Consider the following 144,179-nt stretch of genomic DNA (forward strand, 5'->3'; position numbering starts at 1 on the left):
CAAGTTACAGAGAAGTTACAGACAAAAGAAGAAAAAGATTTTACTCACCACCCTTCGAGATCCCTGAGACCAGTCACGTATCTTCAATTACCTGCCACCCTTAACAATCTCCTTTAACAGCTTCCAGTTAACTTAACTAATTACCCTTCACACCTTCCATTCTGATGCCTGCTTCTTAGACGTGCTGGCTCTATCTTAACTGCTTCTCCATTCAAAAGCTAACTGTCCCTACGTGTGCTCCCTCAGATACTTTGTAACATGTTTTGGCATGCCCTCTCATACACAATGTATCCAGCATGTCCCCTTATACAACGTTATACTTATACAATGTTATACTTCCACAGTTGTAAAATAGCGACTTTCATGTCTGTAATCGCGTGACCAGAGAGATTGAAGTGTTCTCCGACTGGTTTATGAATGTTATAATTCTTGACATCTGATTTGTGTCCATTTATTCTTTTACGTAGAGACTGTCCAGTTTGACCAATGTACATGGCAGAGGGGCATTGCTGGCACATGATGGCATATATCACATTGGTGGATGTGCAGGTGAACGAGCCTCTGATAGTGTGGCTGATGTTATTAGGCCCTGTGATGGTGTCCCCTGAATAGATATGTGGGCACAGCTGGCAACGGGCTTTGTTGCAAGGATAGGTTCCTGGGTTAGTGATTCTGTTGTGTGGTATGTGGTTGCTGGTGAGTATTTGCTTCAGGTTGGGGGGCTGTCTGTAGGCAAGGACTGGCCTGTCTCCCAAGATTTGTGAGAGTGTTGGGTCATCCTTCAAGATAGGTTGTAGATCCTTAATAATGCGTTGGAGGGTTTTGGGTTGGGGACTGAAGGTGACGGCTAGTGGCGTTCTGTTATTTTCTTTGTTAGGCCTGTCCTGTAGTAGGTGACTTCCGGAACTCTTCTGGCTCTATCAATCTGTTTCTTCACTTCCCCAGGAGGGTACTGTAGTTGTAAGAATGCTTGATAGAGATCTTGTAGGTGTTTGTTTCTGTCTGAGGGGTTGGAGCAAATGTGGTTGTATCGCAGAGCTTGGCTGTAGACGATGGATCGTGTGATGTGGTCAGGGTGAAAGCTGGAGGCATGTAGGTAGGAATAGCGGTCAGTAGGTTTCTGGTATAGGGTGGTGTTTATGTGGTCACTTTAGATAAGCTATTACCAGCAGGAGAGTGAGTTTGTGTGTGTGTGGGGGGGAGGGGTGAGAAAACCTGGATTTGTGCTGGAAATGGCTCAACTTGATTATCATACACATTGTAAGGAGAGTGATCACTTTAGATAAGCTATTACCAGCAGGAGAGTGGGGTGGGAGGAGGTATTTTTTCATGCTTTGTGTGTATATAATAAGATCTTCTACACTTTCCACAGTATGCATCCGATGAAGTGAGCTGTAGCTCACGAAAGCTTATGCTCAAATAAATCGGTTAGTCTCTAAGGTGCCACAAGTACTCCTTTTCTTTTAGTGTAGATGTTCAGGCTTGGTCTGGAGCCTGGGCTCTGAGACTGTGCGAGGGGACAGGGTCTCAGAGTCCAGGTTCTAGCTGAGCCTGGATACTGCAATTTTATAGCCTTGTGAGCATGCATGTGAGCCTGCATCACAATGTAGACATATCCACAAAGGTATTGTTATGAGCTAGGTGAAACCTCATTATAGATTGAATTAAAACCCCATTCAGATGGATAGGTATGAACTTGCCCTTCCATTAACATAAGTGTAAGCATAAACCCCCACCTAAAACAAAAGGGGTGTGTGTGTGTGTGTGAGAGAGAGAGAATGAACGGAAATGAGACAAGAAGGGAGAGGCATGCTTCCATGCTGATGACCCTCATTTAAAAAAAAAAAAAGTGTTAATTAAATTTGTGACTGAACTCCTTAGGGGAAAATTGTATGTGTCCTGTTCTGTGGTTTTACCTGCATTCTGCCATATATTTCGTGTTATGACAGTTTCGGGTGATGACCCAAGCACATGTTGTTTGATTTAAGAAGACTTTCACTGCAGATTTGACAAAACACAAAGATGGTACCACTATGAGTTTTCTAAAGATAGTTACAGCACTCAACCGAAGGTTTAAGAATCTGAAGTGTCTTCCAGAATCTGAGAGGGATGAGCTGTGGAACATGCTGTCAGATGTCTTAAAAGGGCAACACTCCGAAGCAGAGACTACAGAACCTGAACCCCAAAAAGGAAAATCAACTTTCTCTTGTTGGCATCTGAGTCAGATGCCGAAAATAAATGTGCATCGATCGGCACTGTTTTGGATTGTTAGCGAGCAGAACCAGTCATCAGCATGGAAGCATGTCCTCTGGAATGGTGGTCAAAGTATGACAGGGCATACAAATGTTTAGCATATCTGGCACTTAAATACCTTGCAATGCCAGTTACAACAGTGCCACACGAATGCCTTTTTTCACTTTCAGGTGACATTGTGAATAAAAAGTGGGCAGCATTATCTCCTGTAAATGAACTTGTTTGTCTTAGCGATTGGCTGAACAAGAAGAAGGACTGAGTGGACTTATAGGCTCTAAAGTTTTACATTGTTTTGTTTTTGAGTGCAGTTTTGTTTAAAAAAAAAAAAAGAATTCTACATTTGTAAGTTGCACTTTCTCCACAAAGAGATTGCTCTACAGTACTTGTATGAGGTGCATTGAAAAATACTATCTTCTTTACAGTGCACATATTTTAAATCAATAATAATATAAAGTGAGCACTGTAAACATGGTAATCTGTAACTGAAATCAATGTTTGAAAATGTAGAAAATATTTTAAAATATTTATAATTTTAAATTGGTATTCTATAATTGTTTAACAGTGCAATTAAAACTGCAATTAATTGTGACTAATTTATTAAATCTAGTTTAATTTGTTTTGCATTAGTTGCTTCAGTTAACTGCAATTAATTGAGACCTCTAGTATAAACACTGAGGTAGTTATTCAGCTGGAGACAGAAGGAGAGAGAAATCACAGGTGACCGATTCTACTGGCTGGGAGGTGATCAACCCAGGATCCAGCTGAACGACACAAGGAAAACAGAGAAAATACAACTAAATTAATTTTGCAGATGAAACCTTAACTTTTGAAATTTCCTTAGTTTTAGATATTCCATTTCTCATTAAAAACAATCCTTTTTTTCTACAAAAAGGAAGTTAGCTCTCAGTTAAACTACTTGAAATCCACGTGGCTACTGTGACAGATGAGACTTTGGAAGTGTGGAATCTTTAATAGACTGTTATACTGAGGTGCGGCCGATGCTATGGGTACAGAGATTATTCAGAATCTTGTGTATATTTAAACATTGTATATATATCTGCATGAGCTAGGGATTGTATGCTGACTCCGTATTGGAGAGTTATGGAACTTCATCCAAGAATTAAAATCAGTGAGAGGTAATTATTGCAACTCCTGGGAATGGTAAATAACTCAAGGGAAGTACCACCCCTTGTGGAGAACTATAAATACTGCTTCAGAGTGGGTTCAGGATGCCCAGCAGACAAAGAAAAGGCTTTTGGTACAAAGCCTCAGGTTGAATGACTCAGAGGCCCTCATTTTGACCCTAAAACTGACATGAAACTGTAGTTGAGAAGTCAAAATCCTGCTGGAAGAGTTTGAAGGACTGGAGCCTGCCAGGGTCTCCATGTGGAAGATGGGTGGCAGCTGGCAAGCTCCGTGCGCATGCAGCTGTTTTCTTTGTGATGGTTTTGCCCTAAACTAACTGTACGGGGCTGTGTCATTATTCCTGACACAGAGTGACCAGCAGGTGCTGGGATGATCACAGTGAATTGCAAGGGGGCCATAGGCCTAAGACCCACGGAAGCTCCCTTGAGCAGGCCCTGGTGAGCTTAGTGACTTCTGGCACTATCCAGAGCACACTTGGCTCTGCCAGCCACAGCCAGGGCGGCTAGGAACGTGCTTCAAAGAAGGACCAGGCCAGCTCGAGCGGTAACCTCAGCAACCGGGGGCAGCCCCGCCCCCGCCCTCATCGCCCGCGCTGCGACTGCGCGAACCGGGCCTCCCCGGCCGCCGTCGGGTTGCGCAGTCAGGTGGGTGCTGTCACATGACCAACAACCCCGTTGTCTCAGCTGCGTCCCCCCAGCTGCCCTGGAGCTGCGGAGCTCGGGAGCGCAGCGTCCCGCGGGCCCGGCCACAGACTGAGGGAGTAAGAGCGGTCCTCGGCTGCATCCTGCCCCGCATCCTTCCCCTGCCGGCCGCTCCGGGACTGAGTCTCCCTGCGCCGCTTGGAGGGGGGCGGCGGGAGGGGAGCCCCCCCCCGGTGGCTTTGCTCCCTCTCCCCGGGGGCGGGCGGGGAGAACAACGGAACGGGCTGCCGAGGTGCTGGGAGCCCGGAGCAGGCTGGGGCTGAGCTTGGAGCGGCAACCCCCTGCCTCCGGGCAAGCGCCTCCCTGTCCTAGCGCCGGGGTCGCTGCCCTGCTCGAAGCTGCTCGGTGGGTTCGCGGGAGGGAAATGGGCTCAGGCTCTCGCCGAGGCCTCCGCTGAAGCTGCTTTGTCTAGGCGTCCCCTAGCAGTGCGTGGAGCGGCAGGGCCCCTCCTAAGGTTTTGTGGGCAACCTGGGCCAGGGGCAGGCAAACTTTTTGGCCTGAGGGCCACATCGGGTTTCCAGAATTGCATGGAGGGCCGGTTAGGGGAGGCTGTGTCTCTCCAAACAGTCATGCGTGGCCCAGCCCCTGCCTCCTATCCGGCTCACCCCCCCCCCCCCCGCTTCTTGCTCCCTGACGGCCCCCCTGGGACTCCTGCCCCATCCACCACCCCTTGTCCCCTGACCACCCCCAGACCTCCCACCTCTGACTGCCTCTTGCTGCCCCATCCAGCCCCTTCTCTCATTCCTGACTTGCCCCCCGGGACCCCTGCCCCATCCAATCACCCCTTCTCCCTGTTCCCTGAGCACCCCTGAAACCCCTGCCCCTTACTGCCCCCTGCCACCCCATCCGCCCCCCTCTTCTTCCTGACTGCCCTGAGACCCCTGCCCCTTCCAAACCCCCCCCCCCCCGCCCCTTTACCACTTTGCCTGGAGCATGGGTGGCTGGCGGCGCTACAGACATGCCACCCAGAGCACTGGGTCAGGCTGCGGCTCTGCAGCTGTGCTGCCTGTCAGCCCAGAGCATTGTGTCCGCGGTGTGGTGTGCTGAGGCTGCGGGGGAAGGGGGACAGCAGGGGAGGGGCACAGGGTGAGCCTCTTGGGCCAGGAGCTCAGGGGCCGGGCAGGAGGGTCCCGCAGGCCGGATGTGGCCCATGGGCCGTAGTTTGCCCACCTCTGGCCTGGGCACATCAGCGCTGGGATCCTGCAGCGTGCAGAGCGCAGTTTGACTGCTGCACCCGTCTGCAGCCCCAGTGCAGTCTGCCGGGCTCTGAAGGGCTTCAGCAGGCTGCTTGTGTACAGCAAAGTGCTGCACCCCTATTCAGTTCCCTCTTGGCTTGCTCCTACTTGCCTCTAACTTCCCCATCCTTGAGCTCTCTAAACTCTTTTCCAGTCCCCACTAATCTGACAAGCATTTAAAATGGATGTTGCTACTTCCTCTAAGAACTAGGTCATTGAGCCCTTTAAGGGACACAACTAACATGCTAAAAAGAAAAGGAGTACTTGTGGCACCTTAGAGACTAACAAATTTATTAGAGCATAAGCTTTTGTGAGCTACAGCTCACTTCATTGGATGCATACAGTGGAAAATATAGTGGGGAGACTTTATATACACAGAGACCATGAAACAATGGGTGTTGCCATACAGACTGTAACAAGAGTGATTGGGAAAGGTGAGCTATTGCCAGCAGGAAAAAGGGAGGGGTGGGGGGAGGGAACCTTTTGTAGTGATAATCAAGGTGGGCCATTTCCAGCACTTTACAAGAACAGTAGGAGGGGAAATAAACAAGGGGAAATAGTTTTACTTTGTGTAATGACCCATCCACTCCCAGTCTTTATTCAAGCCTAAGTTAATTGTATCCAGTTTGCAAATTAATTCCAATTCAGCAGTCTCTCGTTGGAGTCTGCTTTTGAAGTTTTTTTGTTGAAGAATTGCCACTTTTAGGTCTGTAATCGAGTGACCAAAGAGACTGAAGTGTTCTCCGACTGGTTTTTGAATGTTATAATTCTTGATGTCTGATTTGTGTCCATTGATTCTTTTATGTAAAGACTGTCCAGTTTGGCCAACGTACATGGCAGAGGGGCATTGCTGGCACATGATGGCATGTATCACATTGGTAGATGTGCAGGTGAACGAGCCTCTGATAGTGTGGCTGATGTGATTAGGCCCTATGATGGTGTCCCCTGAATAGATATATGGACAGAGTTGGCAACGGGCTTTGTTGCAAGGATAGGTTCCTGGGTTAGTGGTTCTGTTGTGTGGTGCTGGTGAGTATTTGCTTCAGGTTGGGGGGCTGTCTGTAAGCAAGGACTGGCCTGTCTCCCAGGATCTGTGAGAGTGATGGGTCGTCCTTCTTCAGGATAGGTTGTAGATCCTTGATGATGCATTGGAGAGGTTTTAGTTGGGGGCTGAAGGTGATGGCTAGTGGCTTTCTGTTATTTTCTTTGCTGGGCCTGTCCTGTAGTAGGTAACTTCTGGGTACTCTTCTGGCTCTGTCCATTTGTTTCTTCACTTCAGCAGGTGAGTATTGTAGTTGTAAGAATGCTTGATAGAGATCTTGTAGGTGTTTGTTTCTGTCTGAGGGGTTGGAGCAAATGCGGTTGTATTGTAGAGCTTTGCTGGAGACAATGGATCGTGTGGTGTGGTCTGGATGAAAGCTGGAGGCCTGTAGGTAGGCATAGCGGTCAGTAGGTTTCCAGTATAGGGTGGTGTTTATGTGACCATCGCTTATTAGCACCGTAGTGTCCAGGAAGTGGATCTCTTGTGTGGACTGATCCAGGCTGAGGTTGATGGTGGGATGGAAATTGTTGAAATCGTGGTGGAATTCCTCAAGGGCTTCTTTTCCATGGGTCCAGATGATGAAGATGTCATCAATGTAGCGCAAGTAGAGTAGGAGCATTAGGGGACGAGAGCTGAGGAAGCGTTGTTCTAAGTCAGCCATAAAAATGTTGGCATACTGTAGGGCCATGCGGGTACCCATAGCAGTGCCACTGATTTGAAGGTATACACTGTCCCCAAATGTGAAATAGTTGTGGGTGAGGACAAAGTCACAAAGGTCAGTCACCAGGTTTGCCTTGACATTATCAGGGATACTGTTCCTGACAGCTTGTAGTCCATCTTTGTGTGGAATGTTGGTGTAGAGGGTTTCTACATCCATAGTGGCCAGGAGGGTGTTTTCAGGAAGATCTCCGATGGATTGTAGTTTCCTCAGAAAGTCAGTGGTGTCTCAAAGATAGCTGGGACTGCTGGTATAGGACCTGAGGAGGGAGTCTACATAGCCAGACAATCCTGCTGTCAGGGTATCAGTGCCTGAGATGATGGGGCGTCCAGAATTTCCAGGTTTATGGATCTTGGGAAGCAGATAGAATACCCCTGGTCGGGGTTCTTGGCATGTGTCTGCACAGATCTGTTCTTGTGCTTTTTCAGGGAGTTTCTTGAGCAGATGGTGTAGTTTCTTTTGGTAATCCTCAGTGGGATCAGAGGATAATGGCCTGTAGAATGTGGAGTTAGAGAGCTGCCTAGCAGCCTCTTGTTCATATTCCAACTTATTCATGATTACGATCGCACCTCCTTTGTCAGCCTTTTTGATTATGATGTCAGAGTTGTTCCTGAGGCTGTTGATGGCGTTTTGTTCAACACAGCTGAGGTTATGGGACAAGTGATGTTGCTTTTCCACAATTTCAGCCCGTGCACGTCGACGGAAGCAATCTATGTAGAAGTCCAGTCTGTTGTTTCGACCTTCAGGTGGAGTCCACACAGAATCCTTCTTTTTGTAGTGTTGGTAGGAAGGATTCTGTGGGTTAGTATGTTCAGAGGTGTGTTGGAAATATTCTTTGAGTTGGAGACGTCGAAAGTAGATTCTAGGTCACCACAGAACTGTATCATGTTCGTGGGGGTGGAGGGGCAGAAGGAGAGGCCCCGAGATAGGACAGACTCTTCTGCCGGGCTAAGAGTATAGCTGGAAAGATTAACAATGTTATTGGGTGGGTTAAGGGAACCACTGTTGTGGCTCCTTGTGGCATGTAGTATTTTAGATAGATTATTGTCCTTTTCTTTTGTAGAGAAGCGAAGTGTGTCTTTTTGTAAAGTCCAGCCATGAGGAAGTTTGTGTGGAAGGTTGGTTTTTTTATATGAGTATCCAGTTTTGAGAGCTCATTCTTAATCTTTCCTTGTTTGCTGTAGAGGATGTTGATCAGGTGGTTCCACAGTTTCTTTGAGAGTGTGTGGCACAAGCTGTCCACATAGTCTGTACAATGTAGATTGTAATGGATTTTTTACCTTCAGTCCTTTTGGTACGATGTCCAACTGTTTGCATTTGGAAAGGAAGATAATGTCTGTCTGTATCTGTATGAGTTTTTTCATAAAATTTATAGATTTCCACTAACCTGCTGGTGTGTTTACAGCAGGGGTCGGCAACCTTTCAGAAGTGCTGTGCCGAGTCTTCATTTATTCACTTGAATTTAAGGTTTTGCTTGCCAGTAATACATCTTAACATTTTTTAGAAGGTCTTTCTCTGTAAGTTTATATATTATATAACTATTGTCGTACGTAAAGTAAACAAGGTTTTCAAAATGTTTAAGAAGCTTCATTTAAAATTAAATTAAAATGCTGATCTTACGTTGTCAGCCCACTGCCAGCTTGGGGTTCCGTTCACCTAGGCCGGCAGCAGGCTGAGCGGGGCCGACGGCTGGGACCCCGTCCCCACCTCATCTCCGCCTGCTCCCCGGAGCAGCGAGCCAGGGGCTGGGCTTCTCCCCCTCCCTCGCAAGGCCATCAGCTGATCAGCAGCAGGGAGGGAGAGGAGGAAGGGCAGGAACCCAGCATGCTGGGGGAAGAGGCGGGGGAGGGGGAACTTTGCCTGCCCTGCAGCAGCAGCTGGCAGGACTAAGCTTCTTCACCCTGCCCCTTTGGTGGGGGGGAGGGGCAAGCAGGATTTTTAATGGCACGCTGCTGCCTGCTGGGGTCCCGGCCCGCTCAGCCCACTGTCGGCCTGGGTTCAGCAGCAGGCTGAGCGGGGCCGGTGGCTGGGACCTGGCAGGCAGCAGCGTGCCATTAAAAATCGGCTCGTGTACCGTCTTTGGCACGCGTGCCATAGGTTGCCAACCCCTGGTTTAGAGTATAGCTCCCAAAAGTGCAATGTTGAAGGGTTTATTTATTGCTTTCCTTTTTTAGGGCTACTTTTCTTTTCCCCCATGAAATAATAATGGGAAGTAAAGTTGCTTTTTTCATACAATAATAGAAATGAGGGGTGTGTATTGGGGAGTAGAGAATGGAGAAGAGAGATTCTGCTTCTTTGTGGTGGCCGTGGTCAAAGAGCTCCAAGCTGGTTGGGTGAGGTAGTTCTAGTTTAGGGTGTGTGGAGTTCCTGCTCCTGCCAGGCTTCAACCTGCTGCAAACATGCTCCTTGTTTTGGAATCAGAGTCAGATGACGATTAAGCCATAAAGGAAGGAGAAAGCAGAAGTGGTGAAGGTCGCTGTCTGTGATATTGAGACCTAGTGTTACTGTTATTGCCAAAGGGTAAATGTTCATGCCAGTGAAGACTTCTGATTTTTGGATCGTTCTTGAGAAGCAAGAATTGATGTCACTAGGGGAATGACTAGCTGTAAGACAAAGGACTAAATTAAATTAGGCCTAAATTATGTGATACATGCTGAATAGGACATCCATGCCTTTTCTAACTGAAAGCTTACTGAACATTTACTAACCCAATGACTTTGTGTAGTCACATAAGTGAAAAATACCTGTGTTGCCTTGCCTCTAAGGCACTCTTCCTGAAATATAAAGGATTACAGCAGTTTTGTACTGCATTTAAATTCTGTTAGTTTTTTTTAATGAACATACTCTATTTTGTCTTCTTTTTGTTTTCTTGCTTCACTCCTTTTTTGTTTTTGCCCTAAAATAGACCGTGATGTTTCTGTTTTACTTGTGTTGCCATTAGTGTCTGTTTCCTCTCCATCTTCCTTTCTCCATGCACTTCTGTTCCTTTTATCTCCTTGCATTGTGGCTTTTTTTAACTTTCTTCCTTAGATACTCTCTCTATATACATCCCCACCACAATCTCTAAACTGCTGTGAAGGCTGATGGAAATCTTTACTGCTCTAATATTCCCTCAGTTTTCTGGCTGCTGTGGAGGCAGTGGGAAGTGTGTCTGCTACACTCTGAGATCCTCATCTCCCAGTGAATAACTCAAGTATTGACCTTGACTAACCAACAGCGAAATAAGATTGACCTGACTCTTTGATTCTTGTCAGTTTAACATCTGCTTATGTACACTTTTCATTAGCAGTAGTTTTCACGCTGCTACAGATTGGGGAAAATTGAGCAGCTAGCACTGGAGATGTCTGTACACTCACTGCATCAGTGAACACTAGGTTCACATTGGGAAGGTCATCCTAACCATAAGACCAGAAACTTTTTTTTTTTTAAATATAGAAAAGGAAATCTTAAATTGTTCAGAAATATCCTTTTTGCCACAGGCAAGTGGATATTTTCCAAGCCCTGCAGATCTCAAAGGAAAAAAAGCTGAGGCTTGGTGTGAAGAAATTTTCAGCTTTTAAAGGAAGTGTTGAAGACTTTTGTCAAATACAGTTTAGTTGAAAGTGGCTTGTATATATGTTTGTTTTCCCACTGTTCACGCTTTTGTATGTCTTTCACGTGCTGTCTTTGATGTGACTGTCAGAATTGAGGTGTATGCATCTTTGGATGTCATCCCTTTATCGACAACCATAACTTACACCCATGAAGAGTTTATATTCTTATTTAGCTAGAGAACTACTTAAAAGAGGTAGCAACAAATGATTTAGCCTCTCACATAATTATCTTCCATTATGAGTGGGTTTTGAAGAAAATTTCTATGCAACATAAACAGCAGACAATCAATTAATATTTAAATTAGTTTTAGTATATACCTTATCCCATGAAATATCTTCACATTATTGCATGAGTACAATGTTTTTTCATTGTGACTTAAAATTAATGGAAGAGGAAAATGTTTGATTTTAAAAGTACAGGCCAAAGTTTTCAAAAGCAACCTGTGGTTTCCTGTTTTTTTTTTGGAGGGGGGGAATGCCAGACTTGAGATGCCATAAAGAGGCCTTATTTTCAGAAAATACTTGGTACCCACACTGTGAAAACTAGCTCCTTTTAAGGTGTCCCAAACTGGGCACCTAAAATCATTTAAAAACTGCTGGAAATTTTGGCCACGTAGTCTGTTTGTGTTCCTAATTTATTGTACTTGTCTCAGATCTGACTCCTAATGTATTTCTGAACAGATTTTAAATCGAGATTAAAATGGATATCAGAGGTGCTGTGGATGCTGCTGTCCCAACAAACATAATTGCTGCCAAAGCTGCTGAAGTTCGGGCAAACAAAGTCAACTGGCAGTCATATCTCCAGTAAGTATAAACTGACCATGAATCATTGACAGCTGCATTTTCTACTAGCTTGTGGATTCTTGTGAATATCCATTATGATGTGTAACATGAGAAGTGTCATTCTATCATGATACTATGAAAGTGGAAAAAACCTACAGTGAATGGAAATAGCTGGGATAATTTCCTATGGACTTACTTCAAGAAAAGGAACTTCATTTTTTGAATTCAATATAGTGGTCCTCAGAAACATTGTTTTTAAGACAAGTTTACTAAAATTGATTACTTTCCACCTACCATTAGAATAGTGTTTCCTCACAGAAAGCATGGCCTAATAGGAAAAGCACAGGACTGAGGCCAGGTTTACATGAGGAGTGCTTTGCCAGTATAGGTGTAGTGTACTTGCAAATCACTTCGATTGTGTATGCAGCTTATACTGACAAAACTGCGATTTTTGTTGGCATGGCTTATTCCAACCCTGAGCACCCCTGAACAAAATAGGTATACTAGCAATAGCAGAGTTTTTCTTGTACAGTAACTCCTCACTTAACGTCCCGGTTAACCTTGTTTCTTTGTTACATCCCTGATCTATTAGAGAACATTCTCGTTTAAAGTTGTGCAATGGTCCCTTATAACGTTGTTTGGCAGCCTCTTGCTTTGTCCACTGCTTGCAGGAAGAGCAGCCCGTTTGAGCTAGCTGGTGGGGGCTTGGAACCAGGGTGGGTCGGCAGCCCCCCCATCATCTCGCCTAAGTTTCCTGTGTGGCAGCTGCCCAGCAGGCTATCAGTTGTCGGGCAGTTCAGGTGTCCCTCCCTGCACTGCCATGTGCTGCTCCTACCCTCTGCCTTGGAGCTTCTCCTGGGAGCCTCCTGCTTGCTTTGCAGGGAGAGGGAGGGAAGAGGGGTGCTGATGTCAGGGTGTACTTATTCCCCACTCCTGTACCCCATCTCCACAGAGCGGAGGGGGACATGACAGAGCTCAGGATGGAGGGAGCTTGCTGGCAGCAGCTGCTGTCTCAACTTGCTGATCTACTTAAAAAGGCAATGTACTTAGAGTGAAGTCAGCGTTCTTAAAGGGGCAATGTGCATCTCACTCACATGCACACGGGGTGTGTGTATGTGTGTGTGTCTCTCTCTCTCTCTCTCTCTCTCTTACTCACATGCACACAGTGTGTTTGCAGCCACTGCCATGCGTATATTGTGTCTTCACCCCCCATTGGTACTACCTCGTAGAGTGTGAAGCTACATTAAGAACAGTGTATTCACCCTTGAGGGCTCAGCCAAGTGTTAGCTCATCATTTAGTAGCAAGGCATTCCCTGGGAAATATTCTACCCTCTTCCATCCTGTGACTACACCACCTCAACCATGCTTCACAATCATCATTGCTGTGTACAGTATTAAATTGTTTGTTTAAAACTTATGTCTTTTGTCTGGTGAAAAAAATTTCCCTGGAACCTAACCCCCCCATTTACATTATTTCTTATGGGGAAATTGGATTCACTTAACATTGTTTCGCATAAAGTAGCATTTTTCAGGAACATAACTACAACGTTTAGCGAGGAGTTACTGTATAACAGCAGTGACATTGAAGCTTTTTGCCAATGTTAATTTAAACTGAGTGGGACCCCGGGGTGGGGGGCACGTTGAGGTTGCTTAATTAGGGCAAACTGCAAAGAATGGGGCAGACAATCCCCAAAACTGCTAGTTATTCTAATACTTAGATTCACTATGCCAGCAACAAAACAGCTTCTACAATACCTTACTAGTTACCTAAAAGCCAGAAATACAGTTCCCTTAAAGCAAGCCAGCCTTGACCTCCCACCCAGACAGCCAAATCAAATATGAGGAGGATTACTGAAAATCTTGTTCATCATTTAAAAAGTTCTACCAATCCCAAAGGATCGGACACATTACCCTCCAGGTTAATGAATATCTTAGATCTTACCCAAATACATGCTTACAGCCAATTCTTTTTAACTAAGCTAAAATTTATTAAAAAAAGAAGAGAGAGTATTGGTTAAAGGGTCATTATACGTACAGACATGAATAGAGTTCTCAGGTCAGTTTCATAGTAGAGATCTTTAGAGTTGTAAAGAGTCCTTTCCAGAATCAGTTTAGGTTATAGTTAAGGCTATGATTTAGTCACGGAGGTCGTGGAAGTCACAGAATCAGTGACTTCCAGCAACCTCCGTGAATTCAGCTTGCAGTGGTCAGGAGCTGCAGGGTCCCCCACCGCCCACGGGGGCAGGGACTGCGGGGTACCCCTGCTGCCTCTGGTGGGGAACCCCTGCAGGTCCCGGCTGCCATGGGCTGAAGTCATGGAGGTCGTGGGAGCCCCCGCAGCTCCCGACCCATAGACCAGGCCTTAATGTCTAATTAATCTAATTGCAGTGGGAGTGTGGACACTTCATCTCTCTAGGCCTGACGGTTTGTCTACCTGGGAAAGTAGTGAATTTAAACTAGTATAGCTATACCAGTATAACTGCTTATGTGGACACTTTTTACTATGGAATAAGAATGGCTTGTTAGGTTTAGCTTGCATTGCTTTGAAATGGGTTTAAGCTAAACTGAACAAATCCACTCTTATTTCATAAGAAGTGTCCAAGCAGGCTTAACTATGCTAGACTTCTTCACCAAAAAAAAATTAAAATTGTGACCAGATGCTTAACACAATTAATATTAACGAGAAGGAAGGAACACAAGCCAGAATGGGTTAAAGGACATTTAGATGTATTTAAGTTGTCAGGGCCTGGAAAAATTCACCCTTGAGTACTTGGGGATTTAGCTTACGTGATGTCGGAACCGTTAGCAATTATCTTTGAGAATTCATGGAGGATGGGTGAGGTCCCAGAGGACTGAAGAAGAACAAACATAGTATCTATCTTTAAAAAGAGGAACAAAGAGGACCCAGGGAATTATAGACCAGTGAGACAAACTTTGATACCTGGGAAGATACTGGAACAAATTATTAAACAATCAATTTGAAAACAACTGGAGGATAAGATGGTGATAAGCAGTAGCCAAATCCATGCCAAATCAACCTAATTTCCTTCTTTGACAGGGTTACTGCCCCAGTGGATGGGGGGAAGCAGTGTATGTGATTTATCTTTATTTTTAGTAAAGCTTTTGACAGTCTTCCACATCATAGTCTTATAAGTAAACTAGGGGAATGTGATCTAGATGAAATTACTATAAGGTTGGTGCATAATTGGTTGAAAAACCCTAAATGAAGAGTACTTTTCAATGATTCACTGTCAAATTGGGAGGGTGTATATAGTGGGGTTCTGCAGGGGTCTGTTCTGGGTCTAATACAAGTCAATATTTTCATTAAAGACTTTGATCATGGAGGGGAGAGTATGCTTATAAAATTTGCAGGTGACACCCAGCTGGGAAGCTTGCAAGCACTTTGGAGGACATGATTAGAATTCAGAAGGACCTTACAAGTTGGATAATTGCACTTGTCTTCATTGAATTTCAGACCAAAGTATTGCAGTTAGGAAGGAAAAGGTCAAATGCACAATTACAAAATGGGGAATAACTGGCTAGGCAGTAGTACAGCAGAAAAGGGTCTGGGAATTATAGTGGATCCCCAAATGAATACAAACTAACAGCGTGATGCAGTTGCAAAACAAGCTAATATCGTTCTGGGGTATATTAACTTGTGTTGTTTGTTAGATACAGGAGGTAATTGTTCCACTCTGCTTGGCACTGGTGAGGCCCCAGCTGGAGTCCAGTGGTGAGCACCACACTTTAGGAAAGATGTGGGCAAACTGAGGAGAACCCAGAGTAGAGCGGCAAAAAAGAGGTCAGGTTTTCTAAACCTTTTATATGAGGAAAAGTTGAACAAACTAGGCATGCTTAGTCTTGAGAAAAGAAGACTGAGGGTGGACCTAATAATAGTCTTCAAAAGGGCTCGTATAGTAAGGACAGTGATGAATTCTTCTCCATGTCCACTGTCGCTAGGACAAGAAGTAATCAACTTAATCTGTACTAGAGAGATTTAGGCTAGATGTTAGGAAAACCTTTCTAACTATAAGGCTATTAAGCTCTGGAATAGGTTTCCAAGGGAGGTGGTGGAATCCCTGTCATTGTTGGTTTTTAAGAACAGGTTAGAGAAATGCCTGCCAGAGAAGGTCTAGGTATAGTTGGTACTGTGTCAGCATTGGGGGGGATGGGACTATGACCTCGAGGTCTCTTCCATCGCTAAGTTTCTATGGTGCTAGAAGGACAGGAGACAGGTGGTGTGGTCCATTTATTGAGAGAGTATGCCTGCCTTTTGTTCTCAAGATGCTGAACTTTGTTATCCTTCGCAGCTCCTGGAGGAATGAAAATTTGTGAGCTTTCCTGATGTGTATGGCCCTTGCCATAGTTAGTCCATGCCTCTGCTATTTCTGTATTAGATTACTGCAACGTGTTCAGTCGAGATGGAACTATACTTTCGGACCATTTAGGAATGTTAGTTAGCACAGAACGCAACTGCCCATTTACTTAGTGATGTTTCTAGAATGAAGCACAGTGCACTAGTGCTTGGTCGACAACACGTGCTGGGGATTGTACTGCGCTTAGCACAGTGGGGTCATGGTTCATGGCTGGGGCTTCTACCTGCTAATACAAATAACATTTGCATTTGATTTATTTCTTGATGCAGTTCAAAGTGGTGATTGACGTATGTGGATTGGTCCTGATTAATTTAGAGAGCGCCTCTTTCATGCTCCATTCTGAGAGTTAAGATTATCTGAGATGCTGTGCTGACAATCCATAGATAAAACTGTTAGCACGTTTAATGTGCCCTCAAAAATGGAGGCCGGTCTCAAATCAGATCTTCTGGTTTTTGCCCTAAATTGGGATAAGACCTTATGTTCAGTTTTCTTGAGGTGCCATTTTATTTTATTTGTGGTTTTATAAGTGGTGTATATGCTGTTAAGTATATTTTATGACGTGTTTTAATGTAATTTTAAAACAGTAGTTTTAAAGCAAACAGGAGAGGCGAATTCCTCTGCCCATTCTGCTCTGCAGTGCTGGAGTAAAGTTGCTTGCTCAGAGTTGCTCAAATTCTGGTATATGCCAGTATCTAGGTCCTGAGTTTTCTAGTACGGTTTCAGTTTAGTCTAAGTCTAACTAGTGTATTGTTTTTTCTGCCTCTGAATGTTATGCATGTAAACAAAAAGTCACATTACACAAAACATGTAGCAGTGTTTACCGGCAGTATTTGATTTCAGAGTGTGTAGCATGTCTGCAAGAACTTAAAATATTTGGGTTGTATCATAACAACTGAAAATATTTTCTGCATTTGTCATTGAATATATCGTTAGTTTTGCAAATTAATTGAATTGAGAATTCATTATTTTAATACCGAAACTTCTGTTTACCTAGTTTTGGGTGTAATTCTAACTAGGGTCAGTAGTCTTAACCAAACAAAAAACCTAACAGCCTTTGTGTAGTAGTTTACACTTAATTTTGTGTATAGACTGTAGAAAATATTGTCTTCCTGCTGCTGCAGCACTGTAAAATCAGAATATTTCAGTTGAGAGAAGCCAGGTTTCCCTTTCCTAAAGGAGACTTTCAAAAATGGTAAAATAGTCCTTTACTGCAGGGGTTCTCAAACTTCATTGCACCACGTCCCCTTCTGACAACAAAAATTACTATATGACCCCAGAAGTGGGGATTGAAGCTTGAGCCCGCCTGAGCCTCACTGCCCTGGGTGGGAGGGCCAAAGCCTGAGCCCTACTGCTGTGGGCGGCGGGGAGAAGCTGTAGCCCCAGGGCTTCAGCCCCAGGCAGGGGGTCTGTAACCTGAGCCCCACTGCCCAGGGCTGAAGCCCTTGGGCTTGGGCTTCAGCTCCAGGCAGTGGGGCTCGGGCTTCAGCCCGGGCCCCTGCAAGTCTAAGCCAGCCCTGGGGACTCCGTTAAAATGGGGTCGCGACCCAATTTGGGGTCCCAACCCACAGTTTGAGAACTGGTGCTCTGCTGAAACATTAGATACCCTTCTCAGAATCAGTGTTCTTGCATTTGGAAAACTACTGTACTGTAGGATGCAAACCTATAAGAACACTTGATGTTTGAGTGAGTTGTGTGATGCAAAATAGCTCACACTTTGCCTTCTGAGGATCACCCAGTGTGTTAAAAAGGGGTATTTATGTTCTTGGTGCTTGTGGATTTTATTTGTAAAGAGATACTATCAACTTTAATTTTTTGAAATTGACTAAAATCAAATAGTATGTCACGATGTTTTTATAATTTCTTGCCTTTAAAACATTTTTAGAGAGATTTTTCTGCTTGGTGCAGTTTGTGCTGGTACAATTGCACAGAAGCCATTCCCTCTATATAAATTTGAATATGATTATTAAACCAGTCAAGCAATCAGATCATATGAGTGTCCTCTAATACTGTCATAAAGCATCACATGCCAAGGGTAAAAACTTTGCATCTTGACATGCTGATAAAGTGAGTATGGGGTGGTATCAATAATAATTAATAGAAATGTCTAATATTTAGCTGTGAAACCTGGCAGATGTTTAAAACAGAAAGCCAGGTTTTACTTTGTTGTGTCCTGTGAATAAAACAGGAACTACAGTTGTCATGAGGAATGCATAATGGAAAAACCAAGCTAATCACAAGTGTCTGTATCAACTACACTGACCAAGAGCTTTTTATAAATGATCTCTTACAAGCACTTGTTCTATATAATTCTTAAGCAACAATAACCAACATCATCTGCCTTCTTCAGTTCTATAATAGCAGTTACTAATGCCTGCCTTGTATCCAGGGTGCGAATGAAGTATTGACTTTGTTTTGAGACTTTAAAAAATAAATAAATTATTTGTTCCATAGGATAAGTGGCAGAGTTGTAGTAAGATTAATGGGCAGCAGAGTGAGTGGCTCATACTTAAAGGGAACATAACATTAGTCTGCAACATCACATGGGAAATCTATTTAACAACCAAATGATTTACCAACGTAAAGCTTTACAGGTGCAACAGATAATCACAATGGTCTTTTGGCCTTAGAATTGAGAATCTATGAATTATCTGAATCTATTTGGTGAAACTATTTCCTTTTTTGAGTCTGAAGAATTTGACTTGCTGTCTAGCACTAGAAAAGGTACACGGTGACCTGGCATATGTGAGATTTGGCACTTCTTGAACAAAATGCACTCTAGCTCATTGTGCTGCATTCTTGGTTGCAGGAAAATGCTTTATTGGCTGTGTCTTAGTAACAGTACAATTCAATAATTCTGTGGGTGGGGGGGGAGGAGTGTTTTGAAATGAAATGGGGAGACTGTGGTTACCTTAAAACCTTAATTGTAAAGAACTGGTAAACCTCAACATACTAGTAATGGGGAAAAATCATGACCGCTGGCACCAAAGGGGAGGATTGGGTTATTCTGCTGTGGTTGTATGGCTTTTACATTGGTATTCATGAGACGCCTTGGGGTTATTAGATAAGTACTAATTTTAATTTTAAAATGAAGTGTTTGGGAGGTGGCATTTTTGACATTGGTAAGGCATTATTCAGATTCCCAAAGTCCCTGATGAAATATTAATGAATTGTTTACTAAACTGTCAAACTTTTCTTCAACAATGTGCTGTAAATGTCTGCTCAGACTGGCACTTATAAATAAACGCATATTAAACCTCAATTCTTCCTTTGTTCCAAGGAATGTCTTCCTCTGCCTTTGATTTTCTTGAGCTTTAATGTTCGATCAAAGTAGAGAGCTTTATTTGTTTGAAAGCGTTTTCTTTGACAGTTGGTAAACTTTTACCGAATTTTGAAATAAACTGGCATTCCTTATTTTTGCACTGCTTTCTCAAACTCTAAAGTTGTAATCAAGGGCTCTTCTTAAATCTTATTTAATGTTTGTAATCTTCTTTGAAGAGGACAAGTGCTATGTTACTGTGAAGTGTTCTAAAAACAATGAAGTGGATATTTTCTGATTACTTTTTACATTGTATGGAATTTTCTAGTATGACCAATGCTGATTGATTATTGTTCTCTCAGACCAATCTCTTGGCTGACTAAAACTGTACAGGTTTGTTAATCCCTGGGGCTTCACAGACTCCATGGGCTGTGTTATAAAAAATTACCTGCATCTTGCCAGAAGCCACTGTCTTAAGGGACGAATGAGACTTGGCTTTATAAATCTTTTTGGTAGCAGTGAGTTGGCCCCTACGCATGCTGAGAAATGGCTTGTTATGAGGAAGTGTTGAGAACAAAATGTTGAACAACAAAATCTTCAAATGTCAAAGCATACAAAAATAGAATACAAAATACAAAAGGGGCTTAATTCTGTATTCCTGTTCCTGGAAAATCTGGTTATGTTAAAAATCCAAAATCTTGGTGATGTTTCCGTTCTTGGTGTCAGCAGTACACTTGTGTGCAGGGGAATACTCCCCACCTGCAGATTAGAAGAGATCATCAGGAGAACATCATTGTGATGTTCCTCCTACTATGGGGGAGAAGTGGTAATTTAGTCTCCTTCATTTCCCCCATAGTCTATCTTGGCATGCATATACACTGATGCTTACCACTAAATACAAACACTGTTTGGGTCTTCTGGATCCAAATAACTTTCTTAGTTAAAGAGGGAGGGAGGGAAGGACAAAAATCATACATCACTAAGCTGCATTGGACCCTTTGGAATGCAGCTACATATTTTTAAGGCCATTACTGGTTGGTCAGTGTCCTTTTTAAGAATACAGAAGCTGTATTTCATTGCAGACCTCTAGCAACCTAGTCTGAATATAAACCATAAGACTCTCAACTAATGAGTTGTTAGAAATCTTTCTAAAATTAGAGAAGGCTGGCTGGATTGTCAAAAATATGATTTGATATGGTCCTCGAAAACCAGTTTCAATTTATTTTTTGTATTATCTTATACACTGTACCTGGTAATGTTTTGACAGTTAAGTACTATCATATAGCTAGGGCCCTACCAAATTCACAGCCGTGAAAAACGCATCACGGACTGTGAAATGTGGACTCTACCGTGAAATCCGGTCTGTGTACTTTTACCCTATACTATACAGATTTCACAGGGGACACCAGCGTTTCTCAACTGGGGGTCTTGACCGAAAAGGGGGTTGCAAGGTTATTGTAGTGGGGGTTGTGGTGTATTGCCACCCTTGTGCGCTGCCTTCAGAGCTGGGTGGCTGGAAAGTGGTGGCTGCTAGCTGAGGGCCCAGCTCTGCAGGCAGCAGCGCAGAAGTAAGGTGGCAATACCACACCATGCTCTCCATCCTTCTGCGCTGCTGCTGGCGGTGGTGCTGCTGCCTTCAGAGCTGGGTTCCTGGCCAACAGCTGCCACTCTCCAGCTGCCCAGCTCTGAAGGCAGCGCCGCTGCCAGCAGCAGTGCAGAAGTAAGGGTGGCAGTACCACAACACTCCTACATTTATCTTGCGACTTCCCCACGACCCGCGTTTGGGTCAGGACCCCTTCAGTTACAACACGATGAAATTTCAGATTTAAATAGCTGAAATAATGAAATTTGATTTTTAAAATCCTATGACCATGACATTTACCAAAATGGACCATGAATTTGGTAGTGCCCCACATACAGCATATAGTGTAGCAACTTCACATAAGTGTGAAAAGGGGGAGGTGTTTGTGCTGGCTGGCTGTGCAGGCCTGGCTGCCCTGTAGCATCCCCTGTTGGTCAACTGTAGAGCTGCTGGCATACCCTTCCTGAGTTTCCTGTCCTGAGGTGGGTCTCCTCAGCTCTCCACATGCCAGTCTGTCATGATGTGGCCTAGCCCTCTGGCCAAGTCACAAACACAATTTAACCTCTTCTGGGGTAGCAAAAGTCCAACTGTAGTCCTAACAGACAAAAAGGTTCTTTGCCTTTTGGTGAATTCTCTTCAGCCCACCCTCTGTCCCTGTTCCCAGCCCCTTTCTCACTATCTGTGTGAGTCTTTCTGGCTCTGGGATAGAGTACTCATCCCCCAGGCTAGTTCCCCTCCTGCATTGTTCTCAGCCCCTTCTGAGCTTTGCTTCTTGACTCCTTCCCGGCTCTGGTATAAAGCACTGGGCCCCTGGGCTGATTAGTCTGAAATACCCAATGTCCTACAGATCCTTGTGCCAGGGCCTTCCACTGAAGCCTGCTCCTATCCCTGTGGTTCTACTGCAGAGTGAGATCACTCTATCATTTTATAAGGCCCAGGTGTCCATTAGGCTGTCACATTGCCTTCCTTAGTACCACCCTCTCACACCAGGAAGCAACTATCCAATTATGGCACAGATGTGGCCCCATCTCCCCTTAAAGATGCCAGTCACCCTGTGACAGATACTTTGGGATGGGCCAAGTAACAGTGGTATTTAATTCAGAAGAGGGAAAAGCATAAACATGTTTTATTACAAATCTTCCATTTTCTGTACTTCACAAATCCTGGTGAACAAGCTACAGGGATTACTGAACTCTTATCTGCCCTGAGAACTGGCAGAGTTTTTACTCAATTTTTAATCATGGACCACGTGCAGGCAGTGACTCAGATTGTGGAAAAGGCTGGTTAGAAGAACTTATTCTTTGTGGCTTTGGTAGGTGGAAAAGGCCTTTGACACTGTGGAAATGTACGAAGAGTTAAAAATGCTGGAAAAACTGAAACATGGAGTAGTAATATGTCATCCTTCCAGCCTGTGTAATTTTGGCATTGGATGGCTTTATGCACAATTCTCCATTTCTCTGAAGAGCTTCAGCCTCTGTAACTTGGTCCCTTTATGTGTTAACCTGTGATATTTGGCACGTATTAATGCTGTGGATTTTCATCTTCCTTTGATTACATCATTTTCCTTACTATAGCTAGACAATATGTGTTGTTTGTGCTGCCTTCTCCTGCTCATTATCAGGTGTGGAAATAACTTTTGCATTGTAATAAGTAGAAGATTCTGCCAGTCCTGTAGCTCAGTTTGCTAACTGGAAATATCACGAATGGTGGTTCTTTAATTACCTTAATGTTTTTTACAGTTGCTAATGTTTAGCTACAACAGACTTTCAGCTACAGATTTGGATGGATAGAGGAAGTAGCTGTGGAACACACTAACTCAAGTCCTTCCCCCCCATTCCATTCTTTACCTGTCATTTGGTCATAGTTTAAGGCTAGAAGGGACCCACAACATCATCTTTTCTCACCTTCTGTGGCGGCCCAGCACCCACATGTTAATCAACTGATATGAGACAAATTATTACAGCTCACAGGACGCTAACTACTATGTGCCATCAGCAGAGATTCTGAAGAAACAAGGTGCCCCGGTGCCCAAGGCCCCTGAAATGGCAGGGAAATGATTAGTAAAATCAAGTGAGCTAATCCTGGCAAGCGACCTGCATCCACAGGCTGTAGAGGAAGGTGAAAAACTGCCAATCTGATCTGCTGGGGGGAAATTCCTTCTCAACCCCACAAACCTAGTTAGAAGTTGAGTCAGATTTGGTATATTTAGCATCTTCTAAATACTGCGAATCAGCTGATTAAAACCACAAGTGTGTGTTAACTATTTTGAAAAAGTAAAAATCTAAGCTAGAAACCAGAACTTTACTTCCAAAAAATTTCCTCTTCCCCCACATTTCATTTTTGGCATTAAAACTTATTTCATAAGACTAACAAGTTTTGTATTTGCTCATGTTTTTTCAGCTGGATTATAGTTGTGTTGCAGATCTTGTTTTCAGCATGTACTTGAAGTATGTATATATATAGGCAGCACTGCATCTCTCAAGTGATTCCTTATGTGCTTCCAAGGGCTGGAGGCAATCTAAGGATGACTGAGGTGATGCTGTTGAGTAGTCAAGAGACACAGAATTGCATCTTTAAATTATTCCCTATTCTGGGAGTTTTCATTTCTTTGCACATGAGGCTCTCAGCAGAATAGGAGTGCCTCATGCATTCATGATAGGGCTAAATTTATTATAGCTTTAATAAAGGAAGAGTGCCTCTCATGTCAAATAGCATCTTGAAAGAAATAAGGCCTGAAATAAGTAAGATAGAAAAAGTTCCTGTGGCTTCATATTTTGCTTTTCAGAGGACAGATGATTTCAGGTGAAGACTGTGAATTTATTCAAAGATTTGAGCAGAAGAGGAACCCAGAAGAAAAACAAGAATTGCTGCAAGCTGAAGGCAGTCAGGTAACCCAGCTTCCTTTAAAAAAAATTTTTTTTTGGGGGGGGGGGGGGTTGCTTTTGCCACACTAATTCTACTTAAATGTTGGAAGTATGTGTTTTGCTGTTACGCTATTTAGCAAGTTTTAGCAGGGCTTCAGACAGTTCCATTACAAATGAATTTTTGTGAGGTGGAACTTGGCCATTATTTTAACAGACCTCTTAATTTTTAAATGTATCCAGCTGGGATGAGATCAAAAGAAGCTGGGAAGCTTCACACATGTTTGTTGTGCTCTTGGATAACACTTTTTAGGTGTTTTTTTCTGATATGGCTGGGTGCATTTTAGTACAACTTCTTAAACTCAAATAAATGGAATTTGTATTTTGAGATGTAACTAATGCATACAGTATTTAAATAGCTACATATAATATGCATTGTTTGTATAGTGACAGTGTAACTGTCCAAGGTGGTACATTAAATTGATGACACAGCATAGTCTGAAATAAAGTAGCCTAAATGTTAGATAGAATGTAAACAGTAGTGATAAGTTTTTGTGGCTCTTTCTAGATTCACCTCAACCCCTTTCCCCATATTCTCCAGATGCTTGCTCTCATTTTCTCTTCAAGTAAAATAAAGCATGAATCTCTAACTCTAGCAGTTCGTGAAATCTGCTGCTGAAAACATACCATGATTAAATTGTGCTGGGGGGAGGAAAGCAGTTTGAATAACTCTTAAGGTCCAACTTGTATCTCTCTTCCAGCCAGAAACATATGGGCAGGCCAGGTGAGCTTTCCAAGTGCTGGTTCTGCACCACTGATAGGGAGAAACTTGCAATCCCTTCAGCATCTGTCACTGAATTTGCCCATGTCTTGTAAATTTTCTTTTTCTTAAAAGAAACATTGAAGGAGAGATTCTAATTCTGACTCATTAATCTTTTGACAAATCATCTTGAGGAACCTTGCTAACTCCTGCTAGTTACTTCACTGATTCCATTGAATGCCATAGAACAATTTGTAAAAGGTAATGAACAGCATGGCAAAAATATTTCATTGTAATGTCAAGTGCATTCATATTATATTGTAGATGAATAAGACATTAGGATGCTTAAAATTTACATAAAGCCAAAATGTGAATTATTGAGATTCTACTGCATATTATAAAACAATTGCTAATATTAATTTTAATGCATTTTATTTTCTAGTGTGCTAAAACATTCATAAACTTGATGACTCATATCTCGAAGGAGCAGACGGTTCAGTACATCCTAACTATGATTGATGATATGCTGCAAGTAGGTCAATAACCTATTTCATATTTAAGTCTTCCTCTTTGATGCTTGGATGTCTCTTGAGCTAATTATGATCTCTTTGTGTATGTATGTAATACTGTATTCAAAGAGTATATTTAGGTTGCACAGTCAAGCACTCAAAAGTTGGGAAATGCCAGAATTAATATTTCACAGGCAATCTTAGCTTGGCTCCTTCGTGTTGATGCATTATGATACTTTGAGTCTTTAAGTACATGATATCATTGGACCCCAGCTACACTTAGTACACAGAATGGATGCTGCTCCGGGAATGAGGCAACTGTTGAATAGTTGTTGATAAAAATCAACATTTTCCATTGAAAACTTTGAAAATGAATTTTTTTTTGTTTTCTAATTGGCTCTAGTATTGAGCCATCATGTTGATGTTAAGAAATAAAGTTTGTTAAAATACCTTGGCTTCGGGTTTGTGTGTTAAAACAAATTAAATACCCAAATGTGACACTTTAAGAAAAGGGCAATGGAATTTCAAATGTGTTTAATCCTGTTTTTTTCCTTTCTAATATTTTTTTGAAGCTTGTAAACTCCTGTCTTTATTTTTAATCACAACATGATATTCTTCGTTTTGATGGATATCAAACTGAGGCTTCTATCTCTGGCTTAAGTGCACTGCTGTGGCTTACTAAAATTTCTACTCTTTCCTGAAGTGGTAGGATTAAGGTCTGTTAAGAAACTTGTAACAAATTATATTCCCTTTTTCCTTGACAGTTGAGTGGTCTTGTTTCTCTGTCTGGCTTCTGACAAGTTCTTGACTCAGTATAGGTAATTTATTTTTAAGCCAAAGGGAACCAATATGATGATCTAGACTTGGATAATAGAGTAGAGTGTGCGCTTATGAAATTTGCAGGTGACATAATGCTGGGGGGGTTGCAAATATTTTTGGAGGACAGGATTAGAAGACAGAAGGACCTTGACAAATTGGAGTATTGATCTGAATTTAACAAGATGAAATTCAGTAAATATAATGCAAAGTACTGCATTTAGAAAGGAAAAATCAAATGTGAAATGGGGATTAACTGGTTAGGGATTAATACTTCTGAAAAGGATCTGGGGGATAGAGTGGATCACAAATCGAATGAGTAAGCATTATGATGCAGTTGTGAAAAAGGCTAATTGTGAAAAATATAATTCTGGAGTATATTAACCAGAGTGTTGTATTTAAGACACAGAAAGTAATTGTACTGCTCTGTCCTGCGCCAGTGAGGCATCATCTGAGATACTGTCCAATTCTGGACATCACTCTTTAGGAAAGAAGTGGACAAATTGGAGAGAGTCCAGAAGAGAGCAACAAAAAAGATAAAAGGCTTAGAAAAGCTGAACTATGAGGAAAGATTGAAAGAAACAGGCATGTTTAGTGTTGAGAAAAGACTGAAAAGTCTTCAGATATGTTAAGGGCTATTATAAAGATGACGGTGATCAGTTGTTTTCCATGTCCACTGAAAGTAGGACAAGATGTAATGGGCTTAAGCTGCAACAAGGGAGATTTTAGGTTAGATATTGAGAAAAACTTTGTCACTAGAAAGGTAGTTAAGCTCCGGAATAGTCTTTCAAGTGGAATCCCCATTTTTGTAAGGTTTTAAGAGCAGGTTGGACCAACAAATATCAGGGATGGCCTAGGTTTACTTGATCCTGCCTTAGAACAGGGGCTGGACTTGATGGCCCCCTCAAAGTCCCTTCCAGCCGTACATTTCTGTGATTCTAATTCTGGTCTTCTCTTAGCCTAGTTGTTGAAATTATAGGAAGGAAATACAGCTCTTCGAAGGACTGCTATGTCATGTAACTCTGCCACTGTTCGGAGAGACACAGCTGTCTTTTTTTTTTTTTTTTTTTTTTTTTTTAAGCCCAAACAGTTCTGTCTGTTAACTGGTCTAGAGTGCAGGAATACTTGGGAGCACCAGAGATTTGTGGAGAGTGCAAAGCTACCAGAACATCAGAGCAGGCTTTTTCTTTCCTGGTGGGCTTGTGATTTTAAAAGTAGAGAGGTTTTCCACTGCTCTTCTGATATTTTAGCCTTCATATACCTCATCTTGTCTCTTCAGCCCATCAGTGATACTCCAATTTTATTCCTTTAGTTGCTTGACCATAAGATGTTCTTCAGATTCTTTTTTCCTCTGTTCTTCTGCTACCCTCATCCTGAAGGAACATTATTGCATCCTTATTGGTGCTCTATTTTAGAGAGTTGGGAGCAATTTGCTATCACTGTTTTACACCTCTGCTGTCAATAACTGGTGTTAAACAGTCTTTGAAATTTAGCTCTTGAAGTAGAACATGATACTGATGCAAAGGGAAGAAATGCTGATCACCTGATTCAGCTGTGCTGCCTGTATCAGTCTGAAGACTTGAAAAGAAATTAAATATTTAGTTAACAACTCTCTGGAGTGGGTGCAGGGGGAGGGAGAAGGGGAATAAGGCAAACATTAGTGAGCATTGCAGGCTCATGTTAGCTGTTAAAGATGGCAGCACAGCATTCATACAATGGTGTTGAAATCTTTGTGTAGTTGTCAAGGATATTTCTTTGGATACTAACTCTCATTTGAGTGGAGGAAAACAAAATGCACAACTTCTCATGATTGCTTTAACTGGGAAGTTTCTTTCATAGAAAGCGATCTTGAGAAGCAGTAAAATCCAGTGTTTTTATGTACCTTGTGTATTTCATGTTCCCAAGCTACACATTGGTAGGAAGTGAAAGTAGAAATTCCATGACATTATATACTATATTGTATTTATACTATACACATTGTATCCCAATCTGAATTATTTGATTTAAAAAAGTTAGATGAAAATGTTGAGATTATTTGGGGGCTATGGTGTATGGTTCTCATAAACTTTAGTTCCAAATTAATCAGGCTGGTATTCATCTGTGTAATTTACAAACTAGAATAAAGAATAATTTAGAGAGAAAAGTGGTATTCAGTTTAATCTCTGGATTAATATATGCTTAATATGCTCTATACTGCAGTTTTTTGTTTTTAATGCTAGTTTCAAACAGGAAAAAAAAACAAAACTGTGGCTTGTGGTATTGTACAACTCCAATTCCTCTTATGGGAGCTTGCATTTGGGGATAAGCGCCAACTGTAGTCTTCAGGATAGACTTTAAAGGCCGCGTAGAACATTCCTGTGCATGCACAGACACTTGAAAGTGCAAAACAATGTGCAAATGTGCGCACACAAATGGTGTATGTATAATCCTGTCATTTGTGGGTGCAAGAAATAATGTGGAAAAAAGTTAATGCCCAGAGTTCATTAAGCTGAAATGGAGGTAGAGTTGCAACCCTCTGAAAATGTGGCCCTTCACAGTAGCTATGTAATCTTTCATTCTGAATATCTGAGCCAGAAGGAAGCATGTTTTTCCTTTAAGCAGACACTGCATAAACTGAAGTATAACTGGGAGTGTGAGAGAGGAATCGGTCTCTTAAGGGTTGATGGGGAACCAGCATGGAATAGCAGTTAAAGTCTGGGTTTCAACACTTCAGATATTCAACAGTGGTTTGTGGTAACAGTTACATTTCCTGTGTCAGTCCCTCTCATTTTATCTCTCATAATGTACCTCATGAGAATATAAGACAATGTAATGGAAAAAATAACATAAAATTGTGACTGAAATACTGATGAGCTTCTCCTTACCTCCCCCTCCCTTTGCAGGAAAAGCATCAGCGTGTTAGTATTTTCTTTGACTATGCAAAACGTGGTAAGAACACTGCATGGTCCTACTTTCTGCCTATGTTGAACCGCCAAGATCTCTTCACTGTGCACATGGTAAGCTTTAAATGCATCTATCTCCCAAGAAGCTGTGGTGAAAATAGAAACCTGTTTTCTTTTTGGAGTTTGCAGATTCATAAAACTTAAATCATTCCTTGTGTGGTAAAAGGCTTTTCTTTTACAAGTCAGGTAAACCAGTTTTATCACACAACAAATTTTTGCACAACCATTTGTTACAAAATACATGCTGCTTTTCCTGGGAATCAAAATAGTGTTATGTGGAACTATGGTTCTTTGTTCTGAATTATTATGTCTGTCTCATTGATCAGGAAATATCTGTGGTAAAAACAGATTTCTTTAAAGAAAACTGTTTAGTTACTAGAAAATATCCACCAACCAGTGATCCCTCTGTAGTTATGTGTGTTAGTATAACATTTTGTAGCACATATTTTCAAACCTTAAGGGCCGTAATTTTATTATTCACTTTCATATATTATTTGTAAAAGTTGAGGTTATTATAGATTCTCTTGTCTGCTACTTTGGAGTGCTGCAGAATGTAGAAGTCCTGCTGCATAATTTGACAGTTTTTCCTCAAATAATTCCTTGAATGCATATAAATTGTCTTGGGAAGACTGTAGGCATAGAAAACAGATCCAGTTTGTATGTTTCTCACATGTCATAGGCATTGTGAAGAACTACTTATGAAAACCTGTTTTCTGTGTTGTACAATTTCCTCCTCAGAAGATTCCATCTTATTTCCCCAGTGGTTTTCCTGTCCTTTTTAAAGGCAAAAAAGAATAATAATCTTTCTTCTGGAAACTATATTTTCTGCTTCAGTATGGGCACATGTACTTGGTGCATTGATATTTGTGAGCCTTAAATATTTAAAATTAAACAAATTGATGTTAATGAATGTTGCATACCCAATTAGGACTAGATCCTGCATCTGGCTTTGTGTTGGCAGACACCTGCCTCTGAAAGGAGCCAGTTGCAGGACCAAGCCCTAGACTGCAACGATGCTGTCTTAGATTTTTATTTTATTTTATAACCTCTGATCTGTGTACACTGCTTCTGCATACTAATGTGGGGCAGAGCCAACAGAAAAAGCTGAAGGACAAATATTAGGTATAAATAAATCAAACTATAAGGCTTTGCTTCGAAAAAATGAATAAAGCAGCAGTATTTGTGTAAGTAGCAGTATTTTCCCCGAAATTGGTTTCCAAAGCATATATAGCAGTATTTTTTTTTTTTCTCCATTCAATCTTTGATCACTTGCAACTGAAGTTCTATTTACCAAATTCTTTTTTAGGCAGCAAGAATTATTGCCAAATTGGCCGCCTGGGGAAAAGAGCTGATGGAAGGCAGTGATCTGAATTATTACTTCAACTGGATTAAAACTCAACTTAGTTCACAGGTAAAAAAACTAAACTTAAACAAAAAATTAAAATGCACTCTTTAAAAGGCTTACATTTTTAATCCTCCCTACAAAGGTGTATAAAGTGTAAATGTGTAACTGTATTAACAAAATATGCATTATTTGTTTAAAGAAAAAAACTTTAGACTTTAGTAATTACCAGTTACAATTAACTCTCAAATCCTTAGGCTTGCTTTCTAAGTATAACTTCACATATACGGTATTTGAAAGTATACTAAGTTCCAGCTAGAGTAAGAAAAGGAGGGTTTTTTGCCGGGGAAGGGGAAATATGGTGAATGATTATATGCTTTTCTATTTTCGTGATTGATTATATGCTTTTCTGTTTTCGTGATTGATTGAAAAGTGCCATCCCCACAGAGTCTGCACGGCTATGAGAGAGCAAACTGCATTCCATTTTGCTTTTTATGTTTAATAACAAAGTTGCTGACTCCTGGTGACTGAGTGTGAGGGAACATAATCCTTTCAGTTCTTTTTTTTTTTTTTTTCGGGGAGGGCTTGCATTTGGGGGAAAAAAATCATGTCTTGACTTGTATGCTGAACAATTTTGGAAACCATCTACAGCAAATGAATATAGAACTCCTTTTCTTGTTGCTTTTTGGAGTGTAACTGCACTCTAAGGTACATTAATTGATTCCAAGGCCAGAAGGGATCATCGTGAACAGTTAGTGTAATCTCCTGTACAACACAGGCCATGGAACTTCCCAAAAATAATTCTTAGAGCAGATCTTTTAAAAAAATAGCCTATCTTGATTTAAAAATTGCCAGTGATGGAAAATCCACCACAACCCTTGGTAAATTGTTCCAATGGTTAATTTCTTTCTCAATTGAAAATTTATGCCTTATTTCCAGTCGGACTTTGTCTGACTTCAAGTTCCAGCCATTGGAGTGTGCTATACCTTTCTCTGCTAGATTGAAGAGTCCATTAAAAAAAAAAAATTGGTCCCCACTGAACTGTCCCCCGCTTAGACTGAAACATCTGAAACTGTGAAGCCGCCTAAAAAATGCATAAATGTTTGAGCAGTATTGGCATGTGACAATAGCTCTAGTACAGTAAGAATGACTTGTTCTTCAGACGCAAAACCATGTTTCTTTGCTGTTTCATATGGTGGCGTTACTTTTTGTGTAAGGTTGTTTACAAAAACAGTTTGTCATTTTCTAATAAGGGTGTGTAGGAGTGAAACTGAATTCTAATAAATTGAGACTCAGTTCAATAGGCTTTCTGACCAAACTTTACTCAGATACATTTTTGGAAACTAAGGACCTTTAGAAGAAGAATACCGTATGGTTTCTATAAAAGCAAGAATCTTAAAAGCGTGACTTTATTTTTAAAAACTCAGAGCTGTGCCTTGATATCTTCAAATTGATTCAAGTGTTTTTAGATCATTTGCAGTTGAGTTTGAAATATAAAGAGCATTGTTATAAATACACCTTCTTTTTAAATTTTGAAATGTATTTTGTGATGTCTGGAAGTAATCCTGACTCACTCTTCTAGGCAGGGAAGATACTTTGAATTATGTCAAAATAATACATCAGTGCCTTTGGCCAATATATAGCTTCACATTGGATTCTTTTGGACTACTTATGTAACGCCAACAGACCCGGTCACTGGCGGGCGGGATTGAATCTGGGACCTCTGGAGCTGAGTGTATAAGCCAAAAGCCAACTGGCTGTTAGCTAAGGCTGTATAGCAAACACATTAATCTCTCTCTCTCTCTCTCTCTCTCTCTCTCTCTCTCTCTCTCTCTCTCTCTCTGGATATGTCTACACTACGAAATTAGGTCGATTTTATAGAAGTTGATTTTTAGAAATCTATTTTATACAGTCGATTTGTGTATGTTCCCACTAAGCACATTAAGTCAGCGGAGTGTGTCCTCACTACCATGGCTAGCATCGATTCAGAGAGCGGTGCACTGTAGGAAGCTATCCCACAGTTCCTGCAGTCTCTGCTGGCCATTGGAATTCTGGGTTAAGCTCCCAACGCCTGATGGGGCAAAAATATTGTCGCGGGTGGTTTTGGGTACATGTTGTCAGTCTCCCCTCCCTCCCTCCGTGAAAACAACTGTAGACAATCATTTTGCGCCTTTTTCCCTGGGTTACCCGTGCAGACTCAGTAGCATGGCAAGCATGGAGCCCGCTCAACTCACCGCTGCTGTTGCGAGCATTGTAAACACCTCATGCATTATACTGCAGTATGTGCAGAACCTGGCTAAGAGTCAGCAGCATGGGGACGATTGTGAGGAGGACATGGACACAGACACTCCTGAAAGCACGGGCTGTGGCAATTGGGACATCATGGCAGCAGTGGGGCTGGTTGATACAGTGGAATGCTGATTCTGGGCCAGGCAAACAGGCACAGATTGGTGGGACTGCATAGTGTTGCCGGGATGGGATGAATCCCAGTGGCCGTGAAACTTTCGCATGCATAAGGCCACTTTCCTGTAACTCTGTGAGTTGCTTTCCCCCACCCTGAAGCACAGGAATACCTAGATGAGAGCTGCCCTGACAGTTGAGAAGTGAGTGGCGATAGCCCTGTGGAAACTTGCAATGCCTGACTGCTACCGGTCAGTCGGGAATCAATTTGGAGTGGGCAAATCTACTGTGGGGACTGCTGTGATTCAAGTAGCCAATGCGATCACTGATGTTCTTCTATCAAGGGTAGCGACTGGGCAATGTGCAGGTCATAGTGGATGGCTTTGCTGCAATGGGTTTCCCTAACTGTGGTGGGGTGATAGAACGCATATCCCTATCTTGGCACTGGACCACCTTGCCAATCAGTACATAAACCGCAAGAAGTTCTTCTCAATGGTGCTGCAAGCACTGGTGGATCACAAGGGATGTTTCACCGACATCAACGTGGGATGGCTGGGAAAGGTGCATGACACTCGGATCTTTAGGAACTCCGGGCTGTTTGAGCTGCTGCAAGATGGGACTTACTTCCCAGACCAGAAAATTACTGTTGGGGATGTTGAAATGCCAATAGTTATCCTTGGGGACCCAGCCTACGCCTTGCTCCCATGGCTCATGAAGCCATACAGAGGTAGCTTGGACAGTAGTAAGGAGCAGTTCAACTGTAGGCTGAGCAAGTGTAGAATGGTGGTAGAATGTACTTTTGGACGTTTAAAAGCTCGCTAGCGCTGTTCGTTGACTAGGTTAGACCTCAGTACAACCAATATTTCCATTGTTATTACTGCTTGCTGTGTGCTCCATAATATGTGTGAGAGTAAGCGGGAGACGTTTATGGCGGGGTGGGAGGTTGAGGCAAATCGTCTGGCTGCCAGTTTTGAGTAGCCAGACACCAGGGCGATTAGAAGAGCACAGGTAGGTGTGCTGCGCATCAGAGAGGCTTTGAAAACCAGTTTCATGACTGGCCAGGCTACGGTGTGACAGTTGTGTGTGTTTCTCCTTGCTGCAAACCCGCCCTCTTTGTTGATTTTAATTCCCTGTAAGCCAACCACCCTCCCTACTTCGATCACAGCTCGCAAAGGAAATAGTCACTATTGTTTTGAAACCATGCTTTCTTTCTTAATTTAAAAAAAAAAAAAAAGAGATAACTGACAAGGTAGCCTGGGTGGGGTGGGGAAGGGGGGAAGGACAAGGCCACATTATTTGTTGTAGCCACACTACAAAACAAAACCGTTTGAATCTTGGGCCATCCTCTGGAGTGGAGTGGCTGGGTGAGGAGGATATAGAACTTGGGGAGGAGGGCAGGCAGTTGTACAGTGGATGCAGAGGTGATCTGTGCTATTGTTGGCTTTCCTGCAGCTCCACCAGATGCCTGAGCATGTCTGTTTGCTCCCCCATCAGCCTCAGTATTGCATCCTGCCTCTTCTCATCGTGCTCACTTAATGCTTTCCTGGCCTCTGCCACTGAATGCCTCCATGCATTCAGCTGTGCCCTATCAGTGCGGGAGGACTACATGAGCTCAGAGAACATGTTATCGCGAGTGCGGTTTTTTCTGCCTTCTAATCTGCGATAACCTCAGGGATGGAGATGATAGGGGAAGCATAGAGACATTTGCACCTACAAAGGGATAAAAAGGGAGAGTAAAATTTAAGATGATACATTTCTGAGAACAAAAGGGAGACTCTTTCTTTCACAGTGAATCAAGCAATTCACAGCAGACAGCACATGTGCTTTAGGTACAAGGTCGCATTTTGCCTTTTATATTGAGCGCCTGCTGGTATGGTGACACATCACACACGGTTGGGCAACAGAATTTGGTTTCCAGGCAGCCACGGTAAGCCAAAGGGTACGCAGGGTTGGCTTCTTATGCCTTCATAACATGTGGGAATGTTTTCAAATTGCAGCACCCTCCTTTCCCATAGCAAGCAATGTTGGTTGGGTTTGCCATTTAAAGGAGGGGCTGCGGTTTTCGGGTGGATATGTAGCACACACCTCCCCCCTACCCCTACGTGTGGCTATTTGGGATGATCCCTTCCCCTGCCGCTTGGCTATTCTCAGGGATGATCCCTTTTAGCCAAGTGCAAACAGCCCAGCATGAATGGGGTCCTGTTACTGTTCCCTTACAAAAATTCCCCTATTTCAACCAGGTGACCATGAATGATATCACTCTCCTGAGGCTAATACAGAAAGATATAGACCGAATGTTGCTTGCATGTGACCGAAACCCAGGACCATTCGCTGCCATGCTTTGTGCTGCAGTGATTCCAGACTACTTGCTACTGGCTTGGTGTGGTAAAGCGTCCTACCGTGGAGAACAAAATAAGGCAGCCCTCCCCAGAAACCTTCTGCAAAGGCTTTCAGAGTACCTGCAGGAGAGCTTCATGGAGATGTCCCTGCTCCATCCCCAGACACGTTAACAGACTTTTCCAGTAGCTGTACTGGCCGCGAATGCATCCCAAGTCTTCAGGGCAAATCAAACATTAAACACTATTGCTTTTAATTCTTGTACTGTAGTTACAAATGTGCACTCACCAGAGGTCCCTTCTCCGGCTTCAGGGTTGGGGATCCTGCCTTGGGAGGGTATTGGCTACAGGGTGATGAAAAGGTCCTGGCTGTCAGGGAGAATGGATTCACCGCTTGTCTGTTGCACATTCTCCTCTTCCACAAAATCCTCTTCCATGTTGGGTGGGACTCCCCCCTTGCAGGTGTCCATGGACAGTGGTGCGGTAGTGGTAGGGTCCCCCCCTAGAATGCCATGCAGCTGATCATAGAAGCGGCATGTATAGGGCTCTGACCCAGAGTGACCGTTTGCCTCCTTTACCTTTTGATAGGCTTGCCTGAGCTCCTTGACTTTCACGCGGCACTGCTGTGTGTCCCTGTTGTAGCCTCTGTCCATCATGTCCTGTGTGATTTTTGGTATATATATTTGCATCTCTTCTTTTTGATCAGAGTTCGGCCTGCACACATGCTTCTCCCCATACAGCAATCAGATCCAGTGTCTCCCTTTCGGTCCATGCTGGAGCTCGTTTGCGATTCTGGGGGCACTGCATGGTCACCTGTGCTGCTGAGCTTGCTGCACTGACCAAACAGGAAATAAAATTCAAAAGTTCCCAGGGCTTTTCCTGTGTACCTGGCTAGTGTATCGGAGTTGAAAGCGCTATCCAGAGCGGTCACATTGGAGCACTCTGGGATAGGTCCCGGAGGCCAATAACGTCGATTTGCATCTGCACTACCCCAGATTCGACCCAAGAGGGTCCATTTTAGCGCAACTCCCCTCGCCGGGGAGGAGTACAGAGGTTGATTTTAAGGGCCCTTTAGGTCGATGGAACGGGGTTGCTTGTGTAGACACATTCATTATAAAATCAACCTAATGTGGCTACATTCGACCTAACCCTGTAGCGTAGACCAGGGCTACTCAGTGCCACTAGATGGGACAGAACTCCACACCCAGAAGGTGTGTGGGTTATACTTAGTTTTGCTTTTGCTTCCTGAAGTTTCGAGCAATTTCACTGTCATTTATTGATATTATCCAAGGCAGGGTTATAGTCTATCTGCTTACACCATTCTGAGACTAACCCTAATAGGTGTTATGTACAAGTACTCAAAGGAGAAAATGCGCTTCAGTGTACCTCATAACACTGTCCTGGACCACTTGGATATTATTGTTCTGTTGTTGTTCTTACCACCTTCGTGTAAACTGGGATAATCCAAAACATTGGCTTGTGAGAGGATGCTTCTCTATTTGCCAGTTATTGTAGTCTTGATTTGTGAGGGTAGAATTAGTGTGATTTTCTTCCTCATTAGAAATTGACTTAGCTAGATACAGTTTTATCGTAGGTGAAAGGACTTTCCAACAGATCTGGTTAGCTGTAGAATAGTCTCTGAATGAAAGTAGTGGAGTACAGTGACTATTGGGGCACTCAGCTGGCCTGGGCAAAATCATGCAAGTTGTACTGTAGGGCTAAGAGACCATCCTGATCATACATTTATTTTAATAGCAATATAGTTGACTTAACAAGAAAAGCTGACCATTTTTGTTTTTGTGCTAGAAACTTCGTGGTACCATGGGTGCTATTGAAACAGGAACAGTCTCAACCAGTGATGTGAGTATCTCTTTTTGTAACTTGTTAATGTAGTGGCCTCCTAAAACATTAAACAGTCTCTATTATTCACCAAACTTTTAAAATTGATAGTCAGGGTTAAACAGACCCAGACTATAACCTATCCTAAAAGCTACATAGGGTGGAGAGGGGGAATTGTTTTTAAAGGTGTTCCTATGTTTATACCTTAAATTTATTTTTCTCCCCCTTGGGGCTTATTTTTATACTGTTTTCTTCTTGTGTGGGTTTACCTCGGGACCTCTGCCTCATGTGCACCCAAAGGAATGAATGGGAACATGCAGTGTGGGATATTCAGACTCTGTGATGAGTGGCCTGACTTGGAATCTGCCAGGTTCTAATGACTCCTGGGAGTCAAATCTAAGAGCTGTGGAAATTCCACCAGTCTTGTGCTAAGAAGCTAAGAGCATAAACTCTGTTGGAATACTACTGACTTCTGAGAGCAGAATTACAACCAACTTCCCCATTATTTATAGTCCTAGTGGGGATGGCTTTTAAAAATGTGCATATACCTGTTTAAATCTAGGTATAAACATAATTTATTTCTCTAGTTGATGAGGAAACTGGATTATTAGATCTTCTGATCTGAAAACAGAAATCTTAGTGAGTGAAGCATAAGTGTAGATAAAACAAATGGGGACATCTGAATGCAAAATAATCCAGTTTTGCTTTTAATGTCTTTTTTTTTTTTTTGTGAGCTGATTAAGAACAGTCAATATTTCAGTTCTGAACTTTGACTTTTTAATGTGACTTTTTCAAGGGCTTATTTAGCCAGTCTTCGAAATTGCATTGGGTTGAAACATGTCATGTCTTCTAGACCTTACAGAATGCAGTGAAATAGTTTAGCTTTTTTGTTGTTCTGTGTTCAAAATGTTGTACCTATTGAATCAAAATTCTTGAATTACAAAAATATAGCTCTGCAAAAAACAAATTCACTTGTGTGAACTTAAGAATATATTAAATACTTTAAAATCTGTATTGCTTTTTTTAACAAAATGCAACATACTTGGGCAGCAGATTAATAACTGTTTAATTTCATACAGATGAACAGTTAAGGTGTTCTGATTGCAGAGTCTTTGTGATGGCAATTATTATAGAATGCAGTTTGATTTCAAGCTGTACTACACATTTTTGCCACTCGATGGCACCAAGAAACAAAAGTATTTATCTAAAACGTGCTGCATAATGTTGTTTGATAATGAAATGTGTGGGACACTAGTGCTTCTGCTTATCAATTCAAATGGAGTCAGGATATTACAATTATGTCTGCATTGAGCTGGCAGTGGTAACATCATTCTAGTTATGAGAAGGGGAAAGAAAGGGGCAATTAAATACTAAAAACTGAATACTAACTGTTCAGTGTCAAACTCTGACTGGCAGTAAAGGAAATTCAGAGGGTAAGTTGCTTTTGTCTCCTTAATGTCTCCTATTATGAATACGGCAGAAAATAGTACATATAAAATCGCCCCAGGTAAAGCTCTACAATATGCAGCTACAAAAACGTCCCTTGAAAGTTTAGTGCTTTCTTAAGCATTATCAAGCCTTCTCACTTGAGTAAATTGAGTTCTGAGGAGGAGAGCTGAATTCCACGCCTTGTCTCCCCAGCCTTGGACACTGGGAAGCAACAGCATGAAGTTGGTTTATAAAGGAACGTTTTACTCAGTTCCTCAGTGTGATGTAGGCGGTGCAGTTCAGAATGCAACTGGGCAATGTAGCAGGTGAAAGTGAATCTTATAACTTTAGTTTTCTCTATGGTTGTGGCATAGTGAAGAAATTTCACTCCACTATTCTGGCAAAAGCTGTGGCAGGATAAACAGTTTGACACTTAATGATTTTTAGGGTCCAAAGAATGTGTTAACGTTAAAGACATTGATGGCTTTTTAGGAGATTAATAAACATACACTTGGAGTTGCTGCATCTCCTTTAAATGTAAAACAGTATCTTCACGAAGCAAAAAGATGTATTTTTAACTTGCATTCACTAGATTGTTAATTTGGGTTAGTGAAGACAAAGTATCTTGTTTTTAATGCATGTTAACTGGTCACAGTTACCTGCTATTGTGGGTTAAAACTGCAATTTACCTTGTCTTCATTAAGGTTTTAACGCAGGTTAGATTAAAGGGGGTTAAAAATACCTTTTTTTTTTTTTTTTAAATTCTTCCCCCCCCTTTTCTTTTTCTAGTTAAGACAAGGTCTAAAAGTGGAGATTGAAACATTCTCAGACACTCCTTTGCAATATTGCTGTTTCAAGTCTCCATTATGCAGATGGCCCTTTGTCATAGGGCCTTAGAACAGTGAGTAATCTTACTTCCACATATCCTTCGGTATGTAAACTGAGGATGAGTTAAGGGTGCAGTGACAGCCTTTTACACAGACAGGAGGAAATTATGGCTCATTCTAATAAAAAATGAGGGGTTTTTATTTTAATTGAAAGCAGTATTGGGAGATAACTTTTATGATTGTGTCTTTAAAGATCTGGCAATTCCTAGTTTCAGTAATAGAGAGATACTTCCTATGTTTTAGGTAAATGACTAAAATTTTTGAGATTTATACAGTTAATTTGTTTCAAGAGATAGTAGTTTTGTTGTGTACAGCAGATTCTTCCATCCATGTTACCTTTTACTTTCAAGATTTATGAAAGCAAATACCTATCTATTGAAATAAATGTCCTTGTTAATTATCACTGTGTGGTCTTCAGTTTCTGACTATATAAAGGTGGGGGGGGGGGTGAAGGGGGAACGAATTCATTTGCAGTTCTTGTGGAACAGCATAAGCATCTCTTATTGTCTCTTACCTTTTCATTTCATCCAGGACTTGTATTTCTTTCCTCCTTTTAAGTGTTTGAAATTCTTGACCTTCTACAATGTTGCTGATCCACCATGATGTTTTAGAGGAGGGGTCAGCAACCTTTGGCACCTGGCCTGTCAGGGGAGACCGCTGGCAGGCCGGGCCAGTTTGTTTATCTGGAGCATCCGCAGGCATGGAGCCCCACAGCTCCCACTGGTCGCGGTTCGCCGTTCCTGGCCAATGGCAGCTGCGGGAAGCGGTGCCTTGTGTTCTTTTCTCACTCTAATCTCTGCCCTGGGGTTTATGAATTTATATCCAATGACTTAGAGCAGTTCTGTGACAGAGCTAAGATTACAATTAGAGTTCTTGATTTTCCAGGAAATCTGCCTTTTGTAAGAAATCCTGTTAGCTGCCAAAGCTGTGGCAATATTCTGTATTCCACCATCATTTTTTGATTACTGCTTAGATTTTCTGAAGTATAGGGATTTATGTTATAGATCTCCATCATATGAAGGAACTTCTAATAACACTTGAAAATCACAAAGGTAAGAAGATGAGAACTTTCAAAGTTTCAATAAGAGCAAGGTGATGTTCCTTTACAGACTGTTTTCTCAGATCCTCGCTAGAGAGCAACTTCCAGACTTTTGTGTCTCAATGGCCTGCTGGTGCTGCAGACTCAATGGTCTGGTGCAAGGTGATTAGTGATCCACATCTCTTTCTTTAATGCAAGCTTTGAATAATAGTTCTGCAGCTGAATCTGAAGTTGCTCAAACACTGAATTATTCCTGACTGACACTGCAGTTCCCTTCATATTGGGGGAAAAAAGGGAACGCCATTCTTCCTCTCTACACGTTGGAAGACAAATTTTCAAGCTTTCCAATGAATGTTTCTACCTTGTTTGCATTGACGGAATATTCATTTTCTACCATGGAATCAAGTGTCAATACCAGCAAAGTAGTATTAATGTACTACCCAAGAGGTATTAATGATTGTTCACAAAAATCTTCATTTCTTAATACGAAGAGGCTGATTAGCACTTCACCTCCTGAGAGCCACCCCACTTCATTGTGAAAGAAGCTGGTGGTGAAGGTAACCATCTCAAGCTGCAATTCATGAAGTCAGAAATTCAATAACCTTTCAAAGGACTTGCACAGGTTTCCAAGCATTTTCTTAGCAGAAAAATTTGGAGGTGTATGAAACAGTGAAGCACGTTCCTGCGTGTATGAGTACTTGCCTCTGTTTTTCAGTGGTGCTTGAACACTTTCATAAAGCAAATCCAATCACAAGTACAGGTTTAATATTTTTGCTAGAGCTTCTACTAGCATCCAGTTGCGCACATTCTTCTCCTGCACTAGTTTAGACTGAATTATGGACACACCATTGTAGGACATATGTTATATCCATGTTTTAGAAAAAAAACTTTCAATGTATTGAAGATTTCTTCCAAAAATTCACATTTGTGTTAATTTTTTTTTCTGTAACCCCTTACAGAAATTGTGTTGAACAGTTCAGGAAACACTGGTGTATGGAGACAAAACCAGAACCTTTACAGATATTATGAAAGCTAGTGTCCAGAACAGGAAAAATATTGTGATTCAATCTCTGGCCCACTGAAATTTTGTACAAAATTTCAAGACTATTTAGTGCCTTACTCATCTTAAAATAAGGGTGGTGTTTTTGTTTCCACTTTAGAGTTCCCAATATGTACAGTGTGTGGCTGGGTGCCTGCAGCTGATGCTCAGGGTCAATGAATATCGTTTTGCATGGGTAGAAGCAGATGGGGTAAACTGGTGAGTATATTACTTTATACAGGAATAGTTACATTTCAAACATGCACAATAGGCTATTCCCCAAATGAACTTCCTTAACATTCAACTCTTTAGGCTTAATTTTCAAACCTTCCTTACTTGTAGCCATAATATTTGAGCCTGAAATTCTTATTTGTGCTCATATAGTAACGTATGTGTGCAAACAAATGAGCTGAAAAATAGTCATATAACTATTCAGGGCTTCATAAAGTATTGTTCTGTTAATAACTTATATCATAGCTATTTGTCTTAAAGGTTAGAGCACCATGCAGGGGGTTTGTTATATATGAGACTGAGATACTGCAGGTTATTGAAAACAGATTAAATAAAAATTGAAGGTCCAGTAGGAACTTGCAGTAATCTTTAATGTAAGTATTGTTGAAGAGTGATACTTTCTGGAATTATAGCTCCATTTTATTATGTAGTGTTTTTAGTAGATCACTTTCTACCCAAACTCTGTAAATTTCTTTCAAAGAGGAATAAATAGTTGTGCGTGAGTTCAGAAACTTATCACTGGCCTTACTTGGAAAAGATCACTGTGTAAGTCTCTGTATTGTAAGTGACTTGTTGTTAGAGCTGATTGAAACTCAATATTTCATTCTGTGGGAAATTCTGACACTTCAAAATTTCCTTTTGTTTTGAAGTGGTTCAAAAAGTCAATTTCCAGTGAAATGAAAATTTTGAAAAAAATTGTTTTGGAAATATCAACATGATGCACAATGACCTTATTAAAAGGACACGTGTCTTTCAAATAATATATAGTAATAAACTATAATAAAATTTAAAAGCCAAAATAATAAAGTTGAAACAAAGTGCTTTGACTTTGTTGAAATGAAGCACTTGTCAAAATTTTATGAAAAATTATCAAAATCAAAATATTCACACAAAACATCTTGTCTTTATCAAATTAGTTTTCCATCAAAAACTGTATTATCTAAAAGCTTTTGAGCAGCTCTACTTGTTTTTTTACACGCAAATGAAAGCTCTGTTTAGCAGATATATTACTGTTGTCATAGTCCCATCTAATGCTTGGTGATATGTATTTGTGACTTTCATGACCTGGCATGACTCTGATTACAGGTTGCTTTTAGAAGGCTCGTCGTAAATGGTGTGTACATTAGTTTGCATTTTGCATACATTGTATTTAAATTGTTACATTCCAAGATGAGACTGGGGGCATCGGAAGAAAATGGTCTTACTCTGCTCTCTGCCCACTCTCCAACTCCATACTGCAATCCCAGAGTAGCTGCAAGTTTTTCCTAAAATGACAACGAAGTACATAAGAGTGGCCATACTGGGTCAGACCAAAGGTCCATCTAGCCCAGTATCCTGTCTGCCGACAGTGGCCAATGTCAGGTGCCCCAGAGGGAGTGAACCTAACAGGTAATGATCAAGTCATCCTGCCATCTATCTCCACCCTCTGACAAATAGAGGCTAGGGACACCATTCCTTACCCATCCTGGCTAATAGCCATTAATGGACTTAACCTCCATGAATTTATCTAGTTCTCTTTTAAACCCTGTTATAGTCCTAGCCTTCACAACCTCCTCAGGCAAGGAGTTCCACAGGTTGACTGTGCGCTGAGTGAAGAATAACTTCCTTTTATTTGTTTTAAACCTGCCTATTAATTTCACTTGGTGGCCGCTAGTTCTAATATTATGGGAACAAGTAAATAACTTTTCCTCATTCACTTTCTCCACACCACTCTTGATTTTGTATACCTCTATCATATCACCCCTTAGTCCCCTCTTTTCCAAGCGGAAAAGTCCTAGCCTTTTTAATCTCTCCTAATTTGGGACCCATTCCAAACCCGTAATCATTTTAGTTTCCCTTCTCTGAACCTTTTCTAATGCCAGTATATCTTTTTTGAGATGAGGAGGCCACATCTGTACGTAGTATTCAAGATGTGGTGTACCATGGATTTACAGAAGGGCAATAAGATATTCTCCTTCTTATTCTCTATCCCTTTTTTAATGATTCCTAACATCTGGTTTGCTTTTTTGACTGCCGCTGCACACTGCGTGGACATCTTCAGAGGACTGTCCACGATGACTCCAAGATCTTTTCTGATTAGTTGTAGCTAAATTAGCCTTCATCATATTGTATGTATGGTTGGGGTTATTTTTTCCAATGTGCATTACTTTACATTTGTCCACATTAAATTTAATTTGCCATTTTGTTGCCCAATCACTTAGTTTTGTGAGATCTTTTTGAAGTTCTTAGGTCTGTTTTGGTCTTAACTATCATAAGCAGTTTAGTATTGTCTGTAAACTTTGCCACCTCGCTGTTTACCCCTTTCTCCAGATCATTTATGAATAAGTTGAACAGGATCGGTCCTAGGACTGACCCTTGGGGAACATCCCTAGTTACCTCTCTCCATTCTGAAAATTTACCATTTATTTCTACCCTTTGTTCCCTGTCTTTTAACTAGTTCTCAGTCCATGAAAGGATCTTACCTCTTATCCCATGACAACTTAATTTATGTAAGAGCCTTTGGTGAGGGACCTTGTCAAAGGCTTTCTGGAAATCTAAGTACACTATGTCCACTGGATCCTCCTTGTTCACATGTTTGTTGACTCCTTCAAAGAACTCTAATAGATTAGTAAGACATGATTTCCCTTTACAGAAACCATGTTGACTTTTGCGCAACAATTTATGTTGTTCTATGTGTCTGACAACTTTATTCTTTATTATTGTTTCAACTGATTTGCCCGGTACTGACATTAGACTTACCTGTCTGTAATTGCTGAGATCACCTCTAGAGCCCTTTTTAAATATTGGCGTTACATTAGCTATCTTCCAGTCATTGGGTACAGAAACTGATTTAAAGGGAAGGTTACAAATCACAGTTAGTAGTTCAGCAATTTCACATTTGAGTTCTTTCAGAACTCTTGGGTGAATGCCATCTGGTCCCGGTGACTTGTTACTGTGAAGTTTCTCAATTAATTCCAAAACCTCCTCTAGTGACACTTCAATCTGTGACAATTCCTCAGATTTGTCAGCTACAAAAGACGGCTCAGGTTTGGGAATCTCCCTAACATCCTCAGCCGTGAAGACTGAAGCAAAGAATTCATTTAGTTTCTCCACAATGACTTTGTCATCTTTAAGTGCTCCTTTTGTATCTTGATTGTCCAGGGACCCCACTGGTTGTTTAGCAGGCTTCCTGCTTCTGATGTACTTAAAAAAAAATTTTGTTGTTACCTTTTGAGTTTTTGGCTAGCTGTTCTTCAAACTCCTTTTTGGCTTTTCTTATTACATTTTTACACTTAATTTGGCAGTGTTAATGATCCTTTCTATTTACCTCACTAGGAGTTGACTTCCGTTTTTTAAAGATGCCTTTTTATCTCTCACTGCTTCTTTTACATGGTGGTTAAGCCCTGGTGGCTCTTCTTTAGTTCTTTTACTGTGTTTTTAAATTTGGGGTATACATTTAAGTTGGGCCTCTCTTATGGTGTCTTTGAAAAGTGTCCATGCAGCTTGCAGGGATTTCACTCTAGTCACTGTATCTCTTAATTTCTGTTTAACTAACCTCCTCATTTTTGCATAGTTCCCCTTTCTGAAATTAAATGCCACAGTGTTGGCCTGTTTAAGTGTTCTTCCCACCACAGGAATGTTAAATGTTATTATATTATGGTCACTATTTCCAAGTGGTCCTGTCATAAATATAAAGGGAAGGGTAAACACCTTTAAATCCCTCCTGGCCAGAGGAAAAACCCTTTCACCTGTAAAGGGTTAAGAAGCTGAGATATAACCTCTCTGGCACCTGACCAAAATGACCAAAGAGGAGACAAGATACTTTCAAAGCTGGAGGTGGGGGAAACAAAGGGTCCTCTCTGTCTGTGTGATGCTTTTGCCGGGACCAGAGCAGGAATGCAGGTCAGAACTCCTGTAAAGAGTTAATAAGCAATCTAGTTAGATATGTGTTAGATTCTGTTTTGTTTAAATGGCTGATAAAATAAGTTGGGCTGAATGGAATGTATATTCCTGTTTTTGTATCTTTTTGTAACTTAAGGTTTTGCCTAGAGGGATTCTCTGTTTTGAATCTGATTACCCTGTAAGGTATTTACCTTCCTGATTTTACAGAGGTTTTTCTTTTACTTTTTCTTTAATTAAAATTCTCTTTTAAGAACCGGATTGCTTTTTCATTGTTCTTAAGATCCAAGGGTTTGGGTCTGTGTTCACCTATGCAAATTGCTGAGGATTTTTGTCAAGCCTTCCCCAGGAAGTGCTTGGGGGGATATTTTGGCGGGGGAGACATTTCCAAGTGGGCCCTTCCCCTGTTATTTTTGTTAGACACTTTGGTGGTGGCAGCATAAAGGTTCAAGGACAAAAGGTAAAAGTTTGTACCTTGGGGAAGTTTTAACCTAAGCTGGTAAGAATAAGCTTAGGGGGTCTTTCATGCAGGTCCCCACATCTGTACCCTAGAGTTCAGAGTGGGGAAGGAACCTTGACAGGTCCTGTTATAGTTACCTCTTGGACCAGATCCTGCACTCCACTCAAGACTAGATTGAGAATTGCCTCTCCCGTTGTGGGTTCTTGTACCAGCTGCTCCAAGAAGTAGTCATTTAAGGTATCGAGAAATTGTCTCTGCATTTTGTCCTGAGGTGACATGTACACAGTTAATATGGGGATAATTGAAATCCCTCACTATTATTGAGTTCTTTATTTTGATAGCCTCTTTAATCTCCCTTAGCATTTCATAGTATGTTAATTACATTAACATTCACTAGATTACTCTCATCATATATTGGCCGTTAATCTGAAAACAGACAGTACTGCATATTTGGAAAACATTCTTTGCAACCCTAAGTCTTGGAAATGTAACCTGTTAAAAATGAAAACTTATCTGAATAAAGAGATTGGGCTGAACACATAAGTGCAAGTGCTGGGCATCATGAAGTACTGGTTTCATCCAGTCCTTAGTTGTGTACCTAAAAATCATAGCTTTTGCCAATGAGCTCTCTTGCAAACATTAATTTAAAGAAAATCTTACATGTTCAGGGTCATATACACAGTGCACTTGCCCATTATGAAACATTTGCACTACTACCTATGTAAATTATATCTTTCAGTATCATGGGAGTCCTGAGTAACAAATGTGGCTTCCAGCTCCAGTATCAGATGATTTTCTCCGTATGGCTGCTGGCATTCAGTCCTCAAATGTGTGAATATCTGCGTCGATATAATATTGTTCCAGTTCTGTCTGACATTCTCCAAGAATCTGTCAAAGAGAAAGTAACTAGAATAATCCTTGCAGCATTTCGGGTAAGTAAAGTTGACTGTAATTGTAGTGGGTTTACGTGGTTTTGTCTCTCACCAAAGTGCTTCCATAGATTATTTCCAGGCATGCTGGATTGGATGTGTAGTCCGCATTAACTCTGGCTTTCCTTCCAGAGCCAGAGTTAATATGTGAATTTTTTGTAGGTAAAAGACATGCAGCTTTCTGCGCCTTCTTGAACTGGCAGATCCCAATATGAATGTTCATTGTTCCTCTATATTCTGTTAAATAATCCTATTTACAGAATTTATTTAAAAAAAATGCTGCTGCAGGAATTGGTTATAAAACACAAGAATTACACCCTTTAACACTTAGTAAATGGGTAAACTGGCCTTGCAGATATTTTATAAAAATGTACCAGCTCAGGCAGAAAACCTACTCACCATCCTTTTGCTGTGATTGGCAGAAAATGATTTTATGTATGTGTCCAAAACAAAGCTTTCTGAGGAGAAACTTTGCATGACTAGTGTAAGCATAGATAGTGTAATGTATGTTGGGATGAGATGTCCACATAAGAGCACTGACTAGTTGACTTCTGCTGCAATATTATATCAGTAAAATCTGAAAATGACAGATCCTATCAAGATGTTTTAGAATACCAAAGCATTGTGGCTTCCTGAATCTTTGTGTGCGCGCGCGCGCACACATACTCTGGTTTGTATGTGTCATCCCTTCTTGCGCCCACGCATTGGATGTTTTATGTGCATGTGGTCATGTATATAGTATAGGGAATTAAAATGGCTAGTTGAGGGAGGATGGTGGGGACATGGGAAACTTCCTTTTTATGGAAAGAACTACAGTTATACGTGTTTTGGCTGGGCTCCAGTGTAATTACTGTATTTGGAAACTTGAAACCTGACAAGGATGTAATTTTCATTATGAGTTTCAGCCTTCCTAATCTTTTTTTATAAGAATTTAAAACTTGTGGAGTATGGAACTTAAATGGCAAGCTATGCATTTCAGCAGTGATATTTATTGCACTTTTGTACTTGTTAAAAGGCAACTTTCTGGTCTTCATAACCATCCCAGCAAACCCACCCACCTACCAAATTATTTTCTCCCTACCACAATGGTGTGTGAATGTATCGTCTCTAGGTTGCACACCCAAATTGAAGCTTGTTGGACCTTAAACCCCAAATGTGCTAGGGCCACTGGGCAGAGAAACTCAAAATATGGGAATCTGCTTCCTGGTCATAGTCTGCTCTGTGGCAGCTAGGTATTTCCTGAAACCTCCATTTTTGTTGTTTTTGCAGAGAGGGTTCACCCTGGATTCTCTCCACCTCTGTCTCTAGGTCTGAATGGGAGAAGAATGTTCAGTCTATGCTAGCTGTCTAGTAACATACCTTTTGTTTTTAGGCTTGTCCAGTAACATACCTTTGCCTCCAGGAACTGCATGTTTGGCTTTTTTGTGAATCTTCCTTAAAGAGCTCTAGGATATAAAGTATAAAAAAGTACATTAACACACAGTGGTAACGTGAGTTGACCACTATGTGCATGAAAACTTCTGCGTCACCAGTTCCATAGCAACCTGCCTTTTGTTGTGGTAACTCGCTAGATTTTTACTACTATCTAGCCTAGAGTGGACGGAGAGTTACATTCGAATGTCCTGGAAAGAACATCCTAAAATGTTTTCCCCATCTTTTTGGTGGGATTTACTCCCACCTTTCTTAGAATAATGTACTGGTTGGGGAAGGGGTACTCCAGAGGCAGTACAATCCACTGACCCACCGAGTCTCTTTATCCTTGAATGGTTAATATACCAGAAAAGGAGCTCCTGTTTCTGACTTTTAGACTAATCCATGCTAGTGACCCGCAGAAATAAACTCTTCTTTAGCTGCTATAATCCTTTCTCCAGCTCAGGCAGAAAGTTACAAAAATTTACTTCTTGAAACATGTTTAAATCTAATCTTCTCTTTTAATAATTGAAATATACAGTCACCCAGTCTTCATATATCAAAGTAACACTGTCTTTTTTCAGCAGATAGTGTCTTCTTGCAAACCTGGATGTTGCTGACAATTATAGGGCTGCATAAATTAAATACAACCTCTTGTCCATAATTCATTGTGTGTCTTCAGCAGTTTTGGTATTTCTGATTGCAAAATTGAGCTTTTGCAAATTGGAGAGCCGTAAAGTATCACATATAACCTAAAGCCTGGGATTTGTAGAAGTTGGGGAAGAAAGTATTGGAAATAAATTTAAATTTATATTGAATTGCATTGGCCACCTGTGCCTAGACACTCCTTTGGCTGTTGGGATGTAAAGGATGATCAGTTATGAAATTGGAGTGTGTGGAAGTACCTTGTCCCCCATTTCAGCCAGTTCGATTGTGCTTGGCTGTAGAAGACAGCAATAGAACCTGAGAGTAATTAAAAAAAAGTTCTATTGTCATATTTAAAGGGAATATTACTCATTGACCGTGTTTTACCGTCCTACTTGTCTAGGAATTTTGAAGAACCCCAAATATAAACCTCACATGCTTATCTTTAAGCAAAGTATTGAGAAACATTACAGTAGAAAAGTCACTAAATTACTGGACCGATGTCTGTTGGTGAGAGAGAAGTTTTTGAGTTTACACAGAGCTTTTCTTCAGGTGCAATAAAAGATATTACCTCATCCACCTTGTCTCTCTAATGGCCTGGGATCTGCACACGTACAACAGTGCATACATTAAATTAGTGGTCCAGTTACTCTCTCTCCAGGTAATTACTTGCTCTTGAAAGATATTATGACTTATTCATATGAACATGGCTGTTGTTCATTGAGGCTTTTTTATGTCGATAATGTGCATTATCAGAGTAAAAAGTGACAGGCTTTGATTGAATAGTATAATTTGAACCTGATTAAATTGAATGAAAGGTAATGAACTGATAGTGGGAGTCAATGAAATCACTGGCTGCTGCACTATGTGCTTATGCCAGCACTCTTCTTACTAATAGAGATGGGCTTGAACTAAAATCCCTGATCTGAATATGCCCAGACTTTGAGGGAGTTGGCCTCTAGATTCAGATGTGAACTGTGCATTGCAAGGCCTGTCTTTAGTTTTCTAAAGTGTTATATTACTCTTGATATAGGAAGTTATATAGGAACTAATGTAAACTGGTCACTTTCATGTTGTTGGACAGGCACTCTTGAGCATGTAATTGTACTAACCTAACTGAAAATTAGGGCCAAAATATGTTGGAATCCTTGTCAGCTCATAATATTGCCCTCTCAAGCAAGCCTTTTAATAAATGATTAACACTATTGATGAAACTTGCATAATTGAATTCTTGCATAATTCGAATTCATCTTAGAGGATATTTGCAGAAAGATAAATCTGTAATAAATACTAGTATTTTTAAACTGTAAAAGATTTACATTCAACTTTTACCTTTTTTTCTTCCAGAATCTTTTAGAAAAATCTACTGAAAGAGAAACTCGCCAAGAATATGCTCTCGCTATGATCCAATGCAAAATTCTGAAGCAACTAGAGAACTTGGATCAGCAGAAATATGATGATGAAGACATAAGTGAGGATATTAAGTTTCTACTGGAAAAACTTGGCGAGAGTGTCCAGGATCTCAGGTATATTTGATAGTATGAGTTTTTAAACCTGTGTCACTTGAAATACTGGCAAACTTATTGATTTTAAAACAGAAAATAGTCGATATGCTGGTGGTGTTCTGGTATATCATATCTTCCCAAAAGTATATGAAAGATCCAGTTTCTAACTGGATGTCTGTCATATATCTGACTAGAAAAATCTACTATGCTTATGCACACATGCTTCTTAACTGGCAGTTTAATGGGCAGGGTTTTCAACAAGAGTTGCATCTGCTGCACTGGAGCCGAATTCGATACTTACAAAATATGAAACTTCGTGTAGACCCATAGAATGCCAAATGAACATGAGTACACTAGTGAGTCATTTATCCCAACTTGCGCTGGATGTATAATTCAGACTACAACTTGTATCTCTAAGTTGGGTCCCTGGTCAGAGGAATTCCTTTTTAGACTTTAACTGCTAACAAGTGCACAAAGCAGTTTAGCTCTCTCTAAATGCGTACTGTTAATCGATTTTCTTCTTGGGATCTGGAATCCCACATTTAGGAGCACAGTTCACTTATTAATAAAATGGGATTATTAGATAGTTTGTAAAACATTTTATATTTCAGATCAGTAAATTTAAGATCATGTTCTGTGTAAAGTAAGTATAGGTCTGGGGAGAATGCCTTTTCTAACTTGGTTAGTCTCTAAGGTGCCACTAGTTCTCCTTTTTCTTTTTGAACCCTGCAACTAAGCGCTTGTGAACACTTAAAACATTACAGTGGCGCAGCTGCACTGCTGTGGCGGCGCTTCAGTGTAAACACTACCTACATTGATGGGAGGGGTTCTTCCATCGGCATAGGTAATCAGTCTCCCTGAGAGGCAGTAGCTAGGTTAATGGAAGAATTCTTCTGTCGACTAGTGCTGCCTACACAAGGACTTAGTCGGCTTAACTATGCCACTTGGGTATGGATTTTTTTCACACCCCAGAGCAATGTAGGTGTGCCTGCTTAATTTTCTAGTGTAGATTAGGCCTAAATCTTAAGTTTCTGAAGTGGTCCAAGTGAGAGGACTTCAAAAGATATTCTTCCCCCCCCCCTCAACCTGTGCTTACTTTCATGTTGCCTAAGGATGTTCCACCAATGTTTTTAAGCAAGTTATCCAAATCAGAATTTTGATACAGATTTGTAAAGAACTGTGATGTTCAAGTTTGTCATAACAAATCCTACGGTCTCTCAAGGAGTAGAGCTTCTGATGTACTGTTAAAGGCCCGTTCATGGGGAAACTAGTATTTCACCTTATGTTTTTTGCACTCTAGTTCATTTGATGAGTACAGTTCTGAGCTCAAGTCAGGAAGATTGGAATGGAGTCCTGTACACAAATCTGAGAAATTTTGGCGAGAGAATGCTGTGAGATTAAATGAAAAGAATTACGAGCTATTGAAGTAAGTTCTTTAGTTTTCATAAACTTCTGATTCTCTCTTCACACTGTTCTTTAAAGTATATTTTCAGAGTTCAAATTTAAACCATGTGTACTATGGTATTTATTTCAACATGAGCAATAAGTACTGTAATTTAATTTTGTAGAAACATTACCTAGGGAGAAGAGAAGGTCAGAACATATTACTGTTTAAAGTGTATGGCTTTTTGACAGTGGGAATCATCTGCTCAGAAGTTGAATTGCTTGTTTTTCATTAACTGAGCCAGGTACTTTGGTTGATTATGTAATGGAGAAAATATTCAAAATCCATCTTAACTCACTTGCAGTATCACACATGATGGCTTTTAAACTATTTCAGTTAAATACACTTAAAGAAATACCAGCTAATACAGTCCAAAAGTCTGACTGCACCATACCTTAGTTAAAATTTTGTCAGGCATTCCATCAGTCTTCCAAATACCCTTTTTTGGTGATGAGGTTGAGGATATCCTTACAGATGTGGGATTATTCTGTGTGGCTGGCTCAATTATTCTGGCTCAATGTGTTACACTCTATGCTCTTGATCTAGTTTCTGAGGTGGGATTGAATAGTGCAGCTACTGGTCCTTGTCTGTATGTGACAAGGACTTGCACTATTTTGAAGTTGGAGCCCACTTTTCTTGATAGGCCCTTAGCGCCATCTATTTTATTGGCTGGCTTTCAGAAGCCAATTGACAAAGTTGGATTTTTAGATAGCTGTGAATGCTCTGTTAGTTGCCTAGTCAGTCATTTTGATTGCGTGTCCTTTACCATTGACAGAGTGGTATCAAAATGCCCCTTCTAATTTGTTCCTCCTTGTCAATGTTGTATAAATCTGGATTGCAACATTTAAAGCAGGGAGATAACTGGAGTACATGATGCTAAAATAGAAGGCATGGTGTGAGCCTGGCCAAGTTGTGAGATCTAACAATGGCTGTGCAAGTGGTCGTTTCTTTGTAGATCCTGTGCTGGAGGCAAAGTCCCAATCAGCAGAACTGTTCCCAGTGGTAGGCAGGTTGGTGTCTGTAGTGTCTTGACTCACTTACAGATACCAGTGTTTCATGCCAGGGCAAATTTTCACTCTGCTTTGGGTAAGATTGCTCAGAATCGGACTAGTGTCAATCTTTGAGGAAGCAGAATAATAACTAGGAGTCATCTGCTTGAGTTGCAGAAAGTCTCTCGCTGAGGTTCTGGTAGTGCTCAGGGAGTGCCTTGGGCCATGCTCAATAATTTAAAGCAGTGCTTCTCTTAAATGATGGCCAGCAAAACCTTGAGTTCCTCTTTGGAAGCTTTTTCAGTGCATAGCTTTTTCCGGAGGAAACACCCCAGTATCTGAACAAACAAACCCTTTTCAGTCTGCATGTCAGTCTGTTGCGGGGAGGGGTGCTAGCAAGGTGGTGTGGCCTGTGGTGCCTTTATTGTGTAGAAGACCTCCAACTTTACATCTTCCATCCACTGCACAGTCCAGTTGATCTGCTGTCTTGGTGACTACTTGAGATTGTGGCCTGGATAGGAGCTAGCAAGCGAACATGGAACCTAGACATGATAGAAGTATGGGAGAAGGACACAGAGGAAATGGGAGATTTTTGCCTACCTTTCTGTTGCTCAGGATTGCAAACCAGAATTACTCTCATTTGTCCTCCTGGCTCTATTTGTTTTTTTCATGCCACGCTCATTACTGTGATACTAAAGTGTTATTTCTGGATGTCCAATAGCAGCAGTGGCTATTTTTCTCAATGTGCTAAAGGCTAAAAAGCTGTGGCTATTTCTTTTGGATGTAGGCTACTCCTGAAGACCACTTTGAAATTTTGGTGGCACATAATGAGGTACAGAAGCCTGTTTTTAGTGGTGCTTCATACAGGGTACACTGCCCCTATCCTTCACAGGATGGACTGGTTTTCAGTTCATTTCTGGGTGCAATTAAAGATGTAGGTTTTCTTAGGATCATAGAAATGTAGGGCTGGAAGGGACTTCAATCTCCCTGTACTGATGCAAGATTAAGACAGACCATCCCTGACAGGTATTTGTCTAACATGTTCTTTAAAACCTCCAGTGCTGGGATTCCACAACCTTCCTTCGTAAACTATTCCAGCACTTGACTATCCTTTATAGTTGAAAGTTCTTCCTAATATCTAACCTAAATCTCCCTGGCTTCAGTTTAAGCCAAGTACTTCTGGCCCTACCTCCAGTGGACACAGAGAACAATTGATCACAGTCCCCTTTATCACAGCCCTTAACATTTTTGAAGACCATTAGCAGCTGTCTTTTCTCAGGATATTAACATGCCTGTAGTTTTTAACCTTTCATCATTTTTGTTGCTTTCTTCTGGACTCTCCAGTTTGTCCACATCTTTCTTAAAGTGTGCTATCCAAAACTGGACACAATACTCCAGCTGGGGCCTCACCAGTACTGAGTAGAGTGGAACAGTTACCTCCTGCTGAACTTACGTCACTCTTGTTAATACACCCCAGAATGTTTGGCTTTTTTGTAACTGTATCATGCTACTGGCGCATAGTCAATTTATGACCAACTCTAACCCCCGAATCCTTTTCTGTAGTACTGCTGCCTAGCCAGTTGAGTCCCCATTTTGTATTTGTGCACTTGATTTTTCCTTCCTACTTACTTATCTTAATTGAATTTTAGCTTGTTAATTTCAGACCAGTTCTCCAATTTATCAGGGTCCTTTTGTATTCTAATTCTGTCCTCCAAAGTGCTTGCAATCCCTTCTAGCTTGGTATCACTACAGTTTTTACAAACATACTCTCCACTCCATTATCCAAGTCATTATTGAAAACCATGGAATAGCACAAACCCTTGCAGGATCCCATTAGATGCCCTCACAGTTTGACACTGAACCATTGATAACTACTCTTTGAGTATCGTTTTTCAATTAGGGATGCACCCACCTTACAGTAATTTCATCTAGACAACATTTCCTTGGATTGTGTATGAGAATGTCATGTGGGGACACTATCAAAAGCTTTACTAAAATCAAGATATATTCTTCCCAGCCATCCACTAGTTTATCAGTAATCCTCTCAAAGAAGGAAATTTGGTTGGTTTGGCATGATTAATTCTTGACATCCATTTTGTCTTACTTATGTGAGTTTACAGACCTTATTTATATATGCTGGGACATGAGGGCAGGGAATTCTCAGTATGGATCCTTAGTTCTGGAATTTTTGCCACACCCTTTGGTTCAACAGAGCCCAAGTCTGCAGTATATGTTCACTGTCAGCAAAGTCTGTCTGTCTTTCCAGACTTCTTATTTTTGTGGGGGGGGTGGACAGGAAGGGTGGGTAGATTGAAGGTGAAGGATTAGGGATTAAAACAGTTGATATTGGGTCAATCTGAAATTTTCTATATATACCTTTGAATGATAGAATAATACTTGTGTTTTTAGCATAGGATAATTTCATTAAAACAAAAAATGGGGTTTCACCAAAGTGAAAAAAATGGCTGTTTGTATGTAAGTGAATTTGAAAATATTTGGAGTGTACATATGGAAAGTCTGTTCAATACCAAGCTGTTTTTGCTGTTACAAGTTTATTTTATGCTACTTTCTGATCATTGTAGCAGATTATATACAGGCTTCTAGGCTCCTTCTCTTGCTATAGGTTATGTCAACTCCGTACACTCGCTTTCACACACAATCCAAGACACTTCCTAAACCTCATCGGTAACATGAGTATCTTCAGTGTAGAGTGAGCTGCTCATCCAAGCATCTTTTATAATTTGTATTTTGGAACCTGGGGATGGGGGAAGAAAGAGACTTAAATTCCCACCCCCTAACCTTCTTCCAGCCAGTGATGATTGTGCCTATACTAGGATAATACGTTATCTTGCAGATAAGCAAATAGGGCGGGGAACCTTACAAGTTGTTCAGAAACAGTTTCCACGTTATCGTCTTCATGCCAGTCAGTAATCTTTGTCTTTTCTGGTGGTTACAGCAGAAGTTTCAAAATACTGTGACCTACTACACAAGTGCTCTGTTCCTGTCCCACTGCAATGGCAGTGAACACATAAACTAAATTTTAAAAGTGGACCATCTTCCTCTTTATTTGAAACTTAATATAGTCTATCCAGACATTGTTCGTATTTATAGCAGTTTGTTTTAAAGTTTGTTAGTGAGCATCATGACTGCATTTTTTAGGCTCTCAAATACTGTGTTGTTTTTAATACCTTGTTTGTTCTTGAATATTAAATTGCATAAGCTGTTTTATTCAGTTTCCTTTGCTTCACTCTTTAGTATCTGCCAGCCTTCCCAGTTTTTCATTGACAAATGCTCTCGTTGCATATTCTTCCCCCTACATTGCCTATAACTTGAAGAAGACTGGGGTGAACACTTAATACTACAATATTTTAGTTCCTCATTCTGTATTTAATTTGTGTCCTGTTTCAAATTCAAGTCTGATTCCAGTGAGAAGTACAAGCAGAAAGTTTGTTTAAACTAATGAAGTCATTTCACTTGCCATTTCTTTCAGAGTTTTAGGATAATTATTTTCTAGGTGTGTAAGCTTCCTGGGTGGAGTTGTTCGAAGCAACTTTTTAAAACCTGCCTTAATATTGCTGTTAGTTACCAATGTTCTATCCTGGGAGCGCACATGTTTCTTCTCACTTTCACACCGAACACAGACAAATCTAATTTTCCAGCAATCTGTGCCTCATCTGTCACCAAGTTTCCCTGCCTTATTCTAAAAAACAACCTATGGTCTCTGACCTCCATATCATTGTGTGTGTCAAATTGTATTTTTATTATTGGCTAGTAAACAGTTACATTGGCAAATGTTTTCTTGCTGAATTGCCTTCAAATTGCTTATCTTTATTTTGCATCCTGAGTTGAAGTTTGAGTAACCCCTTCTTTATGAAACGTACAGAATTGTCTTTTTGTTATGCTAAGGAAATAAGTAACAACCATCTTAACAGATTCTGATATGGTATCTCATTTATAATCTTGGTTTTTGAAGAGAACCGGAGTTACTTGTTGCAGTACAGTAGATAAGTACAAGAAAGGATGCATATTTCATTGCTATTAATGGCGTCTTTGAAACTAGAAAATCACCTTTAGAAAGTTTTAAAAAAAATGCTATAACTCTCCATCTTCAATAACATGTCTTACTCTCCACTCTTGGAATGCACTTCAATTCTTCGCGATAATGGGTAATGATTGTCCTCCTCTTCTGTTTAAAATTCTGCCTGTGTTTCACTGGGGTATCCTCTAGTGTCTCGTAAACAAGGAAACCATTGTAGGGGATAGTGCATGAAAGTTGGTTGACAGTAGTAAAGTGCAACCACACAACAGTTCTGATAGAACCATTTTGGCATGTTACAGACAGCAAGCCGAATAGCCATGATGTATTCTGGGACTTCTGAATCATGTGTCCTGAACACCAAAAACTATTTCTTGGGGTAGTGCTCTGGGTAGTTTGTCTGCAGAAGGCACTTCATCATGGAATGGAGTTGGCAGTAGCAGCAGCCGCGCTTATGGACCTGCAACTTCTGTGGTTTCTTTTCCACGCTGTTGAATTTCATAAGCATGGCTGGTACAGCTGGACTTGAGCTCAAGTTCTCACTGCAGGTGCTGCAGTCTAGTGATGCTTTAGGCAACTGTTGTGTACAGATGCTGCAAGCTCAAGGCACTGGTTGCAATGTCCTTTTGCCTAGAGTAGATAGGGTTTTTGCTATTTAATTTCAATTTGTTGCTTGGGAGGTATTTTTGTTGTGTTATAATCCCAGTTTTACTGTACAGGTGATGCATGATGTATTTATGGTCTCTGAAATTAAGCTACTATAAATTAGCACTTTGTAGTGTAATTACCATCTGATTGTTTAAAATACTGTTGTAGAATCCTGACTAAGCTTCTGGAGGTTTCTGATGACCCGCAAGTCTTAGCTGTAGCTGCTCATGATGTGGGAGAATATGTACGACACTATCCTCGAGGGAAGCGGTAAGCAAAAAGCTTTCTTTGCCTTTGTCTCTCATAATGCTTACTGGCAAGGTGGTGGAGTATCCACTTAACCTGATAAACACTATAATTGTACAACAAGTGCTGCAACTAGCCCCAACATAATTATGAAGTAGGTTATTGGGAATATTAAATAGCTGTTTGATCCTGTCAGCAATAAACTTAATTTGCTTTCTGGGGCTTTTAATTAGTGAAGAAAATATATCTGAAAGGCTCTTGAAAATTGTTCAGGCATTTAGTAGCTATTATAATCACTTCAGTCACAGACTTGCTGTATATTTAAAGCGTTTATCAGAATTTCATTATAAACACAAGAGTATTGGTCTTGCAATAGTCATGGACAATCTTTAGTAACAAATCCTGCAGTTTCTTGTGATAAAACCATTTTGTTCCTTTTGAGCTAATATTTGTTTCTCATAAAATATTGCTGATGATTTCTGTGATAAATGAAACTACTGTGTTCTGATACCATACTTCATGTAAAAAGGACCAATAGAAAATACATAGAAATTTAAATATGCAGAAATACTAAATACCTTACCTGAAACATATAATATCTTTGACATAGTATGAATGCAGACAAACTGTTGTGTATATTACGCAAACAAATCCAAATGTTACAATGGTCTGTTAGCAACGAATTCTATGAAAGCTACAACCCTGTCACTTGAAAAGTGAGACATTTCTGCGGGGTCAGGTTCAGCATATTGCAACCTCTTGGGAGGTGAGATTTAGATATCCCAAGGGTTACAAGGTATGTGCTGTCAGAGAGTCTCTCTTTTTTTTTTAAAGAGACCATATGTAAGGGGTTGTGGCACCCACATTTTGTGAGTACACCCTTCTGGTCTGCTTTCTAGTCAGGTGTGTCTGCAGTCTTTCATTTTATGGTGGCTTTTCAGGCAGTTTTTCAGTAACTCAGCCTTCTGGCCAACTCTCACACAGTGTCTATATGTGAAGCAGAACAAACTCCTTCCAGGGTATGCAGATTTTAACTTGTCCCAGCCCTCGTGTGAGCCATATCCCCAGGGCTTCCTCTCTGGAGACATTGTTGTCTTGTGGCCCTCCTTGGCTCAGTCCCAGACGCCAGCCAGGAGCTCCTTCTTTGTTTTCCCCCAGTCCCTGCCCCCCTCAGCTCTCCATGGTCCTGCTGTTCTTTCCGCCAGCCAGTAACAGTCCTCTCCTGGCTCTAGGCAGCAACTGACTACTGCTGTGTTCTGCAGCTCCTTTTATATGGCTCTGATTGGCTGCTCCCTGCAGCCTCTCTCATTGGCTACTTCCTTGCAACCACTCTAGGCTGCTTGGAGGACTTCTCTTCTGCTCCTCTCTTGGATGGCGTGTGGCAGGGCCCTGAGGCCTCCAGCAGGGGCCTCTGGGCCTCCTCCATCCTGTCACATCATATTATAGCTATGTTCATGTAATATTAGTTTAGTCACTGTTTAGTCACTTCTGCTTATCCTGATCTGAGGCACCTGTGGCCTCTGTCTCAGAGACCTTGATGAGTTTTTGCAGGTCTCATCTCTTCCCGTCATACTTAGCTATACAACTTATTTTTTTTTTTAAAAAAAATTCCCCTGTGAAGAAATGATGAGCTGTTACTGGTTTCCTGACGAGGCTTAAATGAGAAAAATGGAAAAATTTTTAGTCTTGTAAGATAAGATTCTTGGCACAGACTACTGGCGCATTTGGATTGGTGCACTATTCCTGACTGCCAGTGCAGAAAGCCTCATTAAAACTTTAGGAATACTTGTGGCACCTTAGAGACTAACAAATTTATTTGAGCATAAGCTTTCGTGAGCTACAGCTCACTTCATCGGGTGCACTCTGAAACCTGTCATTAAAACTTTAGTAACTGATTTCACTGTGTACTTGTGGGAAGGGAATTTATGAAGTATGGAGGATTGACAGCCTCTGTAATCTTACCTTATGTACTGGAACTGCAGATGTTCTTAAAAGTATAAGAACAAATCAGGTATGTTCAGATGTGGCAAGCAGACCATATGTATTGAGCAATGCTGCAGTTTGTTGTTTTTAGCTTACTTGTGAGCTGAAAGAAATTGACTTTCTGTGGATAGTTTAGGAAGAGATGACCATCCATAATATTGCCTGAAAATAGAGAAGAGGGTGTGGTCAGTACATTATATTCCTAGGATGGTGTTTAAAACAGGAATATGTTACTAAACTTTTTCCATAATCCAAAACCAAATTGCACAACTCCACTGCTGAAATATAACAGGAGCACTCCACGTTGTTGTCACTTTTGACTGTTTTTCAGCATAGCTTCAAACTTTAAAGTGAGAGGGTGCAGGAAAATAACCGTCATTCCAGCCAGTTCAAAAATGAAAAAAATCATATTAATAGAATATTTTTTCTTACATATTGACTTATGAATACTACAAGTACAGTCATGTCTTCTAGGTACAAAAATCTAAACAGGCCAACTCTCTTACAAAATATGAACTAAAAAGTCATGCCTTGCTCAGATTTTTAAAACGGGAATAACAGCTTGTTCCTTGCAAGGCACATATGGGATCACCAGTGAAATCCTTATTCAATATGACTTTACTACGTTATCTCCAAGTCTCTCAATCTTTAAAGCAATGTTTCAGTTACACTTAATGGTCTGGTTTCAGAGTAGCAACTGTGTTAGTCTGTATCCACAAAAAGAAAAGGAGTACTTGTGACACCTTAGAGATTAATAAATTATTCGAGCATAAGCTTTCATGAGCTATAGCTCTAAGGTGCCATGAGTACTTCTTTTCTTTTTACTTAATGGTTCATTTCCTTCGATGTTACACTTGGGTTTCAGTATAAAGTTATCAAATTTGCATCTAGATGTGGGAATCATAATGGCAATTTTTCATTTTCAGTGAATCCTGTGACATTGGAGGCTGTTCACTGGTTCAGAAAAATAGAAGAATTCCATTGTTTTGGAAAAAATTTAGTTTAAAACTTTTGTCCTTGAAACTTGAAGCCTATAAAGATGGTAGACCTTAAATACATAAAAGCTACAAGTTCTTCAGTTATTAGTTGCATTCAGCAGAGAGCTAGAATTACCATTCTGGCTATTGATGATCCCTTCTCTTGTTTTCTAAGAGCAATGTTCATTAGACCAAACATCTGTTTTTTATTCTTTTGGTTAGGTTATTTCAGAACACTACATCAGTTTAAGGAATGTTCAAGATATTTACCATTTAGAAATTATGGACCAGATCGTCAGCTGGTATAAGTGGTGTAGCTCCATTAAAATCAATGGAACTATGCTGATTTATACCACCAAAGGATAGGACCATATATTTATAAGTATTTGCATGTAACCCAACTTATTAGCATTTCTATAGTCAGTCTAATGCAAAGGCATGCTCAGTGTCTGTCGGGGGATCAGCGGGAACCTCATATTCTCCTGCACACCTTCCTCTGGCAAGAGAAGGAAGAGGCAGGTCTCAGCTGGGAAGAGGTCCCCAACCCTTTGGGTGTTCAAAGAAGTCGCTGTGAGTGTCATTGTATAAGGTATGCACTCGTGACTCAAGTGAGATCTGTCAACGTGGTTATTCTAGGAAGAACAACACATGGAGCACCTTCTTCTTTAACTCCTAAGGTCAGGGAACATCTTGAAGAACAGCTCTCTGACCTCAGCCTGGTCTTGTACATGCAGTGTGGTACATGTTAATGCCTTCGGCTGGCATAATCTTCCTTGCTCCACCGCTGAATTCCACTTAATTTATGCCAACTCCTTGCTGTTCAACTGACAATGGATTGCATGAATTCCAACTTCTTTCTCTTTGCTCATGCTACTACTCAGCTCCTTATTTCACAGTGAAAGTCATTCACACCCAATACAGGGTGCTTGTGACTTGTCAGCTAGTTGATTTCCTTTATCCAGCTTTGAGGAAGAAGAGGAGGGGAAATTAAAACAAGCACCTGAGGTGGTCATAGATTTGAGAAGGAAACTATTTGAAGTTGGGTTGCCTACTGTAGCTGTTGCTTTTAGAGCTTGTACTTCTGTATTAAGGCAGACATCTAACACCAGGCATAGTAATACAAAATATTGAATATGTACAAGTAGGTCAAGTTACACTTGATTTAGGAACGATAATACTGGATTTCTTGACTTTAAATTCTCAGCCCCAAGGTTTCTCCACTGTAGTGTTTGTCACTTGGAATACTCAGCATTATTTCCGATGAGAGAATTTTAATTTTTTTCTTTTTGACCTGGGAGAGGGGTGCATTTTGAGCTTAACATCCTCTTTTCACCACTTTTTTCGCTATTCAATATATTATAAAAGTCAAAGCCCTTGAATGTGGACAAGCTATTGGTTGTATTTCACAACAATATTTTGTGTATTGTTTTTTCTCTTGGGAAGGTGGGAGGAGGCCTTACGCAGGAATAAAGCTTTCAGGAACCTCCTGTGCTATTAAGAATTTTTAGTATTCATGTTGAGGACTTTGACGTATAACAGTGGTATGTCTTGGAAAGCGTTTACTTTGTACAGAGTATCTTAAAATTGTGTAAAATAACATTTTGCTTAATGCTCCTTGGAGTTTCATGTACTGTTATGGCCAAGTTAGAAAGTGTAATGTGGGTGAAGGTAATGAAGTCCCATAATAATGCCATATTTGTTTGTTGCCTAACTTAAAAGTAATTGTGCTGCTCATCAATTACAAATTATTCAACAGTTATTGTTGTTCAAGTATAAATAGGGTAGTCACAGTAATACAGAGTACTCATGTGAGGTACAGTAGCGTGCTACAAGTTAATATGCAAAAGATATGCATGCATCACTAATCTTTTCACAGGATATTCCTCTTAATTGCTTTTCTAAGGCATGCGAGAGCAATATGCAATAAAAATGTACCTCATTAATAACTGGCCATTCATGTTATATGCTAATCTTCTGAGGAGATTTCAGGAGGAACAACTGACAGACGACAATGCTGAATTTTAAATAACTATGTAGACTCTACCTCTCCAATGTATAGTATGAGTAGATATTTCCTTTCCTTCATTGTTTTTGTGAGGCTTGGCAGAGAGAATGAGGCATGGGGGGAGAAGGGGAATACATTATTTTTGAGATATTGGAGTGTTCAGGGAGAGAGGTTTCTGTTGGTTTGATTGGAACGCTTGTTGGGAGTGTGGGTTAGCTGAGAGTAGCTACTGTCATTTTGCAAGCCAATGAATCTGGTTGTTAGGGGAATGGTTCTGTGGGCTGGTGTGGAAGGGAAATGGGGCATTGGAGTTCAGTGGATGGCAGAGAGATTGGGATTATACAAGAGGACTGGGAGAGGAAATTGGGCTGGGGAAGGCTAGACTGAATTCTTGGATTTGGTGAGGAAAATGCTGATTGGTTGCGTGACAGAATGAGATATGAGCATGAAATATGGATACTTAAGTGGCTTTATATATTTATACACTTAAATCCACATCTGTGAATATACAGGTGCTATAGAAATTTGCTTTTCTGAAGCCCCAATACGACTAGCTGCTCCACATAGGCAAATCTTACACCTGTGAGGAGTCCCATTGACTTCAATGTTTATTACCTCACAGAGAAGCTTATAGGATCAAGGCTTTGGAATGTGGCTTGGAAAAAGTGTACATAGCTGTATGTGTTTGCATATACCAGCATGAGGACTGCAAGTACCAGGCTGTACTGGCATAAAACTGAAGTGTTTGCACAGAAATTAGTATAGAAGTGACAGAGGTGTAGATGACATTTCTGAGGTGTGTAATACAGAGGAATGACGTTAGTCTCTGCACACTGTAGATGATGGGTGCTACTGGCTACTTCTGTTGTGTTCAAGCACGTAGTTTATGGATCCAGTAGGACTTAGAAGGTGCAACAAACCATTTTGGAGCAAGTGAGGTGCATGCCTTCGATGGGCATTAAAGTTCAGGAAATATTTTCATCTTCTTTGAGTTAAATGTCATGTCCAGTTTTTCTTTCAATATTTCATTCTATGTCACACATTAAGAGTTACTAATTCTGAGTTGTTTTTAAATTTGCTGAGGAGAAGAGACTCTCTTGTTAAGTGTTTGTATACCATGTAACTCAACGAGGCCCTTATTGGGGCCTCATATGTCTACACTGCAGTCAGATACCTGCAGCTGACACATGTCAGCTGACTTGGCTTATGGGGGGTTGTGCTTCGGGGCAGTAAAATTGCAATGTAGATATTTGAGCTCGGGCTGGAGCCCAAGCTCTGGGATCCCACAAGGGGAAATAGTCCCAGAGCCCAGGCTCGAGCCTGAGTTTCTCCACTGTAGTTTTTATATCCCCTGTTCCTAAGTCAGCTGATCTGGGTCAGCTGTGGGTGTTTGATTACAGTATGAACATATACAGAATGCTACTGACAATAATGATGAAAGGGAAGACAGTGAATTGGGTATCATCAACAGATGAAGACCCTTGTGTCATAATATAAAGGGAAGGGTAACCACCTTTCTGTATACAGAACTATAAAATCCCTCCTGGCCAGAGGCAAAACCCTTTCACCTGTAAAGGGTCAAGAAGCTAGGATAACCTCGCTGGCACCTGACCAAAATGACCAATGAGGAGACAAGTTACTTTCAAAGCTGGAGGGGGGGAGGGGAGAACAAAGGATCTGTCTATGTGATGCTTTTGCCGGAAACAGAAAAGGAAGGGAGTCTTAGAACTTACTAAGTAATCTAGCTAGATATGCGTTAGATTTCTGTTTTGTTTAAATGGCTGGTAAATAGCTGTGCTGAATGGAATGTATATTCCTGTTTTTGTGTCTTTTTGTAACTTAAGGTTTTGCCAGAGGGATTCTCTATGTTTTGAATCTAATTACCCTGTAAGGTATTCACCATCCTAATTACAGAGGTGATTCTTTTACTTTAATTAAAATTCTTCTTTTAAGAGCCTGATTGCTTTTTCATTATTCTTAAGATCCAAGGGTTTGGGTCTGTGTTCACCTGTACAAACTGGTGAGGATTTTTATCAAGCCTTCCCCAGGAAGGGGGGTGTAGGGCTTGGGGGGATATTTTGCGTGGAAGACGTCTCCAAGTGGTCTCTTTCCCTGTTCTTTGTTCAACACGCTTGGTGGTGGCAGCATAAGGTCCAAGGACAAAAGGTAAAAGTTTGTACCTTGGGCAAGTTTTAACCTAAGCTAGTAAGAATAAGATGAGGGGGTCTTTCAGGTCCCCACATCTGTACCCTAGAGTTCAGAGTGAGGAAGGAACCGTGACACCCTGTTTCTCCAAACAGTTTGCTCCAATGAATACTGGATGAGATGATGCCCTGCCAGACCCATCTTGCCAGAGGTTTAAAGCAATGCAAACTACTTTAACACATTAGATAATTTACAGTACACTATCTGTGGCTAATAAAATTACTTGTTGCTCATTACACAGTTTTAAAGTACATTAAAGAAATATTAAACTACAGTATGCAGATGTAACATTTTCAAGATCATTTTAATTGGAAGTCTTGTGCAGTGACAATACCAGCTTAATTATCCACATATAAAATGATGGCACATGACACATTTTGATGATTTAGGATCACTGATTTTTGAACAAATGTTTGTTGCTGTTCCAAAGATTAGTGCAGAGTTAAATGCTAGAACAAAATATCTTGGTAAATGAAAACTGGCAGCATTAAGAAATAGAATACTGTTTACATTTTTCAAATGGAAAATACCATAAAGGGTCTGCTCCATTTTGTTTGTTGTTTAAATGCGCACACAACCCTAGTCTCTCAGAGATACAGGAAAAGTAATAAGATTTCATGATAAATAGGTTTTCAAAATTTGTCCCATAAGACTTGTCAAAAATAAGTGGTCTGGAGGTTAAGCACCTTGAATCTGTCAGTCCATGGAAATAAGCAATACAGTTGATTCATTCCAGCAGAAATTGATATTGCTGAACCCTCAGATTTGTTACATATTTTTTTCTTATCTTTTATCTGCATGAAGCACTGCCATGATTTCTAGCAAAGTCCACAATTGATCTCTCGAATACCTGGGACTCTTTTGTATGCAATGTTGTTGTAGGTGGGTTGGTCCCAGAATATTAGAGACAAAGTTGGATGAATCAGTATCTTTTATTGGACCACCTTCTTTCTGTTGGTGGAGAGACAAGCTTTCGAGCTTACACGGAGCTCTTCTTCAAACCAAGACCTGAAGAAGAGTTCTGGGTAAGCTCGAAGGCTTGTCACTCACCAACAGAAAGAAGGTGGTCCAATAAAAGATATTGCCTCACCCACCTTGTGCATGAGCACCTTATATGTATATCCTCTCTAGGGCAAAGATGGGCAAGATGAGAAACCATAATGTTTTAGCATCATTCAGAGAACCTGTAGTAAAAGGCTCTGTCAGCCTGTTGGCAAGCCATCCTAGCTTTTCTTATATTCAAGAACCACCAAAATGCCAAAGGCTTTAGCAATCTTAACTTCAGGTAGCAGGAGTGAAAGTACTAGGAATGCTGCAGTTATTTTTGTAGGTTCAGAAATACTTCCTACAACGTAAGAGGCCACCTAGATTGGTATTTATTGCACAGTTCACAGATGTTGGCTGTCCTGACAACAGCACAGGCTATTGTACCAAAGTAATCATAATTTTGATGCCATAATAGGTATGTTTGTGTTTTAAAGCAATAGAAGATCAAATAAATGCCTGTACTCCTCTGAAAACTGCTATATTTTATTTTTGATCTTTAAAGCTGTTGCTGCAGGATGTAAAATGGCCTCTTTTGGGGAGGCATAGGGGGGAAAACTGAACTACCAGCCATGGGTTTTGTCTGAGAGGCAGTAACTTCCCTTCTCCCCTTTTATAATGGAAATTCCTTGCCCACTGTGACCAGAAGTAATGGCATGCTTTCAAATGGAAGGTTAATAGGGAGAGGGCCACTTCTTGTGGCAAGCATGTTGCTGCGGGGATTAGAGGGGAATGGTTTGGATTGTGGCGACTATGGGGGTTTGAGATTCATTTATGGAGAATTTTTGGCATGGCATTTCATGTGATTCTGACTTTCAGTGAGGGAGAGAGCCTCACAAGGTCAGCAAGGAGTTTGGCTCACTTCATCCTCTTGGCCACACTGCTTGAGTCTCTGGGACTGAGCAGCAGTCAGGGGAAGGGGAGACGGGGGGGGGGGCAAGGATGGATGGCATCCCTTCTTTGGGGTGAGTTAGATGGATCCCTCATGAAGGAGGGATTTTTTCAGTTTTGGTTGGCATGTGAGATGTGAGAGAATGAATCCCATAAAACTGAAGGGAGTTCAGGATTCTCCCCATGTGGGCTGGGGGAATTGATTCCACCTCCATTTAGATGATAGAACATCATTGTTAGGATATAGATATTCAGGCCTGTCTGTAAAGGCCTGTACTCTAAGAATTTAGGTGTATTCTTATCACTTGGCTAGTTATAGAAGTATAAAAAAGAGAATCAAAATCACTGTCTGCCGGTGTAAGGTCCTTCTCTTACTGTGACAGTCTGAGGCCCTGTTCTTAGGCTAAGGCCTTTGGCTAAGCAGCAGAGGCAGCCATAAGCTGGGAAGCGTATGGTCACATCCTCGCATTCCAAACTAGTCACATTGAAATAAGGTGCTATTGGGCTGTTAGGAATACAGTCCTGTCCTGATAATGCCTATCACCTCCAGAGAAAGGGAAGTGCTAGAAGATGTAAAGGAAACTTAGCTTGAGAGCATCCTGTCTGGCAAGAACTCACTTATCAATAGCTGGGATGTGAAATCCTCACTTCTGTATTGTTTTGTCATTATAGTTCTCACTTTGCTATTGTTTGTCTGTATAATCTCCGTCTGGTTCTGTGACTGTTCCTGTCTGCTGTGTAATTAATTTTGCTGGGTGTAAACTAATTAAGGTGGTGGGATATAATTGGTTATATAATCATGTTACAGTATGTTAGGATTGGTTAGTTAAATTTCAGAAAAATGAATGGTTAAGGTATAGCAAAGCAGACTCAAGTTTTACTATATAGTCTGCAGTCAGTCAGAAAGGGGAGTGGGTGTGTGGGTGGGGGAAATGAACAGGAATAGGGGTGGGGAAATTGGAATCATGTTTGGCTAAGGGCAGGAATGGGAACAGGGACACAGGTGTAAGGCTCTGTGGTGTCAGAGCTGGGAAGAGGGACACTAAGGAAGGAAACTGGAATCATGCTTGCTGGAAGTTCACCCCAATAAACATTGAATTGTTTGCACCTTTGGACTTCGGGTATTGTTGCCTCTCCTGTCATGCGAGAAGGACCAGAGAAGTACGTGGGTGAAGGAATAATCCCCCTAACAATCATGTACAGGATATTAAGTCTGAACAGGGAATGCTAAGGAATTAGAGCTTACGTGTGGTGAGAGGCTCCTGGGAGTTTGTACACTCTGTGTTGGGGAGCCTCTTTTTGGGTTGGTAATTGCTGGGGGTTGGGACCAAAATTGGTTATAGACTCGGGTTGTGGTCAGAGCTTTTAGCCTTGTTCACACAGTACTCAGCAGTATCCCTTCAGAGGTCAGTTTAGGATTAGTTTGCTTTTTTTCGCGGTGGTGTTTGGGATTTTTGTAGTAGTAGTACTTTCTTATTTAAGAAGAAGCAATGAGTGTGTATACATGTATGCTTAGAAATACAGGGAATCATCACGTATGTAGTGAATATGAAATAATATGGATCCTGTCATAAATATAAAGGGAAGGGTAACCACCTTCTGTATACAGTGCTATAAAATCCCTCCTGGCCACAGGCAAAACCCTTTCACCTGTAAAGGTTAAGAAGCTAAGATAACCTCGCTGGCACCTGACCCAAAATGACCAACGAGGGGAAAAGATTCTTTCAAATCTGGGGGTGGGGGGGTAGGGGCAGGAACAAAGGGTTTGTCAGTCTGTGTGATGCTTTTTGCCGGGAACAGATCAGGAATGCAGCCTTACAACTCCTGTTAAGTTAGTAAGTAATCTAGCTAGAAATGCGTTAGATTTCCTTTTGTTTAATGGCTGGTAAAATAAGCTGTGCTGGATGGAATGTATCTTCCTGTTTTTGTGACTTTTTGTAACTTAGAGAATCCCTCTAGGCAAAACCTTATGTTTTGAATCTGATTACCCTGTAAGGATATTTACCATCCTGATTTTTACAGAGGTGATTCTTTTACCTTTTCTTAATTAAAATTCTTCTTTTAAGAACCTGATTGATTTTTCATTGTTCTTAAGATCCAAGGGTTTGGGTCTGTGTTCACCTGTACCAGTTGGTGAAGATTATTATCAAGCCTTCCCCAGGAAAGGGGATGTAGGCTGGGGGGGGGGGGGGGGGCTATTTTGGGGGAAGACGTCTCCAAGTGGTCTCTTTCCGTGTTCTTTGTTTAAAACGCTTGGTGGTGACAGCATACGGTTCAAGGACAAGGCAAAGTTTGTACCTTGGGGAAGTTTTAACTTAAGCTGGTAAGAATAAGCTTAGGGGGTCTTTCATGCACGTCCCCACATCTTGTACCCTATAGTTCAGAGTGGGGAAGGAACCTTGACAGATCCCCTAGAAAACTGATGGCATTTACCATTCACTGTGTGATTCATAAACCTGCTGTTTGAATCCCTTGGTACTAAGCAGTTAGGATTATCTGATCGTTAACAGGCAGAGGTTGAAGTAATTGCAAGATATTCTAAAATGTGTGTCTTTTTCAGAGTGATTGAGCAGCTTGGTGGTAAACAGCTAGTAATGAACCACATGCATCACGAAGACCAGCAAGTTCGCTATAATGCCCTACTGGCTGTACAGAAGCTGATGGTTCACAACTGGTATGTGAAAATTTACTTCAGTTAATATTATCTGTGAGAGATTGTATAGAATCCAGATTGCTGATTTTTTTTAAATAACTATGATCCGTCTTTAGTTGAAATATTTATCTCTGTAATGTGATGATGAAATAATAATTCTGATGAACCCAGTGTTTAAAATCCTACAAGAAATTGTGCTGACATGAAACATTAACACTTCGGCTTCTGTTTCCTTCCTGCTTTTGTGCTAATTGAATTAAGTTATCAGACTTTCAAGGGTTCAGTGGAACACACAGCACTCAATTATGCGTAAACACTATAATTTAAATGGTCATATTCCAGAACTGATGCAGTATAATCACAGTTTGAAAAATGTCTTCTAACTGTGTAAATCAGAATGGATTTCACTAGTTCTCTATTGAGTTTCACACTGTGGTGTTTACAATTTCACTTAGCTATCCTCTGGAAATTGATAGTCCCAACACCTGTTTAATCTTTAGATATCTTACAAAGTGCATGCACTGTGTTTTTCTTCTGGAATGATGTTCCTTCATTGCTCTCTTATTCTAAGTCAAGGTTTGCAGTGTAATGTTCATAAACAAACCTACATTGACAAGTATGTCTGAATGATGGAAGATTTCTTTTTAAGTAAATTTTTTATTCAAGATTCCAAGGTGGAGTTATAAACAAGGGGATAAGAGGACAAAGGCGGTTGTTAAGTTCTAAAACTTTAACCATACATCAGTATTGCTCTGCTCCGCCATTTGAGAGACTTGGGTTCAGTTCCAAGGCCTGACTATTAGGAGCTTAAAGTTCTGTGATGTTAATTATGTTCAGAGTCACTCACTAATGCCCCTTTTCCTGAAATATTTAAGAAATGGCATTTGACAGCCTTTAAAGAGAATACCATTCAGTGTTGTGCTCTGTCTGGCTGATGATTGTGAACAAGGCCTGAAAATCCTTCCCAAGCGCTGGGAACCTGCTGCTGCTGTAGAAACAGTATGGGAGAAGTTTCCTTCCTCTTCTTAGTGGGGAAGCAGTTTATGTCCTATGGAGAAGGATTTAATCTGTTTCAGACAACCTCTAGAAGTGGCAAGATTTTTAAAACATTTTCTGCCTTTTCATGTTAATTCAAATCAGCTATGTACACTATAAACTTGAATCAAATGTTCTCATAGGAAAATGTGATTTTTCACTTTCTTATGCAGTTTATGCTTGCCAGATACAATAATCAATCTGTAACTTGTTAAACTGGATGGAAAACTTAAATTCCTATATAACTGCATTTTTCTTATGGAATTCTTCCCATTTGAAACAACTCCTAGTTTTCATGACGAAGAAATGAGATCTTTCACAAGACATCATTTTTTCACTTCATCTTAGCAGTCCTGAAAATTCAAATCTAAAATGGTATTGTAGAGCAGATAGAGAGCAGCATCTGAAAAAATGTATTCCAGACTGGCTAGTACATGCAAGCATGCTGAAATGTTGACTACTAGGCTAGATTACTCACAAATGGCTTGGATAAAGTGTAATAAAGTAGAAGCTGGGATGCTATGGCTCAGCAGTATGATAGAAAAGAAGTATTGTGAAATGCACACCTATTTTATTATGACTTTAAACTGCACGTTTAAATTCAGTCTATTTTGAGCACTCCATGCTTTGGAATTGCTTATGGTTGTGCATGGGGTTTTGAGACAGATATAATGCAATTTAAAAAGTTAAGCACTGATGATTATAATAGTTTGGAGGTGGAGAGGGGGTGTTAGTAACAACATACAGAGATACTAGGAAGAGATTTTTTCAAGATAACTGTGCATTGCTGTAGTGACATGGTAATAACACGTGTATTAAACCAGTATTACATAATTAACCATACAAAGCAGTTTTTCCCTAATACACTCTTTTTAGCCCTCAAGCATTGTTTTATTATAATCCTCCTCCCTCCTCCCTTCATCTCTCACACTATAATCCTTTATCTATGCAAGGTAACCTATTTCCCCTTGTTTTTTCCTACACTCCTCTCCCCCCCTTCCCCCCCCCCCCCCCCCCCCGGTTCCTCAGACGTTCTTGTTAAACCCTGGATTTGTGCTGGAAATGGCCCACCTTGATTATCATACACATTGTAAGGAGGGTGATCACTTTACATAAGCTATTACCAGCAGGAGAGTGGGGTGGGGGGAGAGAAAACCTTTTGTAGTGATAAACACCAATTTTTTCATGATTTTTGTGTATAAAAACATCTTCTGTATTTTCCACAGTATGCATCCGATGAAGTGAGCTGTAGCTCACGAAAGCTTATGCTCAAATAAATTGGTTAGTCTCTAAGGTGCCACAAGTACTCCTTTTCTTTTTGCGAATACAGACTAACACGGCTGTTACTCTGAAATAAATTTGTTAGCCTCTAAGGTGCCATAAGTACTCCTGTTCTTTTTGCAGATACAGACTAACACGGCTGCTACTTCGAAACCTTTCAGAACAATGAGGTTTCCATCACTGTTCTTTGCAGACTGTTCCACAGACAAATAGCTCTCATTGTCAGGAAAAGTTTTCCCTGATATATAGCCTAACTTTTCCCATTTTAAATTCAGCTTACTTCTGTCAGCAACACCCCTTTAACTATTTCCCCTCTCTTGTTGGTGCCCCCCTCCACAGTATTTTATATAAATTGTTACCACTTAACCAAATTGAATTTATTGGATATTAGCACTTAGCCAAATTGCACTCTTAAGGCCTACTTTTACCTTCAGATGTGTGCAGAACTCCCACTTATATGAATGGGATTAGCATGCTCATGCTGGGCACGGTGGGGTGCTAAATGTGTCTCTAAACTACCTTCCTGCCTTCTGCAATAAGGAAGCTGTTCTAGTTTATACCCGCTGGAATAGGCCCGTAGGAACCCAGGATTGCTAGACAAATTATGCCTCATAAATAGGGGGAGAGATGGTATAGAAGTGGAGCAGCACATAAGGGACTTAGCTAGGGCTGAGGATCTGCCCCATAGTTTCCACACAGGATTTACAGTTAGTGTCTTGAAGTCAAATCATGAAGACTCTCACAGATTGGACCTTTAAGTATCAGTTCTATCTGTATTGCTTCCGACTTACCTTTATAAGGGGAAAGTGAGAGGAAGGACTGAGTGTTCCCCTGGAAGCTTTAATTTTAAAAAAAAATAACATTGTGGAGTACAGTTTGGTAACTGGTGGTGGTCGGTTGTTTTGGAGGTTCAAACTCAATTTTGCCAACACCTAAATAACCCAGTAAAATGAGCAATCTTCTTCAAGCCTCATTCCTGTGTGCTCTTGTTCTGCTCTGACTGAGAAAGCAGTCCAGTCACGTTTTTAGCCTTTCCCCCCCTTATGTAATGGAATTCCAGTAATTTCTGTTGGGGAAATGCCCGTTCCTCATTTAGACCACAGACTCCAGTTAAATTTCTTTAATCTGATTTGTGATCTCTGCATGACAGCACCAGTCTGGTCCCCTTTCAAATCTTGGGACGTTGCAACAGGAAAGAGCTTTGCAGCCCTGGGCTGAAGCTTGACGCTAATGAATCATAGAATATCAGGGTTGGGAGGGACCTCAGGAGGTCATCTAGTCCAACCCCCTGCTCAAAGGCAGGACCAATCCCCAGTTTTTGCCCCAGATCTCTAAATGGCCACCTCAAGGATTGAACTCACAACCCTGGGTTTAGCAGGCCAATGCTCAAACCACTGAGCTATCTCCCCCCACTGGGTTTAGCAGGCAATGCTTACAAAATGTCCAATATGCAGATTAGTAAATCAGAGTAGTAGGTGAAATGCTTTTTGGAATTACTTGAGTGAGTTACCTACCCGAGTGTCACAAGGTTCTGACTGTACTTTAGGTGATCTGGTAGGACAGGTTACTATCACTGAAGAAGGAATTTTAATGAGGGAGAGGTATGGTAGGAGTTGACTTCCCGCTTAAAACAAAGCTGTATTACTATATAAAGCTTCTAAATAATCCTTCTTCAAATTCAGTTAATTCCTAAACAATTTGAATAGCTTATTTACAACTTGGTTAGATTTTGGTTACGAAAGGATTTTAAGGGAAGCAAAGGAAAACTCACAGGTGTTTTAGTTAAAGAAAGACAAAAGTTAGTCGTGGTCAGAAGTGGCTACACATTGTCATTTTTCAGACAATTCATGTTAGCGAAATAGCTTTGAGTTGAATTTGCATTTTAAAAGAATCGTGCAGTGATGTAGCAGATAGCCAAGTTATTTCTTTAGAATTCTAATCTTAGCATCATTTAATGTGTGTAAAATGACAGATGAAAGCAAGGACGAGCTGACTTTTTTGAAAGTGAATTAGTGTTTGTGAAAGATGCCAGGCTCACAGTATTGGATATGGAAGTCTGCTGTCCTCAGGAAAAAAGTATAGCACGGGAAGTGACAGCGCATATTTTTCCATACTGCCCTTTTACTCTGTGCCTTAACTATGTTCTAGAGAGGGACCATCTCTCTCTGCCAATTTCTGTGCTTGTGTTCTGGCAGGATACTCTGTCCATTTAATAAGGCCAAGGACTAGCACAGGAATCTGTCAGTTGCAACGGTATTTTTATGATGTAGACTTGTATTTTAAAAAAGAAAAATCAGAGCATTAACTTCCTAAATTACAGCAATTTTCAGATACTAGCTCAAAAAGAACCAGTAAACATGTTCATTTGTTTGCTGGATGCAATAGCGTGTCTTTCCTGTACCTCAAGGCATAATACCATACTTTAACATCTATGAACTATAAGGAGACTACAGACAAGCAGTCAGAGAGAGAGAGGAGATAAGAAAAGAGGCTTGGCAGTTGGTAACCATCGAGGCAAGAGGTCACAGTTGCATTCTACATGGCTGGAGACAGATGAGGATAGGCATGCTGTGGCCACCAGAGAGAAGAGGATCAGGAAGAATTTTGCACTGCTAGAAGTTTCCAATCAATACCAGGTACTTGATGTGGAAACTGTGGAAGATACGTCTCTTAATCCAAAGGAATAGAGAGACGTATGGGACACACCTGTGGATGTAAGAAAATCCAGCTTGCCCACAAAGAGTTCCCCAATCATCCAAGGAAGACAGATGATCCTTATTAGGGATTCAAAATTCAGAAGAGTTGAAAACATTCTGCAAGGGAGAGGTGGACAACAGGATGGTGTGCTCTTTGTCTGGAGCCATGACACAAGAAGTTGCTCTGAAATTGGATAGGCTTCTGAAGTTGATGGACAAGGATCCATTGGTGATGGTTCATATTGACATTAATGACACTTCATCACAGGATATCTCACAGATAATAGATGACTTCAGGGAACGCGGAAGCATGCTGAAGAAGAAGAATGTCCATGTGATTTTCTTGGAGAGCCTTCTTGTCCTATGAGTAAAAGAAGGCAGAAGAATCTGGAAATGTACTTCTGACTAGGTAAGTGGTGTAGGGTGCAGAGTTTTGGTTTTTGTGGAACATTGGTTCACTTTCCCTGGGAAGAGGGGGCTTTACAGTTTGGATGGTCTCTGCCTCAGTAGAAGGGGAACTAATCTGTTTGGGAACAGGCTGACTAAAGTCGGGAGAGCATTAAACTAATAACAAAAAGGGAAGGGTAAAAAGAGTGAAGATAAGAGCACTCATTTAGCACAAGATTTAAATGTTGAGAACAAAATTAGTTGAGGATCCGAAGGACATGAAGAGGAGAAATTCTTTAATTGCCCCTACACCAATGCTAGGAGCCTGGTAACAAACAAGAGGAACTGTAATTGCTCATTTATGAGCAAAAATTAGCTCTAGTTGGTATGAAACCATGATTCGCATGACTGGAATGTTAAAATCACTGCTTATAACCTATTTAGGATGGATGGAGTGGGACTGGGACTGGCATTACCTGTTCAAGATGATGATAACCCAGAAGAAAATTATCTTGCATGTCCTAACAAATGGAAGAAAAGGGAAGTTGATAGTAATGAATATAGATCAGAAGCTAGGAAATGTAGAAAATTAATGAAGGAAGCAAGGACACAAGGAGAAATATATGGCCATCAGAGTTAAGGACAATAAGTAGGGGTTTTTAAAAAATGTATTAAGGAGAAAAAGAACCTTGACAATGGTATTATCCATTACTGTATGGAAATGGTAGAATTATTAATAAAGCAGAAAAGGCAGAAATGCTCAATAAATATTTCTCTTCTGTATTTGGTCACGGCATATATGATAACACTTGCTATTCCTCTAGTATCTTGGGAGAGTATTAAACAGCAGGTACTGAAGTGTGACATTTTTAGATCAGCAGGTCCTGATGACTTGCATCCAATAACTTTAAAAGATCAGGCTGAGGAGCTTGCTTGGATGTTAGTGCTGACTTTCAGTATGTCTTGGAACACTGGGAAGTTCCAGAAGACTGGAAGAAAGCTAATGTTCCAATATTTAAAAGGGTAAATGGGATGACCCAGGTAATTATAGGCTTGTCAGTCTGACGTGGATCCTGGCAAAATAATGGAGCAGCTGATGTGGGACTCGATTTAAACACCAGAATTAAAGGAGGGTAATATAGTTAATGCTCATCAACATGGGTTTATGGAAAATAGATCCTATCATGCTTTTGGTGAGATTAGAAGTTTGGCTGATAAAGGCAATAGTGTTGACGGTAATAGACTTCTCTAAGGTCTTTGAGTTGGTACCCCATGACTTTTTGATTTAAAAAAACAAACTAGAATGATACAAAATCAACATGGCACACATTAAATGGACTAAAAACTGGCTAACTAAAAGGTCTCAATGTAATTGTAAGTGGGGAATCATCATCGAGCATTTGTAGTGGGATCCCCCAGGGATGTATTTGGGGTCCTATGGTATTTAACATTTTTATCAATGACCTGAAAGAAAGAATAAAATCATCAGTGTTAAAGTTTTGCAGGTGACCCAGAAATTGTGGGGAGTGGTAAATAGTGAAGAATACACGTCACTGACTCAGAGCGATCCAGATTGCTTGGTAAACTGAGCACAAGTCAACCATGTGTTTTAATATGGCTAAATGTGAACATCTGGGAACAAAGAATCTAAGCCATACTTATGGGATGGGAGCTCTGACTATGAAAAAGAACTGGGGCTTGTGGTTGATAATCAGCTGAACATGAGCTCTCAGTGTGATGCTGTGGCTAAAAAGACTAATGCAATCCTTGGATGCATAAAAAGGGAATCTCTCGAGTAGGAATAGAACACTGTGTGCTGGAATAATGTATCCAATTCTGGTGTCCACAATTCAAGAAAGAAGTTGATAAATTGGAGAGGGTTCAGAGAAGAGCCATGAGAATAATTAAAGGTTTAGAAAACATGCCTTATAGTGATAGACTCAAGGAGCTCAATCTATTTAGCTTAAGAAAGAGAAGATTAAGGGGTGACTTGAGTAGTCTATAAAAACAACGAGGAGGCTGGTGGCACTTTAAAGACTAACAGATTTATTTGGGCATTTATTTGGGTCTTTAAGGTGCCACCAGACTCCTCATTGTTTTTGTGGATACAGACTAACACAACTACCCCTCTGATACTTGATTAGTCTATAAGTACCTACATGGGGAACAAATATTTGATTTGGGCTCTTCAATCTGGCAGAGAAAGATATATAACATGATCCAATGGCTGGAAGTTGAAGCTAGACATTTTCAGAGTGGAAATAAGGTGTACATTTTTAATTGTGAGGGTAAGTAACCATTGGAACAATTTACCAAGGTTCGTGATGGATTCTCCATTAATTGCAATTTTTAAGTCAAAATTGGGTGTTTTTTCTAAAATGTGCTCTAGGAATTATTTTGGGCCTGTTCTATGGGTCTGTGTCATACAGGAGGTTACCCAGGTCCCTTCTGGTCTTGGAATATGTGAAAGTAGCTTCAATTAATGAACTTATCGAGCTATTACTGTCATCCTGTTCCTTGAATGGAATGAAGACTCTGTTCTAAATGTTATGCTTGGAATACGTGTTCCATATTCCCATCAGTCACCCACAATGAAATGTCTTAGCCACATTACAGCTCAAATGCTTGCCTTCTGCTCAAGTGTGCAGAAGGGATCAAACACACACCCAGATCAGAGACTTAATTGTCACTGTGGAGTTGGCACATTCTCTGCCATCACTCACAGTGGGCAGGAGTGCTGATGGCCTAAGCTTCAAAAAAAGTAGGAGAGACCAGGGATTCTCCGGAATCACAGCACCCAATCCCGCAAATGTCAAGTTGCTCTGTAAAAGAATTTTCCAACACTTCCCATCTGGGCAGCCAGCATGCAGTGTTCCCATCTGTGCTCTTCGGCTCTGCAGAAAGGAGTCACAGAGCACACAACAGCTGGTGTTTCTTGAGGTAGCATTAACTCTCTGAATTTTCCTGGAAGCTAGTCTAGTTCTGAGGGTGGGTGAATTGTGCAAGCTCAGTTAGCCTCCTAGCTCTGCTTACTTTTTTTCTTCATATGCCCCGAAGAGATAAGTGGAGGATGGAAAAGCCCCCTCGCCTCTGTAGAAAGTGGAAATGGCTCCCTTAGTTTTCTTCATGAACACACTCACCTTCATCCTGTCCATAGGGGAAGTAATATGGTCCTACACGCTGTCAGCTGTTTGGCAAATAAGCTGACAATATACGTGTGGATGTCAAACATTCTTGGCTTCTCCTTAGACATACTGATCCATAGTACTGTGGAACCTTTTGGAAATGCATATTTGTTTTGTTTCTTCTGTTAGGTTAAGTCAGTGGCTGAGTTCACAACATCTTTAGGCAGGGCCAGCCCTAGACCAAATGGCGTCCTAGTCAAGGAGCATCTTTAGTGGGGTCCCCCCTTCCCCATTTGTTAAACTTTTGAATATCTTATTTTTTATTGCATTTTAGCCCATTTCACGACTTTGCACAGTTTGCATGCATGATTGATCTGTCATATAATACAATAAATTTGCATGCTAGGATCCGTAAATATGTATTTATTCATGCCATACACCTGCAAGGGCATGGCTGACAACATTCTAGGAGGTTCAAGGAATATGTAGTTCTCAGAAAGTCAGGAAGGGGCCACAAGATTCTACAAAGGTCCAGAACATTCTAGAAGGTTAGTGAAAAATGAATCTACATCTGGAATACCTGAAACATTTTACTTCAAACATTTTCCCTTTTGTTGCTATCTACAAAAAGAGCACCCTGAGCTCGGCACTCCCCAATCCCAGCACCCCAGGTGGTCACCTGGGTCGCCTGCCCCTAAATCTGGTCCTGTCTTTAGGTAACTATACTAGTTTACCAAGCTAACAGCCACCAACCTGCTCTGTACCTGCTCTGTTTACCTTTCAGCAATGACTTCCTCCCTGCCTTAATGCTGAACTGCATCAGTGACCTCTGGGCAGTCCATGACGTTCCCAGGACCCCACTCACTTGTGGGCTCCAACCCCCCAAAGCAGCTTGAGGCAGACTGAGATTTAAAGCACACAACTCAGGCTATGTTTACACTATGAACTAGGTGTGTGATTTCCCCTGCTGGTGTACACATACTCATGCTAGCCCTCATCAAGCTAGCAGGAGTATAAACAGCAGTGTAGCTGCGGTAGCATGGGTAGCGGCAGTGGAAGCATGGCTGAGTCACACAGGGTACATACCCTCCAGAAACAGGTGGGTATGTACTCTGCGCACCTCTGCCGAGTCTCCGCTTGCCACTACCTGTGCTGCTGTGGCTACACTGCTGTTTATCCTTAGGCGCTGGCATGAAGGAGTGTACACAAGCAAGGGAATCCCACCCCAGCTCGTGGTGGTATTGTGCTTCCAGTTCACTGAAGGTACATCAGCAGCAATGCTGCAGGATCAGTGGGGAATAAATGAATATGGTGAAGGGACTGTTAAGTGATGGGAGTCAGTCAAGTACCAGTGACAACCTGGAAGTACAGTATCAGTATTGTTACATGTATCGGAGGTTTGGCTCCATTAATTTTCTTAGAAATTATTCATAGAAATATGGATAGACCTGAAACTCCATTCCTAGAATTTACAATATGCTACATTATAAACTGCTGTTTTGTAGAGTTAATGGCATTATACTGTATTTTAGTCACTACTCTTACAGACCCCATTATGACCTTTGTCCTTCAAATCCCACCCACCGAAGATATTTATCTTGCTTGCTTGCTCTTTGTAATATGAACTGCAGGATCTTATGTTAGCCAGCCATCTAGAAATTATCCCTCATGCTGGCTTGCATCTGTTTGTGATAGTGAACAGCGTAATCATTTAAAGCTGCCAGAAACTATAGGCTTAATTCTAGTAAATGGTGCTTCAATGAAGAATAATGCAACCTACATATTAAGAAAAATTTAACTATATTGATTTAGCGAGCTTCACACAATTTTCATCTTGAATGCTGTCATATTTCTCAGTTTTAGAAAACATAAAATGTGTATTTAACAGTGTTTTTCTAATTGAAAAGTTCAAAATGATCAATAGCTATCTTTGATAAAATTAATAAAATTTGTTTAAAAAGCATACATCTAGATAGAAGGTGACAAATTAATCAAAGAAATAATTGATTACAAGGACACTTGCTCCCCACTAACTAATGCTTAAGGTCTCCATTTTCTTGGTTGGACATAAATGTGTATTTTACAAGGCTGCATTCCGTTTATTTGGGTAGCTGGAATTTGTATTCTGCATGTGTTCCCCTGGATTTCATGGTGCATGATCATATTTTCTTTCTTGAAACCTAAACCTTTTGTACAACACATTTTTCATGTTTCTGGAGGTCTAATTTGCATTCCTCATTTGCAGTGTGTGTTCCATATCATGTTGAGTGTTACATTTTTACTTTTCAAATTAATGTCTCATTTTAGAGCTCCATGCACAGTAATTGAAAAAAGTCATTTGCTGGCTGACAGCAAAGTAGCTTTTTCTGATGAAATTTCACTTCTGATAAGTGGCACTTTAAATTAAAGCTTTCCTTGATGTTAAGAGGTCTGATTAAAATTGTCAGTGAGACCTAATTTATTTCAACCTTCGTGAATTATTCTGCCATCTGTATAAACTTTAAAGCTTTTAAATGTTGAAAGTATTTTCCGTTCTATTCAGCATGATAAATAAAGGCTTCTTGATCTGTAAAGCACAAATGTAAACTAAGTTGCTTGATTTTAATGAAGTTTAAAGTTGAATTTTTAAATTACTGGAACACATGAATCAGTTTAGATGAATACTGGCTGAGACTTTATCCTTAAAGTATTTATAAACTTTAGCAGTCACATTATAGAAACAAGTGAAAAATGACTTGTGCTGATATTGCTGTGTTCTTACTAAACAGGCATGTGGTTAGATCAAAACCTAATTTGTGGAGCTTTTTGTCGAAAATCTAATTTTAAAAGTGTCATAAAACATATCTATAGAAGAAAAGACTATCTTAGACAATGTGTCCTTGAAGGAAAATTATTAATAAAAAGTGAGGTTTCCCACCATGTAGTTAATAGCTTGTATTATAGTGTTATAAAAGCAAGCTGCATGCTGAACCCAATAATTTGCATGTTACAAAGTGATAAGGAACACAATCTATACCACCAATGATTTTTTTAAATCACTCAGTATTAATCTGTAGATTGTCTGCTAAATGATATTGGGTTCAGCCAAAGACAAATGTTAATTTAATACTTAAAGTGCATTGGAACAAGTAACTTTTGACCTAGAGTTTTGTCCTCTTTGCTCTGGCATGCATCCCATTTAATCAATCATCCACTACTATGTTTCTTCTTGTGTACATAAAATATGGTGATATATGTCCTGTTTCTTGGTTGTCACTTACTTCAAAGGTGCAAAATGGTATAAGTAGTGTTACGATTAACAATTCAGTCTTGTTTGGTGTGTGTTTGGTTTTTTAATAACTCGGTCCAGGCTCATCTGTATCTTTGTATCTTTTAGGATACATCATGTAATTGTAAATGCATTCTAGTTTTGTTTCTGTTGCAAAGATTCACTGCCACCTTTGTTTGTCAGTCGTATCTATCTTAGGTACTCAAATGCCTCAGTATATTTTTCCTTGCAAATAACTCTGAGGTGTCATGGGGAATTGAGGCACAGACTAATAAGGATAAGTCTACTCTGCAGTCGGGAGGTGTGATTGCAGATACTAGCTTGAGTAACAATATCAGTGATGCTGTGGCAACGCGGGTCTTGGGTGGGCAGGACTAGCCCATGCAGCCTCCTGTGTTGCTGCAACTTCATTGCTATTGGATCGAAGCTAGCTTGAGTATGTCTACTCATGCTGCAATCACACCTCCCGATTGCAGTGTGGATATACTCAGTGTAGACATATCCTGAGTGACTTGCCCAGGGTCATACAGGAGGCGTGTGGTAGAGCATGGCATGGAACCTGGCTCTCTCAACTGGCAGACTTGTGTCCTAACCGTTGGACCATTCTTCCTTTCAGTCTTGGGGCTCAAGCAAAGATATCTCTTCCTTTTTCTGTTTATCCCCATTTAATAACAGTGGTGTTATATTATATTGCCTGACTTTGTAAATTGCAATGTGTGCAATAAGGTGTTTATTCAATGGGATAGTGTCTAAGCACATATTGTTGCATAAACATTATGTTCCCATGGCCAAGAAAAGTGTCTGAGACATCTAGAGTAGCTGTAATTGATCTGAGCTTGTTTTTTCTTTCCTACTTTAATGAACTCTGTTTTTCTAACTTTACTTTGCTGCAGCTGATGACTGTTATTCAGAACATTCTGGAGATTCATTTATGGCCACGGAATTGTCCTTCGGCAATGCAACCCTTATCGGCTTTCTAGAGATTGTTTGATGTAGTTAAACGGGTGATATAACCACAGCTATATATATGTTATATTTTTGAGTATATTTAATAAAATTAGTCTCGCATTGTAACTAGCTACAAGTTTTTAGATTAGTAGGATAAGTCAAATGAACTGATGTGTATCCAGTAATAACCTTCAAAATGTGCTTCCTGTTAATCTTTTCTGATTTCTTACCTTTTTAAAGGTCACCTAGTGGTTACTTATCTTTTGTAGTTAGTTGTGTTGTGTATTCCTGGGATCAGACTTTATTTGTTCAGAACGTGAAGAGTTGCGTTTGAACCAACTTTTCAAATTCATACTCTTACTTCTCTAGAAAGATCAAACTTTGGATTGGATTTACTCGGTAGACACACAATCAAGTACAAAAACATCAAAATATCTTAGTGCTCTCTATCAAAAGAAACCACTGTGCCTTTTACTCTAACAAAGACTCCAGTCTACTAAAATGAATTACCCATTCATTTTTGTCTGAGTCAAAAATCTTCATACTTGAGTGTCTTTTGGATACTATTTGAAAAAGCTCTACATTGATAATCTTTAAAGTTAACACATTGACATTTAGACACAAAGTATATGTGGGGGGAAAAAGCCCGACCAACCAAAAGCTTAAACAGCATCAGGACTGAAATTATCTTTCTGATTCCTTATGGAGAGACAAAACTGACTGAAGTGGGCATGAGAATATAAGGGTTTGGCGTTTTTAGGTTTAAAAACCTAAGCCTACCCTATTAAACTCACTACGACCTTTTCCCCTCAGCCTCTGGAATCCAACTCCTGATTCAGAGTTAAACACAATGAAGTTGGGATTCAGTTGTTTGTTTTAAAGTTACAAGGCTGTTGTCTGTCTTGGGTTATTTGCTGCCGACACGGTGCAACTTCACAAGCAAAAGGCCAGTAGCTCAAATTTTCACGTAAATAGTTCCTGATACAGCACCCAAGGAATTCAGTGGAAATACTCCCATTGAATTAAGTGATCAGGGCCATGACTTCTTCATCAAATCGCCATAAAACATTTACTGCCATTACCGCAACAAAGAATCTACCTAAACTCTGGATTCAGCTTGATACCCCCACAACCCCCGAAGTGAAAACATTAAATGAAAATGACAGTACCGAAAGGAGGAACATATTAGAACATACAGAAGATGCGACAGAAATGTATATTTAATTTTCTGAACTCCTTGGAGAAAGTGTCAGCTTTTGGATATCTCCCAGAAACCTGTCCATTTTTATTCCAGAAATAAGGCTTAGCCTGAAAGAGGAAAAAAAATTGCTAGTGCATAATTCACTAATTACTTTTAGCTGAATTAAAATCAGATGTCCGAATCAGGAGACAGACAAGGTGGGTGAGGTAATATCTTTTACTGGACCAACTTCTGTTGGTGAGAAACACAAGTGTCGAGCTTACGCACAACTTTTCTTCAGGTCTGCTCGAACACATCTGTTAAAGTATTTAATGTGAGGACTGGTGGTTACGCTATACTCAAAGGTAGATGGATTTTGCCTCAGTTAATCAGTCTACCAATCTCAAAAGAACTAAAATTGCAACACTTTGACCCTAGCTGGGCCGTTGTATTGTAAATCTAATGTCAACTTCTAGGGTTATCACCAGTGCTGTTATAGAGCTAGTTAGACTACTAACCATATAAAGTGCTTGGCTTTACAAGTCCATTGTGGGCTAGGCACTGAAATTGCAACATTGTAAGAAAACTCTATTAAAGCAGTTATTTGGCAGGTTGTAGGCTTCTCAGGAGTTCAACCTACCATGTGTGCTTGCTAGCACACCTTGCTGCCTTACATTTTCTGCTAGTCGGTGAAGCACTTCATGCAGATGCATTCCATGATATCAGAGCGCTGGCTTGCAGGAAGTCATCCTCCCCACCCACCCTTTAAATAGTGAAAGGAAACATTGCAGGATCCTTTTTGTAGGTGATATCACTAAACATTTTGGCTTGCCACCTATTTGTATTTTCCCTGTGTGAGAAAATATTTCCATCACTATAGTCCTGTGACATGATTTACTTGGTGGTATTGTATATGGTCATACATAGTATGACAGATATTGTAATCCCATGCAGTATCTTTGGAGATCATTGTATCAAATTTATGAATGGTTTATGTATGATTGTGTTTTCCATGGTGGAGGGTTACCACAGCTCCTCCAGGAACTAAAAAGTGTGTGTGTGTGGGGGGGGGGGGGGGTGGAGTGATTACCTTGGGGACTGTAAACAACTCCAGAGATGCATCACCCCCTAGGATGTTTGTATATACTGGGCCCAAACTGGGTTTTCCAGAGACTTCAACAGAGAAATGGCTTTTGGTATAAGAACCTGAGCTTGAACTGATACAGGCCTTCATTTTGATTCAGCAAATGAACAGTAACTGCTAAGGGGTGTCCCAACCCTTGTGGAAGGGTTAGAAAGATTTTGGCTTACTAGGGCCCCATAATACTGTTAGGTGATGACCTGTGGCAAGCATGCTGATAGGAACTTTTATTGGTTTTCACATGTTTTCTCTCTGCTTTTTTTTTGTCCTTAAAATAAGTGTACTTTGCTGAGAGAGCTGTGTGGTCCCTGTAAAAACATTCATTGTCCTCTGAGCGAAAGCACAGCTCAGGTGCTGGCCTGTAGGCAGGCTGACTTGCCAGGGAGATCATAGTGTAAGGCCAGGGACTGTGCTTCCTTAAAACTCCCCAGTCAGAAGGGAGTGGGACAGTGGTCCTTGCCCAGAGACAGGTGATGTCTGGAGATCTGACACCTGACTGGGCACTCCTGGAGTGGATCACACAGGGGTGTTACAGGTGCTGTTACCCTGAACATGTGACAGATCGCTCTAGTCCATAGGGAAGGCAGTTCTCCTCACCAGAAATCTATTGACTGAGACTGTATTTTGCCAGCGGAGCAGGTGTTTTGTTCATAGGCTGTGTAAGTGGTTCCCCCCCAGACCCCAAAAAGGCTTGGTGATTCTCCACTTTACTAGCCTTATTCCCTGCCCCCTCCCCTCATCCAGAACTCCAGCAATACTGTGTATTGAGTGCTTGCTTGCTTGCTTGCTTGCTTGCTTCAACACAGCATTAATTACGTAGGGCAGGCAGCATGTCTAAAATGTTGATTTGAAAGAGTCACACTAAACAGTCTGAAACAGTTTGCTGCCTAACTCGAGCCTCTAATTTGCAGAAGTTAGTAAAGCATAGCAATAATCTCTTCCTGTGCTTGTGAAGACAGTCATAACTGTTCACAGTTGCTATTTATCTCCCAACATGCTTAAGTGCCATCACATAAAACCTATTCATCGCATCGTCCTTTAACGTGTACATTAAGAATTAGTACCTGACTATACTCTCTATTAAAAGAGCTGCTTTAATAATCCTGTGGGGAGGGGGTGAGGAGAAGAACTGATTAAATATATAAGGCCTCTCAGAATAACCCGATAATCCCGTCTCTCTCCTCTTAGCAGCAGTGAACAGTTATCACATGAAACTTGCATATTGAGAGAAAGTTTGTTTAACCAATAAACTTCTATGCAGTTTAACCTACGAGCATCATTAGCCCACTGTCCTGTAGCCTGGTATAGCTCCTTCCAGAGCCTGTAAATGCCATCCCAGCCAGACCTAAGGAGTAGGTCAGAGGAGAATCAATACTCCTGCACTCCAGGGACAACGCGAGTTGCTTGTCTTATTCCAAGTCTCTTCAGAAGAAGGGATTTCTCCTTGTTCAACAGCATGGCAATGTAGAGCCATGTGGCGCACACCCCTATACCACCAGAGGCTCTGGTTAATTTCATTTCCAGGACCAGCACAGTTAGTATCTTGAGGAGGGGAGCTACGTATCATTAGCAGGTCTTAGGGCTGGTATCTGTCTATGGCACTATGATTCTGTGGCAACACTTGACAATTGTTTCCTCAGGTTCTAAGTGCTTTTTTTTTAACGCATACTGGTAACCATTTGACTACATTGGAAAGTTAATATGCAGGAACATAGGGTGCTACATTTTAAAGCATTCAGATTATATTAAAGATTAAGTTTTTACTGCTAGCGGAGTGCAACACTTAAAATTACATTTTTGTGGACACTTTGGATATGGGAAAGTACTTGGTTATGACTGGAATGCAGCGTTGGTGCTGAGCTTTATCTATGCTATAGAAAATGAAGGCATGTGAAGCTGAATATCCTTCTCTCTAATAAGATGCTAGAATTAAACTGAATTTTATTCATAACATGGGGTGTAGGAGATTGGTCACTGGTCTTCCTTTTGGAGATTTTGTGGCACTTAAACAGGAGAACCATACTATAAGACAGTTACGTAAGGTTTTCATGCTCACATTTAACAGGATGTCTTGTAATATTGAAAAATGCGAGTTTCTGACTTGTTCCCTTTTGAACTTCATTTTTGAAGATTTTGAAAACCATTTTTCTTCAGCACTTGTGAAGTTAGGCCAGAGAGGTAGGTAATAAAATGGGCTGTCAATGGGGATCTGAAATACTGCAGGTAAACTTGCAATCTGAAACGAGTCACATGAACTTGGTTTAGTGTCTTTTCCCAAGGTGGCTTGCTGTGGCTAGGTGCCTTTGTCTAACTAATGTAGACTATTGTGCTCCTGTAGCCAAAATTCAAATGCAAAAATGACAGTGTCATAGTAACTGCCATAAGTGGGGGAAATGGTGCTCCTCTACTTTCTTCCCACACTCTTTCTGAGGACCGGATCCTGTGAGGTACAGAGCTCCCTCAATTTCCCATGAAGACCAATGGGACATGAGAGCGCTCAGCAGCCGCCTTGTAGGATTAGGCCGTTGGTGTCATTTTTATACAATTTACACTCATCTTTTTTTTATGTCATTTATTGGCATTGCATTGCAGTGATGACCTGAAAACTACTTTGAAAATTGATTAATTTGATAGAGGAATTTCATAACAGATAAATACTTCATTATTTGTGTGAAGGATGGAATCTACCAAAGATTCAAAAAATCTTTGGAACACTGAAGATTCTGGGTGTTAATTTAGTTCCATGTTTAGATTGGACTGGTGTGTTTGTTTAAAAAGAAAAAAAATTGAATACATTTTTACGCTGGCCTGGAGAAAGCACTCTTAATACAAGAGAGGTAGGGAATGAACCTGATTGGATCTTATAAATCTTTTCCACCTGTAATTTGTATGAGGTTTTGCTAACTGAGACGTCTGTACTGTCTGTGTGCATACTAACATTATCAGGAGTTATACATGTACACTATAGGATGAATAATCCTTTAAATATTTTACCAGCAGCACGTGTGACTGTTGTCACTCAACAAAGTTACAGTAGTTATGGATGAGCTAGAACGCTGGTCAAGATTTTCAAAAGTGACTAGTGACTTTGGATTACTTTTTCGGGGTGTGGTGAGGGGAGATGCTCAAATTGAAACCTCTCACCTGAGCTTCAAGAGTTGCAGAGCAACCGCCCTCTGAAAATGAAGCTCTGGCCATTCAAGATGCTCTCAAGTTGAGCATCCAACATAGCTAGTCACTGTTGTTCTATGAAAAGGTTTAAATATAAGAGCATTGTTTCCCTCTCTTCACTCTGCTTGAGACATTCTCCAAGGGAATCTTTCACAACCTTTCTTATGTTGTGTCTTTCAGGGAATATCTTGGGAAGCAGTTACAGTCAGAACAACCTCCAACAGTCACGGCACGAAGTTAAACATTTCAAACTGTATGTTGCAACTCTTCTTTCCTGGGTACAGCTGGAGTATATATATCTTAAATTGATAATAAGCATACATTCTTGGTTGGAATATTTGTCTCCTGCTAATGTGTTGATTTCTTTCCTGTTTTCCTCTGGTGCTGTCACCTAGTAAAAGTTAGTGTTTGTTCAGCTACTTCTGATGAATCTGCCAGTTGACATCCTGCTATATTATGAACGCTTCTGAAGAAACATGGCTGATATATACTGCCTTTGTTTTATGTATTTATTGTTGTCTCATAACAAGAACCTTATTAAAGGATATTCATTCCAGGACACTATCTTGACTCCCTTGATATTTTCTTTCAGTGTTATTGTCTATTTCTGAAAACAAGAATAAATTCCTATTTCTATGTACAGAGTAATTCATAAAATTGTCTTCTAAGGCATTGTGCTGTTTGAAATTCAGTAATCTGGAAAACATTGCTGATCAGTTTCAATAAAGTCTTATTTAAAACAATATTACCATGTTTGTAAATAAAAAGTAAACATGATTTTGTTTTTTCAATAAAGGGCTTTGCTTTCCTAAGATGAAACATTCAGAAACTAGTCTTAAAAAAAGGGGGGGGAGGGGCGCGCTGGTCTGGCAAGACATAGAGCAGGAAGTGCCTCCTATCACTACAATACTGATTATAGCAAGACCAGGCATTAAGAGCATATCATAGGCTTATGTTAAAGTATCCAAGTAATTTTGACCTACTAAGTACAGTAAGTGCCGTGGAGTGAATTTCATTGCAGTGTCTTTTATTCCTGGTTACTGAAAATTAAAATATCTGATCTCTGGTATTACAGACATGAGTGTCGACTCACTAATAGAGTTCTGATGCCATTCTATAACCTACTACATTTGGCTTGCAAAGTTTACCTAACTTACTTGGCTATAAAAACCTTATTTCCATTTTAAAATGTTAATAAGTATTAATGCTACTCAAAATTTAAGCACAATATGGATAGCAATGAATGTCAAGATTGACACACCATAATATTTATAGCCCCTACACAAGGGGCTTGGACACAAGATTCCTAAGAGTTGCCAGTATTATATGCTAATGAGCTAGGTACAACTTGTTTTATTCCCCTGCCACCTCCGCTCTCCTTCCCCCGCCATGTAATACTAAAACATGGGAGATACAGTGGCAGAATTGTTCCTAGCCCCAGCCAATGATCAGCTCATACTTTGAAAGATCCTGCAGATGATATTTTAACCCAGAATAATTATCCATCAGTGGAAATGGATATGGAGAAACTTTCTTTCCTCAATCTGGCTTTTAATTGGTGCTAAAATTCCCTCTTGGAGAGATGAAATCATTTGTAAATTTTCTCAAAGCCTCTAAAAAGTCTGAAATGTTAATCCTAAGCTTGAGTCCATTGTAAATATCTTGCTATGCTACCCTTAGCATGTAGACTAAGGCCCCAACACAGGAATGGGCTCCACGTCATCAGATGCTTGGGTCTGTGCAGAGTTAGTGCAGGCGCAGGAGTCAGCAAGATGGACTCATTGTGGGCTCTACTTCTGAAGCAGTGAAGACTGGTCTGAAGATCTGGTAGGATGCCAAGAATCCTTTTAAGATGTACCACAAAATCTACAGGTAGGTTCTGTGATCACAGCGGTACACAGTAGGGGGCAGAAACCATTTGACAGGTTCACTCCAAAGAGCAGGGAACTGAAGATGGAACCTTGAGGGGGATAAACAGATGATTAGTGACTTACTCCTCATACTTCCCTGTCTAACGAATATGCTGAGTATGGGTTAGGAAGGAGGCAGAATTGGGACTTAGTTGTGAAAGCCAAGGGGTGAGGGAGAGAGTGACTGTCTATAGCAGGAACAACTGCAGTCTATTTTAAACTAGAACTGACAAAACTGTCGGCAGCACAGAACTTGTTTGAATTTAGCCCCCTTCTGCATTTGGAGCGGTCTTCACATTTTTAATGAATTTATTTTTGTTCAAATGAGTTATGCCAACAAATTTGAGTCTCAAGTGCTCAAGCTATTGTTTCTTGTGGACCTGCTATTCTTAATTCACTTTGCTCTGTTCTGAAGTTACATGATATTGATTTTGCTTCCCTCATTTGATGACTGGAACTTTCAGAAACAGGAGAAGAGCTTTAAGTCACAGGTGGCGTTAAGATGTCTGTATCAATTAGCACTTTCTGGTGCCAATAATCTTGCAAATACATAGTTGCTTGAGTAGTCTTGCCAACAAAAGTTATCTGATCGTTGTAAGCGAATAAAAGGTCTTGCATACAATGATCCTGAGTTACTGCTTTTTCAGTGTACACACAGCTGTATTTGAAGCTCATCTAAGGTAGTCACATTGCATTCTCATTACATCCAGTGAATAGAAAACAGATGAAATGTCAAGCAGATTGAACACTTCAGTACAGTGTGACACAGGGATGTGGGCAAAGTTGAGATTTCTCTGAGTGAAAGCGTCTGCTAGCAGCTTCCTTCTTGCATGCTGATAAGTAAGGGTTTAAAGATTACTGAAAACTGACATTGGCTGTGTCTAACTGGCTTCTGAAACATGGTTTGATTAAAGGAATAATTGCCTCAATCCATATTAACACCATAAATTTCCTGTTGGCAAAATTTTGTAGTTTAACACAGTTTTGTTTTTCATTAAATTTGTGTCAAGATAAATGCAGTTTAATTACCCTATAATGAATTGTTAAAATCTTTATCCACACGCTGCACAGTTCCATCATTTGAGGATAACTTTTGCTTTTATAATACAACTTCAATAACCAGTCTCTGAAAATTAAATGGGAGCACCTCTGAGCAAATTTTGAATTCACAATGAATGGGTAAAGAGAGTTTAAACTAGAATTAAAGGGAGTAGAGAGGGAAGTGAAACACACATTTTGAACCTAGGAAGAAAAATGTGCAATGTTAGCAACTGAAGCTCTGATCCAGCAAAGCACATAAGCATAAGAATGGCCATACTGGGTCAGACCAAAGGTCCATCTAGCTCATTGAAGTCTACTTGGATTATAAGATCTTCAGGGGTAGGAATGTCTTTGTAGGCTGCCTACCACAAAGAGGCCATGATTCATGACTGGATACTCAAAGTGTCACCTTAATTCAAACAATTAAGTTGGGACCTAACCCAGAAAAGCACTAGCTCAAGTGAGGCTGAACCATACTATATTGAACATTTGTATTTTGTGTGGCTTTTCATACAGTGATCAGTGCACCTTAAAAGTCTACCTTTAATTATGGAATGAACGCAACCAACGTAAGACTCAATAGAATAAAATACCTTGCTGACCTTTAGATAGTGAGCTCTTTTATCTGAGTGTATAAGTTCCAAATGCAAAAAAGTAAGAGGTTTATCTAGCAGAATGAGAAGTAAAACTTTTAATTTGAAAGTGTCCCTGTTACAATGTGTGAAATGTCACTACTGCCAAGATTTTAGCAATGTTGGAGTCTAGCAATGTTGATCTTTCATGAAAATAGCAAAAGTGTAATTTGGATGCCTGGCTGAACAAATGGTGGCTGTCAGTGACTTGGAAGAACCAGGTCTGTTGCAGTTCAGGACTGAGAGGCCAACGTTCTCTATGAGAAATGTGATGGTATATCAGTATATCAGTTCAGTTGGGAATCAGAAAAAGGCTATGGGGCAGGCGACGCTACCACCTGACCTGACCTCTACCCAGCTTGCAAAACCTCTAGCTTGCCTCTTGGCAATTTCTACAAGCAGTTAGGTGTTGTCTATTTAGAACTGTGTGGCATGTTGAAAATTTGGGGGTAGCATTAAACTGACGTTAATATAAAAACACACAACCATGGATATTACTGTGCTGATATTATTCACTGCATTCATTCTGTCTGCCTGTTGGAAGCTGGGCTAGACAAGAATTAAAGTAGGTGCAAACTGAGGGCTGTAAAATGGCTTATGGAAATTAATGACAATCTTGCAGTTGATTTAAATGGGAGAACTGGGACCCATGCAAACCACTTCTGCCTGTTGACCTGTAATTATGTCTATCCAATAAATAGCATAGCCAGCACATGGAGTCTAGATTTTCCTATGTGTAAATCCCTTATCAGCCTACAAAAGGAGCCCAAAGGAGTGTTTGAATTAGTGATTATAAGTTATGGGGAGATGGTCTTGGGGGGCAGGTATTAGTTAAATTATAAGATGGAGAGGGACTAATGCAGTACAACTATTGCATGGATTTATTTGGGAAGTTTTGACAATTGGTCTGTTTTCAGTGTAATATTAGTCACTGCCTACATTGGCACAAACTGCAGAGCTTATGACCGAGGTTGATATGGTGGGTGCAATAGCACAGGAAGTGTTAGGTGAATTTACCCACAAAACCAGCCCCGATAGCTGGGCTATGGTGAATCAAAAGTGTGAAGACTGAGGTTGGCACAGCCATTAGCCACCCAGTCAGCATGTGATGTTGGATCAAACTATGGAGGAAAGGAATGAAAGACAGAATGTGATATAGGTTTGGATCAGAAAGGAGTCGGGTAAAATCTACCCTTTTGAAACTGAAAGGAAAAAAATGGCTTAGCTGACAGATAATGGTGATGAGGTTCTTTGAACTGAGATAAAGATGGAAAACTTTGTTCTAGCGAGACCTGGGAAATCATCTGGCTAGTTGTTTACTTAGTGGATTGGCAGAGCAGCTATGTTTATTTTGAGGGGTTTTTTTTGTGGCGGTCTGTTTACTGGCTGGAATAGGGGATGATCTAATTGCAGTGGTCCATATTGAGAATCGTGACAATAGCGAGAGAGTACAGTATGGAGATTTTCAAAAGCATATTTGAGGATATTGGGATAACTCAGTCTAGGTTAGCATCTTCTGAATGGTTTCCTCTTCCAGGTAGAGATGTTAAATTATAGGAAAAGATTAATATGTGGCTCAATGGATGGTGCACAGAGCAACTGTTTAGATTTTTCATATATTGAAGTAACTTTTGGGGTACCCTAACCTATATTAGATTGATTATATTTGTCTAGTTTGGCAATTGATAAGTGGGAAAGAAAGATGGTAGCTGCAGGGCTTGCAAAAGTTTTACAACCAATCTCAATACAAAATCCCAGGTTCACTATTGTCTGATTCTTTTCTTTCGCTAAAATGCTGCAGGTTCCCAAATTCATGGCCCTTTAACTTACTGGCAGGAAAATTAATAGTTTGCACAACAGTCATTCTCCTACCATTTCAGATGTCAAAAATATAGCTTTAAATTTTTATTAACCTTTATTAACTTATCGATCACAGTTGATGATGTTTTGCTCTAACTTTTTATTCAGCTGTTATCAATATATTTTGGTTATGAGAGAGCCTTTGACAAGGTCCCTCAAGCAAGTAAGCAGTCATAAGATAAGAGAGAAGGTCCTCTCATGGATCAGTAACTGGTTAAAAGACAGGAAACAAAGGATAGGAATAAATGACCATTTTTCAGAGCGGAGAGAGATAAATAGCAGTGTCCCCCAAGGATCAGTGCTGTTCAACATATTCATAAATGATCTGGGAAAAGGGGTAGATAGTGAGGTGGCAAATTTTTTAATACAAAATTACTCAAGATAGTTAAGTCAGAAGCAGACTGCGAAGAGTTACAAAGGGATCTCACAAAACTTGGTGACTCGACAACAAAATGGGGCAGATGAAATTCCGTGTTGATAAATGCAAAGTAATGCATGTTGCAAAACATAATCCCAACTATACATACAAAATAATGGGGTCTTAATTAGCTGTTACCACTCAAGAAAGAGATCTTGGAGTCACTGTGGATAGTTCTCTGAAAACATCCACTCAGCTTGTTTGACTGCTGCTGCACACTAACAATGTGAGGAACCATAAGAAAAGAGATAAGACAGTAAATATCATAATACCACTATATAAATCCATAGTACATGGGGTCCACACCTTGAATACTGTATGCAGATCTTGTCACCCTATCTCAAAAGAAGATATATTAGAAATGGAAAAGATACAGGGAAGGGCAACAAAATTTATTAGGGGTATGGAACAGTTTCCATATGAGGAGAGATTAAAAGACTGGAACTTTTCAGTTTAGAAAAGAGATGACTAAAGGGGGCTATGATGGAGGTCTATAAAATCATGAATGATTTGGAGAAAGTAAATAAGGAAGTGTTGTTTACCCCTTCACATAACACAAGAACCAGGGGTCACCCAATTAAATTTATAGACAGCAGGTTTAAAACAAATGAAGGAAGGACTTCTTCATACAACGCACAGTCAACCTGTGGAACTCATTGTCAGAGGATGTTATGAAGGCCAAAACTATAGCTGGGTTAAAAAAAAGCATTAGACAAGTTCATGAAAGATAGGTCCATCATGGACTATTAACTAAGATGGTCAGGAACTCAACCCCATGCTCTCTGTCCCCTAAGCCTCTGACTGCCGGATGCTGGGACTGAACGACAGGGGATGGATTACTTGATTGCCTGTTCTGTTCATTCCTTCTAAAGCACCTGGCTCTGGCCACTGTCGGAAGACAGGATACTGGCCTAGATGCACCATTAGTCTGATGCAGTATGGCCATTCTTACGTTCAATCGAAAAAGATCCTATCTGCACTTAAAATGCCATAGTGGCACAGCTATAGCACTTCAGTGTAGATACTTACTACAGCAACAGAAAGGGGTTCCTCTGTCACTGCAGTTAATCCACCTCCCTGAGAGGCAGATGCTAGATCAACAGAAGAATTCCTCCATCGACCAAGCACTGTCTACACCAGGCGTTCTCCTTTACTAGTCCTATACCGCTCAAGCTGGTATTCCTGCAAGTCTGCTGGAAAATGCTTAAATTTCATTTTTAAAACTTTCATTGACAATATGCATGGGCCTGTCAGTGATGTTGCTTCTTACCTTCCCATCCTAAGGGGAATTCATTGGAACCTTATCATACGTCCATTACTAATAGAGTGTATCAAGCTTTAGCTTCCTCTGGAGATAGTCATCAAAATATCATATTATTTTTCTATACTTATTTAATATTTCTTTGCAAACGATAGAGAAAAATGCTTCATACAAACAAGGTTTACTTCCCTCCTGCCCCCACCTTGATTCATCTTGGCAAACACAAATTAGTCAGCAAAAATTATGTTAATTTTTATTTACACATATTGGGGCACAAACTGCATACCTATGTCCAGCCAAATTTCTGGGAGCCTAGGAGAACAGAAATATTTTAGTGACTATGATCAAGAAAAAATATTTTTAGAATCCAGATTGGTTCCAACAAATGCTACAGTTGGACAAGAATCCGCTTCTAGGAAGAGGCGATTGCAGAATCCATTTAACCAGATTTTTTTTCATAATCATTTGGTTTTGTTAAGGTTTTACATGTATTCCATCTGTGAAACTAAATGTCAGCGGTAGATTGTTTTCAGGGAGACGCATATAAGATTCTTTTTGTTTGAGTAATGTTTCAGTGAACAGAAATATGTAAGTAAAGAATTAATCTGTATAAGTATTTATATTCCTAGACACACAATTGTGCAAAGCTAGAGTTCACAATATTCTGCCAATGGTTTTTGTTCCTAATTATCTGAAAAACAAGCATCATAAACATAGGAATTAAGGTTAGCGATCCAAACCTTTTAGGGTGTGTCTACGCTCAAATGAATAACCTGTGGCTGGCCTGTGCCAAATGACTGGGGCTTGGGCTGGAGGTGGGAGGGTCTCAGAGCTCAGGCTGCAGCCTGAGCCCAGAAGTCTGCACTGCAGTGAAACAGCCCCACAGCCTGAGTCTCATGAGCGCGAGTCAGCTGGCACGGACGTGTGTGTAATTGCAGTGTAGACATACCCTATCATATGTTCAAACTTGGACATAATGGATTCTTGTTTGTGCAAAGTTACTGAATAAGTTGTTGCCAATATTCATAAATAAAGTAAAACCTGTATACCAATGCAAACTATTATGTTCACTTTTGCATAGGAAAGTAGGCAAAATATTAAAGGTTTACTTAGCTCTAGTTCAAATACCTGCCCTGAAAAACAAACACACACACACAAAACCTGAACGAGTGAGTGGAAGCTCAGGGCTCTGTCTATTGTGTTTTGAGCAGCTGGAAAATACTTCCTCATTCAGTTCTTTCTGCAGTAGGAGCTGGGCACACATTATTCATGATGGCAGCAAGGCTATAACCTAAAGTTAGTGCACTGGTTTAGTGCACTTGCAATACTGAGCATTGTAGGCAGACTTGATAAATCATGACTTGATATCTGCTAAATAGGACAATCTATAGTAAGGATATTCCTAAATCGTAAGGCACAGTAAATAAAACATTTAAAATTCAAGCCATATCTATTGCCATTTTGTGTAGTGTATATGGAATAGAAATACCTTGTATTCAGTACAGCCATGCATCATAAACTCTAGCTCCTGCAATATCAGCAGAGTAGTATCTGAAATGTAATCAGTTAACTTGGATTTCTCTCTTTTTGAGGGGGACTTGAGGCAGTATTTGTAATATCTCAAATTAAAATCCATGCACAAATGGAGCCATGTCTTATATGTAGGTAATTTGTTTGTTCAAGTCGGTTCTCATTTATTCAACAGAGTCAAATATAGCTGTGTTAAATTAATTTATGCAGCAGTTTAAAGCCAGTTTTTTCATAAGAGATGGCTAAGCCAGTTTTTTCATAAGAGATGTTTGTGATTTGATTAATATCTGTGCTTGTTTATCTTAATTAAAAACAACCCTTCAAATTGTACACTTAGCTAATACATGCAGACTTGGGTTGCATTCAGCTGTTGCCCCCCTCCGAGTTCTACACTTTCTTGTTGTGTCTCCATATATAGATTGTGAGATCCTGGGGGTAGGCACTGCAATTTATGTTGTGCCTACAGTGTCTGTCGCTACAGCGCCCTGATTGTGAGTTGGGTATTTGGGTGCTACAAATCATAACTTGCTTAGGGTGACTTTTCTAATAAGTGGATTCTAGAAATATTCCCCAGAAGCATATAATAAAGGCAGGATGAATTAAGAATGCCTCAGTTGTACATTCATCTATCAGTGAGGCCTTGTGTATGTTGTAAAGAAACCATGCCTGTGGCTTCTGTTCTCTATGTAAATGGAAGATAGAGAGCCTCTCCTTTTGAAAACCTCAGGGCCCTAGTTGATCTTAGTTTAAATGGGGTTTTACTGAAATGTTTTTGTGGCAGCTGCCTTGCTATTCTATTGAATGGTATGGTACCACCCTACTTTGTAAGTACAAATACTGTTGCCTGAGGTGGTAGAGGGATGGCAGTTTGTTCCACCTTATCCTGCCAAGTCCTTGTTTTTAGGCGAGGGTAGGGGAATTGGATTGCCCAGTTTCCCTATTTTGTAATGACAGCACTTTCCTAGTTTGTTTCCTGCTGGGAGTGGTGACTGCCGCTTCATTCACTTCTCCTTTCCCATTGTTGTGGTTGCAGAAAAAATGTTCTCTGAGGCATAAATAACAGCCAAGCGCCGGTGAGTCTGAATAGAGCGGCAGGGCCTGGCACAGGTAATATTGCATCCTGCTGCCAAGAGATGGACAACTCCTCTCCACCCACCTATTCCCAGAGCTGGAAGTCATTTATTCTCCACACAAAAATTTCTCTTTTCCCCTAAACCTGTTTCTTCACCTCGATTTTCTTTTTTAAATATTTCATCAAATGGTTAGAAATGGCAGGTAAAATCTCCCCCCACCCCCCCAGGACTGCAAAAGACAATGGAGAAAGCAAGAGGTGGGCAATACCTCGTCCTCCAGGGCATGGGGAGGGGATTAAACCAAATCAGACCCAAAACAAAACAGCACTTGCAGGGATTGGATGGCTCAGGGGGCTGGTGACGGATTCTGGGCCTTCTGTCTCTAGGCTCAAGGGTAAGCTAGGTCTGCACGGAAACCATGGAGTTACCATGGATAAAGCCTTTGTGGGTATGTCTACATTGCAATTAAAAACCCACGGCTGGCCTGTGCCAGCTGACTCGGGCTTGCGGGGCTCGGACTAAGAGGCTGTTTAATTGCAGCGTAGATGTTCAGGCTTGGGCTTGGGCTGGGGCTGGAGCCCGGGGTCTAGGGCCCTGTGACGTGGGAGGGTCTCAGAGCTCAGCCTGCAGCCCAGGCCCAAATATCTATATAGCAATTAAACATACTGAGCCCTGTAAGCCTGAGTCAGCTGGCCCGGGCCAGCCGTGGGTGTCTAATTGCAGAGTAGACATACCCTGTGAAATGAGTCACTTGTGTCTGAAAGTGGACAGGGGTCCCCATAACTAATACACACCCTTTCTGGCGTTCTCAGCAGAGAGGTCCATGGCTGAATGGGAATGGGGCGTAAACCGCTTCCTCAGCTCCTGGGCTTTTGCACTGTGAGTGGGGGTTGAGTCTCAGTGGCATAGCAGTAGAGGGAAGTTTATGTTGCCACTGCAGCTGTCTGTGCTTTCTGCCTGGATTTCTGTCTTCCGTTCTCAGTCCATCACCTTTCATAAGCACTAAATTCACATAACACGTAGTACAAAATGGAGTCCTGATGTCCTAGCAGCATGCTCAACCCTAATTAAGCTGGCCGTTTGATTTTGTGTGCCCCAAACAATAGACGTGTCTTAATAATCTGCATCGTTCCTGAAGGAGGAGGTGTTCAAAGCACTCATCCACGGCCTAAAGTCAAAGGTAAGCCTCCCCGTGCACTTTGTAATAGCAGAATTAAACTAATGCTGAGTGCTTTTAAAAATGCCATTCTAAATCTTGTATCCACAAAGCCAGCTGCACCAGTTAATATTCCCTAGATCCGTTCTATTCCACTGTTTTGGCCACAGCATTCTGAACACAGACAGAGGCTCCTGTCCTTTTATAAGCTTTACCTTTGCTATTGACATGAGGAGGGGTGTGTGTGCATTTAATATGTCTACATAAATGTTAGAGACTTGTTTAACATGGCGCATTAACTTAAATGGCTAAACATTTCTGGAAAAAACCTAAGCCAATCCAAGTATTCATCCTTTTTCCCAATGCTTTTCAAAGTGACAGCATGAAAAAGAGTACCTCTGATTATGTTATTGACCATAGCACAATAACATAAGAACAGCCATACTGGGTCAGACCAAAGGTCCCTCTAGCCCAGTGTCCTGTTTTCCACCTGTGGCCAATGCCAGGTGCCCCAGAAGGAATGAAGAAAACAGGTAATCATCAAGTGATCCATCCCCTGCAGCCCATTCGTAGCTTCTGGCAAACAGGGGCTAGGGACACCATTCCTACCCATTCTGGCTAGTGGCCACTGATGGAACTATCCTCCTTGAACTTATCTAGTTCTTTCTTGAACCCTATTATAGTCTTGGCCTTCACAGCATGCTCTGGCAAAGAGTTTCACAGGTTGACTGTGCAGTTGTGTGAAGAAATACTTCCTTTTGTTTGTTTTAAACCTGCTGCCTATTAATTTCATTTGGTGACCCCCTACTTCTTGTGTTATGAGGAGGAATAAATAACACTTATTTACTTTCTCCACACAAGTCATGATTTTATAGACTTCAATCTTATCCCCCCCGCTTAGTCATTTATTTTCCAAACTGAAAAGTCCCAGTCTTATTAACCTCTCCTCTTATGGAAGCAGTTCCATACCCCTAATAATGTTTGTTTGCCCTGTTCTGAACCTTTTCCAATTCCAATCTATCTTTTTTGAGATGGGGCGACCACTTCTGCACACAGTATTCAAGATGTGGACCATGGATCTATATAGAGGCAATATGATATTTTCTGTCTTATTATCTAGCCCTTTAATGATTCCTAACATTCTGTTTGCTTTTTTGATTGCCGCTGCACATTGAGTGGATGTTTTCAGAGAACTATCCGCAATGACTCCAAGATCTCTTTGTTGAGTGGTAACAGCTAATTTATACCCCCTCATTTTATATGTGTAGTTGGGATTGTGTTTTCCAATGTGCATTACTTTGCATTTATCAACATTGAATTTCACCTGCCATTTTGCCCAGTCACCCAGTTTTGTTTGATCCTTTTGTAGCTCTTCGCAGTCTGCCTGGATCTTAACTATCTTGAGTAGTTTTGTATCCTCTGCAAATTTTGTCACCTCACTGTTTACCCTTTTTTACAGATCATTTATGAATATGTTGAATAGGACTGGTCCCAGTACAGACCCCTGGAGGACACCACTATTTTTGTTTCTCCATTCTGAAACCTGACCATTTATTTCTGTCCTTGGTAACTAGTTAAAAGATAGGAAACAAATCTATGAAAGGACCTCCCCTCTTATCCCAGGACAGCTTACTTTGCTTAAGAGATTTGGTCAGGGACCTTGTCAAAGGCTTTTTGAAAATCTAAGTACACTATATCCACTGGATCCCCCTTGTCAAAGTGCTTGTGGACCCCCTCAAAGAATTCTAGTTGATTGGTGAGTCATGATTTCCCTTTACAAAAACCATGTTGACTCTTCCTCAACAAATTATGTTCATCTATGTGTCTGACAATTTTGTTCTTTACTACAGTTTCAACCAGTTTGCCCGGTACTGAAGTCAGGCTTACCAGCCTGTAATTGCTGGGATCACCTCTGGAATCCTTTTTAAAAACTGGTGTCACATTAGCTATCCTCCAGTAATTTGGTACAGAAGCTGATTTAAATGATAGGTTACAGACTACAGTTAGTAGTTCTGCAATTTCACATTTGAGTTCCTTCAGAACTCTTGCTGAATACCATCTGGTCCTGGTGACTGATTACTGTTTAGTTTATCAATTTGTTCCAAAACCTCCTCTAATACACCTCAATCTGGGACAGTTCCTCAGATTTGTCACCTAAAGAGAATGGCTCAGGTTTAGGCATCTCCCTCAGTCCTCATCCATGAAGACCGATGCAAAGAGTTTATTTAGTTTCTCCACAATGGCCTTATCGTCCTTGGGTGCTCCTGGAGCATCTTGATCATCCAGTGGCCCCAATGGTTATTTAGCAGGCTTCCTGCTTCTGATGTACTTAAAAAAAAAAATTTGCTATTACTTTTTGAGTCTTTGGCTAGCTATTCTTCAGGTTCTTTTTTGGCCTTCCTAATTATATTCTTATACTTCATTTTCCAGAGTTTATGCTCCTTTCTATTTTCTTCACTAGGATTTAACTTTCACTTTTTAAAGGATGCCTTTTTGCCTCTCACTACTTTTTACTTCATTGTTTACCCACGGTGGCACTTGTTTTTGTTTGGTTCTTTTACTATGTTTTTTAATTTGGGGTATACATTTAAGTTGAGCCTCTATTATGTTGTCTTTAAAAAGTTTCCATGCAAAGTGGAAGATGGATAGTATTTTTTCTACACCATTAGCAGTAAAAGAGGAAAAAGTAATGGCTGCAACATTACTGGGAACTGCTATACTTATCCAACTGTAATAACTGTCTCTCTGGCACTGTGTTTAACTAGACCAGTGGCTGAAAAATAATACTCATAATCATCACTGATGCTGCACAGAATGCGTTGTGAAGGCCAGGACTATAACAGAGTTCAAAAAATAATTCATAGAGGATAGGTTCATCAATGGCTATTAGCCAGGATAGGCAGGGATGGTGTCCCTAGCCTCTGTTTGCCAGAAGCTGGGAATGGGCAACAGGGGATGGATCACTTGATGATTACCTGTTCTGTTCATTCCCTGTGGAACACCTGGCATTGGCTTCTGTTGGAAGACAGGGTACTGGGCTAGATGGACCTTGGTCTGACCCAGTATAGCGGATCTTATGTTCTTACGTTATAAGCCATTGCATCATGGAAACAGATTTTCACCTTTTAAAAGAACAATCAGCAATACTCCATCCAGAAAAGAGCAAGTTCTATACAGCCTGCCAGAGGTACTATGCCCCCTTTTAGAGGTGCAGGATGAAGAAATGATCCACTTTTCACTATATAAAAGGGTTTTTCATGAGTTGGGCTCAGTCTTCTAACAGAGTCAATGAGTTGTGCATTAGGTTGTTTGGTAGAGCCATACCTGCTAGACCCTTATGTCAGTGTAAGCAGATTGCAGAGAGAAACCATAGTTTAGATTCAGGTTTCAGAAAAAGAAAAGGAGTACTTGTGGCACCTTAGAGACTAACCAATTTATTTGAGCATAAGCTTTCGTGAGCTACAGCTACACTTTCCACAGTATGCATCTGATGAAGTGAGAAGATCTTTTTATATACACAAAGCATGAAAAAATACCTCCCCCCACCCCACTCTCCTGCTGGTAATAGCTTATCTAATGTGATCACTCTCCTTACAATGTGTATGATAATCAAGTTGGGCCGTTTCCAGCACAAATCCAGGTCCTCTCCTCCCCCCCCCCCCCCCCCCCCACAAACCCACTCTCCTGTTGGTAATAGCTTATCTAAAGTGACCACTCTCCTTACAATGTGTATGATAATCAAGGTGGGCCATTTCCAGCACAAATCCAGGGTTTAACAAGAACGTCTGAGGAGGGAGTGGGAGGGGGGTAGGAAAAAACAAGGGGAGATTCACTGCACTAATGAGCTATATGGAACACCCACTACGTATGAGTTCATTTCATCTCTCTTAAACAACGATCCAGCAACCTGACCTCCATAGGCAGGCTCTTGTGGAGCCCACTGACTTAACGGGGGCTCCATGTAGGCAGAAGCATTCACCCCTCACCTTGATCAGATTGCTGATGCAGGGCCTCACTTAAGAATTGTTACAGCTAATGGAGAAAAATTGCATACAGGTAGGGATATGATTGAGGTAGGGATCTAAAGCAGAAACACACTAGGAAATTAGGGCCTGATCCTCCTGGGTCTTGAGTAGCTCCTGTGAAGGAAAGACTGAACTCCAGTGGACTTCTTTGGGAATCCAGAGCTCTCAGATCCTTGAAGAAATGTTCAGCATGTTGTAGGGGCATAAATAAAAAAGTGGAGCTGAGGTGGTTGTGAATGTTTCAAAGTTCAGGAATAGAGTAATGCTAACACAAAGTGATTTGCACACAGTGCCATTGGAACCATTGCAAATGCCAGGTGAAGTTGGCAATGCAGAGTCATTCTTCCAAATCAGTACTCATGCTACATCAGAGAAGGATCTGAGTGGCTTGCAAATTGCAGCGACTGTCTTCCATGGGGGGGGGGGGAGATACTTATGGTGAAAGTGTACAAAATAACTATGATCTTCTATGAATGGAGGGCTTTATTCCTACCACATAATGGATTTTTTGTTGTTTCGACATGCCTGATCTCAGTTGTAGTATATAAGCTGGAGTAACTCAACTGATTTGGTGTAAACCTATGAAGTGAAAATGTGGCCTGATGTTAGAGGCAAGAAGAGTAATTACATAGATGTGTATGAGTCTGGCAGCACAGCTTTGGCAATTGAACATTCTAATGCATTTCATGCTGGAATGAAGGAAAGTCCCTTTGTATGGTAGATGCAATTAACTAATTTCCCAGGGCAAAGAAGGTGATGCCCCTTCCTGTCAATTAGTTAGAAAGGATGCATGCACCTGTATGCTGTAACTAGAGCTGGCATCTCCCTTAAGGGCAAATTTCACAAGCTTAACTGGCTTTCTCCAGAACTAATTGACAACTGAATAATTAGTTAGAGTCTTAACTGACAAATTACTGATGCAAAATTCCAATCTTCTTTGCCAGTGCACAAGCTTATCCTTCTAGAGATATTTGCAGGATTGGCACCTAAGGAAGAAATACACTAGTTTAAACCATTCTCTGGATTCAAGTGTTCTGTGTATTGTTACACAGGAAAACTAAAGATTGAAAGATAGCATGAAAATTTATCAGGTCCTATCCAGCTACTTTTGGTTCTCTTTGTTTTTCTGTCAAGTGCTTCTTTAATTGATTCTGCCAATCTGTGTAAGATTTCTTACAGGCAAATTGTTCTCCAGTAAGAAAAAACATATGCCTATGTTCTCTCATCTTGCCCACTGTTACCTGAATTCAGACTATTCGCCTGTGTCTGAAGGTTTCTTAGTTCAAATGTGTTATGTCTCCCCTTACTTTCCCTTGAGCATCCTGAATTCTTTGGGCCTAATTCACCATTGCATTACTCCAGTTTTATGCTAGTGTAATCCCACTGAAGTAAATACAATGACCCAGTCCTTTCATTTGTCATTTTAACCACTCCCCTGCCTCCCAGTGAGTACTTTCTCTTTTTTTTTTCATTCTTACACAAAATATCCTCTTCATTCTACTCTGGATATTTGCTGTAGCCAATGATTTTAGTTTATTGTTAATTTATTATGTGATGTTATAATTGACTGACATGTCTTATAATCATTGTATGTTGAATAGAGTTAAATTGTAGGAGTATAGAAGTACAAGATTGATTAGTAGTTAGAAAGGATAATTATGTATTAGGAAGCTAAGTAAATAGGGCTGAAAGACAAGGCCTATAGGCTGAGGCCTGTAAGATTGTAGCTTAGCCATACTAGGCCATAGGCTTAAGAAATGCTTGACATAAGTAAGTGACCAAAGAATGTCCCTATGCCACAAGATTATGGGAAAAGATGTGCCAATGGGTGATATTGTGAAAAATTAACAGTAAGAATACTTTTTTGCTTACAAGATACGTGGTACTCACATTTTTCTAACACATGCCCTAACCGCAGAGTGCACTATGTGCATACATGCTAATGAGGTACAGTCAGAATCATATTGTAAAAAAAGGGTGCCCAGATCAGGAAAATTGAACTCCCTAAGGGAAACTCCAGAAGGAACCATCCGTCTACTGATGATCAATCCATGAGAGACCCATCAGACCCTGACACTATCTAGGAGATGTGAGTATAACTGCAATTGTAACCTGTGCATAGGTCTGTATAGAATTTCTAAATGCTTGGGTATTCATAACCTTTAATTGTAACTTTAATAAAGCTTGTAAAACAGATTAGACTTTGTACTTGTGAATGTCTGTCTAGTCTTTGTGTCCCTAGAAACTCTAAATCTGAAGCAAGTAGCAGAGGTGACTTTCACTCAGTTTGAGCTGGAAACTGAGGCCACCAGAACTGAACCCATGGTGGGGTAATACCACATTACCCAATTCACTTTAAATAACATAAAAGGCTACATTGCTTTCCCCCGATATAAGTGCCACACTCTCTGAAAGTGGCTCACAACTGAGAGTGCCTACCTCAGGGCAGACTGCCAAAAACAGGGCAGAAAATGCAAATGGATGGTATGTTCTGTAATTAGATTTCACCAAGCCAGTGACAAATGTGAACTCCTGGATCACTATTACAGTCTTACCATGGAGTCACAGACAGTCCCCTTAGACTCTACCATTTATCTTGCCACCTAGGCAAGGTGGACTTAGTGATAAATGGTCACTTACACCAAGAATCACAACATATTCAGGTTGCTTCCAGTCCCAAGAGACGAGTCATTTATCCCAGATCAATTGTTACCCTAGATCTTACACCAAAGGCAATGCCAATAGCCAATCATGTAATAAACTAACTCAAGATTTATTAACCAGGAAGAAGAATAAATGAGTTATTGTCAGGTTAAAGTAAGTAGCATATACACACAAATGTATTGCAATCTAAATCCTATGAATTACGCAGTTGTAGAGCTCTGTCAATTCAAAATGTCTTTCAGGGTGACCCAGGGGTATCTCTGGCTTCAGTTTAGTGACTCTGACCCTGCAAGAGTTCAAACAGCCAAGACACAGAAAATTTTCTTGTCTTTGTTTTATTTCCTTCATTCAGCCTACAAGTCCATAGGATGAGCTTGCTTTCATGTAGTATTTCCAAGATACAACAGGACCATTCACCAATCCTTTGTATTGCGATGTTCCTTGATAGCTCATCTGTCTTTGGTAGTTTTTCCCATCTGAGTTCACAAGTTTAGAGCAAAATTTTTTTTGTTTATAAAGCAAAACTTGCACATTTCCTTTATAGCACATAATACAGATGTAACAAATAAGATTAACACCTTCAGCAACTTACAAACATTCTGTAGAGTCTAAACACTAACTATCTTTTTATAAGACTAATACCTATTTTGAGCAACACTAACATATAAGTGAGCTGGTCTGGTCTCCAGCTCTAAGTTTGTCAGTTCTTAGCAAATGCCTGTAGCCTTGGCAAGAGCTGACACTTGGTTTCCCAGAGTCCCAGTAACTGCTATAGTTTCCTGCTGCATCAAATTGTGCACAATACCCTGAGTTCCAGTTATCCCCTTACAGTTCTATAGTGATTTATTTTGACTTGTATCAACAGAAGGATATTAGGGGATACTTGGAACTCAATGCGTTGATCAAAGTCTCATTCTTCTTCTGTGGCAGTAAAGCGGCCTTGATTCAGAAAGAGTTTGATATTGCTATGCCACATTTTTTGGTTAATTGTACAATCCACGAGGTCAGTCTCATTTTTCCTTTCATTTTCTCATTTTGGATGGAAATGTTGATGCAAGGATTAAAGCCATGAATTCCATTACAAGCCACGGTTTTTGGGATCCAGTTACTTTGTTTTCAATTGATCAAGTGTTAACAGACCATTCTGTCCTTTGTGCTAACTGCGTTTGATTTGTAACAGCCATTACATCCAAACACAAACCAGCTTAATTTAATTTCAGACTGCTGCAAGTGAACACCAGCTGTGTTATGGATGAAGATGACTGGAATATTTATCTGGAAAAGCTGTAAGGCCTCTGGGAAAATTACTTAATATTGAATTTAAGGTTGGATCTAGTGATTGATAATTTGTTTTGCCAATTTCACCAGCAGAAAGGATGGGCTTTTCGAGCTTCTATGCATTCCACAGTTTATTGAGCCAATAAGAAATATCTTACCCGCTGCCTGCGTTTGCATAGTACGTAGATTTGAGATTCTGAAATAGCTTTCTGCAATGCAGACTTGATTTGCACTCACACAACTAGTTGGCAAACTCCAGACTGAAGGTCTGTCTTCAGCCAAAGAGGTTTTTGTGTGATTTTAAATATTTTTAAGGTTTAGGGCAGCTGGCTGTGAATAAAGTGAGAAATGACTGCTGTCTGTTGGGTAGCATGTACAACTGTCCCATAAAACACTTGGACCATGAGATGTTTGTAGAACTCTGATGTTAACCAAGTAAGTGGTAACAGTGACTACACAGTATTTGTGGCAACATACAGTATACAAGTCATCAGGCCCTAATGATGAATACCCATGGATATTAAAAGAAAGTTATTTCAGAATCCCTATCTATGTACCCTGTGAACACAAGTAGTGGGTAAGATATTTCTTATTGGTCTGATAATCCACTGAACTGATGATTATTTTCAGTGCCTACATACAATACTCCTGGGGGAATTCTGCGCCAAAAATTAAAAATTCTGTGTACAATATTTTAAAATACTGCAAAGTTCTGCAAATTTTATTTGTCAAAATAACACTACATAATCACGTCAGTTTCAATTATTTTGGTAATTTATTTCAAATTCAAGTCAGCAAGTATGCCTGTAACAATACAGACACACACATAAAATTTCCCTCCAAGTAGAGAGTTAAAGCAACCCCTATGACAACCCAGTTCCTGTTTCTCTGCCCCTCCCCCCTGCAGAGCCCTGCTAGGGGGCCAGACACCCACAAACCCTCTCCCCCAGAGCCCTGCCTTGTCCCTCCAGCCAATACACCTGAACCCCCTACCTCCCCAAAGCCCAGCTGTCCCCCCATCCCAGATACCCACACTCCTCCTGCCCTCGAGCCCAGCTGTGGGGGCCCCCCTGTTCCCTTCAGAGTCCAGGGATCCAGAGGGAGAAACAGCCTGATGCTTGGTCTCAGGCTTGCATGGAGTTTCCTGCGTGCCACCCTCTCCTTCCTTCAGGGCGTGTGGGGAACTGCAGTTGTTGGGAACCCTCCAGCTCCTCCTCCTCCTCCTCCCCCTGGCAGTGTCTTCTATGTGTGAACTGGGCTCTGCCAGGTCCAGTGACCCCTAGTGGCAGCCAGCAGTACTACAGCCCATTTCTGTGGGGGAAAGGAAATTCTGCATGCACAACATTAATTTCTGCAGAATTCTGCATTGTGCAGTGGTGCAGAATTCCCCCAGGAGTAATACAAGGGTGACTAGCACACTAGAAATTCACATGCAAACATACATAGAGATAAGGAACAGAAGATATAATGCATCTTGATTTTTAGTGAAGCATTTTATACAATTTCTCTTGAAATATTTACTTACAACATCAATTCAAGTTAGCTTGGACATACATAGAGTTGAGTGAGTAATTCGCCAGAGAATAATTTACTGGATCAGTTTAGCCCAGTTTGGCTCATGAAAAGCCTGCAAATTGTGATTTTTGTCAAACATATTTGTTTTGATTTTTTCCACTGCCTCTTTTGTTGTTATTTACTGCTTCATCGTAACCAGCTGAAGATGAGTAGCTGATATTGCCAGTTTGGGATATGATGTTTGAGAGACTTGGCTAGTGGGAGACCCTGCTTTGAAGCTGCAGGTCAGTTGAAGTTCTGAAGCCCACCCCCCTCTCCCTAGGCTTCAGAGCTTGAGGTCCAGCCTGAGTTGCAATTTCAAAGTGCTGTCTATACTGCTGTTTTTAGAGTGCTAGTGTGAGCCCCGCTAGCCCGCCAAGTTGGGTCTGGTGCAGTCAGTCTGCAATGAGACAGGTGGACTGAGTTGAACCTCTCTGCCTTAAGGAATACCCTGCTTTGTCTCTCTGTGTTTTTGATTCTTGTGTGTTATGGTTCTGGATTAAAGGAAATAAAGGAGAAACCGTTATTCTTGAAACCTTCCAGAAAGAGTCTTTGGTTTTTATCTAACTTCTTTGTTTGTATGCTGTACACACAACACAAATAACCAGCAGCAGTGTCTTCTCAAAGAACAGGTTTCAGAGTAGCAGCCGTGTTAGTCTGTTTCCGCAAGAAGAACAGGAGTACTTGTGGCACCTTAGAGACAAACAAATTTAAGCTTTCGTGGGCTACAGCCCACTTCATCAGATGCATAGAATGGAACAAAGAGTAAGAAGATATATATCTATATATATCTATATCTATATACACACACACACACACAGGAGAAAAAAAACTTGTTGGTAGCGATAATCAAGATGGTTCATTTCAGACAGTTGACAAGAAGGTGTTGTCAACTGTCTGAAATGGGACATCTTCATTATCACTACAAAAGTTTTTTTTTTCTCCTGCTGATAATAGCTCATCTTAATTAATTAGCTTCTTAGAGTTGGTATGGCAACTTCCACCTTTTTATGTTCTCTGTAGATATATATATCATCTTACTATATGTTCCATTCTATGCATCTGATGAAGTGATCTGTAGCCCACGACAAGCTTAAATTTGTTAGTCTCTAAGGTGCCACAAGTACTCCTGTTCTTTTTTTCCCTCAAAGAACAGGATGCATGCTCCTGGTACAAGTCAACAGCTTGGTACAGACATGGACTTTATCTCAAGGAAACAAACTTCTAAGTTACTTGTTTAAGAAAGAGACCTGGTTGTGTACAAGAAGGTGATGATATTCTTTATTCAGGATATTCTAAACAGGCATGATGCTGAGGATGTGCTATCAGAACTATAAACCAAGTCATAAAAGTGAGCTGCCTTCACCCATCTTCTTTGCAAAGAGAACAATGTTTAGTTTTAAACGCCTATAAAGAATTCTAGAAATATCCTTATTGAAACTGATTTCTTTTATAAACAAACATTAAGGAAAATATGTACATGAACATAATACTTAGTCCTTCCTAGAGTGCAGGGGACTGGACTAGATGACCTCTTGAGGTCCCTTCCAGTTCTGTGATTCTATGTATATTTGGGAAAATGTTTTACAGAAGATGTTGGTTACTTCTAACTCATGTTTCCCTTTAAAGGTGAAAAACGTTTTTGTCCTTCAAATGCTTAAGATGGAGTAAGCTTCTTTGCAAATATTTTGTATCTAAACGCAAGCCATAATATAATAAATGGAGGTAATACATGCCTTAGCAGTCAGGATGTACAGTACCCTGCATACCACTGCAGAATGCAAAGTGAAATGGCAGTCCAGAAAAATTCATCAGCAGTGCTTAGGCCCCGATTTAGGCATGTGCTTAAGCATCTTGTTTAATTAAAGCCTTAATTTCTAATGCATGAGATTCAAATCCATTCACCTATCCACAGAAACACACTACTTTGATTTAATTCATCACACTAAAAGATCATATTGTTTGTGCAGCGCCTAGCTCAGTAAGGTCTGATCCATGACTAGGGTTCCTAGACACTGCAGTCATACAAATAAATAATAGAATTCATCCTCTTTTGATGATAGCATCTTATGTTTTGCACAATGCCAAGCACATTGTGTGTTCATATTTAAAGATGGTTGCTAGGCCACCTTTAAATAGTGAGCACAACAAAAAATAATGAACAAAGATCACCATGGAGAAGCTTACCTGGGGAATCAAGTATATAATTATTATTCTGACTGGCAAGCTGTATATTATCTGCAGTGACTTTATCCTGATGGGCAAACATTAAGCACTCAATAAAACTGAAAAGAGCAAGCAATCACTGTGTGAAGGGTTGTAAGATCCAACTGAAAAGAAAACCAGATAACGAGAGGCTGATTTGAAGAGCAAACGTGATAGAAACATACTGAACTCTTCATCAGAAGTATATAGCCTAACAACCAAGTGCAAGTTTGAAAGTTTTCTGCCATTTACCTGGCAGGCTCGCCCTCTTCTTTGTGAAATGCTGCCAGTAATTTAATGAAGAACAAGCTCAAACATTACTTCAGTGAAAGGACTGGAGATGCAAATTCTCCAGCACGTAGGAGTCTGTAGCTGCTGAACTACAAAATAATATAGGGAATGACATCCCTGTATCATGGTCTTATTCTGAATGTGATTTTTAAATTTAGATTCTAATATTTATTTAGATTCTAATAAGAGAACTGCTATGCCAGACTTTGCAGGGAATTTTGAAAAAGACAAGGCAATGTAAACCGAGGGAGGATGGACTGAGACTGAAACCACAGTCACTAAATACTTCTTCACCTTAAAGAATCCACAAGTACAGAGTCTTATAGAAACTCAGTCTAAGCCACTAAAAAAACTCACCCCTCAACCTTCTATGTTGTCTTAATATTTCATTGCTACCTATTGCATTTTTAATACCAACTTTGCAGATGGCATTTCATGACACACTGTCATGTGGATAGGGAAAAATGCTCTTTACAAAAATACTCCTTCCACCTGGCTGCATCATCAGAGGTCTAAGAACATGCAGCCTGTTTGCCATAGAGGTGATTCTGCACTGCAGTTTCCTACTGTTCCAGCAATGTTTGTGTTGGAGAGAAAAAAAACCCACAACAAATCTGCTTTCCTTATATCCTTTGTCATAAGAAAAGTGAGTTCTCGAAGCTTAAAATGCATATATGGTTATGAAGAGCGGTTGAAATAAGAGCAGAAAGTGGATCAATTATTTAACTGAGATCTGTGATTCCTGCCAACTGGCGTTCAAAAAGGTTAATGAATTTTACTTAAGAACTGGTTCACATAGACTCTTAAATTTGTATATTTCTTGAATCAGTCTGGGTTTCCCATGGTTTAATCTTTGTAAAAACCAATAGGCACGGTAATTTGAATAGAGCCAGTCTGGATTATGTGCATTTAGGATACTGAGGAAATCAGCAAACTTCACTATAACTTGTCTTTGAAAAGTCTGGATAGGCACCAGAAGTTTGGTAAAAACTCATTGTAGTGATCTTTAAATAAAAGAAAGAAGAGTGATGCTGGCAAAATCCAACTTTGTGACCTAAAGTGGTAGAGTAAAATAGTAGAAAAATGCTAAGAGGAAAATATGCTGAAATATCTGGTAGATAAAGGAACCATGGTGACTATGCACCGGGGAGTTTTTAAAGAACAGATTTTGCCTGTTCGGTATGTGATGTGGCTTTTTTGAGAGAGAGAGAGATATTAAACGAGTATTTGAAGTGGTAAATATGGCACTGGGATTTTGGAGAGAATTTAGTAATAGTGACTCTTGATCTTAGTATCAAAATTAGTTGAAATTGGCTTGGATGTGAATACCGTCACATGGACTGAAAGCTAGAGATGGTCAGGAATTTTTTGAAACTGAAACTTCAGTGAAATGGAAATCTCGTTTTCTGGTCTGCCTTACTGAAAACTGCCTGAAGGATTGTGTGTCTATGTAAGCATTGTATGGTATTGCAATTTAAAAAAAAATTTCAGTTTCCTTGTTTTCATGGAAACTAATTTTAAATGTAAATTGCAGCGAAAACTACAGCATCTATTCAACAAGGTCAATTCAATACATGTATTTATCACATCAGAACAATGGCACTTCAAAAAGAATATTGTATGAGCAACTCCCTGCTTGTTTGTTAGAAGTACGTGAGAGGGGAAGTTCAGTGCAACAGGACTTTTATTTTTACTAGGAAAGGTATGAATTTAATAATCATTTGTTTAGGAAGGCGTATAAATAAAAAGTGAGAATTAAAACAATAGATAAATTAAGATAAAGATATTTCAGCTTCATTTATGTTCAGTAATAGACTAGTAGGACAGATCGTTATGGTTGGGGGTTTTTCCAGCCCATTTTATCACAGACTAAACAAATGGGCTAGTTATCCGTTAATTAAAAAAGATAGTCTGAGCACAATTAAGTCTTGGTCCGTGATTGGGCTTCCAAGGCACTGTGATAATACAAATAATAAGATATTTTACAAGTAAGGAAGTTACAATGAATACTGTGATGATCCAAAATTAGTATGATGTCTAAATTTAAGTGGGAACAGCTGCAGGCCACCACAAATCATCAAGAATCCATGATATGGAAGCATTTGTACTATAAACTACTATTATGGACGATTTAATAAGTAAAGCAGAATCTGAAGTATTTGATGAACAACTGTAATAAAGTTGTGTGTCGCAAATATTTAGAGACCTATCCTCAGCTGGTGTAAATTGTCATAGCTTCATTGACATCAAGTGAGCGATGACATTTTAAATCAGCTGGGGAACTACCCCAATATATTACGTGGTGTGTGTGTGTGAGAGAGAGAGCGAGCATGTGTATACACATTTGACTTAATTTTCATTCCATACAACAAGAATAAGTGACTATTTAATCATTTAAGAGAAAACACAAACTTCTAATTGAACAGGGTAAAAACATATTTTCAGGTGTGTGTGTTAAGCAGAAACAAAATTGTGGGCTGCAAGATCTCTTCCACGAGGATCAATCTGGTAATTATCCCTATATGTAGAGATCATAATTTTAGTGTTTCAGGCTTGTACTGGAGACCTCTCCCACTTCTATTTATGCTCTCCCCAGTGCCTGCAATTCCTCTGCTAAACAGTTAAAGATGAATAATTATAACTAATAATTATTTGAAGCACTCAGACTGCTGTCAAGAGGTTGTACTTGTCATTATCACTGTCAGTTTCTCACGTACAAATATGTGAAGTGTCTAATGCACAGGAAGAATATTCAAGTTGTATGTATTTAGTTAGAAGTAGAGCAAGAAAGGAGAAGGGTTGCTCAGCTGCCAACATACCCGTAGGGAAGTGACATCAGAAAGATGGCGGTCGAACTAATTATGTTCTGGTGTATGACAAAATATTTGAAACTGATCGTGGTGCAGAGTGCCAATGTGTGGGTCTCTACACCATTGACATTGGGGCTGAATGACAATGACATTGGGGAGGTGAGAGGAAAGCCTGGGGCAAATGTTCCTCACATACCCTATGCACTGAGGAGGGTGCCTGTGTGCTAGTCCTATATATGCTATTGTGGAAGGCGGCAGCCTGAGCATGTCTGGTGGACAGAGGAGAGGGATCCATTATTTTAAAGAGTAGATGTTGTAAAGACCGTAAAGGCATGTGGCTGCTGTTCCAGCCCATTGGCTGGAGAAGCAGCTGACAAAAGGTAGATGGTGCTAGTGTAGATGATCTTGCTAGTTCTTTTAATCTGAATGTATCTGTATTAGATCTTGGTGAAATTCCTATTGTCTGTTGTGATCCCTTTCTTCTAGGAAGTGTAGCATTTTGCCAGTAATGTTTGGTTTGCTTTAGTCTCTCTGTAGGATTGATGTATTTTTTTAGGTGCAGCGTTGCTGCCTACAAGTAATATCCACAATATAAATAAATACATGACATAGAGACAAAACGTTACACTCCACAGTTTTGCATAATGCAATAGTCTTACAACCCAGCTTTTCAAATGCCTGACTTTTCCGTTTTACCTTTGATCTGTCAGTGTTACTGGTTGGAAAGCATCTGTGCACTTGCTATTGCTGCCCTAATTAATGAGAATACAAACAAAGATGCATACATTTTGCTATTCAAGAAACACCTATTCTAGGAACAAATGAAAGCCTAGCTGTATTTGTTGCTGATTGAGAGGCAGCTCTTGTGCGAAGCTTTGAACATGTCATTCCCAAAAGCAGGAACATCAGCTGCTTGTACTGGGCCCTGGAAAATACAGAAGTGCAAATCCTTGACTCTGTAACTCATGAGAGAGCCAAAATAGATGAGAAAGAGGGTGACATGTTGACTCCATTGAAGTCAATGGCAAAACTCTGATTGATGGAGCCAGGGTTTCACAAAGAACTGTAGGCCAGATTCTTATTTACGTAAGGCCCCTTTACATCACTCTGGCTGTGTAAAAAAGACTTATATTAAACTTACATTCACTTTAAGGCCCTTTTACACTGCCAGAAAAGAGTAAAGGAGTCTTTTTATAAATAAGAATCAGGCCCTTTTTGTCAACCATGTTGGATTGTGATTTGGAAAATGTTTTGTGTTGCTGAGGCTTTGGAGAAGTTTAAAAAGGAATGGAGTAGTGCATTTCAAAGTTCTATGAGGTTAACTTGAGGAAAGATCTCAGCTAACATTGGCCACTGAATTTTAGGGAAAAGTACTAATGAAGGAACCGCAAATGACTGCATGTATGGAATAGTGACAAAGCCAACCACATGTAAGAAAGTGAACAGGGAGCAATCACAATAAAACTTTTCTTTTCAAGTGGTATTTGAAAGAATTTTTTGTTACTGTTCTTTTAAAATATATATAACACACACACACACTCAGGATGGAAACTTCTATATAAATAGATAGCTAGAAGTGTCCATCCCGAGTGCCTTTGACATAATGCAAAATACTAGGCCATCAGAAAAAGATTAACTTCCACAGAAACAGCACTTGCCCAGCCTGAGAGATCAAATCAAGACTACTTTACCAGATCTGTAAATATAAGCCCCCAGTGTGCTCTTCCTCCCTGAAAGGCTGAATAAAAAGATGGGTTGTCTTATGTACCTAGGAACTCAATACTATATTGGGCCCATTTCAGACAATGGGGTTGGTGGGAAATGTGAATTCCAAAGCAGAGGAATAGAGAATATCATCCTAACAGATCCCACTTTTATTTGGACTGACTGCAGCCAGATGAGATGTGGTTTCTTGGGTGGGAAGGTCTTGAGTTATTTAGGTTTTCACAGATTATAACCAATGCTTGAAACACCACCTGGACACCAATCAGCCGCCAACACTGAACCCAAAGCGCCAGTGTTGTGTGCCCCTTAGCTCGGGCCTGATGCGGCATCAGTGAAATTGCTGTGGTCTGGCGATGATCTAGCGTGTATTAATAGTTCCAGAATTCCAAGAGGGTGATCCAGGTGATATGTTTATACACTAAAAACCCTGGGAGAGATGCCTTTTTAAAAATGTACTTCAAATCAGTTACACTGACAGAGGAAATAGTCTGAATGTTACGGGTCTGGTCCAAACCCTGTTTAATTGAGTGAAGAGATTCCTGTTGACTTCAGTGGGGTTTGGACCAAGCTGTAGTTAAAGGAGGTTCTGAATGGCAGCTGAGGATGCTCAGCGTTTTGCAGGGTCAGGCCCTTTGAGTACATGTGAGAGCCAAAGTAACGATTTGAAGCCTCTGAGAAAAAACTGCAGCTATTTTTCTTTTATAAACCTTTACCCCCTTCCTCCACCTACCCAAACACAATTTTGTGAACTTTGAGAATGGTCCTTTGTGCATTTAAAATATATTTGCTGTTGAAATGCTATTAAATTGAAAACCAGCCTGTCTCTTTTTCAAAGGTCATAGTCACTGAAGTAAAACACACAGCACACGTGTTTGGGATTGTAGTGTTCTTCAGCATGAATCCACGAACAATCCTGTGGCTGAAATTTAAAAATACAAATCTATATTTTTAGTAGAGGAATGTTTTTTTGTGTGTTTGTTTTTTTTTTAAGAAAAAAACCCCTCAAATTGAAATTTACAAACCCTTAAAAATCAACCTGATTTCATTTAAAAAAAAAAAAGAAAGTCAGAAATGGTCCAAATTTGGGAAAGCCCGTGGCATTTCTTAACTTACCAAAGATTTTCTTCACAACTGTGAGAGCTAGAAATGTGGATTTAAAAGAGAGAGAGAGAACTGAGGTTTTGGAGCACAATTTTTTTGGCAAGGAGTGAATTTTTCAGAAAGTTTGGTGACTGTGGAATCATGGAGCCCTGAGTAGATGCTTCAGATACTACAGCAATAGGCCTGGCAGACATACCAAGATAAAAAAAGATAGGCAGGCAGGTAAGTTTTTGAAATATGCAATGTGTATTGTATTAAACATAGTGGATCAAATTCTGCCTTCAATTATAGTCATCTGGGGTTAATACATACATATAATTCTTTTGTAATATATTCCCCTAGGTCTGAGATTTGGACCCCACTTCTAGCTTTTGAACATAATTGTTTTCTAGAATGTCACAGTAACTGGAGAGAGAGAGAGATTCATAAAATGTTTAGTCAGTGGATTACGAAAGCTGTAACTGAGGGCAGAATCTCGTCCACATTCCTTGTGAAATATGCTCTTGTAAATACAGAATGAACTAATAAACTCCAAAACCAAAAATTCACCTAGTAATTTGTCAAATAAAAATGTAATTTTCCTGACATTACTGTCACCTCAAACTGTAAAATACACAAGCCAGAAAGGAATTACAGATTTTAAGTCACCTGTTACTTAAGAGCACCGCAGGGGCTTTTAGCCCTGCTAGGAGTGAAAACTCATGAATACATTTTTGAAATTGCCAGTCTGCGATAAGGAGTTCAATTGTCCTTAAAGTTTCAATTGACTGATACACAAGGTTTCATAGCAGAAACGGAGGAGGATTATTTGTTACAGTTGATGATTGTTTGCTCTCAGCTAATTAATTTTAAAACCAGTCCATCCATCCTGTGTCTGTTATATTGCTTTGCTTTTTTCCTCTTCCATTTCCATTTGCCAATATAAATCAGATGAAGATAAAGCTGAAATTGTTTTCTTCATGGTAATTGATTTAGACTTGCATTTTAATACAGGGCATTTATTAGATTTTTTCTGTTCTCAATACAGTTAAAAGCCAGTAGAATTTCTACACGCAGACTCAGGAAAAGGAGTGGTGGTGTTTACATGGACTTACATGGACTACGCAAAAATAGCAGAATCCCAGGTAATCTGGGGATCTGAAAAGCATCCACTTTTTTTGTGTTCATAAAGACATTATCATCAATAGGGTCCTACCCAATTCACGGTCCATTTTGGTCGATTTCACAGTCATCGGATTTTAACAATCCTAAATTTCATGATTTCAGCTATTTAAATCTGAAATGTCACGGTGTTGTAATTGTAGGGATCCTGACCCAAAAAGGAGTTGTGGGGGAGTCACAAGGTTACTGTGGGGGGAGGGAGGGGGGTTGCGGTACTGCCTTCAGAGCTGGGCAGCTGGAGAGTGGTGGCCGGTGGCTGGAAACCCAGCTCTGCAGGTGGAGCTGCCGCCAGCAGCAGCGCAGAAGTAAGGAGCTCACTGCAGAGCTGAGCCCTCAGGCAGCAGCCACCGCTCTCCCGCCGCACACCTCTGAAGGCAGCACAGAAGTAAGGGTGGCGATACTGGGACCCCCTTAAAATAACCTTGCGACCCCCTGCAACTCCCTTTTGGGTCAGGACTCCCAATTTGAGAAACGCTATTCTCCCCTGTGAAATCTGTGTAGTTTCAGATAAAAGCATACAAAAGACAAGATTTCACAGGGGAAGACCAAATTTCGTGGTCTGTGACGCGTTTTTCATGACCGTGAATTTGGTAGGGCCCTAATAATCAACAAGGAGTAACACATACTCAACTGATGTTCAGCAAAGTTTACGCCAATTGCTGCTCCTAGATTAAAGGAAAATGTATGTCAGGTTTGATCCTGCAAAATGATGAGTATCTCCTCCAGCATGTTGTGCTTCCTCCACTCCCGCTGCAAGTGGTGCCCAGCACCTTGCAGGATTGGATCATCAAAATGATGAAGGTTTAGGTTTAGGGACTGACTGTCTCCCTCTCTTAATTTGAGAGCAGGAAATTCAGATTGGGCAGAAAGGACACAGAAAGGGTAATTGCTGGATCCGTGGCTTCCTTTTCCACTGATCCTGGGCATGGAGGTAGTGAGGCTAGAGAAAACAGCCTCTCTGTGGTACCTTCCCATTACCCACTCATTCCTGCTTGAGCTTCCAGCTATTTTCGACTCTTCCTGTGTATTGCTCTCATCAGCATCAAGGATCTTAATGACAGAGCCCCTGGTGCTGAAAGGTGAGAAGCACCAATAATTCGTATTAAAATCAACAGGGGTTGAGGGTAATAGCACCTTGCACCATAAGGCTGTACAATGAGCAGAATATGTAACAGCACCAGCTGTTTTAAAGTAAATGTACTGCTCCTGAAAGGTGCAGGAAATTGAAGCCTTTCCATGTCTGAACTGGAGACTTTTGTTGTTTGTATTTCCTTGCCCCCGCAAGGATAATCTGCTTCATATTCATTATCTGCTCCTTTTTTGGAAGTGGGTCTAGATGGGGCAAATACCACACTCCATTGAATTTATTATCCAAACTCCCACTGGGAGTTGGCTTGCAGTCCTTGACTGCACTGGATTTTATCTTGTCTGCCTTCAGAAGTAAAGGAGGACTTCCTTCTCCCTATCACTTCTTTCACATTGCTCGTTCTCCTGTAAGGTCCTTCCTTTTCTGTGCTCTGAACTGCTCAGAATATCTAGATATGTTTCTGGCTCAAAGTGATCAGTTGCAATTAGGCCATGTGGGAGAACAAATCACCAAAATGTGTGGGACAATGGACTTCACCAGACTTTGAACCCCCCGGAACCTTGGTTTGTGTCTGTTTGGCAGCTGTCACCGTACAGAAAAACACTTTGCTCTCCCCGTCATAACAAGTGCTAGTGGTCAGCCATCCAGTCACATACCAGTGGTGGGGTTAGTTTTTGGCTATGTACTCAGGAGACTGTGAATAAATGATTATGGATTCTCTGCTGAAACGGTGCAGCCATGTGGCTTCAAACCAGCAAACACATGTGCTTAATGTTAAGCATATTAGGAGTCCAGTTGCCTCCAGTGAGATGTGCTTAATATTAAGCATATGTGCATTTCCAGGATTAGGACCTTGGTTGATACTTGCTGTTGAGTATATAACAGTATTGGTTGTTAGAGCTGTGGGAGTGGAGGGGTAGGGTGGGAATGGAGGAGAGGGTGAACCTACAGTGGTAAAGGAAATGTCCTAAAAGTATAGGTGAGACTATGCTATGCCTCCAGGAAGCACAACCCACACAGGGACAGGCTGGGTGGAGGGGTTTAATCCACCTTTGCACCTTCAGGATGCTGAAGTGGTTGGGGGCTGGTATGACTCCTAGTGTAATTTAGAGCAGCCCTAGCAGCTGCTCTGAACTCCAATGGCCTAGCCTGGGCAGCCTATATGCAGCTTCACAACCCACAGATGCCCCAAATGCCTACAGCAGTATGCACTACAGGGACTCCCCTCCCACGCCCAACCCCACTCCTAGCACAGCCCCTACACTGAAGCTTGCAAGAGGGCCTATATAAGCCTTTCTGCAGCAACTCCAAGCAGTGCCTGCACCAGAGGAATTCTATGGTCTCTCTACACCATGCAAGAAGCATATAGGGACCACTGTTGGCTGGAGAATCCCTCCCCATGCATTTAGCAGGTTCACCACCAGAGTTGCATGCTATTTTGATGTTAATTCTACCGGGTGAGTGGGGAAGTGTTAGGTGTCAGTGTACCAAGTGTCCGAAAACTAGTGGCACATGGGCTGCAACTTTTAGGAATTAAACCCAACTACTGCTATTACAAGAAGTACCCTTTTCTTACTGGTCCCTGGATGAGTATTGTAAATATACATTCAGTTAAGTCCACTTCCAGAGTGATATTAACTTTGCTTTTTTCAGGAAATTATAAACTTTCCTTTGCTTTAAATCAAAATTCAATAATAATAATTAATAATCAAATTGGGCTTTGTGGTATACTGGAAATAACTGTTAGAACTCATGAACTTGACAGATTGTTGTCATCTGGGAAATGTCCAACATTGTAATTAGAAGTTCTTTGACGTAAGTGCCCACTAACAACAGAACATCAATATGTATCAATTTGCACATGCAGAATGTTTCAGTAATTCAAAGAACAAGATAATTATGTTTTACCTAGGATAACAGGGCACCATGAAGGCATTGGAGGAAAAAATATTTCTATAGCTATGAAGTTAATTCTTCGACATGTTTACATTACCTGGAAATAGTGAAATGATATGTTAATTTATACAAATGCAAATGCCTCCTTGAATCCTAAAATAATGTCTAGCTAAGATTTGTAGCTGTATAGGTGGTAGGTCAGATAGGGAATAGACAATAGGGGATGTGGCTGTGCAACTCCCATGATTTAGGGATGTAGTGAGTTATAGAAGGCTGAAAAGTAGAGCTGGTCACATTTTAATTGAAGCCTTTTAAAATGAAAAATGGTTTTATGAGCTATTTGAAAATGTTTAATTTTGATTTATTTTTCAATAACATAATTTGAAACTCTTTTCATTTCAAATTATTTAATTGGACATCAGAAAAAGCCACAATATATTTAGAAGGAGACAAAAATTATTTTGAGTGTTTTTTGTACGTGGAAACTAATTCCCATTTTTGACCAGCTCTGCTGCAAGGTTAGAACGCCAGCTCCCATGAAATCACAAAAAACCAAAGCCAGAGTGTGGTTCTGACCACATTGGATTCACAGTCAACATTTGTATTCTGAACAATCCACTTCAGAAAGTAACCTTGGTGGACAGATGTAAAAAGCCTGTTTCTCTGTTGTCCTGCACCTTGGATAGTGATTGATAAGAGAATAAGTGTGCAAAGTGGGTGTACAATGCTGCTCAATCAGATAGGTAGCATTTCACAGTAATTTGGCACTAGTGGAAATGACTATACACTGCACAGGGCAACAGTGAATCAGGTGTTTTGACGTTTGGTAACCAGCCTTCCTTCTGGGTGCTCATAAAAGACTGGGAACACCACTTCTAGGCAGCAGACCCTCCTCTGCAATGGAACAGGAGGGGTGTAGCACACCCCCGGAAGAGCAAGCAAGGACTTTAAATCAGTGAAGCATAAGGACAATAAGGAAAAAGGGGGGAAAAGTAGAAGATAAAATGTCAGCAGGAACTAGCCTGCCTTTGGAGCAAATGAAGCACTGACTTAAAATTCGTATTTGCTATGTGTTGGCTATTATGAGCTTGTAACTTTTTTTCCTTAAGGCACAGGGCAAACCCACATGTCTTACACGCAGGAACAATACAACTGAGGTTTAATGGGACCATTAATGTAAGGCTGAGCATGATGAGGGTGGATCTCTCTCTTCGTAGTGGCTTTGGCTGAGCAGAGCCATCTTTAAAAGTTGAATATTGTGAAGGCTGAGTGGCTTAGATGGAAGCAGAATGTCTTAGGCTGAGACATTCTATGTCTACACTGCCACTTAAGTTATACCAACATATGTCACTCAGGGTGTGAATAAGCCACCCCCATGAGCGACGTAAGTTACACCGATCTAAGTGTCAGTGCAGACAGTGCTATGTCAGTGGGAGAGAGCTTCTCCCACAGAGACAGCTGCCACCCGTCGTTGGGGGTGGGTTAATTAAATCGAAGGGAGAGCTCTCCCGCATGGGCTTAGAGCGGCTATACTAGAGATCTTACAGCAGTGCTGCTGCATCGGCACAGCCGTGCCACTGTAAGCTCTCTAGTGTAGCCATAGCCTTAGAAAACTAAAGCTTCTAGGTCTTTCCAGAATGTCTTGTTCAGTAATGTAACTGGCTTATGAAAGAAAAAGGAGAGTAGGAAGTACTTTTAATATGAAGATATTCCTATTGAATGGCTGTTTGGAGGCCACTGAGAAAAGCTCATGGTCTAGATTCAATTCCAAGTAAAAATATATCCACACTGCACAACCTAGCATAATGGAAATTACTTTGTAGCCTTGTTGTCAGTCTCAACAGCGAGGCCAAGGAATACTTGGGCCTCCCTCATGCCCTAGGAATAAGACAAGTGAGTAGGCTTATGCTGTTATAGCACCTACTCTGCCTGTTCTATAATTAAACTGAAGACTTCAATTTCCAGTGCTCATAGTCCCATGTCTTTGATGAGGCTTACCTTTACTTTCAAACAGCTGATATGTTCTTTACATACCTTCATTTTTATTTAGGTAGCTGCTTATCTCATTTATTTCCATCACACAACTGGCTGTCATTACCCCAATCTACTGTAACCCTATTCTGAGGGCACCAGCATTCCCAAAGATACCATGGCGATGGCAGAGAAAAATGTGGAGTTAGCTAAAACGGGAGTCCCACCTAAAAGTTGGTCTCCTCCTTGTGTTAAAACTGAATCTGAGCAGATGTATGCATTGTTTCATGGCTTTACAAGCCCAATAGAGAAGAGTTGATGATCTGATGAACAAATTTATAACAGGATAAACAGAGTGTAAGGATTTTGCTGAGCATTAAAATCACCTCATCAAATTTAGGTGTGATTATTTTGTCAGAATTTTAAAGGGAGAAATGAATAGGCAGAAAGATTGGGGTATTCACCAGATTCCCAGCATTTTCTGTCACAATTAATACTTTTTGTGTGTGAGCTAACTGACAAACCAATGATGCTTGCTTGCTGTTACATTTTTTCCACTTTGTGGCAACCTTGAAAACGACTACATGACAACCAAAGGGCAGAGCACAGTCCAGTTTATAATGCAGGATCCAAAGAGAGATAAAGAGTAAACATTTCAAAAGCATCAACGTGATTTGGGATCCTAAATACCACTTTCAAAAATAATTTAGGAGCCCAAGTCACCTTGAAAGTCAATGGGACTTAGGTCCTTTTGAAATTTTACCCAAAGCCTTGATGGTTTATCATTATAAGGACTGATCCTTTAGTTCTGAAGTTAGTGGGAGATTTGCCTAAATAAAGACTGATGGATCAGTTTATAATGTACCCCAAGGGCAGTGAGCCAGGAGTCTGAGTTTATAAACAGTATTCTTGATTGTCTACAGATATTTACATAAGTGTATGCACATTTGCCCATTTTGAATTGAAAATTAAGTTAATTCATATTTTACAAGGCTCTGCAAATGTAAAATATTCATGAGGTCTAAACTTTTATTATTGTCTTCTTATAGTGTTTCATTTGTGGTGCCTCAAGGTCACAACTCTAGATCAAGGCCCCATTCAAACACACTGCAAGCACAGAGTAAGAGACAGCCCCTGTTTCAAAGAGCTAAGTAGACAAGACAGACAACAGGTAACAGAGGCACAAATCACATATAAAGTCAGTGACAAAGCCAAAGCTGGAACCCAGGACTCATGACTCCCTGTCAGAGCTGGAGAAACAACTGATTTTTCAGTTCGCTGAAAAATAAAATTCCGTTGGCGCAAACCAAATCTGGCATTTCTGGAAAATTGAAAAAGTCAATTTTGGGACAAGTGAAACATTTTGTTTTTAAGCATTTTAAAGGGCTAGATTCAAAAAATGTCCAGAGGAGGAGAAGATGACAGTAACCCCCAACCAATGAGCATTCCGGCTTAGGGTCTTTCTAAATCCCTCATGTTGAAGCTGTTCCATTTTTGCATAGTTATTTAAATATATATTGGAGCAGAGGTTCTGGAGCCAGGGTTGTCTTCTGTCTTCCCCAGTCTTGCTTTTTGTCTGACACAATGACTATTTAAGTATCTTATACAAAGTGGAACATCTTCAACAGGAGAGATTGAGAGAACCTCACCTGTAGCCTGATGGTTAGGCCCCTCACGTGGGAGGTGAAAGATCTGTATTCAAAGCCATTGGAGCCACTGGAGCCACCACCTCAGCTGGGAAGGAAGACAATCTCATTGGTTCCAGAGGAACCATCAGATCCCATTCCCACTCCTCCTCCTCAACTGGATCAAAAGGCAGTTCCAGTTGCCTTCTTGGAGAGTAGGGATGGATGATTCCCTAGAAGACTAGACTAGATCTGAGGGAAGATACAGATCCCATGGTCCCCAGTATGGCCAATAGGATAGATCAAATGGGATTTGCTGAGGTTCTCATAGCATGGGGTACTAGTGGGTCTGAGGCAAGTGACAAGATGGAGGTTGGTCCAGGCCTCCTGTCCAGGAAGGCGTATCTTAGAGGAGAAAATAATGGTTCATTGGGTGGCTCTGAATCTCCAAAGGAAGAGAGCCAATTTCGGATCTAACAGTGGTACTGACATTCCTGCTGGGTGGAAGTCATAACCTGAAGATGGAATAGGAAACAGCCTCCTTCCAAAAGTTGGCTCTCCTGGTGAGGACGTCTCTTAAGGGAGGGACCCAGCGGAGCAGGAGACACCTGATCTGGGAAAGTGAAGATGTCCTCTACCAGAAGATGTCCTCCACCAGAGCTGCTGTAGAGAGAGTCTATGCCCCAGCTCTGGAAGACAAAATTCATACCACAGGTAACCGATGCTCTTGGTGATTGGACTTCATTGGTGCTTGCAGATTCCAGGGTTTGGGTTTGAGAGATACTGGAGGCACTACTGCTGCCAAATCACAATCCGGTGCCAATGGAACCAGAATGTGCTAGCGGACACTCTCAACAGACATTTTGCTGTCAACCCTGAGTGACAGCTAGGCGACTCTGTGGTGAACAATATTTCTGCTGTATGGCGGTCCCCCCACCGGGGACCTGTTCACCTCCCAGATAAATAGGAAATGTGGCATATACTGCTCAAAGGAGCACTATTTTGCTACTCGCAGGGCAATGGTCTACTTCTTCCACTGTCAGACCACCTGAACTATGCCTTCTTTCCACTACCACTCCTGCTTCGGGTCTTACGAAAGATTCGGTGGGACAGGGCACTAGTCATCCGCATTTCCCGCAACTGGCCCAGAGAGTTTGTTTCTGAGCATCCTATGCATGTCATCTTGGGCACCATTATTCCAACATTTTCTGATCTCCTGACCCCGGGAAATGGCAAGATCAAGCATCCATGCCCTGTCCTCTTTATCACAGGGCTTTGTATTTGCATGGGCATCTCCTTAGAATGATCCTGTTCTGAAGCTGTAGATCATCCTTTCTAATAGTAGGAAGGATTCCTACTTTCTATTTTCTACTTTCCTATTTTCTAGCCAAGTAGAAACCTTTTTCAAACTGGGTGACTCAAAGATCTATATCCCCAGATTTTGTGGATATTCCTCTCATTCTGGGCTATGTTCTTTCCTTAATGACAGCAAGCTGTCCATCAGCTCCTTCCAGGTTCACCTGGCAGCAATCAATGTGTGCCATCCACCTTCTTAGGGTTACTTGACCTTTGCGCACTCACTGATTAGCAGATTTTGGAAAGGCCTAATCAGAACCTTTCCACCTATTAAAAAAAACTGACTCCTCAATGGGAATTGAACCTTGTTCCCTCCATACTCACTAAGTCGCTCTTCAAACCACTAGCTTCTTGCTCCATGTCTCTCCTACCCATGAAGGTTCCATTCCTGGTAGCCATCACCTCAACCAGGAGGGTGGTGACCTTGGAGCGTTGGTGGCCAAGCCTCCTGATACTTTTCAGAGTAGCAGCCGTGTTAGTCTGTATACGCAAAAAGAAAAGGAGTACTTGTGGCACCTTAGAGACTAACAAATTTATTTGAGCATAAGCTTCCGTGAGCTACAGCTCACTTCATCGGATGCATGCATCGGGGGGAGGGGTAGCTCAGTGGTTTGAGCATTGGCCTGCTAAACACAGGGTTGTGAGTTCAATTCTTGAGGGGGCCATTTGGGATCTGGGGCAAACATTGGGGATTGGTCCTGCTCTGGGCAGGGGGTTGGACTAGATGACCTCCTGAGGTCCCTTCCAACCCTGATATTCTATGATTCTATGATTCATGCAGTGGAAAATACACTAGGGGGATTTTATATACACAGAGAACATGAAACAATGGGTGTTTCCATACACACTGTAACAAGAGTGATCAGGTAAGGTGAGCTATTACCATCAGGAGAGAAAAAAAACCTTTTGTAGTGATAATCAAGGTGGGCCATTTCCATCAGTTGACAAGAACGTGTGAGGAACAGTAGGGGGGGAAAATAAACATGGGGAAATAGTTTTACTTTGTGTAATGACACATCCACTCCCAGTCTTTATTGAAGCCTAAGTTAATTGTATCCAGTTTGCAAATTAATTCCAATTCAGCAGTTTCTCGTTGGAATCTGTTTTTGAAGTTTTTTGTTGTAATATTGCCACTTTTAGGTCTGTAATTGAGTGACCAAAGAGATTGAAGTGTTCTCCGACTGGTTTTTGAATGTTCTAATTCTTGACGTCTGATTTCATAAGGACAAAGTTTCATTACATTTACATCCTAAATTCACCCCCAAAGTAGTTTCAGACTTTCTCCTGAACCAGTCTACCCAGCTAACTGTGTTCTTCCGAAAACCACATGCATCCTCAGAAGAAAGGAGGCTTCGTTCCCTGGACATTCAGTGAGCCTTAGCCTTTTACCTGAAGAGAACAAAGCCAACCAGGAAGTATCCCAGACTATTTGTCTCCATAGTAGACAGGGTCATGGGTCAGGCTATATACTCCCAATTACTCTCAAAATGGATCTCTGGCTGTATTTTGCTTTTCTATCAGTTGTCTAATATGACCCCTCCTTTGAGGGTAAGGGCTCATTTCAGAAGAGTGCAAGCGACGTCTAAGGCATTGCTTCAAGAAATGCCTCTACTTGATATCTGCAAAGCAGCTATGTGGAGTTCTAGCCACACATTTGCGAGACATTAGGCTTTGGTACAGGACTCTTCTGCTGATGCATCTTTTGGAATGGCAGGCCTTTGTTTGGCTCTGCCATCTGTGTCCTCGCACCCGCCTCCTATTTGAATATTGCTTGTCAATCACCCACAGTAGCATACAGATAGGGACCAGCGCTTGAAGAAGAGACAGTTACTTACCTTACAGTAACTGGAGGCTTTTTGAGATGTGTGGTCCCTATCTCTAGTCTACTACTGGCCCTCCTTCCCTTCTGCTTCAGATTATCTTTTGGTTCATAGTAGGGAAGGAACAACAGAGGCTGTTGATCCACCCTGCTCTTGATCTCCTTGGTCAGAGGCACCAGATGAGCACAGAGCACATGTGTACCCACAGTGGAATACACATTGGGACCACACACCTGGAAGAACTGCCGGTTGCTATAAGGTAAGTAACTGTCTCATCTGTAGTAGTTTAGCTCTTGTTTACATATAGAGAGGTCTCTGCATGGGAGGAATTTTGTTACTGATAGGCTTCGTTGGTGGCCTTAATCAGCATTCTGAGATGCTCCCAGACTACAAGATATGTCTTGTCTGACTGTTCTGGAAGCACTTAGCCATTGGTCTAATCATCAGAGGGCCTGTATGAGTTCACGTGGACTCCCAGGAAGTGCTTACGTGTGACATTTCCCCCTCCTTAACAGGCAGTCTTGTTTTGTTTGATGTTGGTTGTAATAGCACGGCTCATGCGGTGTCTCATGGTTTCGGATACCATCCGATGGTCCAGGGATATCCACATCGAACACATCACCGGCCACTAACAGTACCAGGAGGTGTGAGCCGGTACGACATCATGCATCAACTATGGGAAAGGGACTGAGAGACTTTTTCCATTGGACCATATGAACTGGAACGATAAACTCACTGAACATTAAATCCCACCAAATGAGGGTAAATCCATCCTCATCATCGTATCCACTCATTATACTCCACACCTGAACATAGCCATTATATGAACAACATACCCCCATATCTCAATGTCTGTACTTTGACCCATTACACTTTTACCCCCAATCGGGGAGATTACAGATTATGTATTCCTTACGCCACCCATTCCTACCCCTTGATAATCTGTAGCTTATTCCCTGATAACCAGAAACTTCTTTGCTTAAACTCTGTACCGTTTTCTTTTTACTTCAACATCATCTTAATAAAATTATTAAATCTGGCTGCTTTTCTAGAATGCTCTCTTGCTGACATTTCTCATTTCAGTGTTGATTAATCCTGTGAGAGCTCTTAACAGAATTGCTAAGAGAGACTCAGAATTGTTTTAACCTGTGGGAGGGGGCAGGAGGTAGCCTTATAACTGAAATATGATTGGAAACACCTGGACAGGATGGTTGGCTCCTGGTTTACCATATGACAGCTTAGCGCCATCTCATGCATTTTTGAGTGATTGTTGGGTTTATAGATGATATACAGTTGGGGAATTGTAAGAGAAAGGGTCTCTTCATAAATTGCATGTATGCATTTTAAGGAAATAACAAACTGCACTAGTTACAGTTGCAAAGACTTCTGAAGAATTTCCTTTTGATGTTACAGATTTAATAGAATCAAAACAGTGCTGGAATTTTTTTCAAGATTTTTTGTGACATTTCAAATACTTGCATAGGTGCTGGAACTAGGGGAGCTGGGGGTGCTCCTTCACTCCCTAGCTTGAAGTGGTTTTTATCATATGCAGGGCTTACAGTTTGGTTCAATGGCTCTCAGCCCCCCCACTATACAAATTGTTCCTGCACCCCTGAATACTTGTATCCATACTTATCATTGTCATTTTGATAGGTGAGTGCTTCTGGCCTCTGATTGCCAAGATACTGCAGGGGGTCAGTTAAGTCCTGTGTAACACACAGGAGTATATTCAAAAAGTAACTATGGTAGAGCCACTAAATGGTAGTGACCACAGTGCAATTATGTTCAGTATCCTCAGGGGAGGGATCTACCAAAAATTAGCACTGTAGCTCCACATTTTAAAAAGGGGATTTTTTTTTTAAAAAAAGAGAAACCTAGGCCAAGCCCCCTAAACCCTGAAAGTAAAATTGAGTCTATACAAAATGCTTAGACTCCGCATGTAGGATAGATAAACACACATCCTAAAAGAGTCCCAGAAAGCACGCACGTCCCTGACCAGCAGGGAGAAAAAAACATTGTCATGGCCAAATGAAAAAGATCAAGAGATTGAGTCCAACAGTTCCCTCCTGAAAATGGAAAGCCAGACTTACTGAAACCAACTGAAAGGCATGTGAACAATGGTAGTTAGAAATGCAAGATGGAAAGTCGGAGGGCAAAGAGGGACTCTGAAGAGCAAGTAGCAAAGACAGACTCACATAACCAGACATTTTCTAACTGAATTATGTGCAATATAAATCTGTTGGAGAATAGGGACCTGGAGGGAGGGAGAGTTATAAGCAGATTACAGAAAAGCCATATGATTTCTTTGCACCAGTCTTTACCAAAGAGGACGGATGGCAAATACCTACTCCAGGCCTGCTCTTCAATAGGTGAGGTACTGTCTGAGACTGAGGTGAAGGGAGCCTAAGTTGAGGTCTTTCTAATGGGGACAGGACTTAAATGGGAGTTCTTTAAAAAGTGGTGTTTCTGCAGGTGGTGAGGTTTCTCTTAGACTTAAAGCAATGTGGCAGGAATGATTCAGTGATATCTACAAAGAGTTACTAGAGGCATTAGGGATTCCTACAGAGGGAGGAGAAACACAGGGTGTGCTTTAAAGGGCAAAGTAATAGTATATAGGACTGTCTGAGGAGGTCCAGGAATGCATCAGAGCATCAGGGTTATTTCTTTCTAGTATTAGGGTTTCTACAGATAGTGTGGGACATCATTGTGATTACACAGAGGGATTGTGTGAACTCACTGTGTTTCCTATTAGGGAGTGGAGCTGATTAGGTCTCAAGTTTGAAGGGGAAAGAGCTTGGGGATATTAGTCAGCTAATCTGTAGCATGCTGGGAAAAGCTCAAACTTTTCCCTTTTATTTTTCAGCCATTCATACTTTTCTCACAACAGTACGTTCATTTTCTATATCACACCTTTCAAGCAATTTTTACTGTCACTTTTCAGACTTATGTGCTATTGAACTTCTGTCAGTTGGCTGACACAAACTCAGCAGGTCACTGGTATGAAATAGGAGATTTTCCAGGTTAATTGATCTGAATAATCCATCCAAGGAAAAAAAAATTCTCCAGAACGGCTCTCACTGTTCCACTCCCACAAAAATACAAATATCCGTCCTGAAACTGATCTAACAGTTTGTCTCAGTTTGTAGGCAGCAGCTACTTTCTGGCATATTTACAAGAGTTAAACATTATAGCTCAGAAGAACTAAAAATGAACAAGAGTTTCTGACTAAACAGCTCGTGTCTGTTTCATGTGAGAGGGAAACAGTGTGTAGGCTTGTGCTCTAGCAGACTTTCCTCCACAACAGGTTTGTGTCAAATCAAGGCAACATAGAACAAACCTATTTCACAGTACTAATCAGTGATAATATTGATAATGTTTTTCTTCATTATTACCCCAATTACAGAAGCTTAATATATCTGCCTTTACTTTTAATGAGGCTAGGCCTTCAGAGCGCTGGCAAAAGGTGAGATTTCATAATGTTGAATGATTGTCGATCAAAGATAGCTCATCGGTAGCCAAAGGATCTGCTTATTTTGTTGTGGCACAGGTTGTGCAAAAACATACACACACTAGAATGTTTCCTTCCAGTAAAGGCAGGAAATACCAGATATTGAAATGATTTAACAAGATCAGTCCCTCAGTATATAAAGTCTCTGCATAATAGAAAACCACCTTTAAAACAGGGAGGGCCTTTGAGGCAGAACATTCTCAAGAAAGGCCTTATTCCTTTAGAATGGCCTCCCCCTACCAAGGGCTAAAATGGCCCAAATATGATGACCTTCTGAAGTGCATCTGTGTGACTGGGCACTGGCAGAGGCAGTTGAGGATGGGATTTGTGTCTGATAGAAGAGTGTGGTGGTGGGATGTTAAAAGCTGTATTGGTCACATGACTGACGAATGAATGATGTCTGGGAGCAAGGAGAAGAGCGGCTGCTTTGGGTGACATATGTTTTGTAACTGCTGTATTATTGTATGTCAAGGCTCCCAGAGCTCTGGAATGGGGTGTGTTCTATAGGATCCTGACCCAAACAGGAGTTGTGGGGGAGTCCCAAAGTTATTGGAGGGGGGGTTGCGGTACTGCTACCCTTACTTCTGCGCCGCTGCTGGCGGCGGTGCTGCTTTCAGAGCCGGGCAGCTGGAGAGCGGCGGCTGCTGGCTGTTTCAGTGGTAACACTATTTATTCAGAGGTAAAATAACAAATGTGGTTTCTGAAAATACCAATGAATTTTTTGGCATAAAATCAAATGGGTCCCACTGCATCTTTCAGCTTCTGCAGTCAAATAAATGTTGTGGTGAGAAGCTCGGGGATGACTGCAGCATTGAGTGGGTGACAGCACACTTTATTAAATAGCAATGTAATAATAATTAATTACAACGATGTGTCTCTGCTGGTGGATGGGAACAAAATACATTCTCTTCCCTCTTGATCTCTATGTTGGTCTCTTTTCCATGCTCTTAGACATGCTCCTTTGAAATAATCTCATGTATTTAATATAGGATATTTTCATTAGCAGTTGTACCCTCAGTGGCCATAACTGAATACCCCTTTCTGAGGAGACATTTCAAATACTGGCCCTTCAAAGCATTTTTTAAATTATGCTTTTCTAGAGGAAGTTGTTCAGCCTTGGAACACAAAGCCTATGTTTTGAATAATTAAAATCCATTGAAATGCCGAATTGATAAATTTGCGGAATTAAATCCCTCTTGAGGGTTCTATTTCCCTAGCATCTCTCTCTCCTGTTTTGAATGATAGTTCCAACTAGCAGTAATGAGCTTCTGCCAACCATTTATTTTTCCACATACCACCCAGTTTATGTAAAACATCAGGACCATTTAGCGTTTTGGGTGTTTTCTTAGTGAAATTCACAGGCAGGTTATGGACAGATATGTTCATTTTTTGTTTTAAGGCCACTTACAACTCCCTGCTGCATCATTAGAAGGAGGAATTTCCTATCAGTACATTTACTAATCGAAGAAAGTTCTTTTGTGCCAACAATAAAACATTGCTTATCCAACAACCCCCTTGCCCCCCCTCCCCAACCCCTGGTCATTTGCAAAAGAACACTTCTTCCAGATTGCCCAGGGTCAGATTTGGATACTCTTACTCAATCTGAGTAGCACCATAATCAGTGAGTAGTCCCATTGACTTCAGAATAACCAATATAGCTTGAAATTCACATAGGTGAAATTCACCCCTTTAGAGGAGGCTGGCACAAAGTATATGCACCAATTTAAGTACCTCTTAGGCCCCTCTTCAGCAAAGCACTTACATATGTATCTAACTATGACAGAATATACCTCTATGTTCACACTCTATATTCTATTGTAATAATGTTTGTACGAGGTCTGCCTTGTGAGCTATCGTTTAAAAACCTCATAATTTGCTGACCAATAATATCCTGGTAAAATGCATGTAGCAGGATTATATGTGAAGGAATAAACATAAATTGACTAAAAGTATGTTCCCCAGATAAGTCTGGGAAGCGCCCAAACCAGTTCCTGAGAGACAACGGGTAAGCTGATGCCTCAGCCAGGTTTAAAGAAGGCTGACAGACCATTACCTGCTAAGTGGCCATTCTTTGGTGGGAAAGGGAGCAGGGACAAAAAACTACATCTGAGCAAAGGAACAGCATGAAGTTTCTTTCCCCACAGACTGACTATCGCCTTGCTGGAAATGCTTCTCAAAGGGGCGAGGGACTATGAAGAGAAGACTCCACAAGACACCTGCCCTCTCTCTCCCTGCCCATTACATTCGCTGCCCCGGAGGAAACAAAGGAAGTAGCTGTTGGATTCTGGGGAAGGGGTCCTGACCTAAAGAGTTTGGTCAGCAAGAATGCTGAAAGCATGTGATGAGAAAACTTTGGTTTGAATCTAACAGAGCAAAAGTTAGGCACCAGTAAGCATTTTAACTTTATTTTTCTTAAAACCATTGGTGACTTTCAGACCTCATTACTTGTACTCACTTAAAATCTATCTCTTTGTAGTTAATAAACTTGTCTTATTGTTTTACCTAACCCAGTGTGTTCAGGTTGAAGTGTCTGGATGACTCCATCCGGGGCAACAAGTTGTGTGCATATTATTCCCTTAAAGGAATAATGGAATTAATATATTTGTACTGTCCAGGAGAGGGCTGCCACCAGGGATGTATATTTTTGGAGGAAAATCTGGGACTGGGAGTGTTTTGGGTCATCACTTGGTAACCTTGAAAGCTGGTAAAAGCCAGTGTGGCTGGCTGGGTGCAGCACCCACAGACGTAGCTGGGAGTGACTTACGTGTTGGAGGCTGTTTGTGAGCAATTCAGGCTGGAGGCTACAGCAGTAAGGCATTGTAAAGGGCACTCCAGGTTACAGGGCAGGGGTGACATAGCTAGTCATTGAAATTGACAAGAAAGCTGGCTCCCGAACCAGGCTGCTGCTGGGTCTCTGCTCAAGTCGGGCTGCTACCTGGGGTCCCCACTCCCCACTGGGAGCTCTGCTGACCTCCAGAGTCCCAGCTCTCTGCTCACTGGCAGGGAGTGGGAAGGCAAGAAGCCCCAGGCAGCTTTCCCTCCACTCCCAGCTGGGGCGGGAAGGCAAGAAGCTACTGGATTGGGCCCTGCATGTGACCTAGGTGTCCTAGTGCCTATATTCCTGTGCTTTGTGAATTGCTCTCGGGCTTAGGAGGGAGATAGGCATCTGGCCACCTAGAGGGGAGCAGCAATGTGCATGCCCAGAGGCAGAAACATAGATATTGAGGGTATTTTTACCCTGAATACTTAGTTGCTTAGTGAGCTTATGGGGCCTACAGGGGTTAGGCATAGGGCGACCAGATAGCAACTGTGAAAAAACAGGATGGGATGGGGGGTAATAGGCGCCAATATAAGAAAAAGTCCCCAAAAATGGGACTGTCCCTTTAAAAACAGGACATCTGGTTGTACAGGGAGACTTTGGCAAACCAGTAAAGTGCCTGAAGCCACTATGGCTTATTGCTAAAAGCAGCCAAGTCAGCAGGCTGTAAATTGGCCAAGTCAGCAGGCTTAGATTAACCAAGGCAGGAGGGGAAGGGGGTCTTTGGGTGCCACAGAGAGGGCAGCTTGATGCCACGTCCTTCCTGATAAGAATTGTGTTGAAGTGGTTAATACATGCATTTTAGAAGAGCAGCATGTGCCCCAGAAATGTCTATTGGGGGCCTCAAGGCTGCAAACTCTGGGAAAAACCCACACCATGTTAATCAATAATCAGAAGGAACCTTTTGCTGGACCCCTGAAACTGCTTGTAAAAGTTTTCTTTAAGGGACATGTCTAATGTATAAATAAGGGGGAAAAGTTTGAGGTAGTTGGACTCTTTTTGGACTCTCCTTCTGGATACATCTTGCAGTCCTCACCGGCAGACGGAAGATTTGGCCACCGGAAGCCTGCCGCTGTGCCACTTGAGAGCCACACTCAGCTTTGGTAGTTATCCAGGGTTGGGGGTGTTTTACTAACCTATTGCTGACGTGTCTGTAAGTGCTCGAGACTAAGAAAAGTTTAGCTTTAAGTAGAAGCACTTTTGCGTTGTCCTGTTTGTGCCAGCCATCTATCGGTTGGACGGCCGTGTCTCTCCTGATTTATTTCCTGATACCACCTCGTACAGAGTAAAAGTTACCATGAGCTTTGGATTGAAAGAACCCTGAGTAACATGGTCACCCTAGTTAGGCAGGAGTGTTGTGCATTGCAGTGGAGCTAAAACTGGGACTTAGGCACCTAAAATAGGGATTTAGGCACTTAACTCCTTTTGAGCATTCAGCCCCTTGTTACTAAGTTTAGGGTGTGGGCACATCTTCATGGTTCTGTTACATTTTGGAGGATAGGGGTTATATTTGTTTACAAAGTCCATGGAATTGTTGATGGATGTTTTTTTCCTGAAACAAATTCTTCAAACACCTTTTTAAAAACAAAGTCTGTTGAAATCACGAGTGGAACCTTATGGTGAAATTCTGGCCCCAGTGAAGTAGATGACAAAACTGCAATTGACTTCAGTAGGGGCAAGACTTCACGCACAGAGAACCAGCCAACAGAAGATGATTACCTAATATCCCATCAATAACTAAGGAGTAAAAAATTGGCCCTAGGGAACTCTGCATCATGTCTGTTCCCTTCCAGCAAGGCTCACAGTGAAGACTTTCCTTCCTGGGAGCTGCTGGAGTTCCAGAATAATGGCCATAAGTGATTGGGTTTTTTTCTATTTTTCCAACAACAGGGGCTGTCAGATGGGAAATCACTGGCCAGTTGCCACCATTATCTTCCAGAACAAGGTAAGCTTGTATTTGGTAATGTGAAGGAACTGGATGCAAATAAGCTTCCATTGTGCTGAAGAAATGCTCTTCTGTGTGCCAACCAAACAACATAACCTTTTTTGCGTCTAATGGCTGTGAATAAGTCCGATGTCATTTCTCAGCTGACACTTGAGAGGGTCCCAACTCCTCAAAGGTTATTTAGGCACCTAACTGTTGGCAATTAGGCACGTAAATACTTTTTGAGGATCTGGGCCTTTGTCTGTGACCAGCTCCCAGTGTAATTTGGAAATCAAGAACCCAATCCTGCAAAATTTATTCAGGTATCTGGTTCTTATTCATGCACATAACCTCATTGGTATCAATGGACCACCTGGCTAAGTAAAAATTACATAATTGCACCCTAGCTTATTACAAACTTATCTTTTCTATAAGAGCAGTTTTTACAAAATATAAATGTCTTGGGAATGAACTGGAGAGGGTTATCCTTACAAACTAAACTTTTAACTTGAATATGTGAGTAACTAGGTTTCATTCCAGGCTCACATGTTGCTCAGAGCTCATCAAAATCTTTGAAGCATTGAATAATGAATAACAGTAGTTATTCTGCCTAAAGTCTGAAGCCCATACCCCTAAGTCTGGGTTGCCAACACAGCAGAATGAGGGGACACATCTGACATTTACACCTTTCAGACCCTGCACTACATTTGATAGTCTGGCTATTTAACTGCTAATTGGTTCATACCAGGGGGACCATGAGCTTTCAAAAGGTAACATCCATGAAAGAAGCCCACTATGCATGAGCATCTCTACCACAGCAAACCAACACACACACACTTTTAGTTTTATTAGAAAATAGGCTTTCAGTTTCAACCTTCCAAAGAGCTAGTCTAAAATGATTTAAAAAATATTTTAAAAATTATTAAAAATACCTCCCAAAGTGTGTGGGGCCAGCTCAATTTTAATTTAATTTGATGGAAAGGAAAGCATAACTTGGTGTACGAGTTCCACACTTTATTTGGCTAGGAAGGGATTCAGTTAGGCAAAGGAAGAGCTCAGTTTGCTCCATTGAAACTGCCCCGGAGTATCTGGAAACTGGAAACAATGTCTTCCAGGTGCAGATCACTTGAAAACATGAAATAAAAGGAGGGAGCAGGATTGACTACGGTGTTTTCCCCCCCTTTACTGTGTGTGTGTGTGTGTGTGTGTGTGTGTCTCTCTCTCTCTCTCTCTCTCTCTCTCTCCCAGAGAGAGTGCAAAATGGGAAGAAAATTACTGTATCCCTGAATTGTTCTCTGGTGCTTCGTGGAAAACTTGGATTGCTGACTCATGAGGCACAGCATCAATAAGGCAGATCCCTTAAACTTAGGTAAGACTTAACTGAAAACAGGGATGCTTAGCCCTGGGAGGAAAATAGGGGATGGGCAATGAGGACTGTGTTTGTTTCACCCTAGGAGCAAGGTCCTTTTCTTTCTTTTTTTCAGACAACCCCAGGCTATGCTGCTTTTGTTCCAGATGCCAAGGACTGGTTTGGTTTGCATTCTCTGAATCCCAGTGCTGCTGTACTAACATCTCTAAAGTTAACCATGGTTCTTTTTCTCAGCTGGTCCATATATCTGTGCATAACCCAGCCACGCCCCAGAATCACTGGAGACAGATCCTATAATATCTTGAATGGTAGCTGGCATCCAGTTGGGACCAGAACCAAAGTTTTTAGTATAGACAGCGTCTCCAACAGTAAAACTATATTCTTTAGTATGTTTGTCATGTGGCTGCTTTTGCTTCTGTTGTGTTTGCTCTATTTTTCCCATTAAGCCTGGATGCATAAAGCTAACCTGGACTTTAGTTTCCTTCCCATTAACATCTCTGCTGGGGACAGGCCCGTGGTTGACTGCAGGGTTATCTGGCAATTAAACAGGTAATGAGACACTTTTGTATATATAGTACCTCCAGGTATTCTTTTAATAGCCTCTTTAAATGACTGGATTGCCCGTTCAGCTAGCCCGTTTGTTGGTGAATGGTAAGATGCTGATGTAACATGTTGAATGCAGTTTTGCTTCATAACTCTTTGGAATTCCATGCTACTAAAATAACTTCCATTATTTGATACAAAAATTTCAGGTAAACATGGATATTAAAGCTGGGCTATAGTTTTCTATGGCTATGTCTACACTAGCGTGGTAAGTCGACCTAAGTTAACCAATTCCAGCTACGTGAATAAAGTAGCTAGAGTCGACATAGCTTAGGTCGACTTACTGCGGTGTCTACACTGCACTGGATCGATTGGAGACATTCTCCCGTTGACTTACCTTACTCCTCTCATTTCTGTGCAGTACCAGGGTCGACTGGAGAGCGCTCTGACATCGATGTAGCGGGTCTTCACTAGACCTGCTAAATTGATGCCCGATGCATCAATCGCCGCAGCGTTGATCCCGCGGTAGTGTAGACATAGCCTATGGTGGCTTCGGTAGTAGATGTATTCATGGCATCCTCACTGTATTCAAGGCATACTATACTTGTAGTTGTTGTACACAGAGTAGGCTGGTCTACCCCGTTTGCTAATTGAAGTTGCTCATGCTATCCTATTGTTATGTAGCTGCATCCCTTGGCTGTTGAAATAGGCAAGTGTATGTGCACTTGCCCCCACACATCTCCTGAGAGAACTCTTCCAGAAAGATGCTGCATTCCCTAATCATGGTAGTACAGTAAAATCATAAACATCAACGGTTGTTCTAATTAGGCCATCCAGACCAAGGCAGAACTGGAACATTTCCTAGTGTCTTGTCCAGTACTAAATATCCCAAATGATGGCGAGGCCGCAGCTTCTTTAGGGAAACTGTTCTACAATCTAATAGATCCTTCTCTGATAGCCTAAACGTTGTCTTTATTCACTTTATCCCATTATAGTTCATATGTGGCACTTTAAACTGTTCTTCTCGAACGCTTCATACTTGAAGATTGTCACCATGTAACTCTTTGGAACTGATTTTTGTACCCTGTTTAGTAACTCACATCTGCTCAAAGTGTGTGTAAAAAGCTGTCAGATCAGAATTGTAGTATTATACACTCACTTTGCACCCACTGTGCACAGGTGTAAATAACTGCACAGGGCACAAAGCAGTGGAGAATAAAGTGTAAAAACAGTAATAGCGTGCATGTTAATGCTGGTAAACTTATCTGACAATGAGCTCTCACTGAAGTCACCAGTGCTCTGCATAGGTGCAATGATCGGCCTATGCAAAACTCATTGGGGGATCAGGGCTTGAGTGTCTTGCATGGAAAAAGTGTTTTTGGACATATAGAGCCCTGATATTATTGGACACTGGCACATTAGGTGTTTGTTCCATTGGTCACCAGCCCAGAAGAAACCTGTGTTCCAGGAGTTTGGCCCCAGTTCATGAGAGAAGGTCATCTGCATATAGAAGAAGCCAACAGCCAAAAACACTATTGTGTTAGGAGATTCCCTCTTCAGAACAGAGAGTACAATGTATAAAATTAGTTTGGTGTTTGGTTCTCCTAAGCATGACAAATGAGTGTTTTACACTGCTGTCAAAATCATCTTGCTGCCGTTTTAAGTGTGTTAATTATGTTGCACTAACCTTTTATTTTTCATTAATATAAACGAGAAAAATGTTTTCTCCGAGCAGCATGTATCCCTGGCACTGTGTAATTCTAAGAATAGTTTGTTCTATTTCCTTGTTGTTTTGAAGAAGTATTTTTTTTATCATGTAACCACAAAATTAAAACAAACATGCACGACAGAGTGGAAAGATTTCAATTGCCCATAGATGTGAGGCCAAGGAAAAATGAGCAGGGAATAAGTTTATCCCCGACAGAGCTAAAGTGGCAGTTTCCCAAAGGCTTTACAAATTTCAGGGATTTCTTGTGAAGCAAAAAAGGTAGATTCCTCCTTTTCAATGGCACCTGTATACATGAAGACTAACTCTTTTTTTCTTTGTATGGTCTTATTTTTAATCCAGTTGTTGCCTCCGAAGGGCTAAGAGCTTTCTTCCAACAGGGGATACCTCTTTCATAGTTGACTGCTCTATGTGTCTGCTGCTAAGGGGGCTCTGAAAGCATGCTGATAACCCCTTCCCCTCAGTGAACAAGCTATTATTGATGTTTGCTCAACTCTGTGTAGACTTTAGAATAAATGACTATTTGTGCACTGAGGTGCTTGCAAGGTATTCCTATGCGGAGGCGTGGCCAGGCGGCTCTGCTGCGTGCTGCCCCTTCAGCTCCTATTGGCACAGTTCCTGGCCAATGGGAGCTCTGGGGGTGGTGCTTGGGGCAGGGGCAGCGTGAGGCACAGAGTCCCCTGGCTGCCCCTAAGTGTAGGAGCCAGAGCGGGGACATACCGCTGCTTCCAGGAGCTGTGTGGAGCAGCCCCAGACCCTACTCCCTGTCTGGAGTGCAGGAGCTGGGCAAGCCCCAGACCTCGCTCCCCAGTGGGAGCTCAAGGACCAGATTAAAATGGCTGGCAGGCCGGATGCAGCCTGTGGGCCGTAGTTTGCCCACCCCTGGGCTAGACACTTCAGGGGGAGGCTTCTGGGGAGTCAGGAACGGAGGTACACCCAGGGTTAACCTGCAAGGAAAAGCAAGGGCTGGCAGAATCTGGGGGAGCTTGTTTGGGTGGCTAACTGACTTAGCGTGTCAGTTTACCACCAGCAAGTCTCTCTCACTGAGGCACAGGGTTAAAACAATGACCTATGGTTCTGGACGACTTGAAAAAGTGTCACATGCTCTTGTTTGGTTTCTTTTTGGCTAACAAAGAAAATAAACACCTTGTTAGCACAAGGACAGTGTGATGACCTGCTCCTTGGACTTCCCTACTTTGGTTATCTTAAATCAGAACTTCTATGGCACTGTAACTTTAAATGAGAAAATTGATCTCTCAAAGTTTAATTGAACTCCAGAGTTTAATCAGTCTACTCTGTCAATCATATATTGTGCAGCAAGCTCCTTATTGCAGGCCTGGTCCTGATCTCTTTAAGATAGGGATTACTGACAGAATGAATTATGACTCATTGAGACTTTCAAATTAAACTCATTAAAAATGAGGCAAGGCAAGCTGTACACTTCTTTCACAGCAGCCTTTGTTGGCCTGACTTTTTTTCAACTTAGGGCAGCAGATCAATAAAATGTAGACGTAAGGTAGGCTGTGTCCTCTTAAACTATTGTACTCGGGTATCTGGTTGCCTGGAATAGCTCTTCTGATGGTGAAATGAGGCTTTCTGTCCATACACCACAGCTTGTGTGAATGTTTGTTTACACGAAGTATGGTACATGAGTGCTACAGAATCCAGGAGCTCTAAAGCTTCCAAGTTAAATCCCACTTGAGAACCCTCTATGTGGGTTGAATCAGAGAACAGAGAGGCTATTTGTGGTATCACTCAGGTCAGTGCAGCTCTGGCACATGGACAACAGTTCTGTAAAATGAACCCTACTTGAAAGTGGCTTTTAAATGACAAAAATAATTGTCCTAACTGTGAAAGTGTCTTTTCCAAACAATAATTTACCTTAATGTGCAGGGACAAATAGCTTCTGAACTGTCTGTGCAATCTCTAGCATTCACTTCCCCTTCTCTATGATAGTACTTCAATACACAGTCTTGCACCTAGTGTGGTCACTTATAACTGAACAGACAGCATGACAAATGATCCCATGTCATTTTGGCAGCATGTTATACCCACCTTGTGCTCAGTGGACCTCATTCATCAGGGCACCTTAGCTGAGTTTAGTGCAGGATCCAAGGAGAAGAGAAAAAAGCTGGCTTTCTCCTACCTTTGTTCTTCCTCTGTTCTTGGGCTGGCCCAGGGCCAGTCTAGACTCCAGTGCAAATCAGAGTACGCTCAGGGCTGACCTAACTGCCCAGACTCCAAAGGGCTATTACAGCAGCCAGGAATGCCTCAGCTACAACCCACCCACCACAGTCTGCTACAGGGAGTGCCGAAGTCATTATGCCAGCTCTGCACCCTCCAGGGAATTCCCTGGAACTGGATCTGCTGGTTTGACAGGTCATTTTCACCAGAAAAGCCAGCATAAATAAGCCATAGCACAAGGCTGAATCAAGCCCACTGGATGATCTCATGCTCCCTTCCCGTCTTAGACTCTGACTGACATTTTTTGCAAGTTCCAGAGTGTTGCACTGTAGCGCATTCCTACAGCATGGTAATTGGGTTGCCCTCTGCAGTCTCAGCTGGTTGTCAACAATCAGTGGATTCAATTAAAGCTTTTACCGAGTGATCATCTCTTTCATCCAATAGCAGGGGTTTTCACACAGGCAGGATAGAGGGCTCAGCTCTTATCTCTGAAGTTGGTGAGTTTTTTGCCATTGACTCAGTGGGTCCATGCCGGATAGATTGTATGCTTTATGGGGCAGGGACTCGGCCTTCATCTGTGTTTGGAAAGCGTTTAGCTCATTGGATGTTACAACAATCTAACAGTAACTGCCTCAAGTGTATTCTAGCTGTCAGAAGGAAAGAGTGCTTTCAGCCTGTGTTAATAGTAAATAGGAGATAAACATCTCCCCATTTTCTCTGACGGGGCCCAATCTCCAAACAAACAAAACCTGTTGTACTTTTTCTTAGACAAGAAGGAAATGATGCAAAGACTGGAATAGAAAGTTATGCTCCTATCTCCCAGTGCCTGTGTTCTGCAGCCTTGCCTGGTACTGCATCTTAACGGAGCTCCAATCTCACCTTTCCCCCGTCAGACCCTGATTTCAGCCACGCCCCATCCCCCACACTGCTTGAGGGAGCTGAGGTATAAGCACATGACTGTGTGGTGTTTCTTTGTTTCAAATATGCATTTGTTATAGGAAATTCAGATGAATTAAATGAGAAGCATGAAGACAAACTTTTAAAAAGTAAAGTACTACAGCCATCCAGTTCCAGCTAGATCCTAAAATCTAGCGGTATTATCTGCTAAATGGCACGTTCAGCTCTTAGCTGACAGCCAGAGCTGAATCTGATCAGAGTTCCAACCCCTAAGCCAGTAAAAAGAAAAGGAGGACTTGTGGCACCTTAGAGACTAACCAATTTATTTGAGCATAAGCTTTCATGAGCTACAGCTCACTTCATTGGAAGCCAGTGTTAGCTGCAGTTTCTCTCTCCGTTTCCATGGAAGCTGATGTTGGCTCAGCAGAAACATGGTGCCACTGCCAGTGAGTTTTAAAACCAGATAGTTTAAATCAGTGACCTTGCTCATTTCCGTGGAAAGGGGCATTGAATGCCAGCCCAAAGGAGAGGTTCCCTCTCTCTTGTTAATTGCAGCCATTGAGGCTGATGGCTGAATTCGTTACTCAGGTATCATTTTGCAACAGTACCTGAGATCTTTGAGATCTTTATTGCCTCTTTTTAACGATGACAGAAGTATCAGAGAAACAACTCTCCCTACTATCCTGCCTTACAACAGTGGCCAATGCCAGGTGCCCCAAAGGGAATGAACAGAACAGGTAATCATCAAGTGTCACCCATTCCCAGCTTCTGGCAAACAGAGGCTAGGGACACCATCCCTGTCCATCCTAGCTAATAGCCATTGTTGGACCTATCCTCCATGAACTTATTTAGTTCTTTTTTGAACACTGTTATATATTTAAAGGGGAATCAAAGTCTCTGTTCCCTCATATATGAAAGGGGCGCGGGGAAGCTAACTCTAGCAGGCTTACTTTACATATATTTCACCCCAATGTGATTCTGTACAGCGTTTATATTGTTTTTTTTGGAGTTTGTGCTCTTTTTCTGGAAATATTAAATGATGCATATAAATGTATTTGTGAAAGAGGGTCATGTGCTCAGCTGACAGGTAGTAGACTCTTATTGGGTAATGAGCCCAAAATCAATCAGATCACAGAGTGTCTGAGAGCTGGACTCTGTCTGGAAGTTTTGCTTTGCTCTGGCTTCCCTGGCCAGAGATTCTGGACCCTGTATGGAGCTGACTTTGTGGAATTGGATCTAGTAGCAGTGGACCTGACACTGGAACCGTATGGGGCACTAGCAGAGTTAGTGGCTCTGACTTCTTTGGATTAGAATCTGGCAGTAGCAGGTCTGGTAGTGCTGATTTTGTGGAACCAGCCCGGGAAAGTTGCAGAACAGAGTAGGATCTGGTAGTGTGAACTTCACAGGAAGAGGCTGAGGAGTGCTATCTCCTGGCAGCCTCTTGCCTGCTATTGAGTCTAACTGGCTTTGTGAATGAGGCTTTGGGGGACTGGGGATTGTTTTGAGAGACAGTGTGGCCTCGTAGACAAAGCAGTGGGCTGGGACTCAGGAGACTGGGATACTATTCCTGGCTCTGTCACTGCTGACCCTGAGGAAATCATTTCACCTTCTCCATGCCCCAGTTTCCCCATCTGTAAAATGGAGATAGTGATACTGACCTCCTTAAGTGCTTGAGACCTATTGGTGAAAAAACACTATTTAAAATAATAGGAGGTATTAAATATTTACAGTTCTGGGCCCCAACAAGCTGGACAATTAATAACTGGGACTGTGCAGTCACTCATACCACTTGTACTGCTTGGGTTTTAATAATATCATTTTACTATGTAAATAAATGCTTATCTTCACCACCCCCAATAAATTAACACCCCCCCCACCCCCCGCTATTTGTGGTTTCCTATTCCCAAGGATTCCAGATTGTTTGTTGGCAGGGAAGAACCACTAGTGAAGATGACCAGGGGATTTACGGGTCCTAAAACCTGGGGGTAGATAAGGTCTGAGATGGGGGCTGAAGCCAGTTCTATGGCCTGTGTTATACTGAAGGCTAGATGATCACAATGGTTCTTTCTGGCCTTAGAATCTATGGATTTTATTTATTTTGGACATCATCTGAAACTGGCTTTACTGCAAGTGACACCTGGCAGAAGGGTTACATGTACGTGAGAGCACTATTGCATTACAAAGGTTAAACTTTCTATATGCGGCTTTAAAAAAAAATCTTCATCTGCGACTCCTAGATATTCTTCAGCTGAGGACCACTTTAACCTGGACAATGTTTCAGCTAGATAATGTAGGACATTTATTCCCCTCTGCAATAGAAAGTGACTTCCTATTGAATGGGAGTTAGTGTTCCTAGTTCCCTTTTCATGTTGGGTCCTTGTTCTGGGAGCGTAGAAGCATGTGTGTAAAGGGGAAACAGGTAAAAGTGCAAAATGGAGCCATAAAAACCCTCACTGTTCATCAGG

The 144,179-nt window shown here is 41.0% G+C and overlaps 1 protein-coding gene across 9 annotated transcripts; it reads left to right on the forward strand.

The window, feature by feature from the left end:
• Nucleotides 1-3,486: 3,486 nt before the first annotated feature.
• Nucleotides 3,487-87,859, forward strand: ATP6V1H (ATPase H+ transporting V1 subunit H). Of its 9 annotated transcripts, none has more exons than XM_043539626.1 (14): nucleotides 3,487-4,043; nucleotides 11,370-11,492; nucleotides 23,471-23,573; nucleotides 24,749-24,838; nucleotides 28,514-28,627; nucleotides 29,880-29,984; nucleotides 36,458-36,511; nucleotides 41,005-41,102; nucleotides 46,193-46,385; nucleotides 49,785-49,963; nucleotides 51,243-51,368; nucleotides 57,228-57,329; nucleotides 68,971-69,084; nucleotides 87,476-87,859. In XM_043539626.1, exons 2-14 carry the CDS (start codon nucleotides 11,389-11,391, stop codon nucleotides 87,534-87,536), a joined length of 1,443 nt encoding a protein of 480 aa, XP_043395561.1. In that variant the 5' UTR covers nucleotides 3,487-4,043; nucleotides 11,370-11,388; the 3' UTR covers nucleotides 87,537-87,859. The 9 variants fall into 9 exon arrangements, with proteins under 9 accessions (XP_043395561.1, XP_037748546.1, XP_043395562.1 ...); XM_037892618.2 differs by having other exon boundaries at nucleotides 3,991-4,159; XM_043539628.1 differs by lacking the exon at nucleotides 87,476-87,859 and adding an exon at nucleotides 83,211-83,220 and having other exon boundaries at nucleotides 4,034-4,159.
• The last annotated feature ends 56,320 nt before the right edge of the window (nucleotides 87,860-144,179 follow it).

This window comes from Chelonia mydas, chromosome 2 (assembly GCF_015237465.2).
Source record: "Chelonia mydas isolate rCheMyd1 chromosome 2, rCheMyd1.pri.v2, whole genome shotgun sequence".
In the NCBI taxonomy this organism is placed as follows: Eukaryota; Metazoa; Chordata; order Testudines; family Cheloniidae; genus Chelonia; species Chelonia mydas.

What these genes read in the sequence shown, in the direction of transcription:
- ATP6V1H (XM_043539626.1), top strand. Translation starts at nt 11,389, where the DNA reads ATGGATATCAGAGGTGCTGTGGATGCTGCTGTCCCAACAAACATAATT. An exon ending in TAATCCTTGCAGCATTTCGG is followed by an intron (nt 46,386 to 49,784) that starts GTAAGTAAAGTT and finishes TTTTTCTTCCAG; the next exon opens with AATCTTTTAGAAAAATCTAC. An exon ending in AAGCTGATGGTTCACAACTG is followed by an intron (nt 69,085 to 87,475) that starts GTATGTGAAAAT and finishes TGTGTCTTTCAG; the next exon opens with GGAATATCTTGGGAAGCAGT.